Here is a 121896-nt window from a genome sequence, read left to right as displayed (position 1 = left end):
AGTTGAGTGCAGTGACCCAATGCCGTGTTTTCCGCTGCTTTCAGATCATTCCTCTCCAATAAAAGCAAATGAAGGAGAACTGAACAAATCAATTCAGCGAGGCTGAACCACAGCCTTAATTACAGGTAGTGTGAGGCAATGGCAGTTGGAGGCTGTGACGGCAGGTCCCTGGTATCCTGCTGCTGAGCTGGTGCTCCTGCCTCTGCCCCAGGGAGGAAGCTTTTTGTTTAGTTCCTAAACTGAATCATTTTGGAGATCTGTCTGAGCAGACGGACGTGCCCGGAGCGAGCTGGGGGAGCCGCGGGGTTACTCGTGGTGAGGAGCGGGCTCCAGCGGGTGAGCAGCGCTTGGCTCACTGTGGGATGCCCCATGGAGCTGCAGCCTCCGACATGGGCTGGTGAAGCTGCAAGGAAGCTGAGGAGCAATATCATGGATGTCAACAAGACCTGAGTGTCAGCCCTGGATCTGCACCTGCCTGAGCTCCCCAGGTATTTGGATATAGAGGGAAATCTTCACCCAACTGGTGTTAATGGAAATGCTCCGACTTGTCAGGGGAGGGGGCTTTCCTACACTGCTTTGACCCAGTGATGGGAAAAGGAGGGCCTGGCTGTGCACTTTGGAGCTGCCCGTCACCAGCCAGTGGTATCAGCAATGCAAATACCTGCTGGGATCCCTGGTCTGGTGCTTGCTGTTCACCACAGCAAGAGATTTGCCAAAGTGGGCCTGGCAAAAATGAAGATGTTGAGATTAGGTTGTTAGCAAATGCAGTATGTCTTTTTGTTTTGGGATGTAAATATTTTTATTTAATGGTAAATAATATTGTATAGGTGACCTAGTGATGGATATACCCCCCCTCCCCCCGAATAGCTTAATAGAAAAAAACACAGATGTGTTAAGAGTGTTTTGGTTTTATTTTTGCTTTCCCTATTACAAGCCTCTTTGTGTTTCTAAGACCTTGTCTGCCATGGGCTTTTAGCCTCTGCTTGGATTGTAGCAGTGTGCCTGATGCAAACCACTGGTGTAGATACGCTGCCGCTAAATACATGACAGCTGGAGCAGCAAATACCCGTTGAAAATGCAGGGTATGGACAGTGAGGAGGGAAATGAGCATGTGAGGGACAGCCTGTGAAGTGTGAAGAGTCCAGCGACAGTTTTTGTTGGGGTGTTTATTTTTGCTCATGGGATGAGCTGGAGAGAATGCAAATAGCTGCCACCAGAAAGCCAGGTGGTACCAGGGGTGGCACAAGAAATGGTGCGGAGCCACTACCCTCCTGTGGGCACGGATGTCCGTAATTAGCACACAGTTGTGTTTGCAGCGAGGCTGTGGTGCCTCTATGGCTGGTCTCCAGAAATGCAAACAGATGCACAGGGCACGTCACCCTCCCAGGTATTTGCTCACATACCTATGGTCAAGCTGTGAATTCCTCAATCCGGCACGAGCCAACACCCACCCAAGCCAAGAGGAGGCTGGCTCGGGCAGGAGAGATGTCATTTTGCTTTTTAAGTTATCAAGTGTTGCACCTAATTGAACCTGCTGCAGGGACAAGAGCCGATCTTAAGCTGATAATTCCTCGTTTAGATGTGACTTAAAATAACTGGCTTTGGGGAGCAGCTCCACTGATGCCAGTGAGTAGCATCCTCTTGCCAACACCAGCTGCAGGTCCCAGAATTATCCCTGAGGGTGATACCAAAGGGCTGCTATCACGTCTTTTCTGTCACCCATTGAAGGAGTGAATGAAACCCAACAGCAAGAGCTGCTCTGAGCCACCAGGAGCTGAAGAACCGGACTCGGTTTCTAACTCCCTGTCTCAGCACCAGTGGTCAACCACCAGTCAGCCGAGCTAAGGGGCAGGGAATGCGGCCACTGAGACATTGTCATTAAACCTGTCAGGAAGAGAGGTATTACCATAATTGGTGCTGATGAGATGGGATACAGGCACATGAGCTTCCCCCTTTTTTTAAGATATATCCGGTTTTCTGTCAATAACCACTTGTTTGTCAGTTCAGAACATCCAAAACTAGTTCTTACTGTTATATTTTGAAACTTTGAAATTTTAGTTCATGATGAAAAAATAAAAGCCTGTAGGGGGAGGTGTCACTAAAAGCAAGTGATGAATCCTGGCACTGTTGTGCTTCGGATGGTGCAAACACATCTCCATGCACTGAAGAGCCAGTAATCTGTGTGTATCCTTGTTACTCACCATCATGTGTCTAACCATGTTTTTAGTTACTTGGCAGCAGAAGTATGCATGTTGTTTTTCAAGTATGGGAAGGTCTTTTCCTTGTGGCTGGAGTCTCCTGTGCTGATTTGCCAGCCTCTAAACTTTGATCTTAGTTTGTTGCAACTGCTGTAAGATCAAGGGCCATGTTGCATGTACCACAACAAGTGATGAAGATGAAGAAAAAAGGCAAAGGTGATGAAGAGCAGGGGTTACAGCAGCTGAGTCAGAGCTTGCGAGTTGTGTCCTGGGAACAGCCTGCACCAGATATAGTTGTTCATGAGGGCTACAGTTCTTGCAGGAAGGGAGTAATGAGAATTTTCAGAGACACCAAAATTTAGATCAAAAGGAGAATTACCTGTGTGTTGGCCTCTTCTTCCTTGGCACCAGTTTTGTTGTGGTCTTTTAAAAGAGCTGTTGTTGAAATATAACACCTTCTTGAAATGCCAGTGGCAGCTCTCCAGCCTGCACTTCCAGATGTGCACAGCTGGGCTGCTCCACAGCTGGCACTTCAAACATGATGTCTTTGGGACTTGTGGTAGCCAATTCCCATGGTGTCATAGCATATATGTGTTTCCTGAATCAAGGACTGGGTTCTGTAGGCAATAAGTGTCTCTCAAAAGCCACATCGTGAGCCTTATTTTTTTAAAAAATATCTTTACTTGCACCACAGAAAATCTAAAAGCAAAGTTAGTAGTAAATCTAAGATTGCATCCTTTGCATTTGGGATTCAGAGCCGGTCAAGATTTCAGGCTTTATTTTTATTTATACAAGCACTGATGTCTTGTTTGCTGGGTTTTTTTTAGATGAAGATTATTTTTTCTTTTGTACTTCTGCTGGTAACGGTAATGTAGGAAAACCAGTGATCCCCCCAAGGCTGACGGTGAGGGCTCAACGTGCTCTGGAGCAGGGCTCTCCAGCAAGCTGGTAGATCATTCAGTGCCTTAGAATTAAGAGCATGTCTATTTAGTATTCCTCCGGGCAAAAGATACTACTAAGTGTAATATCAAACTATTAAATAAGGGTGATGGGGTGCAATCTGATCCAAATGGCATGATTCTTTTTATATTTGCAGAACAGCACTAATTAACTTCTAAAACCAAGCTGCAAGCTGGATTTTTTTCTTGCTTAAATAACTGTTCGTTTCATGGCATAATGACTATGATGTTGATTGATTGTTACCTGCAGTGCTGTGTACTGAGGAGGAGATGAACGGGGTAATAAAAAAGTATAAAGGGCTTCATGAAGTAGCGTTGCCAACTGTTAAAGATAAAAATTAAGAAGGATCAGTTAAGCATCTTTTTTTCCAGGAGTTTTGTTCTTTGAGATAGTCAGAGGAAACTTAATACTGCTATAAAATCTGTTATCTCTTGCACAAGAAAAATAAGGACATAATAAGGAGGGTTTACAGATTTTTAAAATAACTTTCTTAATAAATATTAGTTCTCAATGGTTTGTATCATGCTTTGCCTTGGCCAGAACAAAGCAAACAACAATTAATGACAGTTCTTCTGGCTGATCATGTCCTCAAGCCATCTAGACTTCACACATTGATTAGATATTCCACAATTTGAGTAACAGCATTCATTATTCACTGTTACATTTACATCACTGTTAATTACAGTATCACCAGAGTAGTCTGGATGTCCATTACAGACTTAAAGTCTTGGAAAAAAGAGTGCTCTAATTTATTCTAAGGATACTGTACACTGAACTAGCCCTGCAGTTCGCAGACACTTATAACACATCAGCACACTACGAAACTAATTGCTCTTATTACTTTAACATAAGAGATGAAATAGAACTTTAAGTGTATAACGACTTAATATTTATCAGGTCCAAGATTTTGCACCTATGCATATTTTCAATAAATTAACAAGGCTTTATTTAGGCCTCCAGAAAACATCCTTCAGTTGTACTTGTTTACATAAGAAGCAATCATTGCTGATACCTTGCTACAAGCAAAAATAATACTGTTGTCTGTATTAACATCCTATTCTGGAAGAAAAGGGAGCTGACTCAGTCCGTGCAGCCGAGCTGTCAGTCGTGTCTCCCAGGAGCAAACAGGTTGTGTGAGAACATGACCTTGGTGAGCTGTGCTAATGACCATGATTTAAAATTCCAGGCTTTTGTCTCAACTAGAGAAATGGGTGAGACAAAATGCCTTTAAAAACAAACTAAATAACACTAAGCAAAGTGCAAATACAATTTAAACATTTTACAGTGAGTAACTAGGTGATCACTCACTAAACTACGTCCAGTTTTTCCCATAAGTGTGAAAGCTTAATGTATTAAAACCACACATTGTTTTGTTTATCGGAGGTCTCTGTGGACCTGCGTGCTGTGGTGGTGGCTGACAGCTACACCGGAACGTGATGGTTCTTGTCCGCACCCCATACCCAGCGTATTGGTTCAGTAACTTAACTGGCCAGCAAAGCCCAGCCCCAGATGTATTTTGTGAGTGATTTGTAGTTTGAGAGGATAAATTAATGTTTGTTGTCTTCTTGCAAAGACAATAGATATTTGGACTGCAGTTAGAACTTCTCAGAATCAGTTGTCTCCAGTAAGGTCCAGCATGTGGTATTCCAGAGGAAATACTGCTCATGTTTAAGCTGGACCACCCTCCCAGGACTTAAGACCTCTTTGAATTATAGTGTTCTGCTGCAGTTGTAACATAGTTTTGGTCTCCTAAGGGCAAGATTTAGTGGAATAATTCCTTAAAAATATTAAATGTACATACAAAGTATTTTCTGTTTCTAATCTTTCTACACATTTGCATATATTCTACTTTCATTTCTTAGAAATGCTCATGTCTTAGAAACATCAGAGGAGTGAAGAGGTATAGAATGCAGTGTTTGAAGAACACACATATGATCCATTAGCTGATGAAGCAAGCATTTTGGAGCGATGCAGCTCGTGGTACGCAGATGTTCTCTTTGTGTGGCTGCTAAACAAGCGTGGTTGTAGTCTTCGTCCCCCATGAACTGCCTTCCTTAATCTTAATCCTCCTAATCCTTAGACCTTTCCCGTGCCAGGTGAAGGATGAATGCTCCATGTGCTCCCAGATATCACTGGCCTATTTTCCCTAAACCCAGACCACCCTGTTGCTGAACTCACTGTTGTATCTTTTTAATCATCAAACAGATCACGCTGTCTTCAGTTACTTATGCCTTCGTAGACTTACTTCAGAATAATGCCAAGATGTAGGAGGATTATAAAATCATACTTTCATTATTGCACCTTCAGCTATGAATTCTTGAATGAGACCTTTCTCTCAAATTGTCCTGCCTTTATTTTCTGCATATTTTTATTTTCTGTATATTTTCTGATTTTACTTGTTACTGTGAGTTCTCAGTTTTATAAGCTTTCTAAGGCTCTCTATATGCTTTCTAATATGCTTTTGTAGTATAGAATGGAATGTTAGTGTATGTAAGTATATTAGTATTTGATTTTGAATTAATTTTTGGTTTTGAACCCGTGATCCCTTTCTCTACTATTGAAGTGGTATAGCCTTAAAATGTATTGACTTTTGCAATTACTATTATTGAATTTTGCAATTAACTTTATTTAGCATATAATTACTGTATTAAGCACATAAAACCTAGATGCTAGAGACAATGAAATAGAACTTATTTCATTGTGTGCTGTTTCTGATATCAGATTTTTGATATCTGAGCAATTGCTGTGCAGCAAAGGAGTACGTCCATCAGTCAAAACTTCAACTTCCTCTTATCATTCCTGAGGAGTAACTTGAAGAGCGAAGGTTCCCTGAAGCAGTAGGTTTTATGGATTGTCTGATGCAATCAGTAAGGAACGCTGTGAATGTATAATCGAGCAGATCTGACACTCTGCTCAGCATTGCCCAGAAAAACCCAAGGACATACAAGTCCCTGAATAATCCCTGTTTTTACACACGTACAAATGTAATAAATTAGACTTTATGAAAATAGTTAAATTTGTTGAAGTTTCACAGTTTTATTGAAGCGTTGCTGTACTTCACTACAAAGGAAATCCAAGTGTGTTCTAATTTTTGCAGGCTAAGTTTCACAGGTATTAAAATGGTTGATTTGTTATGACAAAATGAAAACAGATGCAGGTGTTAGCATTCAAACAACCTCGGATTCAAAATCAATTTCATGTATGGATGTGTAATGCAGTTTGAATAATCAGACTCCGAGTGTATTGATCGAAAGCGCCTTGGTGTCTGTGAGTCACAAAACACTTGGTATTTACACACCAGGCCTGGGACTTATTGCAATAACTTTCTTTTTCAAAATGTATTCCATACTTTTGCTTCTTACACATCACAAGATAGCACAAATTCCTATTTGTATACAGAATTCACCTTTGTATTTCTAGGAATAACTTCTCTATAGTTAGATGTTCATCATCTGATGGACCTGCAGTGTACGCATTCATCGCTTCAATTATTTCTCAGCTTTCTTCATAGTTTAGGCAGGACTCTAAATCCTTCACTCCTACCTTTATTCTGTATTAATTTCCAGCATAACCATGCACAGTATAAATTAATTCAGTACTGTTACAATTAGACACACCTATGTGTCTGCAATTTGGTCTGCTCTGAAGAATCTTTGTTACTTATCTCCAAGAAAGAAAATTAATTCATTCACCCTCTTTCTGCTTCTCAGCTTGGAACTTTTCCTGCTGCTCAGGATTCTCAGATGTAAATGTTGGAAGTAACGTTACACAAATATGATGGGTAGTAGAGACTTATTTCATGACATTGTTAAACAGCCTTAGACCTTCTCAAGACAAAAAAACCCATTGCAAATGTCAGGAATAAGTTGTCCCATTAATGTGGTTTGCACACGAGACAGGTAGGTGAGGGGCCTTGTTTCCCAAACTGCCAAATACTGAGTAGTTTTCCCCAATTTTCTCAACCCCAAACATCCAACTTACAAAAAAGCCCAGATTTAAGCTTCTGTTTTGGAAACCCTTGGCTATGTTTGTCTCCTGGTTGGAGTCTTAAACTGTAAAATGGTTTTGTTTTATGAAAACATCACACAGTAGTTGGCTAAACAAAATCCATTAAACAAAAGCAAACTGTCAGAAGCCTTTGCAGCCTTCACCTGCCGTAGCAGGAAAGTGCTCTTGGACGGTTTAGCCACCCACCGTCTCATTACAGGGTTTATAACTCCTGGCTCTGTCTGTCACACTAATTCTTTACCATACTTATTTATTCAGAATTGCAGAAGAAAGTCAGTCAGTCCTGGGAAGTGGCTTTTTTCCTTCTTTCTTCTCACGTATCTGGTGGACATAGGGTAACCCCGGCAAATCTGGTGAGCCTTACCATGGTGGTCTAAAAAGCAAAGCGTCTCTGTGGCAGGTGCTGGTTTAATGCAGACACAATCTGAAATCCGTGCTGTGCACGGGTAGCCCAGGCTGGCAGGGTGTGGGGCTGCAGCCTGCCCAAAGCATCCCTGGAGCCCGGGGCAAACCCGGCATTGCAGCGAGGTGCCAGGGACCCCAGCCCGGGTGGCGGCTGGTGGACAAGCAGTGCAGAGGGCTCAGACATGGACTTGGACCTGGGTTTGGATGTTTTCATGGTCTATTTGATGATTAAATTGTATTGTGAGACACCGGTCGCTCAGAACATCACTGTCATTGGAGCCCATAGGGATCACCTTTTTCCTGCAGGCTCGAGTTCATTGTTTGATGCTTCTGATTCCTCTTGGCTGCTGTTGACGCTGTCAGCTCCACTGTAATGTTTCGTTGGCCTAGAAGATGACAGGCGGCTTGTGAGCAAGAAAGTTCAAGAGCAGAAATAAATTCTATTTTTATTCCTGCCTCTGATTTTCCATGTGCAACGCAGTTTCTCAGCGTGGTGGTTACAGGGTGCAGCAGTGTTGCAGAGCGTGCCTTGCAGCTTGTTTCACAGATCCTAGCCCACTGACATGTTTTCCCCTACTTGGAAAATTCAGGTTGGGGGGGTTATCATACTATTAATACCTGAATGGCACTCTGATTTATTGCAGTAGGTTGGCAATATATGTGTGGTATGAGAAGATACAAGAGAGGAATTTAAAGAAGTACTCAAGCATTAACAAAGCTGAACTGTGTCAAGTGGTGATAAATTTGACACTATACCCTTGATCATCTGATTATTAATGTCATCAATCTCTCTCTGTGAAAAGTGGCTCTGGGCATGCCCATATTACCAAATGTTCTACTAAATAATTAATCATTTGGGGCATGTTGCTAGAATTTGCTGCTTTCCAATTTAATCCTAGCAACTTACTCATTTATTCCTTTATTTGGAAACAAAAAGCTTCACAGATAAAAATGAGTCAAATGTACTGATACATACGTGGAGACTATTTAGCATTGCAACTGCATGCTGCTTGTTCTAGAAATATTTTTCCATCTTTTAAAACAATGGCCCAAAATTAACAGTTCTGGGAATGATCACCTGGGGAAGAGAAGCTGTTCCTGCTGCCAGCACCCGCATCCCAGCTGGCTCTCCCTGCCCCTCCAGTATTAGCTCAGCCCTCTCCATGTTTTAAGAGGGCATTCGAAGTGCCACACTACCAGGATATCTTTAGAAAAAAAACATTACAATGTCAGTTTGATTGTTTAATTAAAAATGTCAATGGGTATGAATCCCTGTGTTGAACTGGATATTGTTTGTATCTAAAGCAAAGCAAGTTTTAAGCAAACTCTTTTAAAATATTGTCTTCTTTTTAGTTAAAATTATTTAATTTAGTGTAATACTGTATTAATTTGTAGTGTTCTGTTATTTAATGAGTCATGGAGAAAGTTAGCTAATTATAGAGTTATTTATTTTTCAGGTGTTCGAAGGCTACAATGAGTTATATTCTATCCAGACCACAAGCTTTGTTCTACCCAAGCCCTTCTTTAGTTGTCTGTGTTATTTCACGCAAGAAGTCGATGTGGCTTTAGTTTAGCCATATGCACCTTCTTGAATCACTTAATTTTGTTTGTGTCCTCCAGGGAATTTTAGCTAAAAGCTCACATCTGTTGTATCTGTGACACTCTTGTTTTTTTCCCCTCCAGCTTCTTCCCCAGCATCAGTAGTCAGCAGCCTGCTCATCAAAGATTAATGCCAACCTTCCACACACATTTACCCATTCATACACTCTCCTCTTTCAGTGTGCCTCATAGTTTTGTTTTTATTAATTCCCACTGGATATTAGTTAGAACTGGCCAAATATAACATTGGCGTTCTGTTCTCTTTCCTGATGAGTCAGTTGATTGTACTTCCAAATCAGTATTTTCATAAGATCACTTGCCATCTTTCCTGCTATTTACTACTTGCTATTCATTCTCTGTTGCTGATCAAAACATATGGCAGTGTTTTTTTAATCCCTTGCCTGGGTGCCTGAAACTTTTTAAAAAGGAAAGTGAGAATAGTTAATCGAGCTTTTCCTTCTGGAAATTAAAAAAAATAAACACGCATTTGTGAATACATGAATGTGATTAGTAGGAGCCGTTGATGTTTTCACAGATACCCCTTCCCTGCCTGAATGCTCTAGGGTGATACAAGAACTTCTTTCCTGCCTTTGCTTGAGCTGTCATACCTTTTTGTTTAAAATATAGATCAGCTACTATTTTAACTTTTCATTTCCTATCATTGTGCATAGCTTGCATAGGGAAGGTCATTGTCTCCCACAGTCACTAATGTATGTGTCTTGTGCTGTTTAAATTTCCAAATATAAACACAGGTTATCAAACATTTGCTCGGTGACTACTGTCTACTATAGTAGACTGTTGTCTACTATAAATCCCCAGATTCTTTTTTTTCCCTACAGGATACTCAGCATAGACTCATACAGGAAAAGCGTTACAGTGTAAATGACACATTACACCAGTTTCTTCCAAAGCCCTGCTTTGTAGAAAAATAAATTTAAGCAAAAAGGTGTGGTAAAATCCCCAATATAATAAAAAGCTTTGACTCTGTTATATGTAAGCATCAGAAATCTATGACGAAGCCGAATACATGTAGGAACTTGTTTAAATCAATATGCTGTCATTTGTGTATATACGTATGTATTTTTAAACCTTAGGTGTCTCTAAATTTGAAGTTGCTTGATCAGTTTGGGCTGTAGGTGATGTTTCATCTCTGAGGTGTTTAGAAGACGTACCAACAAGGTTCTTAGTGACATGGTTTAGTGCCAGAGTTAGGTTCTGATTGGTCTCAATGATCTTGAGGGTCTCTTCCAAGCAAAGTGGTTCTATGATTCTATGATGCTGAGCTGAATCAGGAGCCACAGGGGCTGCCTGGGACCAGGCTCTCAGCCTGCAGTGCTGTCACCAGCACCAGCAGCACCAAGTGGCACAGGGGGAAGTTTAAAGAAATGTCATTGTAGACTAATGGATTGGACACAGTCTAGTCTCTTTTATCAGAACTCCTTAGAAATTGGCTTAAACACTAATGAATCAGAGCTTCAAAACCTGTTAGGATTTATTATTTAGTTTCAAGTGCTTTTGTTAGTTGAATGGCTTACTCCTGTCTAAATTATCTTCAGACATGGAATGCACTGGACAGCTTTTTGGAATGTAGCAAATGCTTTTTGAGGAATGTCGGACACATGGTCCTGCACACAGAAGATCCTGTTGGGGCTGCACAGTCGGTATCTGCAGGGCAATGAGAGCAATTCAGCCGCTTTAGTGTCTGCAACCAGCTTGCCAGCACCTCAGTTACAGGCACGGAGTCCTAGTTTGGGTAATGTCACTGGTATCCCACTCCAGACAAAGCCAGACAGAGCTGGGGGACATCAACACCAAATGCCTTACAAAAAACATCTTGCTGGGGGGGTATGTCATTACAAACTCCTCATTTACCCTGAAGACTATTAGGGATACAGCCAATAGCTGTGTCTGTTTGCAATAAATATAGCTAGTTACACAGTTAGCTTTTGGATTTCAAATAACTCAAAAGTTCAGGCAAACTTAAAACATGCATATTGATGCAGCCCGTAATAAGGGCTGACATACCAAGTTTACAACAAATCCACATTTAGAGTTAAATTTTCTTTAGAACCTCCTGCTCATAAAACTTGTTAGTATTCAGATCTGGCAGATTGATAAGGGTCAAATTTAATTTCCAGTTGTGGATTCCACGTGTTTCTCAAAGTGAGGCTTTTGCCAAGGTATTTTACTGCTCAGTTGCTGATGAAGACCTGGGAGCAAACAAGAACAGGGAGTCCAACATGAGATATGATGTGAGCAGACAAGCTCTGTGCTGTTCAGTGCTTTATCTCCCATCTTCCTTTGTGTAAAATAGCCTCTGTACTTTTATCCAGAACCTTCCTCGCCTTGAATGAAATGCGAAAGATTGCACAACACAACCCTAGGACTCCTGTCTTTGTGCCAATATTCTCATTGTATTTATTGAATTTGCACTATCTGTACAGATGTAAGTGAATCCTTTGGCAGAAAGCCTTCTAAATTCTCTCCTGTTGCAGAAATGCCTACGTTTTCCACCTTTGAAAAACGAGTTTCTTCTCCTTCCAAGTCTGCTTATACTTTTTCTAGTGAGTGTGAAACTGTTTTAAATACAACCTCTCCATACCTCTATCTGTATTTCAGTTAGCGTCACTTATGCTTGGGTAGCTTGTGACCTTTATAGCTCAGACAACTCCTGTGGATAATGTTTTCCCACTTTTCAGAACCGTCAGTGGCTGTCTCTTCTGTTCCAGTTCTAAACACTTGGAAGCGTTTTTTTTCCAGTAATGAGGTGACCAACTTGGTCTTTGGATTAACAGTACCTACTCTGTCAGTTTCCTCTAAGTAAGAGTCAGTGCACTCCCTGCCACTGAAGGACTCTGCAGGTGGCCATAGACACAACCAGTGCTGCTGCTTCTGAGATGTGGTGAGGGGTGAGGGGAAGGGCTGGTTGTGGGATATCTGCCATGTGGAGTGGTGAGCTGTATACTTTACAAATGGTACAAACTCACTGCCTGACAATCTGTAGGTGAGGTTGTGCTCAGACTGCTGCCCTCAGCGTTGCAGTCCTCCCTTTCCTTGAGAGAGGAGCACTTGACCTGCAGAACAGAGGAAACCAAAGCTTGCCCTTTGGCAATGGTGGCTCCCACCACTGCAGAGACAACCACACAACCCTCTGCAATTGTATCTTCTAGGCTTTGAAACTTTCTTCCCATATGTTGTTTTTATTTTACTTATCTTTGGCAGGTGCTCATTTATTTTGTCGTTCAATATTATATTATGTTGGTTAAACTAAAACGTTTAATTCTGAAGGAACATTTGCAGGATCTGGATGAGTCATGGAATCACGGGATCATAGAACAGTTTGGGTTGGAAGGGGCTCTCAAAGCTCATCCAGTTCAACCCCTGCCATGCACAGGGACATCTTCACCCAGATCAGGTTGCTCAGAGCCCCAACCAGCCTGGCCTGGGATGTCTCCAGGGGCAGGACATCTACCACCCTCATTGTAAAAAGTTCTCACGTCTAGCCTGAATGTCCCCACTTTTAGTTTAAAATCGTTACCATCAATATTGATTAAAAAGGGCCTCAGTAACTGTTGAACAGGAGCCTCCCCTCGAGCAGCACCAACCAAACCTTGCTCCAAGCAATGTGGCTTTGGTAACAGTCAATGAGAAACAAGCTGTCTTTGCTCAGTTCTGTCAGCAGATCTCCATGTCACCAACCTCTACAGCAACCGCCACTAGTGACACCTTCACGTAAACCTCGACCTCAGTAAAATCCCAACAGCAACCTCAAACTCTGAAGTTCTTGCAGTGTTTTGAAAGGAGGAACCAAGCAGCTTGGCAGGAGGAGGGAGCTGTCCTGGCACGCAGGGGCTGGCTCTCTGGCTGGTGTCCTCACCATGGCCCATGTCCCCAGAGCCCCCGCTGCTCCCCACCACCCGTGACACATTTATGCAGCTACTCCCGTCACTGTGGGAGCTCCCGTCCAAGTAATGAAAGTAACGAAGAGCTACAGGTAATTAACAGACATTTTAATAGAGAAGAAAGACACACAGGTGCAGGTGAGAGAATCCCCCACACGTCGAAGCGGCTGCGCAGACGCACTGCGGCTGCAGCGCCGACGGTGCGGCGGCTGACGCGCGCGGCACGGGGGGCGGGGACGAGCCGGCCCCCTGGCCCCGCCCACCGCCGCGGTGACCGGCAGTAACCCCGGTCCGGCTCAGCCCCCCCGCCGCTCCTCGGAGCCCGGCCCCGCGCGCCACCCCGCTCGGGCCAACCAGGAGGCGCCGTGCCGCATACGCAATGAGGGCGCGCGGCGGCGGGCTGCCGAGCGGCCGCTGAGCCCAGCCCGTGGCGCGGCGCGGCCGGGGGCGCGCACTCGGGACACGCAGCGGGAGCGGCCGCGCCGGGCGGGTAGAGCCGGCCCGCGAGGTGCGGGCGCCGGCCGCGGGCGTCCTCTGGGCCGGGGCCCGGTGAGTACGCGTCTGCGGGGCGCGGGGGTGGCTGCGTGGCTCTGCGCCACCGGCGGCGTGTCCGGCCCCGTTGTGATGCGGGGTCGCTGGGATTCCCGGGGCCGCAGCCCGGGGCGGGACGGCCTCCAACCGCCTTCGCGGGGCCGGGCGCGGTCGCGGCGCCGGTGCGGACCGCGGTGGTGCTGAAGCGGCCCGGCGGGCTGGGGAGCGCGGGTTCAGCCAGAGCCGACCTCGGCCCGGCTTGCGGTGCGGGGAGCCCCTTGCGCCTCGCCGGGTCCCGCTGCAGCGGCCGGGCGGTCTCCGCCGCCGGTCGGTGGTGACCGCCCGCGCTGCGCGCCGGGGCACACGGGAGCGGCTTGCCGGCTCATTGGTGAAGTAGTAGGCGCCGCTTTCTTCTGCTTTTCTTTGTGTTTCGGCTGTTACGTACGAGGATGTGGAGAAGGCACGGCCTGAGTCACCGGCCGGGCTGGGGGTGCCCTCCGGCAGGTACCGCCGGGACACAGAAACACACACACAGACACGCACGCCGTGTCCCGACCCCTTTAGTGGGATATCTCACATCTTGGGCGTTGGTACCGAGAGTGCGTTTGCGCGTTGTCTTGGTCTCGGCGTGCAGTTTATGGTCTGTAAACGCGTGTAATGTGAAACCGGCACGGTCGGGGGCGGGGAGGCACGATACAGGATTTCCAATCATATTCTAGTATTTTCATTCTGATTTCGAGGGGCTTGGTGTTGGGTTTAGTGCTGAGGTGCGTTCCCCTCATGGACTTGCTCGGGAAGGAAAGCCGAGGAGCATTTGAAGCGTATGGGAGAGGAGCAAGGGTTGAAAGATTGTTTCGGCTAGTTCCATGAACAGCACGAGGCTCAGTTTGTGGAACCCATTCAGAATCTTTGGGAAATAAGCAAACAGTAACCTTCAGAAAAAAATAAAATGACCACTTGAGTAAAAATACTTGGAAGGTGGTGTATCAGCACTACTAGATTTTCTTAAACTTGCTGAAGAAATAACCCCCACAAAACATGTAATAATTATTCAGTAATTCACTGTGGCGTATGACGTTTTTTCCTAGCGGTAAAATGTAGAAGTCAGAAATGGTGGGTATGTTAGCAGGTCTTGGTTATGTCCTAAGAGAAAATCATTTGGGTGTACTCCTAAGATTTTATACCCGTAACCATCTGCACCACTGAGAGTGCAAGTTCACCTCATAGTATTCACTTGTCTTGTGTGCTTTCAAAAGTTAAGACATGTTAAGCCTGGTAATTCCTCCTTGTCCTGTGGACCTATGCTTCTGAAATGGTTGAAGCTAAATGTTGTGACTGAAAGAATTAATTTTCTTTGTAGTTAATCAACATGTTTGTTATTGTTAGTCCCTAAAAACAGGCCAGATTTCATGCTTTGTATGTTCAGTTTTGATGGCTGGCTGACAGACTTGCGTCAATCTGGTGGATCTGCTGATCCATGTGGTCAAAACACAACATGGATCCAGTCCCTGTTGGCTGGTCAGGAAAGCAAGCTTCTGACTAATGGAAACAGAATCCATTGGGAAGAAGCAAACCCACCAAAATTATTCTAAAATAGCCTGTTTGATCCTCAATAAGCTGGTACTTGGTTCTGAAAGTTGTGCCATCTCCAAGTGTCCTGCTCCACTCAAAATAATAAGGAAGATAATAAACCTCAGCCTCAATATTTTGTATATTTCACAGCTGTGTGTATTTCACAGCTGGTATCTATGAGCACTGTGGTGTGTTCAATCTAGTTCCTCTTTTCAGAGGTTTTACAGGTAGTTCCCATCTTCTCCGCTCCATCTCTCTTGCTTGGAGGACCCTCATGATGTAAAGCCACTGAGTAATGCATGTTGGGCTGAGCACGCTGGTATGTGTAACTCATCAGTTTATGACACTTCTATAAAACCATAATGCTTATGAGGAAAAAGTTCTTGAATCAAGAGATCTGGTTCATCCTGAAGCATAAGAAAATCAGAATGCTATTTACCGGATTACAAATAGTCTTTGAAGAACTAGAGGAAATGTCTTTGTGCTTGCCTTAAAGCGTGGTGTGCTCTTCCTGCACTGGTGAGCATTTAAGCCATTGATTCCTCTAGCCCACATTTAGTGCTGGTGTAGGGCTTTTATTCCTGCTTTCTGTAGACCAGTGAATGGTTTGAGCCACAGTCATACTGAGGACTGAGTTTTTAATCTGTGAATCGTCAAGATGTGTGACAAAGCAGCACACGTGGCTCAGGACAAAATGTGAGGGAACTATGGATAAAGCCTTCTTATTCAGAGAGATCCAGCTGTGGAGTGAATTTCCAGAAGGTAGCAGGAAGAACTGAATCCTGAAATGTTTAGAAACCTACATTTTCTTCCAGTGAAAGAGTAACTAAACTAAAACCTGTCCTGACAAACAAGCTGCTAGTTACTGTCTTGGTGACAAAACCAAAGGGATAATGCAGTCTGACACTGCAGTGTTACTAGACCTTTAACACTAAGTTCACGTGGCCTGAATTCCCCTTAAGCCCCTTTTCTCAGTCAGTGGAGAAACCTGGCTGGTTTTGGAGAGCAATTCAGAGAATTTACGTCAGATGCTGAATGAGGAGCTGCCTGAAAGCCAGCTAATAAGAAATAGGAGGCAGAAGGATTTATGTGGAATTTAGGCCATCTGAATATGGCCCTAAGATGCGACTTAGTACTACTAAGTAAGGTGTATTAACACTAAGAAGACTTGGCTTCAATTTCTATCCATTTCATCTGCTGCTGATTACTAAGCAAGTTTACCATGTAAACAGGTATTTAAGGGCAGGGGCTTCCTGGCTCTTTTCCCTGGCAGGAGTGACCCCTCAGCAGCGCAGCCTGGGGCTGGCCTGGCCAGGAGCAGCTCTGCTGAGCAGGCTCTGGGGTGGTGGGGGGCAGCAGGCTGAGTGTGGGGCAGACCCGTGCCACGTATTAACAGGAGCACAGCGAGGAGGTGAAGTCAGGCGATTATTCACCACCACTCAGCACTTGTTAGACCCCAACTAGAACATGGCATCCAGTTGTACTGCCCCCCAGGACAGGGAAGTGTTGATAAACCAGCGTGAGTTCAGTGGAGAGCTCCTGAGGTTGTCTTGAAGGTGTGAGCTTTTGCCTTGTGACAGGGGGCAGAGGAACTGTGCCTGTTGTTGAACCTGGGCATGGGAAGGCTTGGGAGGCCCTTCCAGCACCTATGGGGAGGTTTTCAAGAGTGTGAAGCCAGGTTCTTCACAGTGCTGCCTGGTGGGAGGAGAAGAGCCAGTGGGTGTGAATTGAAGTCAGAGGGATCTGTTTCTGTAAGCATTTTTCAGCATGAGGTCAGCAAGCAGTGGGACTTGTTGCTCAGAGGTGCTGTGTAGTCTCTTTCCATGGAGGTTTTCAAAATCCGACTGGCCCCTGGTTCAACCTGCAGTTCAAAGCAAGGTCACCTATGAGGTTCTTTCCCACCTGAATTGTCCTGTGATTCTATTGTGCCCATGGAGCAGTCGCAGTGGGAGTTGCTGGGCCAGCTTATTTAGGCGTGCATCTGGTCTGGCAGTGCAGGTTTACTCAGCACACTTGGAGAAACATAGCAAGCACTGAAGCCAGACTTAAACAGCTATCAAATAGCAGGACTTTATTTAATTATGCAATTAGAGTTGGAAGAACTGCTCTTCATCCTGAGATCCTGATCTACATCAGGCTTTGCCATGTAGTAAGGCCTGAAGGGCTCTTGAAGGTTTTAGTACTCAGAGTTACAGGTTGGGATCTAAGGATTTGGAAGATGTTGAAGGAAATCACTTGAGCAAGGCTGTATCCTAATCACACCTCCTGAATGGCTATTGCTAAATCCAGGAATATAGGGGAAAGTGCAGCCCTCTGAAAGAAGCTCAGATCTTATTTTGTATTAACTTCTAAATTAATTCGAGAAAAGTTGTTCAAAATTCAGAATTGATTTAGAATCAGCCTGTTTCAAAACTTGCAACAGTCTTTACTGATCCTTGGGAAGGAATTACACACGTCCCCTCATTCCTTATGCACAGCTCATGGGGAGTTGAGGTGCTGATGTGGTGTCTGGGATCCCTTAGGAGCAGGTGACAGCAATTTGTTAACATGTGCATTGGGAAGTCATATTTCCCTCAGTGTTTCTGAGTCTTGTTAATTATGAAGGTGTGCTGGTTAATTACAATGTCAGAAATAGGACAAGCTGGTTCTGAGTTCTGTGAGTTTCCTGAAAAGCAGGGAAGATATGATCATTGAAAGTTATTGATTTATGGGTTTTCACTGTTGAGAGTGGAAAACAGCAATAACAAACTGCAATCCTATTTCTCTTCCCTATTTCACTTAAAAATTGGAAATCTAGTGTTTTGGGGTTTTTGGGTACCATGTAAATATCATCTTTACCCTGAAGAGTTGTATCTACTGGATGAAAGTATTATGAGATCTGGAAGGGGAAAATAAATAATGAAGATTAGAAGTGACTTGCTGAAGATGAAGCAGCAGAGTAGCAGCAGTACTGCACTGCCAGATCCAGTTCCCCATCTCTTTCCTGTGTTATCTTACTGTCTGTGTAGAACATTCTCTCCTCCTGTGGTAAACTCATAAGGATACTGTGAACTGAAAACTATATAGGAACATTTTTTCTACATCTTTAGAGGAGAGACACTTCTGCCTTTCCCTTCCTGCTGTCCAGGACAGAGTATGGCACATGCCTCTTTTTGTTCAGGTTGACATACATATGAGAAACCATCTGCAGGAAGGTTTTACGTGGGTTATTTGCTTCTTGACCAGAAGACTACAGAGCAATTAGTGCATTATTATACAGCAGTGTGCATGATGATGTAAGGTTTATTGGATCAGACATACAGTATGATTTCTACCAATATTTTAAGAGAATATCAGAATATAGTCTGTGGAACAGTGGAGCATGGTCTGCAGTTGTGTCACTGAACCATTATTAAAATAAGAAGTTTATGGGTTCATTCTGTGAGAACCTATGAAAAATGTGGAAAGTGAAGCATCTATGGTTAGTTTTTATAGTTAGATGTGTGTTTAATTTGTGTTTGGTAAGGGGGATGTCTGTAGTCTGTGTTTTAAATATGTGGGTATGGAGAAAGGCAGAAGGGAACAGGAGAAGAGAAGCACGAGATGATAGCTTTGCAGTGGGATTTAAGCAGTTATATAGAGAGATGCGTGTGCTTTTTCTTTTGTCTGCAGATTTGGTATGGATTTATATGTTTGGTGAGTGCTGAAGAGGAGAGAGGTGAGGGAGGCAGCGGTCCCAGCAGTGCTCGGCCAGGGAGCAACAAGTGGGTTCAGTCTGTTGTGCACACACTGCTGGGGAAGGTCTGTCAGTCATGGGTAGCTGCAGCGTAATTGTTCTGATCAGGTATCGCTGCACTGTATTGTTCTGGCGATGCTGGGACTGGAGAAATTATTTTTGTAATGGACAGCTTTGAGCTGCCTAGAAAATATTTTCCAGTTCTGCAGTGTGCATAACTATGTAGATTTTTATTCCTCCCTCCCCTTCCCTTTGGGGGAAAAATGCTGATGGAGATTTTTATCTAGTTCTCTTACAATCTGTACAAATAGTTTAAACTGATAACATCCAGTACTTTCAAGAACAAGATACAAATCCAGTTTCTAATGAAGCGTAGGAGGGCTGTGAGCTGGTGTGTGAGCATCCCGGCCACAAAGCCAAGGCTGTTAGTGTGTGCTGGAAAGTGCTGCGAGGGTTTTCGGTTGGGAGCACTACCTAAAATAGACATTCATAAAGAAACTTCTGACCGCTTTGGTTTTCAAAAAAATCTGTCATTTACTAATAAAATGAGTTTTATTAAAGAAATATTCTGTCCACATCCTGTGTTATGCATTCGCATATACAACTGTGACCAGGTCTAGGGTGTGAAAGGAGAGAGCTACTAGCCTGATTTGTGTGTGTGTGCATCTGTAGGTGTGTATACATCTAAGATAAGAGTCTAGGAGTACAGTGGTTGAAATGGTATATATTTTAATTACATTATTAGCTTAAATTTTCATGGTTCAGGGAATTTTTTTTTAATGCACATAGTTACTTTTGGTTTTTGAAATGTTGGTGGCTCATAAAACAGATAAAATACTTACATTTTTCTTCTGGAAATATTTAATAGTTTATTCAGGACAATCTCTAGTTTATTCTAGACAGGCAAAATAATTTTGCCTGGGAATATTCACAAAATTCTTGCAAGTGCTGTGGGTACTATGGCACCTTTCTTTTTTTATAAAGGTCGGTGTTCTTGTTTTACAAACTTGCGGTACCCAGCCAGGTACTTCAATAATTTGGCCGTGTTTACATAATCAGAGTCTAAGGGTGTGTTTGTTTTCCCTGAATAGAATCTAAATGAGGATTCCCTTCTGCCAGAAACTTCATCTACCTACATAGTATTTGTATACTGATTCTGAACCACTGACTTGAATTATCTCATGTGAGGATTGTTACCTTAGCAGCTTTGTTCGCTCCAGTCCATATCTGTGAGCAGTGGATATTGTCCTCTGATTTTGAGCACCTGTGTTTGTAAGTTTTATTTTCAAGGGTGACACAGAAGGACTCAGAGCTGAGGACCACACTGCTTTAATGCTTCTTCATGTAGAATAAAATGGCCACTAGTTTAATGAGTCCTTGTTTTGCATTTGTTTCATGTTATGCAGTTGTTGGGCATGTTCATAACTGATCCTGCCTTGCTTTGCATACAAAAAAAAAAGAGAAAGAATAATAAACAGAGAGAAAAGGATATTCATTCCAGTTTGATAGAGGAGAGAGTTTGTCTTCATGTTCTGTTACTTCTAAGGTTAGAAAATAAGATGGTAAATGGGCAGGGCAGACATCCTTATCCTATATTTAAATAAATTCCAGTGCTGGATTTTGAACAGAGCAGTAATTTCCCCAAGCAGTGTAACATGAAACCTAGATAATGTAGCTCTTTAGGAAAAAGCTGAACTTGAAATATTTTGTTTTTCCTTTGCTGTTTCTTTGTTTTGTAATATTGTATTTCCCACTGTCCCTAGTATTTCAGAGCAGCCAAGAGAAATAAAAACCTTATACAGTGGTTTGCAGCGGAAAAGCCTGCTAGTGTTTCTGTAATATAAGCTTCTGTGTGACTCCCAGTGGGTCACCCCCCACTTTTTGAGTGCAGAAGAGTGCTGTCTGCTCATAAATACACGGGGAATGAGGCTGGCGCAGCAATAGCTGAAACCTGCTTGTGTGGTGTCTGTCCCCGGGCATTGTCAAGTGCTCTGTTCAGGAGCCGTTTTGGCCCGCGCTGGTGTTGCAGAGAACAGGGCTGTGCCTCTGTGGCAAAGGCAAAAAAGAAGTTTCTACGTAAGTGGCTTCAGATGCCATTCCTTCTGGCAACTTGGCATTTATAGTGTCATGCTTATATCCATAGGAAACATTTGCTTAAGTCTATTTCTGCTGATTGTGTGTGCAACATTACTAGTGTCTTAAATCACAGTTTGGTTTAATTTGAGCCTTTTTGAAATCTGAAGTTCAGTAAGCCAAGTCATTTTTTTTAGTGTACTGAGAGAAGGGCAATGCATTCTGGTACAATTAGGGTATATGTAGAAATACATGTAAGCGTAAAGTATTTCTGTTAAACAGTGTAGGAGTCAAGGGTAATCACCTATACATCTGTGTGTTTAGGAGATGTGATTTCACAGATACTGATGTAAGCAGTCTAAGAAACAGAAGAGTGTTTTTGAGAATAGATCTATAACTTGTGGCAGAGGTAAAATTACTCTAAGTGTACTTGAAAATTGCATATTCATAGAACATTTCTCCCTTTCTATTTGTGCTTAGGAAAAGCTCTACAAGTTATTTTCTGCTTTTGTGTAGTTGCTGGAGTGAGGTGCTGCTTTTGATATGTCTCGTTTGGTCCATGCGGAGAGGTTCACTTCATGAGGTGTGAAATGCCTGGTGAGTCTTGTGCAGATGTTGGCTTGAGGCAACACTTCTGGGTCTGTGTTCTTCATAAATTGCATTCCTGTTGCTTTTTTGCTGTGTGACTGGGGGGCAGCTCTTCATTATTTTGGGAGTGCATGTTATGAGACGTTGTCTGAAGCATGCACGTGGCCCTGGGAGCAGTGGTCTCTCTCTGGAAAGGTGGTGGTCCCCTCTGAGGGACTTGTGAGGAGACGGTTTGACCCTGCTCTGGAGATGTGCTCACCCCAGAGGAAAGTGAGGCAGGGGAAAAGCAGGTGTTCCCGTGGGAACTTTTTAATTACATTTTTTTTGGTGGTAAATCCCTGTAGATGACTGGACACTGTGACGTTGTTTAAAAAAAAGAAAAACAAACCAACAGAAGCACACCAAAGCCCAAGCAATTGGAATCTGAAAACATATTTAACCTTCTGATATCGGGGAAAAAATTCTTCATGGAAAGAGTTGTCAGGCATTGGAACAGGCTGCCCAGGGCAGTGGTGGAGTCACCATCCCTGGAGGTGTTTGAAAGATGTTTAGATGAGGTTCTTAGGGACATGGTTTAGTGCCAGAGCTAGGTTATGGTTGGTCCTGAGGGTCTCTTCCAACCAAAATGATTCTGTGATTCTATGATTCAAAAGAGAAAGTGTATTGAAAATGTCAACAGCTCAGCCTTTCAAATTTAAGTGGTGAAACATCCCACTTTATCACTTTGAGAGCTTTGATCATGCTGTGGCTGTCCTCATTCCTTTGAAATGTATTGTAAAATTCCTCTTGAAAGTATTGTTCCTCTGGATGATTTTTTTTTTTTTTTCTTATGAGGAACTTCTCTAAAGACTTGGAATAAATTCTTTACTTTTTCTTCTGAAGCCTGTATCATCATTTTGTTCTCTCAGGTTTGCTTTGTTGCTTGAGTGTATTCATCTGCTGTTTCTTCTTTAAAGAAGTTCTGGCTTAAGGTTATCCCTAACAAAAGCCCATCAATAAAGACATTCCAGAAAGAAGGCAAAATCAGTATAAATCATAGGGCTTACTAGATTTTGGAGCTGTCTGACTGGTATTTTAAAAAAAATTAATATAGGATAATGGCTAATAATTGTTACTGTCACACTATCTGAACTCTAATTCATCTAGAAGTAAATGAGAACATTTTTATGCATGTGTAAATTCTGCTAGAGAAGAAAACAGAAGCACCTTTACTACTAAAAATCTCTGGTATCATTGTGTCCAATTTTTGTTCTGATCTGACGAATACATTGCTAGAATACAGCACACAAGCAAATTGAATATATAGCAGCAGAACATCAATTTCTGTTTTGATTTGTGAGAAACAAACACAGCAGACCTATTCACTCCTTAGCATTTCAGATTTCCCAGAAATAGAGAACTGATCTGAGGCTGTATTTTGTAGTAGAAAATGGCATATCAAACCATTCTGGTCAGGCCCTTCCATTAGAATGGAAAGCAGAGTCTGCCTCCCAGTGGAAGGACTTAGGAGGATTGTCTTCAACAATTGCAAAATGATTGTAGGAATTTGGAGAGTGATAAACTGGCAGTGATAACTGGGCTGTTGCTCTGCTTCTACAGAAGCCAATGGTTGGGGGTAATAATAAAGCTTGTGGTTTATTTTTATGCAGACTTGTTCATACTGTGTATGCAGTACTATTGGCGTTTTTGTTTAAGTGCTCTTCCATGTTTAATTTGTATCTGTGGTTTCAAAATCTAGCAGAATACTTGGGAAACTTGGTGGTTTTGTCTCTCTTCAACAGTTAATTTGCAGATGCTAAAGTTACTCTGAGGTCTTCTCCAGCAGTAAGGTACTTTTATTGATTACATTTTTTGCCTCTCCAACACAAATATGAAAACATTTAATTTAGTCTGGCATTAAATACATCTCTTAAATGCTCTAATAACTGCTTATGAGAAGAAATGGAAGCAATATCTTGACAATATTTGATAAAAAGCCTGAAATGAGTAAGATACTTGTTTGCCATGAAATAGTATGATGTAGTGGGAAGAAAAGGAGACAAAAAATACAGCAGCACTGGATTGTGTTCCTGGCATAACCATTACTTTGTTGAATGACTTTTATTTATAGTTTTTATCCTGCTATTTTCTTCTCTGTGGTAGTAGTAACAGTGATTTTAGCTTCTTGGGAAGTGTGGTTTGCTGACAGCAATTGTTACCTTAGAGCTGTGTTTTATTGTTATAGGAGATGTATTCATCAATCCTTTACATAGTTAACCTGTCTTGTATAAGTTTAAAAAAAAACCACCCTTATTTAAGGAAAATAAGTTTTAAAATGTTTTTAACAGGAGAGTTTCTAAAATAAAGAATTGCAATGGGGCTTGCATTTTCAGCTGATTTTAGTATCTTGGAAGGCTACTTCTGTCATAGGTAACAGGAGCTTTGGGATTGTCTGTTTAAGTGTTGTCCTGAACCTATTTTGATTTAATTTTACTTTTCACCTTAACAAAGTTTTAAACTTCAGTTTGTAGCCCGTACAAACGGCCTGTGCATTGAAAGTCCTATAGTTTTTTGGGGAAAAATAAAGCTATCTACTTTGTGATTGTCACTCTGGCTTTCAGGTCCTCATAGTTATTACTGGTTTTGTTTTGTTAGAAAGCGAAGGATATAGTTACGAACCTGAGTCTCTCACTCCCCTGCAACATGCAGTGATATCTCATACAAACGGGACATGGAAATACATGTAATAGGCTGATAAGAGATGGAGGCTTTTAACACCTGCTTACCGTTACCGTTTTAGAAATGGCTGGATATACCAAGGACCATATAAGTGAAAGCGCAGGTCTTTGCCCTCTAGAGATGTCAACTAACATCTAATTTAGTTCTAACTAACATCTAATTTAGTTCTGTGCTAAAACATTTGTCTACCTCTTTTCTGCCACCACTAGGTGTGACATTTTTCCTCTTGGTGTAAGGGGGAAAGAAAATGTTAATGTTTTGCAAACTTTTCTAGGTAATAAAACTACTTTCATTGTCTCGAATCAAGTTTATGTAGTAGAAAGTCCCTCCTTAGAGTAAAGGACTTCTGTTCATGTAATTCCTACTGTTAGAGTACCTTGGTGTCTAACAAGTACCTAATAACATATTTATTCGAATAACGTCCCTTCTGTCTACCCACTAAGGAAAGAGAAGTGGCATTTTACAAATGTGGCATTGAGATGTGAAGGGCACCGATTAAATCTCTTTGTACTTACAGGCATGATTAATAGCATACATCCAAAGTTTAAACACATTTAGTCTGTAGCACCTGCAACCACCAAGGGGGATCTCCAAAAAAAGCAAGTGGAGAGAGATCATTAGTAGTGAGAGCAGAAGGTTAATGCTCCAGACCACAGCTCTTCTCTGATCCCCCAGTGTACTGGTGATGACCAAGTCACAAGATGTTTTGTGTGTTGGTTTATGCTGATCTTGGTTTTCCTACAGCCAAGAGGTTTGATTTACAGCGTGGCCAGCCGTGTGTTCCCTCTTTGGGATGGCATGAGCACCGCTCTATTCACGGTTACCCAGTTGAAGATAGCAGAAGAATAACTTCTTTTGTAGTACTAATTTCTGTTGATTTAGGCGCCTGTAATGACTCACCCTAGGCTCAAGTGTGCACCAAGGTTGATACAAAGGCAAATCCGCCCTTCTGCCCTGAGAAGCTGAGGGTTTAAACTGGCTCAGCAAGCTAACCTGACTCAGTCCTAGCCACACAGGCACTCCTGTGTTGTACAGTGGAGGGAAAGAGCTGGATCATGTTTTCGAGATGAATGGTCTGTTTTTATTAGCAGCCCAGCATTAAATCTGCTTGAGCCAAACTGAAACCACAACCCCAGGCCATGTACTTCATGAGCAGCCTTGGCTGCCCTGGCAGTCTGTTAAACACCTTAAACTGGTTTGTTCCAGGTTGAAATGTCTTTTCTGATGGTCTGTGTGTGCCCTCGTGTACTTTTTCAGAAACATGATCATGCACAGAAACGCCTGGGTTGCCATCAAGAGTGGAGTTCAGCGCAACTGGGAGCAGTTAGAGAGCGTGGGTGTTCACCTAGGGTTGTGCGAGAGGTGAGTCACAGCTGGAGACTCCAGGACAGTCTGGGCAAGGTAGCTCCAAATTACCCATTATGTGTTTGCAGACAGTAGTTGTTTTCCCCATGTCCCGAAAATCTGCACCCTTTTGAGAGAAAAGCTGTAATCAGTTTTGGTCTCCCACTGTACCTTTTTCTATGCGAGCTAATAGCAGTTCACAACATGTGTAGTATCGAGAGGGGCAGAGTCCAGGGAGAGATGGGTGTCTCTTGTTCAGGACTTGGAGTGAGAAATCAAGGACTGGAATTGATGTTCCCAGCGTGACTCAACAGAGGCTCTCGCTTTTGGAACAGGGTTTTGGGTCTGCCTGGTGAAGGGTTTTGTGGATGTTTGAGAGGTGCCTGGAAGGTCTCCCTTGCCCTAGAAGTGATGCTGAGCCCCAGGCACCCTGGAAAAGGGTGGCATGGAGGAGCAGGGAGGCTGGAAGGTGAGCAGAGGTTTGCGCTTGCATGGAAACCACAGGGCCTGCCAGAGAGGGGACCAGCAGGATGGCCTGGGGGGAGCTGGGCCCTGGGGAGTGACACAGGCTCTGTCAGCAGTCGTGGGGCAGCTGAGATGGGCCCTTGCTTCAAATTTGGGAAAATGTGATGAGCACCAACTCTTTTCTAGGGACCCAAGGCATCCATTTCCACCATTCTCTCTAGGGCTTGTTCGGATTTCTGTCCTCTCTGCTTCACGAGGTGTGTGAAAACACTGAGGAACATCTGTTTTCAAATGTAACTGTCTTAAATCTGTATTGCAATACACATCTTCCCCTTAGATAGTTATACATTTAGGATTCTTTTTTCAGCACTGCTCATTATCTCAGGCTCTACCTCTCTTCATAGTCAAGGGAGTTTCCTTGTGAAGCACAAGCTGTTGCCTCTCTGTACATTTGGTTTTATTTTGTGTTTTGATATAGTACATGAGTATTTATAAATGAATAACAGTAATTTGGTTTTTTAGGTCTCTTTTTTTGTAAAAGAAGAGCTGACTTGCTGAATGCAAGCAAAGAAATGTTTTCCCTTGCAGCTCTCATAGTGAATTCCAGATGTAGTAAAAAAACCTGCTTTCTTAGGGTTGTTAATGTTGCTTTTTAAGTCCGGATGTAAACTAATAGAGACTAATTTATGATACAATTAAAATTCTATATTATGGTCTTTGTTATATTGTCTTGAGTACTTGGATTGGTAGTTTTTATAATGAAGACATCAAGCAATACATGAAGATACTCAGTTATTTTGTCCAATAAAGCCTAACCCTGTTTTATCCTTCCTGTGAATCTTAACAATTCTGTTTCTTTTTGCAAGATTCACTGGTAAGAGCAATCTAATGTGTGTTCCTGCAACTATAAATTGTTGATGGATATATTTGGTTTGTTTTGGTTTGTTTGTTTGTTTTTTGTGCAAAGGTGTCCAGGAATCTCTGGGTTTGAGTTTGGTTTTGTTTAATTAGTACGTGTGAAATCATGGAAGTCAAGATATGGGACAGTGGGCACCCTGGGTACCTACCTCAAGCAGTGTATAGTCAATTCACTGAAAATGTTTTCTGGAACGTATTCAGCCTAAGGACTGAATAGCTGTATAAATAATAATAACTGCAGATGGGTAATAGGTATGAAATGTGTACGTTTGCAGCATGTTTTAAATGTGAATTGCTGGCACAGGTTTTTAAGAAGGATTTCTTTCTACAAAGAGCAATAAATAAAACCCCTAAGTGTCCAGGAATATTTGCTACTCAGGCTGAAATGTATTTTCTGCCTGCAAAGATAGGTACGTTTTTTCCACCTCAAATGGTAGAACCGGTGTTACACATAAGGATGCTGGGGGGCTCAGGGTTGGTGAGGCAGGCGAGGAGCATCAGCTCCTGAATTTAACTAGAACTCCTCCAGCTGCCTTCGTTATACTGGACTGGAGTACAGACCATGACTGTGGTGCATGTTACAGCTGGCTTTATTTTGCAGTGCAGTATTAAATAAGCAAAAGGTTTCATTTATTTATTATAAAAGACAAGTGAAAGAATGGAGGATGCATTTTATAATTGCCATATTTAATGGGAATTTTCCATTTCTGGATTTCACACAGTTGCCTGCGACAGCTCCTGTTGAGTAAACTGAGATGGGAACATCTTGTATTGGCTGTTATACCTGTACCTACCACGATGAGAAGTTGCATAAGGTTTCTTGTTAATTCATGCTTTCATTGTAGAGTAATTATTATAAGCAGGTCAATTAGTAAGCACATTCCTTTAAGGATTTTTTTTTTCTCATTTAACAAAAGTTCTCTTCTAAAACTAAATGGTATAACAGTATTATATAAGTAGGCTATCAGACCAAATCACTGATTATATATTAAGCAGGATCAGTTCTGGAAACTGCTGCTTTACTTCACCAGGCTCATGAATGAGTGTGCTGGTTGCTGCTCCTCTTCGCTATTGGAAGAAGTGTGTAACTTTTTTCTTGTGGTCTTACTTTTCCTTTTCGGTGACTATTACATGAAACAGAATTACATATAAACTGAACAGCTATTATATGTGTGCAGAAACATTCGCCTGCACAGCTTTGCTGTAAATTGTATTATTGCATAAATGAGCATCTCTTTCCTCCAGTTTTTAATCTGCCAGCATTTCTTGCATCACTATTGTGGATTTGAATGCTCATTCCTCGAAAACCCTGGCAGGATTATGTGAAACCAGATAGGATGTGTGTTCCATAACCACCCAAATGTTTACGGCTTGTCTGCAGACCGAACCACTAAGTTAAAATATTTTGACATGTCATATATATATATTTTTTTTTTGCCGGTGATAAAGCAGGAGTTACCTAAGAACAGAATTCCAGTATTGTGAAGACAGTGGCTTTCTTGCAGTGTCACGGTCTAACTAATACTCAGGAAAATGGCTTAGGATCCCGTTGTCCTTTGCTTTCCGTTCCCTGCCCCAAAATGTTGGGTTTACTTACTGTCCTGTTATGGTCAAAAGCTGTCATGTACTTCCAAAGTTAACGAGATGACCACAAGTTGTATTTCAATGACATTTTAACGTCCTAGTATAGTATTTCACTAAGTATTTCAGAGTTTTGTTTATTTTGATTTTGTTGTTTAGTACTCTTTAAAAGGCAGAATATTGAACAGTAACCAGTGCATCCCTTTCAAGCCTTTCACATTTGATATACCTTTGAAAATTGCCCTAAAACTTTCCATTTTCACTTTAATTCTGCAAATTGATTATTAATTATGTATTTTTATTTTTTTAAAAAACATACATTTAACCTTCAAAATAGCAATTGTTATAGAGAGAATTGAGGTGCAAACATTGTATCTTAAAACAATATTTTTCTTTTACAATGCCATTAAAACTGATATTTTGGGAGGTTAAATGACCTTCTATTAAAACAAAACAAAAACAAGCAAACAAAAAAACACAACAAAAAACCCCAAACAAACTCCAAAAAGGTACCGTCATGTTCAGCTGCATTGGTTTTGCTTGCAGTAGAAGATAATTGTCTCACCACTAGCACTCCAGTCTCAAGTTAGGGATAAGTTTTGCTTCTACATTGTCATCAAAATAATTTTTTAGATGCTTAGTGATCCATTTAGCTGAGTTTGTTCTGCTGGAAATGGCAATGATCAATCTGTTGGATGAAGCCAGAGGAGACGTGGATGTGAGACCTCGGCATGGTTATTGTAGAAGTGGTGGGAAAGGTTCCTCTCTCCTTCTGAGGCAGGAATAAAGCTGTTGGGATGCCTGCAAAGTCAAATGGCCTCAGTGCCTCTCTAAGCAAAGTTAGTTCTGAAACACAGGAAGAATATTTTTGGACAGGCTCAGCTCTTTGTCAGACAGGGCATTTCTTTGGAGAACAATTTTCCAAAAGGTGTCCAATCAGATGCCTGAATTTTTGCATGTAACGGTGTTTGGTTAAATTCTGTTTTTACTTCTTAGGCACAGAGAAATTCTCCAGCTTTATAAGGAGGAGAGGAGGAAAAAATAGTGCCCCCCAAATTGGACCAGCCAAAATTATAATACAGCATATAACTTTTTGAAAAATTGGCAAACTTTCATTGTGCGATCTCTGGATTCAGCTTTAAAACAGCATATTCTATGCAGCTACCAACAACAGCGCAATTCTCTAAATCCTTTTCCCCCTGTGCTGCGTGTTCCGTGTGTCCCTGCCGTGAAGAGCTCCCGCGCTCTGTTTGCAGATGTCTCTGGGCGCTTTGCAGAACAGACTTTGATGTCGCTTGGTTCCTTCAGTTGCTGGTAACGCTGCGGTGTTAATGATGAGGTTACAGCAGCATGTTAGGGAAGAAGGTGATGGTGAAATCTCTTCGCTTGGAGTTAAAAAAACCTGAATGATTTAGAGAAAGATGGGATTAATCTCGTCCTACAGATGAAGGAAGGGTATTGGATTGATCTGTTCCGTAAAGGACCTACATCTCTAATGTAGCTATCATGAAGCAAGGTTTCTTTCCATTACTACTGAATGATATTACATGATTTAAACATTAAATTTTCAATTAACATTTCTTTTCATTAGGGTTTTTAAAAAGTCACTGGAAACTTTCCAAAGACATCACTGGAGAATGATATGGTACTGGCACTGTATCTTATGAATGAAAATGTACTTAGTTTAGAATTATCAAAGTTGTGCATCTTATGTACACATTGTTATTAGTTGCTTGATTTGGTATTGCTTTAATATGGTATGCTTTTAATATGGTATTGCTTTTAATTGGTATGGTATTGCTTTTAATACAGTTGTATCAATACCTTTGAAAAGTTAACTGAATGAAGTGTATTTTTAGTTCATTCTGCTTTTATGCACAAAGCACTGATATTTATAACTGGTAGCTCATTCTCTGATGTAGCCATTATGACAAGTGTCCCTGTTTTCTATAATTTAAAAAAAAAATCTTTTAGCTAGGTGGCATAATTTCTTGCCTTCACAGGAGAATACATTAGAAAGTTGTGTTCTTCAGAATGATAAATGATGCTTTAAAACAAGTCACAATGAATATCCCGGCATCACTAGGAACGCTGGAAAAAGTTACACATCTCTTCACAGTGCTGTTGCTAGGATTTGGGGGATATTTATAAGTCGTTTTGCAGTATTTACCAATTATTAGTTACCTTATTGACATGTTTGTTTATGTAGCAGGTGTGCCCATTGCATACTGGTACTGAGGCTGAGATCCCAGGGCTGATGGAAAGTCCCCAGGAATGAAAGAAGCAGCAGAGTTCTGTTGTGGAGGAAGGTCACAGTTTCCCTCTCTTACATCGGTGTCCCAGTCTGTACAACGTTTGGAAAGTGTTTTCAGCTGCTTAGTGCTCGGGGTTTGTGCGGGCAGAGCGGTGGCATTGCCGGTGTCTTAGGGCTTGTCTGGAGGCTGATCATTTACAGGCAGAGGTCATAGAGATTGCTGGTGAAGATGCACATGGACATGTTCTGATGTGGTCAGAGAGAATCTTTTCAGTTGTATAATCACATAATGTTTTCAGATAAATACATGGCGTTTACATGTCATTTGATTAACCCAGGTCCTGAATTCCTTATTTGTGTTGTGTAGTGTTCAGAGAAATAAAAGTATTAGTAAGTACTGCAATCTGTTAAATGGGAATGGAAGAGTTCTTCCTCATGGATCAGTGTATTGTTTCATTTGTGTTAGGGTTTAAGATCTCTGTATGAAAAGACCTACTGGCATATGGTTTGTTATAATATGTTTGAAAATAACCCCCCTACCAATATCTATAGAGTTTACCAGTAACCTTTTCTTTTCTTTTTTCAGATATTTTTGGATCCCTGTCTGATTGATCCATGTTTCCGAACTCTTCCTCATAACCTTCACAAGCAGCCAAAATGAAGTTGAAGCATGACATCAACCCTGTTCTTCTACAGTTTATAAACTTTATAATCTTGGTGTACACCGTTGTAACTTACATTCCCTGGTACATATTTTCAGGATCAAGGGAAGCTATAGCAAAAGCCAAGCAGGTTAAAGCTAAACCTGTGAATAACAAGCCTGGGGCTGCATACAGGTCTGTTAACAGTCAACATTGCTTAGCTTCTGTTTTATATCCTGGATGTGATACGCTCGACAAAGTTTTTAAGTATGCTAAAACTAAATTTAAGGACAAAAAACTCTTGGGAACACGTGAAATCCTAAAAGAGGAAGATGAAATCCAGCCATCAGGAAAAGTTTTTAAAAAGGTAAGTCTTTTTGCAGTCTGCCTCAAGATTTTTGGTTTTTTAAGTCCATTTACTTTCTTTTGCAATATTTCTAGTCCAGTAAAGCAAATCGGGAAAAAGTTTCTCTTCTCAGATAAATAGTTGTGAAAAGAGTTAACGAAGGATTGGGAGTTAGATAATTTACTTGCCCTTTAAAACAAATCTACGCCGCCTTCTTTGCATTCTTGAGTAGATATCCTTTTTATGGCTTTAGCCAAAGGAAAAAATGCAGATGTGCGTTAGGTATTTGTTTTCAATACTCAGCTGGTGATGTAACTGGCTTTAAAGTTTTCCTTTTAGGTGAATTAAAAAAAAAAAGTCTCCCTCTGTGTTATTCTGAACGATAATCAGATAAATATAGAAAAATTACTAGATGCCTAACCTCAGATGTGCCTTTCCTGTACATTTATTTCTAACTGAAGGATTTACTGTTTTGCCCTGTGAATTCAGAGCTTAAATGAAGTTTCTGTTTGGAAAAGGATTGCACAGACTTTAAGTCTTTTATTTTTTTCCCCCCCTTCAATCTCCTTTAAGGTGAACTACTTCTCGGTTAATCTGTAGTCATGGTACATGTGGGAGATGGCATTTCAATATAAAACTGTTGTTTCAAGGGACTGAATTTTGATGGTCTTTTAAGTACTGGCTTGTGTTGTCAGTTGGTGCTTTATATTTGTTCAAAAATGCAGTTTTGCCTGAAGAAGCAAGTCCAGATACCATTAACAGGGCACGTGCGATATGTGTTAAAGGTCTGCACTTCTGTATTAGAAGTTAACTCCAGCCTATAAAGACATTTTTTAGTTAAGGTTATTTTTCCTGCAGAAGAAAAAAGTATCTCTTCATGTAATAAAGGATTCCTAAATTTTTCTAGTTTTAATCCTGATAGAGGAATATAATGTTTCAAGTAGAATTTGATTAATATTACAATACACGGCAAAGTTTAGTTCTGTTAAAATCTTCACAGAAGCTTTAATTGTTAATGAAACTTTCTCCCAGCTCTGGAGTTAACTTTTCAGTGTGAAGGAAATGCTGGGGGAAATGGATACATATCATCTGTATTGATGCAGGTGTTGCTGCCCCATTGCCCTGTAAAGAAACAGAAAGTTTATGCTTTACGAAGTGGGCTGTACAAAGTTCATGCTGTACAAAGTGGGCTTCTGAGCACAAATCAGAATTTTGGCTGCCTGTGATCTGTGCTCTGTTTATTAAACATAATTAGTAACGTAAGGCTTAAGAACTTAAGAGTTTTAGCCTTTTCCATTATGTAAGCGAAGTGTTCTGAATATTGGAAAGCTGAAGAATGTTGGTGTTGACCTACTTAAATAACTTGTTTCTAAGTATTTAGACTTAAAAATTACGTAAGTTAGGTAATTTTGTCTAAGCTTGACACAACAGTTCATTCATCAACATCATTCATTGCCATACTTGTCCCGTCTTATTTTGTTCCAAGTTATGGCATTATCTCATAAGTCTACTTCTATTTTTTTTTTCCATTAAGGAATATAATGTTTCTTAACACCGCATAACATGTTTAAGCAAGTGAAGAAAATCGTAAGATTTCACAAGACACCTTGTTGATTCTAAATGTCAGGGTTCTTTTGCTTTGATTTTTGTTTTTCATACCACACGTCTTTTTATTGCCTGGTTCTCCTTAGGAAGGGCAACTTGTTGAGGTTTATTTGGTGCAACTTTTGGAAAAGGTACACGGGAATTTTATTTCTTTGATATAATGCTTGTAATTTCTATACGTGACAGGAGTTGCAAAACTTGTTAATGATTTTTTTCCCTTCCAGAAGTGGTGTGAACTGCTGATGCATTTTTCTTGCATTTTTCTGCAAGTCAGGGCAGATCTGAATGTAGATCGTGGCTCTGTGTACTGGGTTGCATTACGTATTAGAAGATGTCTCTCTGTGCAAATTGCAATGGGCTAGCTTAGCCTAATTAACTATTCATTAGTGGGGTAAATATGTATCTCAAAAAAGTAAAATACTAAGCTTCTGATTCTTAGGAGAACTATGCTCATGCTTCTAGCTAAAATTATTTAAAGCTAGGTATTTAACATCTTTAAGATCAGATAATATAGTAATCTGAGAACAATGATATCCCAGATAATAACAATTCAAAAATTACAGATTATATTGTTCAAAAGATTTATTTATTCCTGTGTAATTGCCAAAATAGCAGAAATTAATGAGTGTTAATAAAATGCAAATACTACTTCTGCTTATTTAGTTGCATTTTATAATATTTATTTCATATGTAGTTAGCTTTTCTGTTTCCTTCTGCAGTGCATTTAATACATGAATTGGAAAGCACATGTAATATTAATTTCATAAGATATGTATTTAAGTCAGGATAAAATAGTGTTGAAAATACTTCAGAGATTAAGATGTAATTAATTGGAAAAATGAATTTAAGCAGAACTTAGGTTTTATGATGTCCAGAAGATGAACTTTATTCTGCTGGTTGATTATTTTACGTCGTCTTAGTTATAGGTTCTGCTGTCATGTGCTTCCTTTTATGTATGTTGGTATGTGGATTTTGCTTTGTTTGTGTGTTCTTTGGGGGGCGGGGGGTTGTTATTTGTTTTGAGGGTTGTTTGTATTGTTCTGTTTTAAAAAGGGCTTGTAACCAAGAACAGAATTAATAGAAACATAATAAGAAAGACATAGTGGGGAAAAGTAAACATGATTTTGGCAGGAGAAGGTGACGCACCTAAAGCCTGAGGCTTGTGTGCAGCTGTGAGCACATGGGCAAGCGCTTGGGAATTCACAGCCATGCTGCCCAGAGCTGAGACTGAAACTTACCCTGGCATTGCAGGGAGGTTCTTGCCATGCCAAGTCATTGGGCAGGAAAAGAACAGCTTATGATGTTGAAAAACATAGGGTGCTATGTAAATAGTATTTTAGGGTGGGATTTCTGAGAAGTGTTCAGCTGCAATCTGTTTTCATATGAAAAAGGTCAAAAATGGGCATTTCAAATAGCCTCCTTTGTGTTATTTTTAATATACTTTCTACTAGGAAATGTGTTTGATTTGTGATCAGTAGTTTCCAAATTGTATTGTAATAGTCAAGGTTCTTCAAGACCTATAAGCTAGTTTTAGGAAGACCCTGAAAGGTAACTGAAGTCAGGTACTTCAATGACTCTACATGTGCCTGTAGCTTTTTGCTGAAAATTTTATGACCCCTTCACAGGAAAGAAATGTTCACTGTGCAGCAAGTAATTAGTCTCTGTACTCTGCTGGATTTCCAAATGTTAGTACAGTACTGATATTGAATAATATTTTCCAATGCGTTAAATAGATAACTCAAATGTTTTCAATAACTTGCAGTTTAGGTATGTTTAAAGGCTGGTGCACTAGAGGGCAGTATTTTTCTATTTAATGTAGTAGTATATTTTGAAGTAAGCATTTAGAGGCGCTGTCTCTTCTGATTTAGTGTTTGGTTTTATGTCTCTTTAATCAGTTCTCAGTCTTGACTTCTTGGGCCCTTCTCTTGAACACTTACTTTCTTTACACGTGTAAGTAGTTATCTAGCAGAAATAAGTTCTGAAAGTTGTAAAATTAAACGTGTGTGAATGTTTAAAAGAATATGGCACTTAACATCAGTTTTAACAGCTGTTTACAGTAGAAACTATCCATTGGAAAATATTAATGAAAGCTACTGAGGGAAGGGCCAAGAAGAGAGATTGGATTTGAAGATAAACAGAAGGAAGGATGAGAGAAACTATAACCTGCTCTGTGTCTTGCAAAAGGCAAATATAGGGAAATGCAGAAGAAAGGGACATTCCAACAGAGGCAGAGCATTAGTGTGTCATAGGGACAGAGAAGAAACGCTGGGCATGGGGAGGAAGGGAACATGGCAATTCAAATATATAGAATGCAGTAGGAAAAGTAAAAGTCACTGTCTGCACTGAAAAAGGTCATCTCATCTGTGTTCACGTTGTTGTTCTTCAGAAATACAATTATATTTCTCCATATAAAAAATAACTAACAGTGGTGTACTTCCTTTCTGTGGGTTTTCTCAACTCCTAAGAAAGGAAAGCGCCAATAAGACCTTCTTTCACTACATCATATCAAACTTGTTTAAGCAATGAGGATAAATTATTTAGGATAATTTTAAAAAAAGGGAAAAAATCAGAATCATAAGTGTTATTCAGAAAGATCCATTTTTGTCTTTTTAATGTTTTATTATTTCAATTTTCATGAGTTACGTAATGAATGGCGGAAAATACTGAAACCCGTTCATTTACGGTTGGCGAACTTATCAGAAATGGTAACAGACATCTGCTTGTATTTGTTGGCCTAATTATTTGCGAGTGGCATCGCTGAGGCCCCGCTGTAGGTAGAGTGTAATGGTACAAAGGGTCCCTGATTCATTTCTGCAGATTGTTTTCAGCCAATGAGTTTGTCAAGAATTTCCAAGTCTGCCAAAACTACTGTGTTTTTGGGGGAAAATGTCCCAAATTGGAATTAATATTTCAAATGACTGAAATTTGGTTGGACTGGAAGAGATGCAATGTTTTCTTTGGAAGCAGTAAAAGTTTTCCACACCAGAAATATCTTGGTGTTTTTAAAAAGAATGGAAGTGCCAGGTTCTTTTCCTTGGGGCCGTACCCCTGGGTAGCACTGAGCCCTCTGCCCGCACTGATTCCGTCACCCAGTACAGCAGAGAAATTCAGTGTCGTCTTCCTTGTCCTGTAAGGTTTTTGGCTCTGAAACAGCCCATTTGCCAATGGAGCTGAGTTTCCGTAAACACAACAGTAAAACTTGAGCAGGTATTTGTGTGAGAAACGTTTATTTTCTGGTCAAGTTGTTAAGTATTCCTAATGTTGGCAAGTACTGTGTTTCGGTTATGTTAAACGATGTTTTTCTCATGAAAATATATGTGAAATTTCCAAGCAGCTGCACATACACCTGTCCTGAGTTAAGGTAGGTTTGTCCTGCTAAACAAATAGGTTAATGAGAAATACGCAGCAAGGCTGTTTTAGGTACAGCTCAGTTACCCAGCGTTGAACTTCAGCTGTCTGAAAAAGTGTTCTTGATAGAAAAGTAACATCTAATAGATTTATTAGAGTTTGAGAGAGATTTTAAAATTCATTTTATTAAGCAAGCGGATGTGGAAATACAGACCTATTAGAAAAGTAGTAACATGCCAAAAAGTTGTTAGATTTTACAGTCCACAAATCTGAAATTTATTTAAGTTTGATAAATGAAATCTGGAAAACAGAATGGAGGGAGGAGGGAGAAGTTTTCTTTTCTAGCTTTTTCTTTAATAATTTGCTTTCATTTGTTCCTAATGCTATGTACCCAAAAGGAAATGTCAAAAATACTTTACTAATAAAAACTAGTTTTCAAAATTCTCAAGGTTCTTGTATAACTAGACAGGTAATGTATAATAAGTTGAGTCTGTTTTTTCAGTGCAAAACATCATCTTTGTATGATATCTGTATATGAAAATTTCTAGGATGTCATCAAAGAAATAACCTATCACTCAGTGAGAAAATAGCACTGTAAGGTGCAAGTACACTCATAGAAGTTTTTGACAGATAGTGAACTCTAAATTCAAGTCTAATTTTACTGTGCAACAGCTTTCCAACATAGAAGAAAAGTGAGATTGCTTAACTTTTTCCACATGACTTTTTCAGTACTGAGATTTGCCAGTAATTTCCAGTCCAGTCTTCTGTCCCACTTTGTTTAGCAGTAAAAAAGGCAAAGAGATGACTCCTCTTCCCCTTGACATTTGTTTCAGAAGAAACAAAGGGAGGGTGATTTCACAATTTCAGACTGAGGACACGTTGATATACTGCTTTATACTGCTTTCTGAATTCCAGTTGCCCTCTTCTTTTTTTTTTAAAGAATGAACATCAGCGTATCATGTTTGCGTAAGGATTGTAGCCCAAATAATCCAGTAAAGCAAATACAGAGTATGCATTGCACTAGCTAGTGCTTGTCACGTTTTATGTAAAAATAAAACAAACCTTTGGAAAAAATCTAAAGACGTATGAGACAGATAACCAGGGCCTTTTGGGGGGCTTCTGAAGCTATGAAATATGCTGGGAGTCGTATGCTTTCCTAATGTGACAGCAGAGGTGATAATGTGCGGAAATATTGCAGTATTCGTGTTAGACCTTCCACAGTCCCTGTAGTTTTTGGCAAGAATACTATTCATTATCTTGAATAAACTGCTTTTAGAATTTAAGCAACTTCTACTTCAAACATCTGTGGTTTCTTCACATGGTTAAAAATGTAGTTGGACATGTGTTAAGGATTTTCATTTTCTAAATTGAATTTATTATTCTTATTAGGTCATCCTTGGCAAGTACACCTGGCTTTCATATGAAGATGTATACATTAAAGCTGTTAATTTTGGAAATGGCTTAGCAGTGTTGGGTCAGCAACCAAAGACCAACATCGCTATCTTCTGTGAGACTAGAGCGGAGTGGATGATTGCAGCACAGGCCTGCTTTATGTGCAACTACCAGCGTAAGTCTGCCTCTTTCCTAAAGTATTTATGTCTTTTGTTCTTGCAACACAATATGCAAACAAACCTTTTTCTTCAGTATACACATTAAGAGAACTTCATATAAAAAATTTACAGAGCGTTTAAAACTACAAATAAAAGTATTGCATAAGGTAGAGACTGCACTTTCTTGTGTTTTACCCTACTGAATGGAGAAGTGTGTGTGTGTTTGCAGCTGGAGTGTGGTTTCAGTAAGTACATCTTGCTCAATGAATTTGTGAGAGGTTTATTTTCTTTCAATCTCAAATCAGTACAGATTCCTAAGTTTTTAAAAACAAACAAACAAAAATCACACATGAATTCAGTGACTCAGTTTCAGAAGTTGACGTCAAACTTTCATCTGTCCCTGTAAGTTTTGTTTTAACTGGGTGTCTTGTCATCTCTTCAGTTTTGATTTTAGTTAGAGTTTATCATATCATTATCTCTAAAAAGTAAAAAGGAATGAGTAAGTACTTGAACTTATTTTTGACAGCTCTTTCAAATTAAAAAGCTGCTGTACCAAACTGTAAGTCATTCCTTAACTCAAACCTTAATCTGAGCCTGATACTTTTTTTTTTTAATCTTTTCTTCTCTCTGCCTCTTTGTTATAGTCCATTCCATGCCATTTAATACATGCTAATTTAACCTGCCTGCTGATTTGAGACTGTTCTTAAGGACAAACTTTTAGTCTTAGGCCTGTTTTTCTGGCTGAGAAACCTATCAAGTGCTGATCTCAACTTGGTATAGGGGTTGTTTTGAAATGTCTGTTCCATCAGCACTCTTCAATATGTCATTCACCTAACTGTGTGCCCAGCCTGGCTGGATTCTGTGACATTCCTGGGGGGATATTTCTCATTTTCCCACAGGGCACTCTGGAACCTGCAGTTGCTCACAGGCTTTGTCCTCTTCTCTCCCATGCCACATTTACCCTCCTTCAGTAAGAGATAGGCTGTAAAAGTCAGATGTGCAGAAATTCCTGATTTACTACCTACCTACTTTCAAGATGTATATCGATTAGACTATATTCAGATTTTGGAAGCAAGCCTAACAAGAAAATTGTATCTTAAATGGTCCCTCTCTGCTCTAAGCACGAGTCTGTTTCAGTTTGAGAAGCCATACATTCATGAGTATATAGCTGTTTTCATTTATATAAGTCTTTACTGTGGGTCTGTGTGGTTATGTTGTATATACCCATACACTGTATTATTCCCTTGGTTTTAAGGGTGGAGTTGGTTACAAGAGGTACTGCCCAAGCCCATACTGTTCCAAAATCTGCCTGCTTGCCTTGTGTGATGACTGTCTCTGGGGACAAGGAGAGCATGGGTGTTGTGTACTGAGACTTTAGCAAGGCCTTTGACATGTTCTGTTGTAGTATCTGTAAATCGAAATTATTTAGATCGAAACTGTGTAAGTAGCTGGTAAGATGGATGGAAGATTCATTGGTGCATTGGCTGAAAGGACTGATCGGCAGGATCAGCTGCCAGCCCTCGGGTGTCGATACAGAGTCCGGTGCTGTTCAATGTCTTTATCGTGGGACAGTGCACACACAGCAGGTCACAGCCTGGACACTGGAGGGCAGGGCTGATGCTGAGGGGCCTGTCAGCTGGAGAAGGCAGTTACAAATTCTCGTGCATGCTGGGATAACCTCGTGCACCAGTGTAGGCTGGGGGACAACTGGATAGAGAGCAGCCTTGCAGAGGAGAATCTGGGTGTCCTGGTAGGTAACGGTCAAGCACAAGCACGCAGTGCCTTCTTGCAGTGAAGGCTGACAGCATCCTGAGTGGTAGTAACATGCGTGTAGCAGGGAGGTCAGGGAAGTGGTCCTTCTCCATTTGGATGCTGGTGAGGTCACATCTAGGGTACTGTGCCCAGCTCTGGGCTTCCCAGTAGAAAAAAAGATCTTGGTGTACGTACTAGAGTGAGTCCAGTGGAGGGCTGCCAAGACGCTGAAGGGATTGGAGAACGTGACATGCGAGAAGAGGCTGATGGAGCAGGCTCTGTTCACCGTTAACATGAGTTGAGATCTTGTTGCTGTCTAAAACTGTCTAGTGGGAACATATGGAGAGGATGAAGCTAGACTCTGCTCGAAGGTGTGTTTTGGTAAGCCTGGAGGCAACAGGCACAAGTTGAAACACAGGAGAATTTTATGAAATATTAGGACAAATGTCTTCGTTGTGAGGGTGGTTAAGTACCAGAACAGGAACCTAGAATGGCTGTGAAGTCTCCATCATTGGAGATACTTAAAACTGGACTGGCTGTGGCCCTGAGCACTCTGCTCTAGTGAACTGTTTTGTGCAGGTGATTTTCCCAGGTGCCTTCCAGCCTAAATTCAGTGATATTTTTGGTCCTTTCCTCAGTGAGTGACTGCTGCTAACTTACCTGCCAGAGCAGAGTTCTGCACAGGCTGCTCTCAGATGAGATGCCTGTGTTGCTTTTAAACTAGATGTCTCATAATACACCATGTCAGTTCCCTTTTATCACTTTTGGCATCTGGATTCCTAGTGACTATCCTGGGAATAAAATGCAAAGGCTTGTATGAATTATTTCTTTCTTTGGAAATGAAGTACACTTACAATCCTTGGAAGATTTTGTACTTTGAGGAAAAGAAATATCTGAGATAGTGGATGGATATCACATGTAGAATGGTATGCATGTGTTTTGGGGTTTATTGGATTAATGTTTTAAATTCCCGTTTTGAGACGTGCTTCAGCGCACTGTCTGACGTGGTGTTTAGCATCAGAGCTGTATGTCATCTTATGTGAACTTGGCTGACTTGTGTGTTGGCAGATGATGATATTGTCATGCAGTATTCACGTAGTCTGTTTGCTGAAAGAATTATAACATCCAGATGATGTTGAAGAAGTAGTGTGGCAAGATATTACTAAATGACTTATATTAGCATTTTTCAGTTTACAAGTTTCACAACAGCCAGCTGCTGTGATAGTGTTGTGACATTCTGTCCGAATGTGAAATGTGTTAAATCTGATGGGATGTTCCCAGAACTGATGCCAAGAGAGCAGGTTCATCTGCTTCATACTTAGTGTTGGAGAGAATGCCTTTTGTACTACAAAATTAAAGTGGGGAAAATAATTTTTATGTTATGGATTACTCACACAGATAAGTGGTTTTATCATTAGAAATACTTGCCAGATTGTAAATTTTAAAATGTTTGAAGCTATCTAAGTCTTGTACTTGCAAGAGGTTGAGTGGGATTGCTAGTTCAAAAATGGAAAGTACTAACATGAAAACAGATTTTCTTCCAAAGTATCTCCTCTTCATCTGTGTGAAGAGCTCTTCACTAGTGTGGGCGGATAAAACACCTGAGTGTATAACCAAGTAATAAACAGGAAAACTTACGTTTCATTTTTTAATCATGCTTTTGTGAAGCTTGAGCAGAAGTGGCTAAGTCAGAGTTGACTTGGCCGAAGCCTTTGAAGGTTTACTTTGCCTTTTATTTGTTATGTGTGATGGAGGCTGAAATACTCAGTTTAACACTTCGGTTACATTGAAATAAATGGCAAACTTTCTCTTTGTTTCTTTAGGGTAGGGCTTTGTTCGTGTATATTAGCTGGCAAATTCAGATGTGTTGAAATTTTCTCTTTTTCGTATTGTCAGGCTTCTAGAGCGATATTCATAGCAGAAGTCCAGATATCAGAGACTCAATTGTACTATTGCGTGTGTAAAGATCAACACAAAAGATAATCCCTCTCAGTATGCCTTCGAGAGAAAGGAGAGAAATCACCTCATCTTTCAGATTTGCCTGAAAAAGTTTTAGGTACTTATGTGGAGAAGTGAGAATTTCACAGATCAGAGTCATTGCTCAGTTGTTTTCTCTTCATGACATCAGTACACCATCGTATAAATAGTATTATATATGTCCTCCTCTTTGGCTGTAGCATAAAGCTGCAAGATGTCCTTGATGCACTTATTTGTAGAAGAGCAATTAACTGCATAAGCGGTAATTTCAGAGACCATAGTGTGCTTTCGGGTGGTGCGTCGCCGGGGTTGCGCTGGCTGGCTCGGGGCAGCTGAGTTTCTGCAAGATGTTTGTGTAACAGGGGTCAGCGCAGTGAGTGGAGAGAGCTCGTGGGAACGGGAGAGGCCCTCGGCTGGACTCTGCTCCCACCAAATTAAAGAAAACACAGTGCATGTGTGTTTGCCCTGCAACAGTTCCGAACTATAATGGACTGTTTTAACAAGGAAGAAATAAGGAGAGGTCAACTATTTACTTTTCTGTGTAAGAAAACTGCTTTTGAGTTTTTCCTTGGTATGCTGCACTGAATAACTCCCTGGATTTCAAATCTTAGAATACAGCAGAGTTTGATTTTTTTTTTACAGACCTAATGTACAATGGGATGTCTTGTTTTAATTATGTCGTTTAAATATTCAGCTAAAATATAGGGTGTTTGAAAAAGATGGACCCAATTTCAATGATATAATGATTTGAAATTGGGTCCATCTTTTTCAAACACCGTGTACAGAAGAAATTCAGATACCTAACGTGAACAAAACTTCCACCAATGTTGTAATTATTGTGATCATGTTGATTTACCTTACAACTTTTTTGAGAAGCCCTTGTTTAGCATTCTGCTTGGAAAACAGGAAATCATTATTTTCTGGAGAGCAGTACCTCTCTACCTTTTTGAGCTGCCTTTTTCTTTCCCGGTCTCTTCCTGTCTTTTCTCATGCAGTTCCCATAGAAATGACAGGAAATTAAATATGTTTTTTAAATTGTTAATACAAAATAATGGTGGTTTAACACTCTGCTAATGAGCTGTCCTCAAATACAAGAAACAGTGTTTCTAATAGTCGATTTCCTAAATCTTTTCTTTCCTTCCTGTTCTGTATTCTCATGATGTCAGTTCAGTGTCTAATGATCGTGATGATTAAACCTCTATGTTGTTTTAAATAGAAGGGAGAATATGATAGTCACAGATTTATTGCCAAGTGGGACTTATCTGCTGATGACACGTATTACAATGATATAATAATTTCTTATTAGCAGTCAATTGCAAAAGCCTGGTAACATGGCATGTGAATTCTGAGAAGTCACATAAATGAAAGCTCTTTCTTTCCTGTGTACAAGAGGTCTGTTAATCAGTGTATTACACTGAGAACAGATTCCTACTTTTACAATGGTAAAAGCCATGAAGGTACTAGAGTAGATCTAGAAGGTAATTACATAGGGTAATGTGGTTCTGGTAGTTCTAGTTAGACCTTGAAAATGGTCTGAAAATTGGTTGAAAAATGGTAAACATGGGCAATGTTGTTCTTTATTCCTACTGGGAATGACTGAAAATCATGCTGTATTTAAATCCAAGCAATAAGTATTTTTTTAAAGCACAAAACTGTACCACTTTTCTAGTAGTTGATAAATATTTTTGCTGTTTTGCCTAACTTGGCATAGGTTAATCTCAGACCATTATTGTAAACTATACTTGAAAGTGTAAAATAGAGACTGACTCTTTTTTTTAACCTGTTTTGTGTTTCAGTTGTTACTCTGTACGCTACTCTGGGAGGCGCAGCAATAGTTCATGGGCTAAATGAAACAGAGGTGACCACCATCATTACTAGTAAAGAATTGATGCAAACAAAACTGAAGGTAAGAAAACTGTTCTTTGTCTATCTCTTTCTGGTGTATCTGTTCATTACGGTTAAAAGACCTGATTCCATAGTAGAGAAGAATGATTTACTGGCTTTCTATAGGGCAGACACTTCTTTTGGAATAAGATTTATGTAGCTGTCTTCATATACATAAAAAAAACATAGTTAGCCTTCAGTGGGATTGCGGCTCCTCATTGACTTTGGAGAACAGGATGAGCAATTTGCACTATAGAAGAGCTGCAGTGCTGCCTGGAACAACCTTTTCAAGAAACTGTTATGGCGTCTGGATGGATTTAGTGCCTATAAACTTAACAGTTGAAGCAAACAGGAAGAGCAGAAAAATGTATAGGCTGTATATGAACAGACAAATGTGATCATCCTCCTGATTTATTGTTGGATGTTTTCCCAGCAGAGAACGGCTCTTAAATCTAAAGATGGGTGCTCGAAGAGTTAGAGCTGTTTTGCAGTGCAGGAGAAAGCTTATTAAACATTGAGAACAGTCAGAAAACCTTTTTTGACTTACTGAGGTTGAATATACAAGTGGAACAGCTGATCCGCATGAGGTTTATCATGACGTGTTTTGGGGGAACTAGACCTTTCACATAAGGGAATTGTTCTAATTAGAAACTATGCACTGTTGCTGAATTTCAAATGAAAATTTCCCAAACCTTTTTGTACACAGTGCGCATTTATTTCAGCTTGCAGTAAGAGAATGAATGTATTCTAATGGAGATGATAATAATATCTTCTTCCACTCAAACACTGATAATTGTTTTAGAACTCAGTTTTGTTTGAAGTGCTTACTTTGTGCTTAACTAATAATTTCCTGTATTTTTGCTAGCTGTTGCTTATCTTCAATAGTGTAATAACCAAGGAGCAACATGAGACTTAGTGTTAGCTCAGTGTCACCTGGAGTTTTTTTCTCAGTGTTCTGAGACTGGAAAGTCAATTATCTCTACAAGTCTTTCCAGTCTTATTTGTGAAGTTTTCTTGAAATAAGACCCAGATCAGTAAATGGTTGGAAAAGCTTTAGGACTTCAAGTGGAAAGTTCAATTAGCCCTGCAAATCTAAATGTGGAAAGTTTCAAGCTTTGCAGCTGTTTGAGCTAGACAGGTTTATCCCCGATGTTTTAAATTCTCAGATATTTTAAGTAAAATCTTTTTAAAATGTGTACAGTAGGTAGATGGCGGGTTTTTTTTTTTTCCTTTCTTATTGGCACAATTCTGCGTTTCTGAACACATCTTCATTTCCACAGGCGATTGTTTCTCAGGTGCCGCTGCTGCGGCACATCATTACGGTGGATGGCAAACCAACAACGTGGTCGGAGTTTCCCAAGGGCGTCATTGTTCACACGATGGCTTCGGTGCAGGCGATGGGCGCCAAGGCAGACACTGGTAGGTTGTCTCTTCTTTTTCTTTGGATCACCTCACTTGTTGTCTTACATTGACCCTGTTGAGTAAACCTTGGGAAACTGCAGGTCTCAAAAAATTACACAGTGATTAACCTTTTATCATCTGCTTTTTCTTTAACTAAAACCTGTGGGGTTGTTTGGTCTGGTTGTGATTGAATTTTAGGATGTGGTTTTTGGTTTGTTTTTCAACAGAGTAAAATGCTTTTATGAAAAGCTCTCTTTTCCACAACAAGTGCCACATGTTGAAGAACAATCTTTAGGATAAGCATTTAGGCCAGGATAGAAACTTAGAAACCATTCTTATGATCAGACATATTAAAACCAGGTTATTTAGAGCGCACAGAGGAAATTACTGTGCATTGTATGGCAAAAGACATCAGTAATTCACTGCCTTTAATTTGTTTTAAATTGAAAAATTAGAATGTACATTGGCAATTTAAATCTGATAGGTCACTTCTTTGCATTTCTGGAAGTGTCAATTTACTGTGTAAATTTCTTGAATTCTATTTCCGATCTATGTAACAATTTTCAAATTAGAATTCAGATTTTCAGAAAGTGTTTTAACTATTAAAATAACGAATTTTTATTCTTTGCTTTGAAGAGCTGCTGAATCTGATATCTTAAGATTTCATTATGTTCAGTAGTTGCTTTCTTCTTATTTATGTTTTCAGAATCTTTTAACTACTGAAGGCACATGAATGTTGGATTGAATTTTGTTCTAGGAGAAGGTTGAGTGGTTAATCGTCCTGCTGTTGATGTTCAGGGGAATGGCAGGTTTGCTCCCAACATCGTGACCTCTCAGTTTTTTAAAAGGCAGTTTTCCCTTTCTGATGTACCAGTTCTATGTACTAGTAAAACCGTTTCAGATAACGCCAGGAGAAAAAATTATGGCTATAGTTCATTAGCTCCTTGAGATTTTTTAATCTGTGTGCTATGTAAAAAGATGTCTAATCTTTCAGTATTTTGAATATCACATACCATACACTATAATAAAGGAATGTTATATTTGAGTTAAACATTAATAAATCATTGAATACTCCAATGAACTATTTATGGTCAAGATGTTCAATGAATGTATTAAGTACATGAGCTGCTGCTTCTGTTTTCCTCTGTATTGTTCACCGTGCAGGGTGGACAGGATTCAGTGAGTGCGAAATTATTAAATATACTTTCACTCTTCTCATTCAGTGTATATATTCTGCCACATGTATGATGCATTATGCAGTTTTTCCTCCGAAAAAAGCACAATCGTTCTTATATTTTCCTGCTCTCAGTGTAAGTATTTAAGAGCCACTTGAATCCTATTAAATCTATTGAACTTCCTTTAAATATTTGTAGAAACTGGAGCCCATGTTGGCTGAGCAGTGCCTCACCGCAGGTGTTGCAGGTGAGGCAGAGTGTTGTTCCCCTGCTGGGGAACACGTGAGAAAGTCCCTTTGCAAAGGGGATGGACCCTGTGGCAGTGTGGAACCAGCAGGGCAGACCTGCCCAGGGATCGCAGAAACATACAGTCATTTTGCTTGGAAAAGACCTTTAAGAGCATCGAGTCCAGCTGTTAACCTAACACTGCCAAGTCTACCTCTAAACCATGTCCCCAAGAACATGTGGAGCTCAGTGGCATTTTGGAGAAGCCAAAGCTCTGCATGTTTTTCTCTCCTCTGCAGGAATATGGGAAACATAACAGCAACGTGTTGTCATGATAGTCTAGGACAACCACTTAAAGTATTGCTCAGCTAATACAAAGAGGTTCCTACTCTTCATGAAGGCACTTAAACTGAACCACCATCTTTTTAACTGAAAGCAAAATGTAGTAGCAATAGTCATGTAGTTATATTGGAATGACTGCTGAAATATGTTAGTATATCACATCTCCCGGTCTGGGAAGCTCTCCACACATTATACATTGTCTTTATTAAACACAAATTACAGGACACAAACAGCAGTCCAGGCCTGTGCCCTCGGATATTGCGGTGATCATGTACACAAGTGGATCCACAGGAGTTCCCAAAGGAGTTATGATCTCCCATTGCAACATAATTGCTGGGATAACTGGAATGGCTGAGAGGATTCCAAAAGTGGGGTACGTACTAACAGATATTCACCGGCAAAAGTCAGGTAGCTGCATATAATTTTCGATTAACTACTATGTAAAACATTAACAGTTTTAGATTGCTCTGTCTGTGACACGTTATACTATGCACTGATGTCTGAGCATCTTCCTGTGCTGCATTAAATGATAGGATCACTTCATGTGCTGTTTGTTCTCTTGTCTTCTCTGTATGGGCAAGACCAGGGCACACAACCCTGTGGGTCACCTTGCACTAGGAGGGTTGAAAGCTTCCCTAAGCAGTACTGCCTTTGGTTACTGTTAAATTCTGTGGTTTCTTTGTTTGGTGCAGTTTTTTTAATCTTGTCCATAGCGTTGCCTTCACAACCATAACACATAGTTAGTTGTCTTGGGATGAGTAAACATCACGCTTTGTTCATGCCTTAAACCTACAGTGTGCAGTATGCAGCTTTTGAAACAAAACCCATATTATTTGAAACACATTCTTAAGCTCAAAGGCATTTTTCCACTTTCTCTAGTTCTATAGTATGCTCTGTGTAAGTTTAGTTTAGTGACTCATCGGAGGACTCTAATGGTACAGCATAAACCTATATTTTTAAAAATTCTTTACAGGGAAAAAGATGTCTATATTGGCTATTTGCCTCTCGCCCATGTTCTGGAGCTGAGTGCTGAGCTGGTGTGTCTGTCTCATGGGTGCCGCATTGGTTACTCTTCACCTCAGACATTGGCTGACCAGGTATGTTGTAGATGTAAGCCCTTATGGTTAAAAAATATATGTATATAATTACTTACAGCAGGTCTTTGTAATATTTCTTTAAAAATATAACAATTTTTTTCTATAATTCATGAAACAGTGTATTGGTGGTTATGATTGGTACTCTGAACTAGTTTTAATTGTTAACATATAACTTAAAATGATGGTTTGAGAGATGTCCTATGTCATTTGTTTCTCATATTAAAAATCTTGAATATGTCTGCTAGTAAGCTTGTTCTTCTCTTTAGTCCTCTAAAATAAAGAAAGGAAGCAAAGGTGATGTTACTACACTTAAGCCAACCCTAATGGCAGCTGTTCCGGTGAGTAACTGAAGAATAAATAGTTTTAAAAGATATTTTTAAAATATTCATAATTCAGTTTTTTTAACAACAAAATTAATGCAGTCATAATGTAAATAAAAAAGGACCTTTGTTAAGGGAGCTTAGAATTTTTTTAATGTATTTATTTGTATGTTGCAGATAAACATTAATTGTATGAATGTCAGCATTTTTCGAAGTTTTAACAGCTGTGGGGATTAGATTGCCATTTCAGTTAGTCATCTCTTGTTCATCATAGTCAATGAATGGACTGAGATAGTTGGCAACAGGCAGCTTGGGGTTACCTGGTGCTCCTGCTCAGGTGTGTTTGCCTTCCTCCTGGTCTGTGGACACCTTGCTGTCTCTTAGCAGTGAAGAGGAGGCAGCCTGGAGCGGGCTGGCACCTGAAACACACTAGAATTTCTAAATCATGTTTCCTTTTTGTTGTACTGAATTTAGGATTTGTGTTTCTTTGAGTTAAAGTTAATCTTTTTATGTAACTAGGAAATTATGGATCGGATCTACAAAAACGTCATGAATAAAGTGAATGAAATGACTAGTTTCCAGCGGAATCTGTTTATCTTGGCCTACAACTACAAAATGGAACAGATTTCCAAAGGTTATACTACCCCGCTCTGTGATAGGTAATTTGATTTTTCAGGGTGCAAAAAAATGCTTTGCAAAGTCTTGCCGTATGAATAGTATCTGATCTTTCCTGTGCTTTTCTTTGTTTTAATGTTGACATTTTGAATGAGTCTGCAATTAAATGTAAATTGAAACAACAAATGTGTGATGGTTTTAAATATTTACTAATGTAATTTGGGGGTTATTTAACTTGAAACTGAGAGGAGTTTTTTATCGGTTGCATTATTTCATCAAGACTTTAATAACGTATTTATACTGTTTTTGGGTAAGATGGGAAGTCTATTCCTGTAGGTATTCCTGTTTTTACAGAAGTGAATCAGACTATATAAAGTTAGAAGAAACCCATAAGGATCGATTCCAACTTTAGTGAGATTAAAGGATAATATAGTTGCAAAATGTATACAGCTTATTTAAATTATTTTGGGGAGAAAATCACAGGACTTTAAATCTATGCTCTTAAAACATTTAACCCATCTTCAAATTAGAATTTGGAAACAAGCTTAGAAATCTGTGCCTGTGTTTTTGAAAACTTCATTGTGCTACGTCAAAATTTTCATTGCCATAGAAGTTCAGATGATAGAAACTTTCAGTTCAGATACAAAATTAGGTACTGTCTTGTTTTGTTTTTAAGCAACAGATACATACTCTTATCTTTGCGTTTTAGCCTTATTTTCCGGAAAGTACGAATGCTGCTAGGTGGGAAGCTTCGCATCCTGCTTTGTGGAGGAGCTCCGCTCTCGGCAGCGACCCAGCGGTTCATGAACATTTGTTTCTGCTGCCCCGTGGGTCAGGGGTACGGGCTGACGGAATCGGCCGGAGCCGGCACCATCATGGAAGGTGCGTGAGCGGGGTCATCTGTGCCAGTCTGTACATCTGCCCTGTGCCACCAAGCGTAACTGGGGCATCCTGGGGACTACTTGTAATCGTAAATGTGTAAAACAGTAGGAGTGCTCATTTTGACTCACTGTGCTAAAGCTGGTGACCTACATATAAAATGAACGTTCTCATTTGTGATAGAGAAACCTGTGATAGTGGGAATGGGATCTTGGCATTTATGCCAGTTGAACTGAATAAATTATTTCTAATTTTGATGAGTATACAGGAATACTAGGAATATTAAAAATGGAATGTAAGAGCCTGCACCTGATTTTAGTTCCATGTAATGGGACTTAATAGTTTTGGTTACCTTTAAGTCCTAAAATTTCACTCGCACCCAGTGGTGACAGAAACAGAGCTGCTATTTTCTGTCAGTGGTGTGATTTACCTGGGAATTGTATGAGGACTATCTAATGTTCATGGCTAGGTTATGCTGACTTGTAGAATGTGTATTATGTTCATTGGTGATCCACAAACTTCTGTGATGTGTGGGGTTTTTTTGTGGAAATTCGGTTTTATGAATTAAAGTTCAGAAACAAATAGTTAATTTTCACTAAATAAGGTGCATGACAACTTCTTTTTTTTTATTTCTGAAAAATGCTTTTTTTTAACTCTAGCTTGTGACTACAGTACAGGGAGAGTGGGAGCACCTTTAGTCTGTTGTGAAATCAAGTTACTGAACTGGGAAGAAGGTGAGTTTGCAAGAAAGGTCCTATATGTTTGTCTGAGAGGTGCTGGATTCAGAAGACTTCAGCTGAAGTGCATGCATGATACCTTCTGTTGCCATTAGGAAATAATTTTAAAAGTAGTCATCATAATATATGTAATTAGGTGAATTCCTTTCACTATAGGCTTTTGTGTGTTGTAGAGTAGAAACACATGATACTTAAAGGTGTTTTGGGCTAATGTGAAACCTCATAGTTTTTTTAAATTTCCTAAAATATGAGAGGAAATTTATCTGTTTTTAAAATTATTTATTTATTTATTAATTCAAGCCCATATGAAACTGAAGCGTGTTAGTCCTGGCAGAAAGATTGCCTGGAGGTGGCATTTGCTCTCTGTATGTATGTGAATTTCTCTGTAAATACACGTTAAATAGCTGTTCATATAGGGAAAAGAATTGGAACCACCTCTTCTCTTGCTGAACTATTCATGCAAGTGGTAACTTTGGCTAAGGACTCACTAAAGTGTTTTGTTCTATATTTAAATATTGAATCTAGGAATTCTTGTGTTAGAGTATTTTAATTCTTGTTAACTTAATCAAAACCATACTTTTAGGTGGATACTACAACACTGATAAACCATATCCTAGAGGTGAGATTCTCATTGGAGGGCCAAATGTGACTGTGGGCTACTACAAAAATGAAGCACGGACCAAAAAAGATTTCACTGTTGATGAGAATGGTCAGAGGTGGCTCCATACTGGAGACATTGGAGAGTTTCATCAAGATGGATGTCTAAAAATTATTGGTGAGTTAATAAATTAAGGGATAAGTATATGTTTTTCAGGGTTTCTAGATATTATAGTTAACAAAAAGAACCCCACCATATCTTGGCATGCAATCCAAACCCCTGCCATACGTCCAAGGTACATTCTGATGTGTTAGTGTAAACTTGATGGCGTATTTTAAAAGCTGACTTTTCAAACAATTGGCTTCCTTTTAAAACAGTCTTAACATTAACTCTACTCTGTTAGTGAGACTGAGTAGTAATTAAAGAGTTAAAGATTGGCTACTTGAGTTAGACAAGCTGCCTTGGATTTTATGATTTTGGAAGTGTGGAATTTGGTTCAGTGAAAGGGCTCTTTTGGTAATATGTGCTCAGGAATTAAATAAGCCTTTTTTTAATCTGGCCGTTCTTTTATAAGAAGAATGTTCCTTTATCATAAAAGAGCTGGGGGAAAAGTATACTAAGGTAAAGGTGTTATACATAAGCCTGTGATAGGCTCGTAATTCTTTGACCCTGTAGGCACAAAAATTGGTGACCTATAAGCTACCAGGTGTCTTTCTTGAAGTCAGTGGGTGGTTCAGGGTGCTCTTTAATCCTGAAAACTAAGCTTATTTGGTTTATCATATGAGAAGAATCCTGGGTCCCCTCACAGCTGCCTTGTGCTGGTCGGACAGGTCAGGCAGCCCCAGAACCGCCTGCCTGGCTGCACCGAGTCGCATGAAGGTGTGTGGCACAGGAGACGTGCTGCCGGCTGCCATCGCAGCTGCCTTTGGGCTGCGTACAATGACATCAGGTGCTTTGGGCTTAGTTTTTGTTTCTTATTGTTGTGTTTCAAATAGCAGTTGGACAGTTGCTCTTTGAATATGGATTTAGCCTGGGACTAAATAACAAAATGTCACCAAATGGTGCAACTCCTGCCTTAAGCATCTGCACCAGACAGCACAATATGTGTGCTTCTAGCTAAAGACTGACTTTGCATAATCCTGGTTGTCTTCTGTTCATGTGACAGTGCCATCATGTAGGAAATGCTGTTCTAAAGGCAGGAAATGCTGTTCTAAAGGCAGAAAATGTGTGGAATTGAAATGTCCCTCACTTTTATGTGAGGGACAAATCGATAAAATGTGAAGTCTGGAAACCTGATATCAAAATGTTCCTGGTACAGTCATCAAACGTGAATCAGCTTACCTTTTGGCATTTGTACATACAGTTTGGAAAAGAATAGAATCACTGTCTAAAGTTTTGTGTTCTGTAATTAACATGTAATTCCTTTTTTCCTCAATAGATCGTAAAAAAGATCTGGTAAAACTCCAGGCAGGAGAATATGTTTCTCTTGGCAAAGTAGAAGCAGCTCTAAAGACTCTTCCACTGGTAGATAATATTTGTGTGTATGCAAGCAGGTAAGAGGCAGCCGTTTCTTTGTTATCGCTCTATTCTTTGTCTGTCTTACTGGAGCCATAAGCAAGAGTTTTGCAACTCAATATCTGGAATTTTTTAAACGAGTTGAAAAAGGATTTTTCTTACAATACAAAGGAATAACTTTCTTTAGGAAAACTAAAACATCTGAAATGTATGTTTTTATTTTTCCGTTCCCATTTTTTTCATAATTTGTTGGAAAATGCCAAGAATGAGGCTCTTTCAATCCCTTTTTGCTGATCTAAAAAGCAGCTAAGCCCTCAGTGCATTCATAACAGACGTCACTCAAGCACTTTACAGATTATTACCTGTAGAAGCCCTAGGACACCTTGTCCTTGCTGTATTTAGCTGTGATCTGTTCTTCAGAGGAAGTACTGTTGTACTTCAGAGGAAAGTGGGGGGAAAAAACCCCACCAACAGCCCAGAAGCTGGCTCTGCACACTGAAAATACTTTTCTTTAGCCCCTGCAGTACACCAGCAGAAGCCTTGAAGCTTGAGAGAAAATATTCTGTAACTACAGTGCAAACACACAATTAGAGAGGACATTTGATTATCATTTATTTTTTACTTTCTACACATACTGGTGAATTAGACATATAAAGGCTCAAACACTTCTTAAGTTTCTGTTTGTAGAATTTCCTACCTGTGTGTAATGTATACATGTATAAATATAGTTCAGGTGGTCTTTCTTTCCCATTGTCATTTTGATGTTTGGAAAGTCATTCTGAACGATCAGAAATATGCTGATTTCCAGTATGGCTAAAACAGCCCCACTTGATAGCTTTATTTGAAAGAGGCCAGGACAAGCAGACCAGAGAATTGCTCAGTGGTAATAAATACAAAATTAACTTTTGGTTTGTTCACCTGGTTCTCTGTGGTATTTTTTTGGTGTAAACTAATGGTAGTCATCCTGTAACTTCAATTTTGACAGTTTTGAATCAATATGCTAATGTGCCTTGGGCATGCCACTGCTGAGAACACTTCCATTATATTAAGTTTATTTGTGGCTCTTGACCCGTTGAGTGCATCTCGTCTTTGCTTTGACTGCCTGAGGTGATGTGCCTGTTCAGAGTGCCATCTGTAGAGAAGGAGGTTCCTACAGATGGTCATTTCTGCTATTCCAAGACTAAAGTTCACTATTGGAATTGTACTATTAAATTTTGTGTTAATTTTGCCAAGTCAATATAACATTGCATGTGTCAGGCACTTGACTCTGATAGTCTGTGACTTGTCTGTTACTTAAAAGCTGGAAAACCTATGAGTGATTTTTAAACGTAGTATGCAAACAGAATCCAAGTACATTCCAGATTGGTTTTTCTGCTGCTGTATTTTTTCTTAATACTTTCGTGTGTGTAATTTGGCATAAGTAGCTGTGTAACACGGATTCTCTGAACGATTGTCCGTACGCACATTTCATTGTGGGTACAGACTCACTTCAGCAGTGTGAGCTCGGAGACTTTTTGTTAGCAGTGCCTACAGCCTCTCTTATATCCTGTCTCTCCTTATACTTTGGGTGATCTTGTATGCAAGAGGAGTCCTTCATGTGTAGCTGTTGTCTTTCTCACATACAAAAGGACAAGGAGGGCAGACTTTTACAAAAAATCTGTCATTTAACATTATATCTTGGGGTGCAAAGCTTCTCTGAACATGGTGGTAGGGAATCAATGATATTGCATGATATTGCAGCCTCAAAAGCTACTTTAATTGACTCCTTCAGACAAAATACTCTGTGAGATAAGGAATAAAATGTTTGCTGAAAGGAATCATGATTAGAGCTCCTTCAGAGGAGACTTCTACTGCCTTATCAGCACTTTACCCATCCAGGATGTATTCACTGGGTCTCAAACATCATGTCAGGGAAATTAGTAGTTCAGTTACCTGAAAAATGAGCAAACATGGCAAAAAAAACAAGGGAGTTCTCAGCAGGAAGCTCAAGGGGAGCTGATAAGGACCAGACTTCACAGAATAAAGATGGTGCTGTCGACATGTGGTGCCACTGTATATGTCTTGCCATATGTCTGAGGGCCGTACTCAGGCAGAATCTCAAGCACAGCAAGGGAATGGGGATGCCTAGTGTAGGAGAGACATTTAGTGTGGAGGAGGTGACTAAGGAGGTCCTAAGGACAAAATTCTGAAAGTGTCTTAATTCATGCTGTTGTTATGACCTCCAAGACTGAAGAAGCTAGTAGCAAATTCCAAAGATCTGCAGAAGGAACAGTAGTGGAAGGTGAAGTAGCTGCTCCAGAGAGAAGAGGTAGTCATTAGGATACTTCTCAAGACAAACAGTGCTTTAGCATTTGAACTGCAACAAGTGAAGATGTAACTTAGTGATATAGAATGAAAAGCTACACATTCCAGGAGCTGTGAGCTCCAAGGTGCTCTTTCTAGGAAGAAGCACAGTAGGACGAACCTGTTTGTCCAGAGGAAATATGCTTCTACTCAAGAGGCGAAATTTTAGATGAACCAGAAGTTTGAGGCTTACCCAGCCAACTGGTTACTTCTGTGTGCTGTTTATCCCTGGAGATACTATTGCTGGACATGACCTTAAGCATATCAAAAGACTACAGGAGCCAGGGATCAAAGTGCCGGAGTTGTTTCTGTTGTGAATGCCTTCATGCATAATACACATCACAGAGTAGATCCTAGACAAAGTTCCAAGCGTTCAGTACAGAGTATAGCATGAGGGTGTGGGCTGGAAGAAATCTGAGAGAGGCACAGACAGAAGGTGAGATGCAAGCAGTAAGTGATACTGAGGCTAATCTGAAGTCTTTCTGTAAGTACGTACTTACTAAGAGAGAAACGAGAGCAGTTTTGAGTTGGCTGAAAGGCAGAGCTTGTCGGCAGATGGTGCCAGGGAAGCCTGTTTGTAATGGACTTTTGCAAAGTCTTCACAGCTGCTGTCAGATGCCTATTATATTTATACCAGTAGCAAAGGAGAAAAATGCAATGTGCAGGAACTGAAAGGATATGTAGAGTTAGTATTTTAAAATTATATTGGAACCATTAAAGGATAAGCTGAAATAATCTCCATATGGGGTTAAGGGTCTGGATTTTTCATTAATGATCTGTCTGGTGAAGGAGAGAGTTGAAAAGATTTAATAAATCTGTAAGTGGTTAAAGTGGAACAGGACTAAAGGTACAGTAAAGGACAGGATTAGAATTCAGAGCAAGCTTGACTAGATGGAGGTGTGCTTGAAAACAGCAGTCAGTTTAAAGAGAGGAAATGTAAATTATACTTACACCTAAGTAAACCGCAGAAATACAGGATGAGGACCACAAGCTGGAAGCAGTTCTTCAGTGTTATCCAAAGACTTTGCGATCACAGCTTCCTGTGTTCTAGGCATATCAGGAGCAGATAAAGATTGCCAACAGTAGAGTGAATGTATGGACTTGAAAGAGAAAGAGAAGTCACTTCCCTTACAGAAGCAGGCGTTCTTTGAGATGTGTTGTGCATATGCTCATTCCACAACCTGCTCTCCAACCCCTCTTCACTGCAGTCCTCTACTCCTCTACAGTAACTGGATTCTGCAGTTGAGAGGAAACTGAGGTAGGGAAGCCGCACACCAGTCTTCATACCGGGATGCAAAACATGAGGAGAGGCAGGGCGCAGTGACATCGTGTGGGTGCTGCTTCCCAAAGCTTTGAGCATGAGACACAGTGGAATATGCATATGGACAGCACACCTTGAAGCAATCCAGTTGCTGTAAGGTAAGTAGCTTCTCTTTCCACTTATTTTTAATCAAGCAGGGGTAATTTGCGTACTATTTCAGAAGGATTATCAGGTGAACAAAAGCCAGCCATTAAGAGCAATATCTCTGTATGAAGTGCGAACCCTCAACTTTAAATGTTATTTTTGAAGACTTGTTAACTTTACAAAATTCATACTAAAGTACCTTATGCTTCTCAGTTTCCATTCTTATGTGATTGGATTTGTTGTGCCAAATCAAAAGGAGCTCATAGAACTAGCTCGAAAGAAAGGATTTAAAGGAACCTGGGAAGAGATCTGCAACAGTCCTGAAATGGAAAAAGAGGTACTGAAGGTGCTGGCCGAGGCTGCCATGGCAGGTGAGTACCGGGGTAGATAGTGTGGATCTTTTGCAGACTCTCGTGTCTGAAACAGATGAGTGTAGGCCCTCAAAAGATTTCCTTGAGTGTGTTTGTTTCATAGAACATATATGAAGTGAAATTTTCATACACAAAAAAGCGACAGTGGAACATATGTTGGGTCAATGTTCATGTAACTTTGTTTGTTTTTTTTAAACCGTGGCCAGTAGCTGAGGAAAGAATATAAAAACATGGCAAACTTCAGCCCAGTTCAATTCCCAAATATGTGTGTGTGCGTGTGTCTGATGCTCTTTGACATGTCCTGTAGTATCCTTGTGGCCCTAGCTGTTGGTCCAAAAGAATGTGGGTCGTATATAGATCCATCTTGTATGTTGGGACAGTCTCGCATGCTACTACGTACTGTGCATAGTTGAAATAAGCCCATGGTGACAGAGGCTTCCCTACCTTCCAGTGACTTCATCTGAGGGTTTTCCTAAACTGCAGGCAGTGTCTTTGTAGTTTGTAATTTTCAGTATTTTTTTTTTTCCATTAACTCTTCTAGTCGCATTTCAAAGTTACGTAAATATTTGGTATCAGTATCCACGCTATCTGGTTGTGGAGTTGCAGAGCTCAGCGGTGTCTATCTGAAGAAATGCCTCATGTTTGTTTTAACGCTGCCATCTGCTTGTTCAGTTTGCTTCTGCCCAGCTCTTCTATGGAAGAGGCGGTGAGCAGTCACAATGGCAGTTGTGATTTTGTTCAGTGTCTGTTATACTCCACCCTCAGCTGTATCTTCTCCGTGCTAATTGGTCATAGTCTATTTAGTGATTCTGGTGCAGAATTTAACAGTTACACAGGGATAGTTTGTTCTTTCATAATAATTTCTGCCTTGCATTTGCTTTTGACCATTACTAAGCACTGAGCTTTTTTCAGAAAGCTGTTGGCTATGACCACAAAATGCTTTTCAAATGGTCATTGTGGATATTAAATTTGTTTTTCATATGCATTCTCATTTACAGTTGTCTGCAATGGGCACTTTCTGCTGTTTGCACTTGCTCAGTATCATGATGTCCTTCCGCACCTCTTTGCGATTTGTCCTCATCTTCCCTACCCCAAATAACTTTATGCTTCCAAGAATCTTTGTCTTTTCTCTGTATTACTTGTGGATATATTAAGCTCTGTGATTGGTATATTTGCAGACATCTGTTACAGGAGCATGCTCGTACTCCGAGTGCAGTCTCAATCCTGCAGCAGATGGTTTTTCCATGCCCCACGTTTCCAGGCCGTTTCTCTTCGCTGCCTGGAGCACATGGGCAGAGTCACTCTAAGGAGCTGCTCTGATGGAGAGCATGGACAAAGTCACTTGCCTTTCCTTTTTTGTGCAGCGCTAACTATTCTGAAGAGAATTAAACGCGTTGTTAAAATTGATGAAATAGAATATTTGATTTAATCCTGAGGCATTTTTGTACATTTTGATGTTATTTTGTATTTGGTTTTGCTTTTCACTTTGGCATCATAGGCTTTACTTTTAAAGTGCTATTATAACTTCTAATGCTAAATGGCAAAAAAACCTCCAAACCCAGTGATTTAGTGCCAAGGGGAGTGAAAGGTGCAGAAAAGTCTGAAAATGGCATGTTGCACAGGATAATTATAATTCTTAAAATTTTTTAATTTAATCCAAAAATATATATATTTTTTAATATTGCCCATCTGTTGGCTACTTTTTCAAGTTACTTGTTTTTCTTATGTCTGAAACCATAGCAGAAGCTCTTGCAAGTGATACAGTGTTTTGTGCTAGAGGTATAAAATGCAGAGCACTGTTCTGTTTCAGTAAGGGGAACAGCCACCGTGTGAACTTCGTTTCCTCAAACAACTTAGGACAATCAGGAAAAAAAATAAAAAACCCGTGGTTTTCTTCCAGCTTAAGTAGTATGGATTTTAAGACAGTATTTCCAGAACATGAGTACCATAAGAATGATACAATGATGTGTATTTTGAGGTTGTCACTTCCATGCACTGTTACCCAAACAGCCAGGGTTTATTTCAGTATTTCTATGGAAACTGCAGTTACCAGTGGATCCTGTCACTCCACTTGTGACCGCATGGGTTTTCAAAGCCCCGTGCTCAATGGGGGATTTAAGGAGCAATTTTTCATTTACGTCATGTGCTTTTCTGTGTGACAATATGGTTCCTCCTTTTGTGCCTAACTGTAGAAAAAATGGTTACATATGCATTTTATATTAAAAAATGTTTCTTTTTGCAGCTAATCTGGAGAAGTTTGAAATACCAGTAAAAATTCGTTTGAGCCCGGATCCTTGGACCCCTGAGACTGGTCTAGTGACAGATGCGTTCAAACTAAAACGCAAAGAGCTTACAGCATACTATCAAACGGACATTGATCGAATGTATGGAAAAAATGGAAAATAATTTTTTTGGTTTTTTTTCTGCACCACTTTGCTACAATGAGTTTGGATCAAATAGGAAATACTTGAATTGCCTGTCTCAACACTTGGGATCAAGACACAAACCCACCGTTCCTCATTTGCAGCTTAAGCTGTTATTTCTGATAACATCACCATGATGACTGGCAAGTTTAGTAAAATGTTACGGCAGCAAACTTGTGTCTGTCTCCTGTTTTCCAGTTTTCTCTGCTACCTTGTCAGTCTGTGGATTTTTCCCGAGTCTTTTTGGGAAACCATGATTCTGAAGCCTCAAGTTTTTAAACATTTATAAATCCTGTATAATGTTTTATTTGTATCTTTAAAATTTGGATGTATATAGAGAGAACTCGGCTATATAAGAAATGGTTATACTGGGGGCCTTTTTTTACCTAACTATTTAAAGACAAGAAGGTATTGATGTTGTGACATTATGTACATTGAAAATGCTTGTAGCAAGATCATTGTTGAACAAAGGACCGAGTTATTTGCTGCTGTGCTATTTTTCAGTGTAAATCTGAGGGAGATGTTTGACATTCCAGCTTGTCTAACACACCTTCAATATGTGCCTAATGGTTGCTTTTATTTTTACCTGAAAATGAAAACATGGTCAATGGCACGGCTCTGCAGAAAGACAGGTACTCTTGCAGGTGTTAGTTAAAGCTTGTTTAATAGATGCTATTAACACAGCAGAAGTTAAACCTAAGAATAATCTCTTGAATACAGAAACTCCTTTTTTAAATGGCTTGTGATCGTTCCAACCAGTAGTTGAGTTGTGTAAAGCTAATAAGAACTCTCAGCATTAATTTCACTTAACACTTTGTAGGTTGGACCAGCATCCTTTTAGTAGAGGGACTGTAGCGACTTTTGTCTTTTCTCACTGGTTTTGGATGTTACGCTGGGTTTGCTCTTTCATTGCTTGTGGAAGTCTGGCAAGACCCCTGTTCTGCCCCAGCTGCAACCCAAATTTTACTGGGGGATTTTTAAAGTCATAATGACAGTTATGTTCTCAGCTCACACAGTGCCTAGCTGCCCTTTGTGCCATTAAAAATCTCCCTTTAATTCTGCATTTTTTGTTTTCAAAACAGATATTTGAATTATTTTTCAGCCAGAGCTATTTATGTTGCTTGGTTTGTTACACCCAGTTCTCACTTAGGGAGGGAGTCTCATTTCTGTTTTACTATAGATAAATGAATATTGTTTGAAGTGAGAGTGATTAGATTTGTTTCAGATGTCAATTTTATTTTCAATATATTTCTGTAAAGAATATTTTAACCAGAGTTACTTGAGAATGTGAAAGGCATATATCAGCCAACTTTGTGATGAAGCAAATATTAAAATGGCTTTAATTTGGACATTATTCTCTCATGCGTACCGTTTACTTGTAGTACTAAAAATCAAGGTCTCTGCTCACTTAGTGCCCTGCTTTGGCACTCAGCAGTCCTGGGTGGCAGCAGCTTTGTGTGGGGGAATTTGGGGAGTTCCTTCTGTCCACATTTGTGACATCGGAGTTCTAGAAGATGTTTGATATACAACTTCTCATTTAAAAAATTCTGAAATATTATTGAAATTAATGTTACATTTAAAATCTGTTGATTATAGAAAGCAGTTTCATAGAAGTCAGAAGTTACCGGGTGGGTTCCCTGTGCTTTAGTTTTGATGAAGCACAGAGAAGGTTTGTGCTGTATCGTATGTTACGTTGCCATCTCCCGCTATACATGGATGTCCCCTGCTGCTGCCTATGAGAAACTGTTACCATATGCTGAATTTTGGTGTCACTAGTCAAATGGAAATACGAACAACAGAAAGAAATCAGAACCACGTTTATGAGATTAATGCCTTCATATATCTAGATGATAAATTAATGTCACCTGGCAAATACAGATAAAGCTGATGTTGGAAAATGACTAAAGAACCCGAATGTGGAAATTGCCAAGTCTGTAGAGAAGTGTAACACCATATATTAGACATGACTAATTACATAAATATGTATCTGTGCTCCATCAACAGGTTCTTAAATAGTTTGTACTCAGCACAGGATGCATATTGATCAAATATTTTTTTGTGATTTTTAGTGAAAATGAATAAACTGCTGAAGTACGATGTATATCACTTGGTGCATTGTGCAGCAGATTTAAGAAAATCTGCTTTTGGTTAATTCAGAAGAAATCTGAAGTTAGAATTTTATTCTGCTGAAGGTTTATATCTACTTTGCGTAAATGGAACTTTGTAAATGGTTTAGAAATAGTAGTTTAAATTTTTCTTCGAATCCAGTCACAAGATTGGGTTGCAGTCTAACTGTGTATTTGATTTTACAGTTCAGTTTTTATATGTTTAAAATGGGTGTTGATATATATAGTTCCTCTGTCTTTAGACATCACATTCATTGTGGACATTTATTTCTTCAATGGAATGCAGAAGTAAAGCAGTTCATTAACTTTAGCCTCAGCGTTGAACATAGAAAGACTTCTAAAATATTTGTATGGGCTTCAAATATTTGCAATGAATATGTTTTTTTTTTTTTCTTTTGACTTACGACGAGAGACAGACTTTAATACCATTTCTGAGTGCTTCCGTGTCATGTTGAGGCTGCAAAAAAGGCAACTTTGGGGGAGTTTGGTGAAACCCTGTGTAGATGCATCACATACCAGCCAGGACTTTACCTGGTCATTCTCCCTGGGTTTTTTTTGTGTCTTCCCATGCCCAGTGTAACAAGAGGAACTGAAGTACCTGCTGGAGTGTGTTGCTCGTGTCCCAGAGGCTGTGCACAGCTGTGAATTAGGAAAAGCGCACGGCTGGAAGGAACAGTCTCTGTCACGTGGGGAATTTTGTAATGGCAAGAGCTGTGACCTTTAAACGGTCTTTGAACAAGGGGTGTATACTTCACCTGAGAGGCCCCAAAATCTGGGGGGATTTTAAACAAAGCTCTTGTAAATATAAGCTTCCCAGGAATCTGGATAATTGGAAATTGTTAACTATGTATTCTGTTCTAAAAATTTACATGTTTCATTATAAAAAATGACTGACCAAGAAATTCCAAGGATGCTCTGAATCTCCTTTAAATTCCTACAGTTATTTAAAAATATGTCAGGACTTTAGGCTAAATTCAATCTAGATGTCATAAGTGTTCTTTGCAAAGAGTAGTGTTTCAGGAGTAGGTTAGGAAATTAAAAAATGACATGTCAGACAAGACCTTGCGGGTTTACCAACGCTGCTGCTGCTGCAGTTCACACGCAGGCAGGACCATACCTCAGTGGGAAGCTCGATCTGTGCAGTAAAATACTTCGCTGAAGTGAAGGCAAGAAACAAGGTGCAACTGAAGCTGAGTACACAAAGCATGCTACTACATCCTACAGGTTTTTAGAGACAAGATGGAGAGAAGGGTATGGAATCGTATGTTAAAAACGTCCTGTAAAGCTTGTAAATTTGTGCAGAAATTGCTATAGGACGCAAGACTCTTTTGCAATAGCCTCGATCCTGCTAAAATTCACAAGCTTTTATTCCATACTAAAACTACATTTAGGTGATGCAATGCAGCATTTTGATTTTTTTATTAATGTGACATTAACTACTTTGGACTTGCTATAAAACTGTGTACATCTGTTCCTTTACTGGAAGAACAACCTTCAACTTGCATACACCTTGGACCAGGCTGAAATGTAAATTGAATGACCAGTTGTATATTATTGTAATTGGTTATTTAATGTAAACTCATTTTCAATGTGATCTTGGTTGTTGCTATGAACTGCCTGAACATTGTATATCCTAATTGAGTTATGTTGTATGAATTATTTATTTGTAATTGGATATCATGTTTCAAAAATAAAATTAATTTCACAAATCAGGCCCCATACATCTGGGTTTTTTTAAGCGGCATTTTGTTTTTACCAGTCTGAGCCTAGATAATTTATGGCTCTAAGTTGGTGAATTTAAATCACATTAGTTGAGTATGTGGCTGCTTAAGGGCAGTGGGTTAGGATGGCTCGGAATGTTTCATTACCATGGAACCTGCCTGGTGGCGGCTGTGTCCCCTCATTGTGCTCCCTGCCCCGCGTTGCTGGGAACCTTTTGCACCAGGCTCCATCGCCGCACCCCTCGCGTTGGGTATTTTGAAGTTTTCTATGTTAATAGCCATGTGCTTGTGCTTTGCAAGTAGTGAATATTCTGGTTGACTACTCAGCCACTTGTGCTACACAGATACTGCTGGTGTATTTTTCTGGATGTTAATATTGTTGGTAGTGAGTTTTTGTATCTACACTGTTAATCAGCTGTGTGTGCCAGGCTTGCTGATTCAGAGTAGAAATGATACCAGCTGGTCTGGTGGGAATTTAGCCAGCTTGTGCCTTTTGAAATTATAATTTCAAGTCATATCACATATTCAAAATAAATGCGCCGGTTTCAAGATGAACGCAGGAATGCTGGTTACCAGGTTAGCCTGTTACAGGAGAGTTTCTGTCCTGCTTTGTTTGTTTTATTTGCGTATGATCTGCCACTTACCCTTTTCTAAGAGCACCAGCTATGGAAATACCTTATGGAAAGCTGTATGCTTCTGACTTTGTTTTTTAATTGTCCAGGTCTACAAAGACTTAAATTTGTTCTTTAATTTTCTTTAATTTTGTGGGCTGAAGGGTCAGATCCCAAAGAGATGTTAGATGCTTGCAATTGGACTTCTTAAGAGATCTTAAGCACTTATATTTAAAGGTTTTGATGACAAGCTCACAAACTGTTGCTGGTAACTATCCAGCCTGGAGGCATCTCAGCAGGTGCCTCCTTTTTGATTTTGTCATTATTTCCAGGTAACTGAGAACATCTCAACAGATGCCTCCTCTTCTGCTGTTTTTTGGGTCTTTAGTTACAGCTTCCCCAGATGCCTGGGGTCGTAGTGCTGGCTAAATCTCAAGCCTTCTTGTTGCATAGCTGATCTTTTACTTTTGTCCTTTTAATCAGCCATGAGAAGGCTCCAGCTTCCTCCTGATTTTTTCTTATATTCAAAGTAATTGTTTGTTTTCTTTCCTTCAAAAAGGAAACTTTTAATTTCAAATTTATTTAAGCTAATATCATGCACTTTATTATTTCCCCCTCCTCTCTTAGACATCCACAGATGATAAAATGCCTTTAGGGGGTTCTTTAATACAACAGAGAAGTAAACTATTATAGTAGGTAACTTATTATAGCAACTAATTTCAGAAAGTATAAACATGTAAGCATTTTAGGAGCCTTAGTTTTCAGATATACTATGTTAAGGAAGTCATTAGAGAGGCAGGGGATCCAATAACAGATACAGTAGGATTACAAATAAAAATATTTAAGTATTGAGATGCTATTATTCTACACCAGAAAAATGTAGGGGAGACAGCAGGGAAAGGGAGTACCCAAATAGTTGGAGTGATTTGTAAAAAAAAAATCTATAAAATTTTATCTTAAGAATCATGTTTTTGAAAAATCTTTTATTTATCTATGCAGAACTTCTTTTTGGCAGTAGAGTTTAACTCACACAGGCACAGCTGTACCTGTGCTGAGGTGCATCCCAGGGTACCAGTTCAGCTTTTGCAGGTGAGAGCAGACGAAAGGTGAATGGTGTGGAAAACTACTGCTTTTCTGCCCTTGAAACCATACAAATAAAGTGGATATGTCTGCACTGGGCAAGCTGGGGGAGCAGAGGATAAACAGGCCTTTGTGCTGGGGGAGCCAGTGGTAGAAATACTTCTTGTTTGGGATGAAAGGGTTGAGTAGTTCTCACCTGCCTTCCGAGGTGCCAGTGAAAATGGGGAAATTTAGACTGAATGTTCCCAGAGGAGTGAGGTTGTGCAGGTGGGTGACTGCAGCTGCACTCCTGTGCCAGAGCTGCTCTCTGTGCACATCTGTCTGGGTGGGATCCAGCTGTGGGGGCTGGACGGACAGCAGGAGCAGGTCACTCACATTTCAGAGAGAATTTGTAAATGTTTTCTCTGCTGAAGTTACTACATATTGAAAAGAGTCACCTGTAACTTTCAGCAAGTAGCTATCTAAAATTTGTTTTCTCTATAAGTGAAATGCTTTGTATTAGTGGTGGGTGTGTTGTTTGGTTGTTTGTTTTTTTTTTTTTAATTTTGTAATTATTTCCAGGTAATTGAGAAAAAACTGTAACATAAGTGGTTTAAATGGAAAAAAATGGCTTTCCATTGATATGCAATCACTGTAACTGTGTTTGGCAACAGGGCTGGTGGGTCATGTCCTTTAATCCATCTGAAATGTCAAGGTCTTCCTCCAGATCCGTATGTTTTCATAGAGTTTCTGCTGCTTCAGGCTCCTAGAGAGGGTGAAAGAGAGTAGTGGTATTTTGAAATATGAAAATTTTAATAGCAAAAGAGAGTATTGTATCAAATTCACATAAAACTTACTGTATCCCAACCTAGTAAAAAGTCCTGGATGCTTAGCTAGTTAATGCAGACCTTGATTTGGAGGTTTACCTTCATGACACTGATGAGATGTGGTTCAGTTTTTTTCTAAATAAGATCTGTGTCTGGGATCTTGCTGCAAACACTATTTTTGATATCATTCCTAGTACCATGTGAATTGGTGGTTAGTTTTAAGTGTATAATTTATGAAATTTAAGAATGACTTGGAAAGCATAGTTGCCATTTTTTGATGCAGTTGGAAGGTAGGTTGTGAATCCTTAATAAGCTGCAAGGAAACATTGCTAGAACTCAAGAATTGTATGTATCATCAGTTTGCTTCTCTGGATCTCACCCATGTTTGCTGGGTATTAATTGCCAGGTGTTTTGGAAAAGAAACTGGTTTTGCTTAATTTTGTTGCAATCACGACTTGTTCTGTTCCAGCTAAAGTAGCGTAACAAAATTATCAGGAAAATTGGGAATGCCAACAAGCAGTCTGGCCTTTTCAGCATTGCGGCCTCTTTCCTCCCCTTCTTGCCGAAGTTGCATAAGTGCCACATAACAATGGTGGAAAATAATAAATGATAAACGTGTGGTTTAGTGCGACTGCTGGGATATTTGCACATGCAGAACCTGTGTTTGGGGTGTCCTTGCCTGGCGCACACCAGCCTGGAGCTTCTGGGGATGCTGGTGTCCCAGGGGCAGGTTGGGTCCTGCCCACACACCCAGGGGTGTCGTGAGCAAAATATGCTAGTGCTTCTTGCCCAGACCTGTTGTTGGAAGTCTTGATAAACTTGACAAATACTTCTTTAAAAACATCTCCCATGTCGTTACTCCTCGATGTGTGCAGTGGTGGATTCTGTGATGTTTTGCAGAGGTGGCAAGGTGATGCTGATGAGGTGTGCTTCCCCAGGGCTGCCTGCCTTTGGGTCCTGGACCCAAGGAGCCACTGTGGGCTCTGGGTAGCCTGGCTTCAGTTTGCTCAAATTTAGTTGTCCTTCCAGTGGCAACTGCAGAACAGTTTCTGTGCCCTCATATTCTCGCCAGTACTTGGGATCTGCTTGTTCCAGGAATGAATTTATTTTCCGCTTTTGTAGCTTTAGCTGTTTGGATGGGTTTTTAGGGCCCAGGCCAATCTGGGATAACTGAAAACTGCACTCCAACCATCTCAGGCATTCAGATTAAAATTATTTCCGTGTGTCTGTCTCTGTTTATTTACTTTTTAAAGAAAGCTCCAGTAGTACTTAAAAGAGCTTTATAGTGCTAGAAATTTCTAGGCCACTGTGATTTGCAGATTCCTCTGCTGACTCAGTGGAGCAAAGCCTTAGAAATCCTATTTGAGACCACAGGCTGACACGGTTTCATAGTGAAGTTAGGAAGCCAGGATGGACTGCAGCAAAAGACTTTGTGTTAACAAAGTAGACAGGACTTTTTTCAATGCTTTTTTCTAAGTATAGCAAAATGTCAGTTCTTTCCCCCCTCTTCAACTGCTGTCCTGTTTTATTCTGGAGCTGATAACCTCAAGCTCTCTCTGAGAGTTTTTTGACCAGGCATCACTTCTGGAGGTGACTGTAAATATGGGATCCATGGGCTGGAGCAGCCCAGCTCCTCTGCAAGGGCAAAGGCTGCTTGTCTTAGTCATGGGGTCCACAACCCCCCCCGTGATGCTGGAGAGAGCAGCAAAGAAGTGTCATGGAGCCCCTCGTCAGTGCAGCTCCTCTGGGCATGAATAATCCTGTAGCACTGGAAAGAATCAATAACTCAGTACATCTGAGGCTGGGCTAATTAACTTGAATTTTTTTCTTTCCTTTTTTTTTTTTTTTTTAAATTTCCTAGGCTAATAAACTGAAGTGTTAGTAGTTTCAAAGCAAAAATCTCTACTGGTCTATGTGATATCTTAAACGGGAGCTGTATGACTCTCTTAAGGCACAATCTGAGTGTGTTCATACCCTGAAACTGCAGTGTAAGAAAATGTGGCTGAAAATAGCCATGAAGGAGGGCAATAGATATTTACACTGTTTAATTATAATGTAAGTAATATTTTAAATGTTGCTGGGAGGGAGGCATGTAATTTTCACACTGCTTTTGGCACAGCTTTGTTGTGATTTCAGCCTCGCTGTGAGAGCAGAGGTGTACGTGTGATGGGCAGCAGGATGCACTGGTGTCCCTGTGACAGGGCTGGTGGCCTCGGGGAGCTGCTGAGGTGCTAGGGCAGTGGTGACAGGCTTCTCCTCGCTCCCACGCACAGCACCACACTCACTGTTTGTCTCCTGCTTTGTTTGCTCTGGTTTGTTTTACTCTAAGGACGGTGTTTGTCCTGCTCTCACCTTGCAGTGCGGCTGGGTCTGGGGCTGTCCTGGGGAGCGAGGTGGACATGGGACAGAGCAGGGTCTGTGCACTGTCCCCAGCCATGCCACAGCTGTGCTGCAGGTCCTGGCAGGAGCTCTGCCATGTCCCACTCACCTCCAGAGCCCCACTGCAGAGTGCAGCCATGACTGCCTTCAGTGCTGAGCTGTTCAAACAATATTTGCTTTTCCTCTGGGTAAGATCTAATCTAAAGTTATTTTGGGGTAGGATATTTGCAAATTATGTATTTATTTATTAATATGTCGACACGCACACTGTTTAGGGCCCTAAACAACTTTCTCTGTGTTTTCAAGGTTGAGGTGGGCTTATGCATATGTAAAGAAGAATAAGTTGTCTTTGTATTCAAATTTAGCTTAAAATGCCTGTAAGCAAAATACTCCAATAGTTGCAAGTTGCCCGTGAGACAGAGCCCTGAGGACCTGGCCATCATGTCTGGAGCACCACGGGAAGACCTGGGTGAGGAGCACAGCCAGCACTGCTGCTGCTGGGAGGCCCAGGCTTTGAGAAGCGCTCGTTTGCCTGGGGCAGAGGAAAACACTCGTTAGCCACACCGAGTGTGGAGGGAACGGGCTAGTGGGGTTTTATAAACTGGGATGTGGGAGTTATTTTTAACCAGCGAGGCCTGAGAGTGCAGGAGAATCCATGTGGGAGGACGAATCATAACTGCGATGGGGAAGGGTTGGCAAGGCTCAGGGCTCGTGAGCTGATGGTCCCCAGGCATGAAAAACACTCCCAAGTGCCTAACCCCTTCAAACCAGCCATCTTCCCGCAATCCCACCAACAGTGCTCTTGGGAGCGGAGGAATGCATCTAAATACTAAATGTACATCAACATCCAAAATAAATAAAATATCTTGACAAGTTCTGGATGATTCCAGGTCTCACAGGGAGATGGCTGAGGAAGAAAGGCTGCTAGCTATGCAGGCAGCAACTTAATTGCTTCTAGAGAAACCTGCTTTGGGAATTGCCATCAAAGCAAGCAGAATGTATCAAGGGAGAAAGGAGATTTGCACCCACAGAACAAGATTCTCTCTCCACCACTGGTGGAAGCAGGCGGTGGGGCTGCCCCAGTACCATCAGCCTGTCGTGTGGAAGGGGAGACTTGGGCATGACCAACAGGGATCTACTCATCCAGACCTGGTGGGTCCCACTCACATTGGTCTGGTTAGGGGAGCAGCAGAGTAAGTGACTCTCCTGTGGAGGAGAGATGCTCTGTGCCACTGCAGCCCAAGCTGTAAAACCTCATTCTCGATGGTTTAGGTGAGGAGACAAGTAAAGCAAACTCCACCTGGCTGTGCGGATGGGTGCAGGCAGCTCCCTTCTGCAGCTGTATTTGTGAGTTATCTCACCTGTACGAAGCTGCACCCAGCCAGTGCCAATGGCCCAACCTGCCCTAACGGGATCATGGTCTCCAGCACCTGCCCTTGCAGAGCCACTGACTGATTTTCTCAGGGTAAGTAAGAAAACCCTATAAGGGCTACGTCTCAGCCCATTCACTAGTGTTTGAAGAGTTTTGTGCTGGAGCTGACTCAGTTTTTTTCTTTTCGGACACTAGAGAAAAAAAAGCCCACCTTACAGGACTGATAGATTGTGGTAAATGTTTGTAATTTGTTAATGACTTAGTTACAGTCCCACTAGTGTGCAACAGATGACTTGGTGAGCAGCAGTGACATTTGTTTTCCCATGAATTGGAGAAGCTTGTACGAAAGTGAAGATCTATCTATGGTTCTGACCTGATTCCCTTGCATTTTCGATCTAGGAAAAAGCAATACCTGTAAGTATTGTAAACAATCTTTTCCCCAGTCCTACTTTATTTATTTTGAAAATATTTTGAGTGTCTTCAGAATACCAAAACAGAGTTAAAAGTCCTTCTCTGTTGTCCTTTGTAGTTTTCCTGCTCTGGGGCAGAACTGACCCCCCTGAGGCCATCTCCCCCCGGGCCATGACCCTGTCCCTCTGCCGCTCCATCCTGGAGCAGGTCGCTTGCCCAGGGGTGGAATGAAGGGCACAAATCAGGAATCTCCACTTCTCAAGCTCTGGTATCTTCATACCAACCCCAGAATTAAATTTATTGGCTTGGGGTTCTCACAGCTCTTTCATTTCTCTTTGATATTATTTTCACGAATGTAAGTATTTTTCTAAAAGCTATTTTGAAAGCTAATATCAATTAAGGCTGAAGTGAGATCTGAAACAAATACCTGCCTGAGGGTGTGGATAGTCTTGTTGCTACAGTAGAAGCTGGGCAGTTGGATAGTTATCTTGCCATTAGTTTCCTGTCAGCCTTGGTGTTACCTCTCTCTACCACCGTCACTTTCCTTGTCCAGTGGTAAATACACAGATTGAGTGTTGCACCAAAGCAAAGCCATATAAACATGGTGATTTCTAAATGTTTTTAGCTTTTGCCCAGGTTCTGAGACCTATGGGACTGATTTCCCCACTGTGGATTTACTGTTGCAGAAGCAGCAGCATTTCAGAAGTGCTTTGATTGCATCCTTGAAGGAGAGTAGGGGCAAAGATAACAGCATCTCTATATCAGGCAGAGCAAAATAATGGCATGAGATCAGGCTGGCTGGAATTCTTCCCCGTCTCTGACCTTGTCCTTGCCAACCCCACCGGCCAACCTCTGCAGCAGGGCTGCTTCCTGCAGCCCCGGCGCTGGAACGCAGCTCCCCGAAGCTTTGCCCAGGGTGAACAATTTCTGTGCCCTTGTCTGAACCTCTGCTCAAACCATCCATGTTTTGGGCAACATGGGAAAGCAGCTGAGATATGTAGAGGCTGTGCTGCGGGCTCCCAGGGAAGCAGGAGGGACCCAGCTGTGGGTGTAAGCAGAGAGAAAACTCGCTTAGCACTTGAGAGAGGGTGGAAATGGGGGCACTTGTGGTCATGTCTGCTTTTTTCAAGTTTTATTGCCCTTGCTAACTGCAAGCAATTATTCAAAAATTACTACTCAGATCCCAAATGATTAGACTTAAGATAATGGATTTGGGGTTTTATTTTCCGGTTTCCTGGTTATCTGAGGCATGCAAAAGCCCTGGGTTAGACTGCTTTTGACTGCAAGAACAATCAGCTTTTTTCCCTTGCATTGTTTTTTTCTTGTAGCAGCCTTGAATCCTCCCGGAGCTCTTTGAAAACCAGCCAGCAGAAGATTTATTAGCTGATGCTAATGGAGAATCAGACGTGTGAATAGTGTCTTGGCAACAACTGAATAGCATAAGGTGAGTATTTTAGTAATGCGAGGTACCCAGTAAAATGTTGATAACGTGGGTCCTGCTTAAGGGTTCTTGTGGATCACACAGGCTGAGTCCTGGACACCTCCAGTCATGGACAAGTTTCCAGTATTAAAAATCCTGATACAGAGGAGTTTGTTGCTTGCCTGATTGCTCTTGCACTGTAATTGACTCCTAGGAAGCCTTTAACCTTCATCTTTACAAAGCAATAGTGCGTAGTTAATATGGATGTACGGGATCCTCACTTGTTTTTTTACTTCTGTTTAGTGCATTTTGTTTCCACTTTATTGTTTCAACAATAGAAATTCAATGTATTTTTTCTGTAATCTGTTTTGTTAACAAGATCTTGCACTTTTATGATTTGTTTTTAAAGATAGATTAAAATCTCTCCTAAGATTAAGTCAACAGAAACACTGCTAAGGTTCTGCATTACCTACCTGTGAGTGGCTACATTATATTCTTTGATTAATTAAAATGACATCTAGTATTCAGAGTGTGTTACCTGCTCAATATAGCCCCCCACTCACCTTGGTGTTATGGCAATCTCATCTCTGAGGCAGTGCTGGTTTCTGAGCATCGCTCGTAGTCATGGCAACACGGGGTGAGAGGGAAGCCCCAGCTGGCCCACGTTAGGGATGTGGCAGCTCAGTCCCACTGTAACTATGATTTTTAAGGTCGCTAATGCAGTCTGTAGCACTAGTCTAGTATGTGGGTTTTTCCATGTGATAATGAGCCCACTTGGTTGAAACTTGGCCAGTTCTGAAATGAAGGGTTGAGGAAGATAAGACAAATGAAAGGAAACTGCTAATAAACGAGGGGATAAAGCCTAGGCTCACATTACTCATAAGACTTCTAAAATCTTGAATTTGACAAATTGGCTGTTTTCCTGAGCTAAATTATGGAGGGGAGCTGGGCAATTTATTTGAAGTGTCTGAGCACTGGTTACCTGAATCAATGTCTGTATCTTTTATTCCTTTTTAAGACTGATCAGATCCTGAAGCCAGTCATGAGGGGGAAGGGGAAAAAAAATCAAATACCAAAAAACATAAAAGGACAACTTGGTGTTTTGGTGATGACCTAGACTTCCCCCCACTGAGCTTTCCAGTGATGAGATAGGACCTTTTACAACTTTCCTCTGCTTGAAGTGTCGAAGCCAGTTGTGTTCTGCTGGGTACCAAAGAGATGGTCCAGATGAGGTGTGTTGGAGAGGGAGGGGTGTGTAGGTTGTGCCAGAGACCATCAAATGTTAAACCATGAGACCTGTAGGTGCTACAGCAATGTCTGCAAAGGGCACAGATTTGCAGTAACACAGTTACAGTGTTTCAGGGAACTATGAAGAGGTGACCAAGCCTCATTCCTATTGATGTTGATGGGATATGAGGTTATGAGGCTGGCGACTTACAGAGCCTAGTTAGTGGGACTCTTATCTAGAAAAGGATTTAGGTATTAGGCCCAAAGGGCAGAATATAATTCACCTTATAGAAACACAGACAAACCCAGTGACCTCAGTGGGAAACTACTCCTGTGAGGCTTTGCTGTGCCCAACTGAAACGAGCGTTTTGTGGGCTGAGCCTGGGCTTGGTGACCGGCTGGAACAGAACAGACACTTTCTTTCCTTGGAGTCAAGTCTGGGACAGAGCACAGGGGCTCTGAGCTTCCTGGGGCAGCCGTCAGGATCCAGCAAGGTCCGTCTGCCCAGCCTTCTTTCCAGAGGCAGCTGCAGAAGCCGGCATGGTGTCTGGCCTCTGCATCGGCCACTAATCCCGCGCCTTCTCTAGCAACTGAGCCCTTGATTTAGCACCGTGTGCTGCTCAACAGTCAGCAACCTGACCCCTGCAGAATTTCTAGAAGTGGTGATTCAAAAGAAGTGATGTGGCATCTGCGGGGGTTTCCAATCTCTGCCCTATCCTGAAAAATTTTGCAGATGCTTTTTATCCTTCTCATAACTGGAAGAGATTAATCTTGTTTTATTTGCTTCCACATGACGCAGGAGACCAGAATGAAGTGGTTTTGCCCTTACTGCCTCAAACTTGCAGCCTGACGTAGCTCATCACCCAATTGTGCTGCCTACTCTTTAATTATCTTCTGCTGTAATTTTCAGAGTCAGCTTGATATTTAAAAAAAAGACTTTACAATAGACCAAAACATTGATGGGAATTTGTTTTGTTTTATCTTGTAAGTTCTTTGGTTTAGGAAAAAATAATGACATATTTTGGACATGTTGATTTGTTCAGCAGCAAATCATAAAGCTTAATCGTCAAGACTCCTTAATCCCACATAACTGTGTTTGGGTTTGTTTTTTTTTTTCCTTTTGCTTATGCTGCGAGCTAATCCTAATGCTGAGATTACTATAGCCGCAGCAATTATTTCTCCATGCAATTTTTCATTTTAATCTGTTATTTACAAACACAAATCATTTTGGGTGAACATCTTTCTAGGTCTGGGTTCTAACCCAAGTAAGATGTACCAGGCAACAAGGACTTGGGCATAGAACCTTTCAGAATAGATGCATGCGTCTCTGCTCAACAATGAACAACTATTTAAAAAAAAAAAAAGATAGTCTAGCTAAATCATGGCTGAAAGTTTATGAGAAGAAGCATAGGCCGTGCTGGCCGGAGGTATTCCTGGAATGCGCCTTGCACCAGCCCCAGCACCACGGGCTGTGGGGGGCAAGGGACTGAGCTGCACCCCAGGGAGCTGCGGCAAAGAGAATTTATCTTTTGGGAGAAGGAAGGAAATGTTTCTGGCAGCTTTTTCTTGGAGGGAGATATTGTAAAACCCCTCGGAGCTTTGCAGAGCTCTCCCAGCTGAGAGTGCATCACAAATGTATGGGGTGTGGTGCTATTTCAAGGCTCAGAAAAATGCAAGGTATCTTACTAAAAACACAGTCCTGCCCCAGCAAGAACACAGCAATGTGGTTTGATACATGGTAAGTATGTTTATAAACAGCAATGTTGGATTAAAAGTATAGAGGGACATGGATAAGTAATATGGACGTGTGGTGCTGAGTAACATGTGCATGTGGGTATTTTTTGTTGTCTTTTATTTAGATTTTCCCTAAAGTCTCTCATTTCCCTTCCCCAAACCCCTATAGCCAAGCAGGTGCGTTTTAGAGGGGTTTGAAGGAGATACTTTGGCAATGTGGTTTGTGAAGGATGTTGATGGTGAAAATGAGATAACATGGGAGAAATCAAAGAAGAAGGACAAGAGTCATGGATGAGGAAGGTGGTGGGAGCTTTACCTCAGGAGGAGGTAAACCCTGGAGTGTAGGTAAGGACCACAGGAGTTCCAGCTTTCAAAGCAACAGCTTCCAGTTTATGTTTTCAGTTCCCAGTTGAGGGAACTGACATGAGCGTAGCCTGTGTCCTCTTGCCTGTGTGATGCATGGACCTGTGCAGAGCCTATGGGGCAGAGGGAGCCAGCAAAACTACGTGGAGGTAGCAAACCTTGCCTGGCTTTTGGCTGAGCTGGACTGAAGGGCTGGCAGGGTGGAGGTCAAGACCACGTGGAGGAAGATTTGGAGATGGGTCATGTGGAAAAGAAGTTGTGTGGTGGAGAAAGGGAACTGACAGCTGGAAAACACGCCAAGTACATGGACTGTGTGTGTCCCATGCCATGGCAGGGGGTGCAGGCAGCGTGTGCAGGGGTTGAGTCAGCAAGTGATAGTTAAGAAAACCAACACCAGGTTTCCACCCCCCTCTTTCATTGGAAAAGGGGTAGCAACATGTTAAACAGGCTCCTTGCTGGCAGTGCAGCAGCAAAGGGGACACAGACCCCACCGTGCTGAACCCGTCGTCCGTCAGAGTGCTGCTCCTCTTACTCAGCGGAGGATTTCTGTGAGCAGCCACTGCAGACCATGAGCTGTATTTACAAATAATACAGTAGGTACATTACTTTCAGAAACTCCTTTAACACTTCTGTTTAAGAATTGCCAAGCACTCCATTGACATGTGAACATTCAAATGTTTGTGAAAGAGCTGGAAAATTTTGTGAATATGGCTACATCAGAATTCTTAAGCTATGTGACTCCAAGGAGTAGTAATTAATCCTATGTGTCTAGATATATATATATATTTTATTTCCAATCTGGAACAGCAATATTTTTCCCCAAACGCGCTGCATTTCCAGAGCTTGTGAGGGAAGTGCAGAATCTCCTGTATCTGCAGAATTCCCCACTTCTGTCGCTTCCTGGATTCCAGTGAAATACCAGCTTCATCTGAAGAGCAAAAAGACCACACAAGACCACATGTTGTTTACTTTGGGCTGATTATTCACATGTTATGAGCAGCCAAGAGAGGAGACTCTTTTCCCCTAGGTTCTAAAAGCATAATTCCGTTAAACCAATGGTTGTTCTTGCTTTAGTGAAATATATTCAAGAAGGGACGATGTCTCCCCCCAGAGATATAAATGCCTGCACTTGAAAAGTACATCCCCTCCAGTTTCTTTTATCATTTGCAAGTAAGCCACCCCACTTAAAGAAGGCTTTTACATGTTACCAAGTTTCTTTTCTTTGGTATCACTTCTTAAAAATTAATTTGGGAGATTAATTTTGATTCCTGTGTTCAACCCTACTGTCGCACTGTAGCAGTGTGTTCTCCCCTCTCTCAGTTCAGCACACAGCGTAGGGAGCCTGTTCCATAGGACAGGGCTGTGGGTCCATGGGGAGCACGGCCCTGGCTCCTGGGGGCTGCGCTTCTGTCTGTCCTCTTTGATGCCATGTGCACCCACAGGGTCCACATAACCTGCAGGGTGCTAACTTGCTGCGCTGATGAGGGAAATGTCAGGAGGGCTTCTCCTTGGGCTTTTCCAGGTCTTTTGGAGCTCTTTTGATGTTTTGTTTTGTTTTCATGCAGGGGATATGGGAGGTTGTGGGAGACTGTTATATCAATCAGGGTCTTGGTAATGGAAAACTACATAATTTGTGCTCTATCAGTTGTCCACACAAGGCTGAATTATGAGTGCTTGTGTTAACTGAAAGAAATGAAGATTTCTGTCAGTTGAGAAGGAAGAAATCCTGTTCTGTTAGAGCTGGCACGACCCTGCACTGTGTATAACCCACCCTCTGCGTCGTGCATTGAGGGACTCGTCCTTTGCTACTCACACCTGTGGCTCTGTGATCTAATACTGAAATACGGGGGCAGATCTCAGCTTATCTTCAGGAATCATTTTAACTTCTCATACACAGGTGCTAAAGGGGAAATCCTGACCTTACAGGAACCAACGGCAGACTGCAGAGGGGTTCATCTGGGAGTTTGGCCTTGGGTTTCAGAAATCACAGCTTTGTGCTTTCCCTCCTTTGCCATGCAGAATCCCTCCCTTTGGAGAAGGATGCTGGTGCTGTTGCTGCCTCTTCTGTATACTTTCTGCCCTCTTTGCTGTACACCTGAGGTTCATCCAGTTGATGCTATTTGCACCCCAGATTGCTTTTTCGTGCCTTGTGTTGTGCTTTCCAAAGCAGACTTTTGGAAAAAGAATACAAATAGCTGGTTTGAGTATTTTATGCTCTAATAGTGAGTACAGTCAACAGATGCCAAGATGCAATAAATCAAACTGAAGTGCTGTCTTAGTTGCTTCAGCTTGAAAGGGGACTGCTGTAGAAAAAGGCAGTGATGAAATCTAAACTGCATTTGCAATCTCATGAAGATTCAGGTCAACAGGGTTGAGAATAGAAATTAATGGAGTGTGATATTTGCTGCAACAGCTACAGTAAATGTGGAGGTTTCACAACAAAAACTTGAAGGGACTATTACAAACGCACATGAAGCTGAGTGCCTGATGTTGTATGAAAGCCCAAGGGCCTTGAACATCAGAGGGATAAAGGACTCAACATCTGGTATCCATGTGAAAGTGAAAAATCCTGTATGTGCTGAAGGTCACGGTGACCTGGGATGCTACGCTGATATGGCTGCAAAACAGCACGGGCTGCTTTTTACTTTGTGAACAAATTCTCCAGGACTGGAAAAAATAATAATGAAGAGAAATGTGGCTTGTTCCTTGCAAGAGCTTTCACTTCAGCTGGGCTGGATGTGTGGGGCTGAGAAAGCACTATCTGTCCCTTTCATCTCTGCTCTGTTTCTGGGAGTGGAGAGTGACTTTACCTTTGCATGTGTTTTCTCTCCTCAGGAGTATGGAAGACACTTATATTCTTTATTGTCTGCTGTTGTGAGTTCCTCAAGGGATAGAATTGCCTTTGTGGTAAATGTCATCGTAGTCTCCCTCTCTTTTTTCTGTCTCTTATTTTGAACACTGTAGTCAACCTTGTCCTCAACAGTGGTGTTAATAGAGATTAATGTGAAATACCCCTTCTATACTGGCAGGTACTTTAGGCAGAAAACTTGACACAGTCCACGCGGGAAGCCAGATTGGTGTCTTACTTTGCATTAAGTGGTTTTATTCTTCACACTCACCAAAATCCTGCTGGATTCAGTGGCAGTTTTAGGGGTCTTTACCATTTCTTGATGTAAGAAAATGAAAACTGCAATGCTGTGGTTTAGTAAGGCTAAGCAACAACTGTCTGCTTGACTTCAGAGTCTGTGGTTTCCCTCATGGTTAATTTTTTGTCTATTTATTTTTCTTCTCAAATTCTTCCGAGTGTGGTGGATGTGGTTTTGTCCCTTTTATTTCTTATGCTTCTCAATTACTGGCCTATGCTGAATTTCTCAGATCATGAAGAATCTTAAAAAGAACAAAAATGAAAACTGAGGAGAGATCTTTATGCTGTGTGCAGAGGAATTTTTCAAATACCCTCTAAATATTAATTCACATCTCTTCGCCTACAATTTGTTTGTGAGGAGCCTTCTCTAATTTAAATCAAAGTGCTAATTCTGAGCTGATTAGAGGTGGAATCAGATCAGAGAGAGAGGATGAATGGTCCTTCATAAGGCACCTTTCTATAGTTAGAAGAGTAACCACTGTCTGTTCACTCAAGAAACAGAAATTTTTGTTTGCATTTGTAGGTGAATTTCTTCTAAATACCGCTATCGAATTTGGAGGTTTTTTATTTAGTTTTTTTTTTTTTTTTTTTAAATGGCATCCAAAATTTTGTATGTTGCTGTTTTAAATCCGAAATGGAAATAAATACATCAAACACGGTTGACCGCATACAGTGCAACTGGATCTAGCATTTGACACTGAGAGCAAATAAATAGTTTAATTTGTTCTTAAAGACAGTACATCCAACTGATAATTCTGGTTGCAGGGGGAGGGAAGGAAAAAAAAAAAAGCATTTTCAAATCAAACATACCTATATTCTCTGTGCCACATCAAAGGAAAAAGGTAAGGTAATATTAAGTACAAGTTTCATTTTATTGTATAGAAACATATATTGATAAAATAACTTTGTAACATGTTTCAGCTACAGGCAAGTGAATTGAGGGTTTAATGACTTTGGACTCAGATTCTCATATGAGCCACTGAAAAATCTTTGGGTTTAAAATGTAATTTCTTGTTACTGCTATCATGAGAGTTACCTGTTTATAGTTTGTTTCCAGTCACTCATAACTTTCTGAAATTCAGTTTAGGTGTTGAAAAGAAATGCCTATCCCAAAATGCCAGGGCTCCCACAACACATGCCTTACAATAAATTTCAGATTTAGGGTAAACCGTTATTACAGATATCACTGATATTTTCTGTTGCTTTTAATCTCTTGGGATCAGAAACCTGTTTGCCTTACAGATCTTTGTTCTGTGCTTGGAGGGCAATTGCAGTTCTCTGGAGGTGACTTCTGGGAAATCTCTTACCACTGCTGGAGTTGAGAGCTGTGAGGTGCTTCTGAACCCCATATTTGCTGCTCTGGGTGCAGGGAACATCTGAGAAACTTGAAGTTTCATGACATGGAGATCTGCTACGAAGGTTAAATAAAGTTTGAATTAAAGCAAACTAAATGCTGAAGTTGAAAGAAGGCTGGTGCATGCATCTTCTAGACTTGTATTTGCATGTTGTCACTAGTGCAGATTGTTAGGCGGAGCTGAGCATTTTACTAAGTTTTTCACAGTTAATAACTAGACAGAGTGTTACTTCCGTTTGGTATTCAGATGGTAACACAGTTTATTGTGGATGACACTGAGAAAATTGCCACCTTTATCTAGAAATTGCTTGCATGAAGTATGTAAAAAATGTCATCTATTCCTGTAGTATGAAAAATAAGGAGAAAACACCACCGAACCTAGAGCTGTGTGAGAATCGCTCGGGTGCCAGCCCAGCCATGTGGTAATGCTGTGATGTTTATGAACAGTGGTTATTACCCTTTCAGGTACTGATCTGCAAATGCGTTACCAGGCAGTACCCTCACAGCACGTGTAATTTGTAGGTATTAGTAGGCTCATTTTCCAAGTGAGTGAACTGAGGCATAGGAGTGTTAAGAGTGTATAGTAAAGCTCATAAATTTCCTACTGTAAGTAACTTGTTAGTGAGGAGGCACATGGCTTATGTCAGGCTGTTATTCACTCTCTGCTCTGGGAATGGGTGCATGACTTGCTGCTTCTGAACCTGCTCTTGTATTCCACTGAATTCACTGCAGACTGACTCCCAGTTGCACAGGACCTGAAAGGAGCAGGTGCCACTCCTGATCTGACACTTGATTTAGGTGAGGCACTGCTCTTAACTTTAATGGGCTTTGAGTTCAAGGAGCTTTGGGTCAGGTCCTTGGTGAGGCTTGTGTTCTGCAGTGGGACCAAAAGCCAGCATGCACATCTCAGCATGGCAGGTCTTTAAATGCAAGACAAAATCAAGAGCATAAACGTCATTCTTCATCATGTCTACATTTATGGTGTCAAACACAGCTCTTGATCTCTAATTTTACTTTAATTGAAATCATATATGTGAGTGAAAAATATTGATCACCTTTGCTGTCCTTTCCGTTTCCTAGGTTCAGTGTCAGGAAGATCTAAGTCATAACTAAGTCAATATTTGCATAGCAAAACTCTCCCTGCTTTTCTCCATAGTGGTAAATTCCCAACCACTACTTCCATTAAGGGTTCACATGCAGGAAGAAAGAACCGCAGCCTGTCTGTCCTTCCCATTTATCTTTTTAGTTTTTTGTGTTGTGTTTTTGTTTGGTTGGTTGGTTTTTTGTTTTTGTTTGTTTTTGTTTGTTTGTTTGTTTCTTTTCACATGATTACTTCCAAAAATACACACGCCTGCATATTCTTTAAAGTCATACTGTTAGCATACGCTTATCAAACAGGCCCAGCTTTCCATCAGAGCTAGCCCTTTAACAGTTGTGGTTTGTATCTTTGGTCTTATTGACTTACTAAGTGGAAAAAGAAATATAAATGCAGCATCAGACCCTGGTTTGTGCCCATAATAAAGGGTTAGGCATGTATTTTCCATGGCAGCCTGCAGAGAGTCATCTGAATCTCTAAGGACATTTCATGTTGTCTTCGTAATGGATTCTCTTTGTTCAGTTTTCAGACTGTCCTCAAATTTTTATTTGGTGAAAGGGTTCACATTATACTGTCCCTTAAGCCATGTTGTGAAGAATTCCTGCCCCATGGGATGTCTCAAGCCTCAACTTTTGCGTCCTTTGGTGACGGATGTTGCTGCTACAAAAGGCTCTCTAGGAGACAGGGACCTTGAGAAAAAAGATCTGGAATCAGCAGCTATGTTGTGACCTTTGCATTGTTGGAGAGCCTGGCTGTCGCTCTGCTTTGTGAGCCTGAATGTTTTCCAAAGGCGGAATCTGGAAGGTGGGAGCAACAGCATGAGGATTATACTTAAATGTTATAGCCTGTGTTGGGAATCACAGAATGTTAGGGATTGGAAGGGACCTCAAAAGATCATCCAGTCCAATCCCCCTGCCAGAGCAGGAACACCTAGATGAGGTTACACAGGAAGGCATCCAGGCAGGTCTTGAATGCCTCCAGAGTAGGAGACTCCACAACCCCCCTGGGCAGAATGTTCCAGTGTCTGTCACCCTCACTGAGAAGTGTCTTCTCAAATTTAAGTGGAACCTCTTGTGTTCCAGTTTGTACCCATTCCCCTTATCCTACCATTGGTTGCCACCAAGAAGAGCCTGGCTCCGTCCTTGTGACACTCACCCTTTATATATCTGTAAACATTAATGAGGTCACCCTTCAGTCTCCTCTTCTCCAAGCTAAAGAGCCCCAGCTCCCTCAGCCTTTCCTCATAAGGGTGATGCTCCACTCCCTTCAGCATCTTCGTTGCCCTGCGCTGGACTCTCTCCAGCAGTTCCCTGTCCTTCTGGAACTGAGGGGCCCAGAACTGGATACTGGTGTGGTCTCACCAGGGCAGAGTAGAGGGGGAGGAGAACCTCTCTTGACCTACTGACCACCCCCCTTCTAATACACCCCAGGATGCCATTGGCCTTCCTGGCCACAAGGGCACAGTGCTGGCTCATGGTCATCCTGCTGTCCACCAGGACCCCCAGGTCCCTTTCCCCTACACTGCTCTCTAACAGGTTGTTTCCCAACTTATACTGGAACCTGGAGTGATGCAAAGGTGAGGAGGAACACATGAAAGGCAATTGCTGAAAGTGTAAGAGACCTGCAAGTGAAATTTCAGCAGAAATTTTGTGAAGTTTTGGAAAAAATGTGGTCTGAAAAGAAGAAAGAAACCTCAAACAAGAAATAGTTAGTAACCTTAATTCCAAAAAATAAATTACTTCAAATTAAGCAAGTATTTTTGCCATGATCAGTAGTTTTACATTAAGCAATGCATAATATCATTTGTGAAAAAACAGTAGTTATGAAACACAAACCCCAAAGCCTCTGATTTTCAATTTTCTAGATCTTGTTTTTAGACAAAAATACAGTTTCTACAGGGTACAGCTTAAGAAAGCTGACTTATGGCACCAGTATGCAAGTGGCATATGTTTTTCAGCTGGTTATTCCCCAGTGTCTTCCTATCCCTCCTCTTCATGTCTGCAGAAGGCTCAGGGATTCCTTCCAGGCCTTTTTAAAATTAAACTGTTTTTCAGAATTATGGGCTAACAGATGGAGAAGAGTTGTTGTCATCAGCTAGCCAAAGTAAATAGAGTTGCGATGAGTTTTCAGCAATAACTATGCATAATTGTGCAATTCAGTCATCTTTCAGTTGAACTTTGGGGGATTGCATAAAGCTATGGATGTACTTGACCAGTCTCCCCGTGCTCTTGTTGGGTGTTGCAGTTCATCTCTGTAACTTTGCACAGAGCTTCACTTCTGTGAAGAATCTGAGGTTTTGGAGCAAATCAGAGACCCCACTCGCATCTGTGGGCTCCTGCAGGAGAGCCAGCCTGCCTCTGCTCTGCTGGCTCACCAGTGAGAGCCGGGACATTGGTGCTTCTGGATGCCCAAAAGTGCTCTTGGTGCCAAAGTGGGTGATGATGTGTGTATAGCACTGACAATGGGAGGCAGCAGGACAGGCTTTAGGTGGTCTTGTTCCCAGGACCAAGCAGCTTCAGAGCTGGTTTCCTAAGGTGGCATGAGCACAGATAAAGGATTTGTCCTTGTATTGAACAAATTTTCGTTGACCCAGCAATGCTGGGCATTTCCTCAGCCTTCTGTGGAAGTCCTGCATAAAAGGTTGTTAATAAAACCTGACACATTGTCTTTCATTTTTTGAACTCTAGATTACTTGAGCTCAATTGGGCAGAAAATACTGCATGGAGCTGAGAAAGAAGTGAAATAAAAATTCCCCAAAGTTAGCTAGAAAATCCAGAGAGTTGCTCTGGGTTATGCATTAGCCTAGCAGTTAACATGCTCTTGCTGCCTGCTCAGTAATTTGACAGAAACAGGGATGAAGAATCCAGACTTGGCAAGCTGGTGCTGCAGACAGATTTTGTCAGATGAAATCCCAGTAGACACCAGTCCAACATTAACAGATCCTGAGGTATCGCATGGGAATGCGCATGGAGATAAAATGCACATCCTAAATGGTGGACCCTCTATTTTAAGGGGCAGAGATGAGAATCTGGCTAATGTATTTTTTTTCTTTGTCGAGTCATTCAGACAAATGATGGAAAATGCTGGTTCCAAACACAGATACAGTTCTCTCTTTTCTTGAATTCTTCACTTAAAGTTGCTTAACTCTTCTCTCTTGCTTTTTCCTGCATGTGAAGAGAAGTTAATCCTTTCTGCCTTTACCTCAGAGGGTTTGTGAGGGCAGAGTTTGGAAAAGAATTTGCCGTCTATGCAAAGAATCCACAAGTGACTGCAGGAGAAAAAAACCCCAGACCCACCGTTGGGAAACTCCAGCACCAGTCGACTACTTTCTGGAAGTGGAGTGTCCTGTTACATAAACATCCTTGAAGCTCTGCAGAAGGGGTGACATTCACATCACATATGTGGGGCCTGACTAATTGGGCTTCGTGTGTGAAGAATGGGGATGGAGAGGAGAAGGAAGTGAAATCCCCAAGGTGCAAGCTGGGCCTCCTGCTTCCCATGGCCTGTGCTGTTGCTTACGTGTTGAAACAGGGTGTTGGAGCCTCCTGTACCACTGAAATGAGGACTGGGAACTCTGCAGGCCCCATGGCCCAGCCTGCATCCCAGCCCTGCCCTGGCTGGTGGCCGGGAGGTGTCCTGCTCAGCCCAACAGCCACCGCGACAGCCACAAGCTGTCACCCAGAGAGAAGCCCAGGGTTGTTAACAGCCCTTCCTACTAAAATCTGCATTAATTCAGGGGTCCCTGTCTGTGTATAAACAGCACACAGACCATGTAACTCTTGGCTGCTTCTGCAAACAGTGTCAGAAGGAGCTTCAGGAGCTCCAGGTATCTCCTGGAGGAGCCTGCACCTTTCCGCTTGTTATGTGGGGAATTGAAACCCCATAGTTGCTGTTTTGATGGCCGAAGTTAGGTGGCACCAGCACCCCTCCATCCAAAAGTCAGTTGAGACCCAGGGCATAGTTTTCTACAGCCCCACACCTTGTGGGAAAATGGAGCTGCAGGATGAGTTGAAAGTCACTTTGTTTTGCACACACTTTATGAAGCTTTGTCACTAGTCGCAGGCGAAGAAAATAACCCGTTCCCTCCCCAGCTCTTCAGGGAAAACCATGTTTAGCAGGCAACTAAACAACTTTATAGCATCTACTATAAAATTCACATGTATATTTTTCTATATTTTCTGACAGAGAAGTATGGTTTGCAGGTTTTCCATTCTGCACAGCAGCTCTCAAGGTAGCAGGTCAGCTTTAGCAGTTGGGATGGCAGTGAAAGGAGCAGCTTCACAAGCTGAAAGAGCCAGTGCTGAACTGGTTAGGAAAGAGTAAAATCTGAATTCCCAACTCTTTTTCTTTTCACAGCTGTTAAGAGTTCAGTGGGTTGAACTGCAATCCTTCAAGTTCATCTGTTGACTCCAACACACAACTATTATAAACTGTGCCTCTAAAACACGTGATGAAACATTTCTTGAGAGCTATTTATTCCAACTGCAGCAGAGGAAAGTTTTCAGAACACCCGGCATTTGGTGGAGGAAAGGTCTCTTGAGCTTTGCAAAAGGAGGAATTATTTGCATACCAACGTAAGTTGCATTTTGATTTTTTTTTTCCTGCACCATTGAATAAAATAAGATTTCTAACTTTTACCCCCCATATGGAAACATAGTTAAGTAGCACAAAACTGTGTTGAAGTGCCTAGCAGAGTATTTCTGTATTTTTTTTTTATATATATATATATATATTTATTATATGGATTGGGGGTTTTATAATTCAGCATAGAACTCAACATGATTTAATATTACACATTTTCTTTCCTCTAACATTCTCTGTATCTGAAAAACAGTTCGTCCAGTTAGAGTATTAATGCAGAAGTGTGATAGATTGCAAGCTTCAGTCAAGTGTGTCCTGCAAGCTTACGGATTAGAAGTAGCAAGGAATAGTTTTGGGGGTAGCTTTTTTCAGATGTTTCTTTTACATTTTTGATCTGAAGTTTGGTCTTACATGTACATACACATTCTCCTCCAGGCTTTGGCTGCAGTAAAACACTTTCCGTTCTGAAAATGGACCATACAAACATGACACAAGCCGTGCTTGATGCTGAATCCCACAACGCAGAGAAGAACAACAGCAACGAGTACTTTTACATTCTGATTGTCATGTCTTTCTACGGGATCTTCCTGATAGGAATAATGCTGGGCTACATGAAATCCAAAAGAAAAGAGAAGAAGTCTAATTTGCTTCTGCTCTACAAAGATGAGGAGAGAGAATGGGGAGAAGATGTAAAGCCTCTACCAACCATATCTGGGCTGAAGTCTGTGCAGTTCCCCATGATGCTGAACATGCTGCAGGAGAGCATGGTGCCGTCCCTGTCCTGCACCATCTGCTCCATGGAAGGCAGCAGCGTGAGCTCCGAATCCTCGTCCCCAGATGTGCACTTCACCATCCAGGAGGAAGTGCTGGATGCGGAGCTGGGGGAAGTGTCGGAAACACTCTTCCAGGAGAGCAGCGAGGGGTCTGTGGAGAACATCCACAGGAACTCCTAGCACTTGCAGGGCTCCCTTGATCAGCTGCCAAAATGTCAGTGGAGCTCCCACTGGGAACTTGTGGTTCTACTTTCCTGCTCTCCAATGAACTCCAACAGGTATCTGTGCCCCCGGGCTGGAGGTGTTCCTGAGAGCTGGCAGGACAAGCAAGCAGTGGTACCCAACACCAAAGTGTCACTTGCACACGACTGGGATGCTTAATTTTAGTTTTCCATTATTATTTCTTACCATAAAAACAAAGAACAAGGAGATTACGTATGTATTTTCTGACAAGGTAACCAATACTGGCATGTTTCTGCATATTTCAGAATTCTGCAAATGGCTGTGAAATGGTTAGGGAAGTTACCCTAACGCAAGTGCCTGGTTGACAAAGATGATGCATAATGCTTGTTCACGCAGAACTGTAATAGACTAGAAGTACTTTTACTGTGTTTTTCTTATAAAAAGCCACAGTGGTTTTGCTCAGTGAGGCCTCAAAAGCTGAAAATCTGACAATGCTGTAGCTGAAGGGAGATTGCAGCATGGCTGGAGACTGACTTTAGGCACAGAGAGAATAAAAGGATAAAAACCCACAAAACCAAAAAACAACTGACAGACTGAATTTCTAGGAGGTTTGTAAAGCCCAGGTTCAGATCCATGCCACTATATCTATCTTTGCTTTAGTTGTACCTGTACTGGTTGGGTCAGGTTCACTAACTTCTGCTGCAATCCAGCCTTTAACTGAGTCACTAGTAGAAAAAGTCTCTTTTTTCTCTTTTTTTTTAACTTCTGTATTTTTTTAGAAGACATATATATTTGATCACTAAAGGCAAAGATCTGTAAGTTAAAAAAAGACATTGAAAGATCTTTGTCACAAGGCGCAAGATGTGGAAAGGCTTGAACAAATGCTGCTCTGTCATGCCCCCTTGAAAAACAGGTGGAATTCAGAATAGAATTTAACCTAGCAAGGGTGAAATCCTGCCCCACTGAACTCATCAGCTGAGTCCTTCTGACTTCAGGGGACATGCACAAGATTTAGTGCTTCTCTGTTGGACTTAAATTCTCCATTTGAGGTCAGTGAAACTGTACCCATTTGCATCATTAAAGAACTGGGCCTTTCTGCTCTATTTAAGCCAGTGTAGATAAGCGTTGCATTACATCTTTTTGTTTTGTTTTTAATCAGCTCGCATGTGACACATGCATTTTATAAAGTCATTAGTAACTAGTTTTTAAAACCAACACAAACCTTCCCCCCTGATTTAATGGTACTGTGATTTTTTTCGAATGCTTATGAAATTAGTTACTAAATTATTGCACTGTTAAAAGAAGTAGTGTTAATATTGTAGCAATGTATGATTATTTCAATCATACCTTATATTTTATAATAACTTATTACAATGTTTGGATTAGTTCTGAACCATAAGGGCTAAAGAGCCTGAATCTAAAGCATTGCACAGCAAAATGTTTGCAAAATATCTCCACATATTTCCTGTGCTAAAATAGCCCTGTGATTTATCCCCTGGCATTAGAGCTTGAGAGACAGCTTGAAAACTATGGACACTGAACAGCAGAAATGAGCTGAGACAAGAGTCTGCTGTACTTCTGCTGTTTAGAAGGGAGAGCTCTGATTTTGGCTTGGAGGGTTAATGCGATGTGATGCGTCCCACAGAGGTATCACTGTCTCTGCAGCAGAACAAACTCTCCACTGTGCTCAGAAAGGGCCTGATTCCGTTCAGACTGAAGGCACTGGGAGATTTTCCATCCACTTCAGTGAACTTTGGATCAGACTATATAAAGCTTTTTGGTAGATTTACTCCAAAGGGGCTGTTTTAAGTTTGAAAGAAGCCAATTTAAGTTTGGCACTTTGCCTGGAATCACTTGAATCCTGAAACTTTCCAAATGAGACTGACATGCACGAGTTGTCACATTTTCCATTGCTTTGTCCTTCATCCTTTTACTTTTGGTATAAATGTATTTGTATCTGTAAAAAAGCGATGTATATAATTCCTAACATTGAGTTGTATATAATTGTCTCATGTATTTAAAGTTTATTGTTTCTACTGGCACTAATTTTTATTTAAATAAAGAAACACGTTTCCTGGAAAAATTTCCATGTTTGTTCACTACGTCAAGCACATTTCCAGTAACGGGACTGCGCAGAATTTCTACAGGATCATTTTCTTCACCTCTTTTTGAAACATTTCCTTGTGCTTGACAGTACTGCAGGGTTGTGGGCAGACCGCGGGGCTGAGCCAGGGGCTCCACATCTGCCCTCAGTCCATCCTGGCTCTTTGGGGCATTTCCTCACATTCATCTCCTGCCCACGGGAAGACAGGGCCCCAGGGACACCCCAAGTCCTCCTGCAAAGAGCTGGGGATGCTGGTGAGCCATCAGAGAAACTGGTGAGCCATCAGAAAGGCTGGCAAAACTGAAAAACTGCTACAAAAACTTTTTTTGTCATTTATTCAGGCTCTCAAAGTCTGCATTTTGAGTTTTGGTTTAAAATTTGCATTGTATCAAATTGGCTGGGATAGGGTTGAGGTTATGGGCCAGTGACTGACACATGTCTCTGTTCCCACTGGGTTTCCAGTCTTTGGCCATGGTACATAGCTGGTGTGGTCAGAAGATTTGACCCTGTGTCTTATTGCTGCTCTGTCATTTCCAGCATTAGGGATGGGAAGTGGGGCGGGGGGCAGGTTTCAGGATTCTGGCTCCCTGTGCAGGGCAGAAGTGTTTAGAGGCAACTTCACACTTCCATGTCTTCTTCAAGCTGTGACAGTATGTACAGGGCCACAGGCACTGGCTGAGACCTACTTGCGTGTTTTATTTTGAGGCTGTTTCAAAAATCAGGTTGCTATAAAGTTATGTCTGCTTGCTTTCCCGTAAAACCTGTTCCCTTGTGCTCTGCTCGCTTCACTCACTCCCTGTTAAATAGTTCTGGGGCCTGTTCACAAGTTTCTGTGGACCTAAAGCTGCCCATCAGCAAGACTGCATTTCCCGCTGGCTGTGTAATCTCCCGGGACACCCACAGTGTCCTGGAATAGCGGGTCAGTAACATTGCATCTTCCACATTTACCCACGCTGCTGTCTCAGTGTTTCAGTGTTTCCACTGCCACAATAATGAATCAAGAGACTTCTGACAGCACTGGTGATAAGAAGGAAAAACAGAACAAAATGTAAATTACAGCTCTGCTTTGCAGATCAAAAAACTAGCGTGTTCCAGCAGCTTCTTGTGTTGAACTGAGCTGCTATAAAGGGAAACACTGTGTGCTTTGGGGTCTCTTTACACTGAAGGGAGCTAGTAAAATGAAAATGTGGCCACCTTCTTGAAGACTGTCACAAGCTATCCTTGGCTCATGAGTTCGAGAAAGTATGCTGTTATGCATTTGTCTTTGTCTGACAGCATTTGCCTTTGTCCAAATTAGTATTTTGATGGCACCAGGGGGATAAAAAGAAGCAAGAATATATTTCATCTGGAGAAGTTAATTGGATGTGCGACTGAATGCAATGATGCTTTGAAGACAAGCTGGTGACCCAAGACTACCAGGTAGCTACTGTTCCAAAACAAAAGAAGCATTGTTAACCTTGAAAAGCTACAGATGGAAGGAAGAAAAATGCACCCATCAATCTGGTTTCAAAATTCTTTTGACTGCTGAGGAAAAAAAGGTTTGTTGTTGTTTTTTTTTTTTCTTTCCCAAAAGTGGTAGACATTTTCAGTGTGCTTCAGTAACTGAGTTAAATATGATTCAGAGCTAATAGATCTTGGCTTGAGGGCAATGATAATTGGTTGTAATTTGACTGAATGGAGCTGATTTTATTTTTACAAACGCATTCTTTCTTTAAAAAACATGGCAATTAGGCTCCCAATTCTTGGCATGTTACACCTCATACATTTGCTGGAATAGTTAATGCATATCCCCTTTAATAGAACATGAGAAGATGGCCTCATGTGGCTTGTGCACGTGGTCTGGCTCCAGGACCTGCTGTCAATATAAGTGCCCACTCTGAAGATTGTCACCTTGGGATCTGTGATGGTAGCTGGCAGATTTACAGTCCTAAATCCTACCAGCGGATCACATAAAGACACACCTGTGAGGTTGCTTGTTCAACAGACCGAACCTGCTGAAGAACTGAAGTGGAAATGCAGAACTCGTCTCCTCTCCAGGCACAGGATCTCCCAGGATCTCCCAGGACTGTGTGTGTGCTCTGGACCAGGGAAAGAATTAACGAGGTAAGGAAGGTTAATGAATACGAGAGAATCCACTTTCCCAGGAGAGCAGGTCCCAAATTGTGGTAAGTAGGGCCAGGAGCCTCCTGTGTGACAACACAGTGCAGACAACACAGGTTGACCCTCTCACATTGGGACCCCTGGATCTGCTTCTTCCTCAGACATGCGCCCACACCTACCCAAATAATCAAGTCAGTTCTCACAGGGCTGGAGAGGAAGGAAACAGATAAACCATAACAAGTCATTTCTATTTTTAAGTCCTCAGTGCATGAAGTTGGAGGATAGGTGTACTGCTCGAGGGTGAGGAGCACACAGGTCCCCAGCACAGACTATCAGGCACCTTCATGACAGTCATGTCAACCAATAGAAGATTAAATCACCTGCCTTTAATTTTAATCTAAAAATGTCAAGACCTTTCAAAGACAGGAGTCCCCACCACATTTTAGATGAGCACTCTCGGAGATGCTCAGAGTGGAGTGCAGGCCAGTATACTTGCTGGCACCAGAGAAAATTGTGCCAAAGCTGGACCATGCTCTTCTGTGGCTGTTGACCTTCCATGCTTGTGCTATAATATTTTTGGACCTTGCTGTTCTAGTGGGAAGACTATTTCTCCCTGAGTTCACAGCTGCATTTTAGATTTAAAGTACAAGGTTTGGATCTACAAGGCATAAAAATTAATAAAACTGTTTAGGTTATTGGTTTTTAAACACTGGTTATATTTGCCTTTGTGTATTTGATTGATTTGGTTTTGTATTCTTTCCATTTTCATATGCCTCTGCAGTTCCTACTGCACACAGCCAAAAATTGCCATGAGATGAGCTGCTGCCTTAGTGTATTGACATTTCTGTATCCAGCTCAACTAGGGAAGAAAATGGAAAATAATACAAAATCAGTGAACACCATAGTTTTTCAAAGCTTAATTTTGTCTTAGTTTGGGTTTGGGTAGGGTTCCGGTTTACATTAGGCCAGGTTAGATTGAAGCTTTTGCCATTTGAATAAGTGACTAAAAGAAGGCTAATGAAGGCTATTGAATGTTTCATTACAGTCTATGTTCCCATCTCTCTGACTGGGAACCTGTTTAACTGTCCTGTGCTTCACTTGATTATCAGATGACACTACATATATTCCCATATGTGAGAATATGGTGTGTTCTTGATAGGTGTGAAATATTTGTGGTTCTCAGATGAAAGATCCAGTATAAATACAAAGCATTTTCCCACTTAGGAACAACAAACTATTTGTCCCCTCTAATACTATTGCATGCTAGAGTAGCCACTGGTGACAAATGACAATTATTAGCAAGTGTGACTCTTGCCCCCTAGCCTCCCCAGGTCAGCAGAAGCTGTGTGACAGGTCCTTGTCACTTGGCTGCTACAAGAGAGGTGTCGGTGAGCAGGGCAGTAGCTGGGATGTGGGAGACTAAATGCAATTCCTTCTTCTGCTCCAGGTTCATGGTATCCTCTGGAAAATTACTTGCTTTGGCTAATAAACTGTAAAGAAAAGCACATCTTTACTGCTTAGAGCTGTTATGAGAATAACCACATTTTGAATTTCAGAGTGCTGAGCTCTGATTAAAAGTGAGAAAAGGTAAAATTTGTTACTATTTATATTTGGAGAAGAAAAAACAAAATTAAAGAAGTTCCTCTGGTGTGAACTCTTTCTATTTAGTTGGGACCAGCATGTCATGTCCCCGTCCCCTGCTCCCTGGGACAGCTGTGTCTCCTCCCAGCAGTGAAAAAGTTAGCTGACTGGTGCAGGCAAGGGGATGTGAGACGCACTATGTTCACAAGAGATTTCGAGTTCTGTCCTAGAGAATACACAAAAGACAAGACTGCCCTTCTCTGCAGGAGGAAACGTAAACCGTGTGCCTCTAGGGATGTAAATCCCCCTTCTCTCTCTTCAGAATGCAATAAACTGGTCAAGCAAGTTTTCCTGTGAGAGCAAAGAGAATGTTGCTGATGCTATTTTTCAATAATAGGTATGTAGTAGTGGGCAGATTACCTCTGAATGTTACACAGACAAGCCCCAGTGCTGCCTCTTTCATGGAGCACCATCTCATAATTTTTCTTACCAATACCCGATGCTACAAAATGATGTGTCGCTATTGCCAATCCTGTCAGCAGCAGCAGGGTAACGAGTGTCAGTAATTGCTTTTCAGCGTGCCAGCGCTGTGCTTCCTCCCACACTGGAAGCAGGGAACAGTCTTGACACTTGCAGAAACATGGAGCAGTGCTGGGACTGCTGAAAGCACAGGCATGGGGACTTTTATCCAGATGTGACTTTCCATGCACAGCGCTGCATGAGAGCACCATGGAAAGTCTGGAGCTGTGTACCCATACTGGGCATATGTGTTAATTGTGGTCAGTTGCACAGGATTTTATGCCAAAGGATGCTTATCATGACCTTTACATTGCTGTGGGCTTTGGTTAGAAGGGTGAGTGTTACTTAAAAAATGACAGTGAGGCAGATGGGTTATGTGATGGTAGCAGCTACCCATATCTACCAAGGAATTGCTCTTTGTGCCTTCACCAAACAAAACAGCAGCAACAGCTCTTTCACTTTCTGATGTTTTGGATCTAGCTGTTCATTGTTAAAATTAACTTCACTCACATCTAATTAGCTGGTCTTTGGCCAGGATGTGTATCTCAGATTCTCACTGTATTTTTTTCTCCTCTATTAATCGAGAATGCAATAGCAGATGAAAAGGCTGCTGCCGCTTGCCTCTGCAGGGAGTCATCATCAGGGAGGTGCAAATGCTGCTGGCAGAGCTAGCGGTCAGCAGTGGTCACCCTACTGCTGTGGCAAGCAAAAGAGTTGACTCAGAGCTGGCTGCTCCAGGTTTTTACGGCTTCAGGTGAGCTATAGGTACTGTACTTAGTGTCTGGATATTTACATGCATAGTTCTGTATTACTGTTGTAATAAAACTCACGAAGGACATTCTAAATATCACAGAATTCTTTTTGTCAGTGAAAATGATTTTTTCCACAGCTTATCTTTCCTGACCTTTAGTTTGTCTGGTGAAGAACTATCATTAGGAATTATGAGAACATTGTATTCATATGGAAAGGAGGAGAGAACATAACATACGTATGGAATAGTCAGAGCTTTGGGATTAAAAGTGTCCTGTGTAGGAATATTTGTGAGATATATCCGTGCCAGGGGAGGATCACAGAGCCAGGACTTCAGAGTAAAAGTACTAGACTGCTCGAGTCCTTGTATTTATGATGTCTAGACAGACAGCGAATTTTCCCTCATTTTTCTGTTGAGAGTTGGGACAATTTGAACTGGGAGAGCCCAATAAATGGACTTCTATCGGTGTGAATGTTCCTGATGTGCCTATTTCGCCCCCTCCCCTTACTACCATTTTTTCTGCAGGACTGTAGCCTAAGGAATTTATTTTTTCAGGCTTCTCCTGATCTTTTTCTTTTCTGCATAAAAGATACAGCTTAGGGCACATGAGTCACATTTAATGTGATTTTTTCTATTCCTTGGCACTTCCTAATGCTGACTGCTCACATCTCTTTTGAGTGGTGCAGTACGTGTTTTCCTAACAGCTATACACAATGCACACAATGACGTATGGTTAACATCAAGTTTACAGGGGTCTGGAAGTGCAAGGGATTGTTTTAATTTTTCCTGTTATAAAGTGGGGCACAGAATTTGTGACTTCTACTGCGGGTCACCAGTTCAAATGCAAACCCAGGACAGAACTAGCCAAGCTTTGTGTGGCGATTTGATGGCTTTTGTGACACTGGCTCCATGGGACTGGTACCCTGAGCACACTGAAGGAAAGTGACTTGAAGACAAAGAGGAGACTTTTATGCTTGAGTCTGCAAAGGCAGCAGCAAGCCTGTCAGTTGAGTGATGTGAGTTAGCTAGTGAAATCACTGGCTGGTGAGGCATCGGTGGACTCCTCTCCCCACTGACCTCCAGGCCAGGAGTGGTGGGAGCAGTGGGGAGCATTGACTGTATCTGCTCACCAAAGCACAGTCCCAGCTGGCACCACTCACAAAAGACTCCTGGACCATCAGGGTGGAAGGCACAGGGGGTGACCAGCCCCCTTCTTATGCTGACCCTGATTTTGGAGAGGCGGACCTTCTTCTCACAAATGTTACAGGCCAAGAAGCATCAGGGTTTAGTGAGGGGAGGGACAGGCTCCAGGTGGGACTTGGGGAGATAATCCTGCATGCCTCTCAACCCCTCCAAGCCAGGAAGTTGTCTTTCAAATCCAAAGTCACTCCCTTTCCCTTTTGTTTTTTTTTTTTGTTCCCTCTGGGCTCTGGAAACATGAACTTCATTGCTACACAGCAACTTCCCTGAACTCTATCTGGGAGATTAATGGTTTATTGAAGAACGGTCAGGATTTAGATTGTCATCAAGAGACCCATAAAAGCAAGCATGTAAAAAGTGTTATGGAAACAGAACGTGGCCCCTTGGAGTTTTCAGGGGTGGAAGCTATACACATGTCCTGCATCCAGCTCTTGCACCGTTTTACTGGGGACACATGTGGAATGGCAGTGGGAGTCACTATTTGTCATGGAAATTAATTAGTCCCTTGTGAGGTAATTTTCTTTAAATGCACCTTTGCACACAAGCTGAGTTTTTTTTCCAGGCTAGTTGGTGCCCTGTGCATGTGTGTGTGTGTATCTTGTACGTCACTGGGAACACATTAACAGCTGTCAGGAACATTTCTTCTGGAATCCTCACAGATATCCCTTGTGATCCAATCTGAAGCATTGCCTGGAAAATTATTAACTCCTCTCTTTGGTCTACAAGGGATAGAATTACACAAATCTGCTCTGTCGCTTCGGGCCACAGCCAGCTCATTTCTATAGACATCCACATACTCCTCTCCAGGGACCTGCATTTTTAGGGAGTCCTGCACGTAAACTATTGTTGCATCTGAAGGCCAAGCTGTTCCATTTAAGCATGAGTCCATAAAAGTGGCTGTGCTACAAAGCCCTAGGGAAACACTGGGTTGCAAACAGCCAGCTGAGCTGTGACACAGTGAAAACAGCACCCTGCTCTAATGTCATCTACCCTTCTTGTCTTTTTTCTTTGCCCCTGCTTTCCTGATCTTTTTCACAAGATTCATTATTGGTAATATTTTTTGTGCATGGAAATAATGACTTAATATATAGCCCAAGTGTTGTGAGGTTAGCTGGGCAGCTAATATGCACAGATGCTGTCATTGTTCCCCTAATTATCAAAAATTGGCTGAAGTTCACTATTTCCCCACGCAATCGCAGGACCCACACGTTAAAGCACAGACAGAGGTGAAAAATGAATGATAGAGTTGTAATGCCACAGCTTGCTTGTTTAGGAATTGGTCTCTTTGCTTAAAGGTTTAAAATAGAAGCTCTGAAGATTTGTTAGGACAGCTTATCCTCACACACGTAACTGTTTACTCCATTAGTTTCAATCCAGCATCTTCCCCAACAATGCTCCAGTTTCCATGGGATCCCCTGGGCTCCCCCGCCCTCCCCAGCACCATGGGTCTCTTTCTGTTTATGACAGTAGAAGCAGAAGTAAAGTAGTACAATAAAACCTATTTCTTTACCTTTGTGCACTTCCTGACTACCTGATAGAGGCACAGGTTTTCCCCATGAGGCTGAGGAAAGGTCCCACTGGGTCAGGCCCACCCACCACCAGGCTCATGAGAAGAATAACAAACCCTAGGATTTTATCCATAATTGCACATCTTGGGTGCTATCACTCACAGCTTTATGCTTTTTCATACCATTGAGGCACATTATTGCTCCCAAGCAGCCATGGCATAGTACACTTTATTGCTTAATTACATATCCCTGGTCTCAGTAATGTCTCTGGTTGCTAGGCTTGTCAAGCCCTATTAACCAATAGCATTTGCCTTCGAGTTCTGAAAAGCCTGATGAAAGATGCACCAAGTTTATCCAATGGATATTTTATCATTGTTGCATCTTTAACACTAATAGCTCTGACATCTACTCATCCTTTACAAACCTTTTTGAAGGATAAAAATGAGCACAGAGAAGTTTGGTGAATGTCTCTCTGTTACGGGGGTTTTGTTGCCTGATGGCGGTGCCCATTGAGGCAGAGGAGGGTCAGTGGTGTCAGCAGTGATCACAGCTGTGGTCTCAAGCACGGGGTAATCGAAAGCAATTCCTTCCCACAGACTGAGGTCTGCTTCAACTTCGCCTTGTCAATATTTGTGAAACCTCTAATTAGGCGGCCTTTCATTTTGCTTTGTGTCTGAGGATGATACTGTGTCATCATCTTTTCTCAGAAGTTTTCATATTTACAGAGACTTACAAAAAGGGCAATGCTACCAGGCATTTTGTGACCTTTAATTTGAGAGAATGTCATTCTTGAGGATGACTGTGGTCATTTTGTCTGCTGTATTCCTTGCAGTGATGATTTTGTGATGATGGCCACTTTAGAAAACCAGACTACAGCTTTCTAAGTGTGGACTAAGGAAGCCCAAAGTGAGTTCTTTCCTATCCAAGATGTATTAAAAAATCCCGTTACCTTCTTAAGGTTCCTGTTGTTCAATGCCTATTATGAGGTACCCCAAACAAGCCAACTGGCCTGCAAAATCAGAAGAAAAAGTTCTAGTGAATAGTAAGTTTGTTGAGAAAATGATATTTAGTTTGCTCAAAAACTGTTTATGAATTCAGGTCAAATTCTCTAACTAGTTACTCCTGAGATTTTTTTTTTTTTTTTCCTGGGAGTGGATTTTCTTCACAGTAATTTTTCCCTTCTACTTCAGTTGGGGTTTGATGCATTTGCCTGGAAACTGGGAATCCCTCAGCCAGTTCCAGTCTTCACTTGGGTGGAGCTGGATAATCCAGTCCCACTGAATTACCAGCACTTTTAAGTATTTTAGGAAAAAAAGGCGGTACACAGGAAGTTTCTCCCATTGGACCAGTGTCCCCACAGTATAAAATATGTATTTCCTGGGCCAGAGAGAAAGAAATGACGAACACTCCCTAGCCCAGTGGTTAGCAATACACAGAGGCAATGATATATTAAATTTCAGTTTCTGCTCCAGTGACTATAACTTGTATAGCATTGTATGATAACATGACAACACTGTAATATTTGACTATTCTGTAGCCTGGCAGCCATAGTGCTCTCATATGAGCCGTGAGTTCTCTCAGGGACTGGTTAGAAATCAGCCTGTATCCATTGCTTTTTGGATTTAATCAGATAATTAAACACCCTATCCTTTCTCTTCTTTTGCTGTTTATAAGAAGCAAATGTTTTGTTGAAACAACTGTTTCAAGTCAAATTTGCATGTAATCTTTTTGACTAGAAGTTGTTACTCTCATGAATCTGTCAAGGTGGGGCCTCGTTTGGCAGCTGCTAAAGGAAGGGATGAAGAAAGCAGTTCAACTCACACAGCTTGCAGTCTAGGAGAGGAGGCGTGGTAAACAGATGAGATGAAGTAATCTGGTGTGCAGTTTGGGTGACATGGATCATGTAGGCAGTGGACTATAGGCAGGTATTAGTCATTTGGCAACTGTGCTAATATTAAAAAACAACCTGAAGATAATAATTGGATCTTACTGCCTCAGTGTGCTTGTTAGAGGTGTTGCTAGCTACTACAAACTTTTCTAGTGCATGCATAAGGGAAATATCCAGCTGATGAGACAAAAAGAACCATTTGACCTCTTTTCTTCTCAGTCTGCGCCATGTATAGAAGAAAAGGTGGGGCTAGGCTGACATTTATTTTTCTGAGAAGAAACCAGCCTGTCTTTAAATTGTTCTTTGGGGTTTTCCAACCGATTGTATAAGTGACATGTTATTTTACTGCACCTTTAACTGGAAACAGAACTAGGAGTTTCAATGAGAATGTTGTGTCTTTTTCTCAGTAGCTGTTGGTACTGGGGAAGGTGCAGTGGACAGAGTGTCAGGGGAAAAATCCTACTAAACACCCACTGTTAAGCACAGGCTTTTGTATCAGTTTGGGAAAGACGGATTGCTCTCAATGGCCTCTGCAGTTTTGCTCACTTCCTTATACATCTTCTTCTACTGGGAAAAATAAAATTCCTTTCAAAGTCAGGAAGGATGAAAATACTGGGCATACCCTATAAGAAGGCTTGAATTTCAAGTGCGTCTCTACAGGTTTTTCTAGTAATCTGATGGGGCCAGCTGACAGAGCTGCAGTAACACCTCAAAGTGTTAGTACTTTTCTCCCTTGTCCAGTCTGATCCATGCAGCGAATAGCTGAAAAATTGCCCTGTGCCAGGTGTGGTAGAGACTGAATGGAAATGTCACAAGTGGATTTTAAAAGCATTTCTGCATCCCTGCACAGCACGCCTGCACACTGTCGTGCTAGAAGAAGAGGCAGAATGGCCCAGAATGTGGTGGCAAAGCAAACAGGACACTGTGTGGTGAGTGTTATACTCTGCATCCCTGTATGAAGCAAAGATGCTAAATCTCACCATGGAACAGAAGGGAAGATAATAGTTTGAGCTGCCAAATCTGGAAAGAAGATCGAGCACCTTTGAGGAGATTGGACCCCATGGCTGTGAATCGGCGGTGGGGCGTAACACAGAAGCAGAAGTATAAGAGAAGTAGTTGGGCAATGTGCTCTCATTTTACAAAGTGCTGCTTCATGTTGAGGTCTCCTATACAAGTGTTGACCCCTTCTAGCTTGAGGAAGCTGAGGTGGTCAGGATAAAAAGGAGTCTTGGTTTGGACATCTGGATTGAGACTTTGAAGCATCTCAGTCTTTCATCAAAGCCAAGTCTGATCACTAGAGACACTGGAAAGTTGAATCAGAGCCAACAGAAGTAGACTGGATAGCCAACAAGAAACAGAGGTCGTCTGTATGTAGCAGGAGCAGAACCATTTAATCCCCACTGCGGACAGTAACAGGTCTGTATCTAATGTAAACAGCTCATTGAGATACTAAGATGGTCCAGAGCTCATCAGTTTGGATATTTTGCATATGAATATCTTAGAGGAAACTATTACACAGTTTTAGCGTTAGTGGGAGCAGCAGGTGCCTGATCATTCCCCACATGCACATGGGTGTCTGCCTGAATTTTGCATAGTAGTTGATATTTATGATTTGTTACCTCAGATTTGTTACAGGTTAACTCTAATTCCTGTGTATGTCAGGATGTGCTGATGTTTAAAGGGAAACATAATATCCTGGCTAGGCATCTGTAAATGAATGGGCAGCTTGCTTTAGTTGATGGTTGACAGAGAGAATGCAGGAGCAGCATAATCAGCAGTTCCAGGATTTCTCTGTAAACAAGAGAAAAGCAGCAGCTTGCACAGGAGATATTCTCATGAATTCAGTGAGTAAACGCACAGGATTTATCTGCCAGACCACTGACAGTACCTGATCCTATGGCACTGCAGAAGCATCAAGGTTCACTAATCACATTTACCTGCTAGTACTGTGTAGTGAATATTCCTGTCTGATCAAAAGTACAACCCCCCTTGGACAAGGAGGTTACAGGTGCATCACAAAGATTGCACAGGTTTTGGTTTTGTTTTAAATTCCAGAGCAGCCTAGAATAACAGCTTTATCTTCCCCAGCAGCATCCTTGGGGGCCATCCCCATCCCCCAGACCCCCGGGATGCCAGCTGGGACCACTAGTCGCTGCGTAGCTCTGGGCCAGGCTGTGGGTGCTGGGGGGGCCAAAGCTGCAAGGGAGTTCCTGGGCCATGGACACAGGTGTGGGTGAGGACCCAGGTGGCTGGTCATGGCAATTAAAGCTTATTAGTGCCCTCAGGGCTTTTAAGATCTCCTCCCAGAGCTTTCCTGTTTGCTCTCAGAAGATGGAAGAGGGGGAAGGTGCACTGTTTCTGTGGCTGGAAGGTATGGTTTTGGTTCTTTTTTGTATCCTATATTAGCAAGTTTTTTCTATTTTCTGTGCACTGGAATATGCTGTTGCAGTAAGAAAGTAGTCAGGCTCTTCTGGGGGAGGAATTTATAACGTGGTGAGATAAATTGTCAGATTTTAGTGGGCAATAACCCCATTTCTGTGCGCTATGAGCTTTATGTCCCATTCAGCTTTAGGGACGTTTGTTCGTAGGTGCCTGTGACACATCAGGAAAACGTGCCTGCCATCTCTTGAGTGCCCAGAAAGGTGGAAGGGGTCACCCTTGGGCTGGTTTAGGATATGTCAGTCCTAGGAGATCATGGCTCTTGAATTCTGCCGCTGGTTTGTCTGGGGTGGCTGGGAAGTTTCTAGTGCTTTGCATGGCAATATGTTCTCTGTGCTGTGAGCCCATGGTTTGCAAGCTGTGATGACTCACCGCATTCAAACGCTGTGTTCAGTTGTTCGTCTCGCATATTTGCTGGGTGACCTACGGACCAGTGTGTGGGCGTGCGATGTGGCGTGTATCCCCAGCTGTGCCCGGTTCACAGGGGATGTGTGCATATGGGACGCATTTGCTTGAGAGCCTGGTGTTTTAACAGGAAGAGCTCATGCTTTTGAGCTTTGTGGGTCACTGCTTCAGTCCTTGATTTCACCAAAATATCCCATGGTGCTGCACTCAAAGCTCTGGGGTTTGCTTCAATTAAGCAGGGAAAGAGGGAGCAGGACGCAGACATGTAGATACCACAACACCAGTGTGATAGCCCCTGTCACCACAACTGCACTAGGTTAAGTCCAGTTTCCAGAAATACAGGATAAACCTTAGTTGCGGAGTTTTGTTGTGTGGTATGTTTGTGTGTGGTGTTGTGGTGGGTTTTGGTGGGGTTTTTTTGTGGGTTGTTTGTTTGGTTTTGCATGTGTTTTTCTTGTGTGTGTTTTTGTTTTGTTGTTGTTGTTGGTTTTTTTTGTTACTTGTTTTTGTGTTTGTTTTTTTTTTTTTATGTTGAGTTTTTTGTTTGTTGTTTTTAATATATGTTTTATTACCTGGAAAGATATAAAGACGTGCAAACTCAGTGGTAGGAGTTGTCTCTCAGTGACTCCCTGCTATTATCACTAAATCTGGACAGAGGTTTTGTGGGTAAATAGTTCATTAGTCTTTAAAAGGGCACTAAATGTTCTAAGCAGAAAAGCCAGTGAAAGGTGTTAGTGTGTTTCAGATTCTTCAGTAAATTTGGCTTGTGTGTGTGTACTTATCTATATGTATGTATCGTCATATGGTACAAGAATAAAACCTCTGATAGCAGGGAAGGTTGCATCAAAAAGCTGAAGGCTAATCTGAGAACCAAGGTGGCAAGTTAAATATGCTTATTTGTTCTGATATGTCATATGGAATATTGGTGTTTATGAGAATGGTAGTTTTGTGGCAGAGTGCAAATTTTTTGAGTATTGTACATTGCCTTTGGGAGGTGTTGGGAGTAAAAGTCTTCTGGAGCATAATGAGCAGAGACACTAAGACATAGCAAACTGAAGGTGGAAAGAACACATAGCTTTATTTTCAAGTACCTGTTCCTTGGAAGGTACAGGGCATATTAATGTTCCTCACTGTTGCTTTGCTACCCAGGCTTTTGTGTTTCTTGCTGTCGCAGGGCAGCAGCTGCTACCTGGAACTGGAAGGAGAAATTGCAAAGAATGGTGATCCTCAGTGGATTGGCCTTTGGGCACCATTTTTATAAAAGACATGTGAAAAGTTCCTTGGAAAAACTGCCAAAGCATGATTATTACCTGGGGATCTGCCTATGAAAAGCAGTGCGTGGGCAGAGACCCAGTCTCATGATCTACTGAGTTACTGGCAAAAGAAGCTCAAGGAAATGTGGAAATTCATTAAAAATTTCCCAAAGCTATTTTTTGTTAAAAGTTATGAAAATGACAAATTCTGCTCAAAGTTCACATTGTCTTGTGCTTTATTTGTTGCTGGTGTTGTCATAGCACTGGAGCAGTATGTGGAGGTGAGAGGCTTAGCTGCCCTGGCTGCTGCAGGCAGTGCCACACATCCCCCATCACTGCAGGCAGGAGAGCTGCTGCTTCACGCAGGTTTAATCTGGCACCAAGGTGTGCTAGAGATGATTTAGTAAAATTGGCGGCTGGTGTTTAATCTCCCTGTTCCCTGTGTAATGGCAGCACAGCCCTGGCTGGCTTTTTGTCCCTGTCTGAAGTAGGAGCTGCCACCAAGAGTCTGCAGTCTGGGAAATCATTGCTTCTCAAGGGGGCCAGGTGCTACTCAGGTCCTGGTGCTCCTGCTGACTTGTATTCTGCATTTTCTTCACGTTTTCAGGCACTGCATAGTTTTTGGGAAATGTAATTGCACCTGAAATTCCAGTTTACTAGGGGTAGGTTCCCTGTTTTTATTCTTGTAATCAGATTTGTATCAAGGTTTGAATTTATGAAACTGATCTCTGTGGTTACTGGCTGAGAAAGATGCTGAGCAACAAATATCAAGATGCTGAGGGACTATTATGGGCAAGTATTCTGTGCTTCTATTCTGCTCCTTACACCTCCGTTATACAGTATCATTGGAGATAAAGTGTGTTAGATGGCTTTTTTGGTCTATCAAGTAATAACCATTTTTATCCTATGCTTTACAGATGTACTTTATCTAGGGGAAATAAAACTACTTAGACAGAAAAAGTTTATTAAAGTATTTACAGTAATGGACCAAGATACTATGTTACCGATGTTATAAGCTGCTAAAATTTCTTGGATAATCACATTATGTATGGTATCACACTTAAACTTTAAAAGGATTGTTCTTTGCTAGTGCAGTTTGCATCCTTCTATTCTGCAAAAGTGGAAATAAATATTTATTCTTCACGTTGTACTGCTAAGCCAAGTGGAACTTGGTAGCTGAAATTCTTAAGCTGATATGCATGGAAACACCAAATTATGAGCTTTTTTAGGTGCTATCAAAAAGACTGAAGGTTCAGCACATGTGAGACAGTAAAATCGTATCTCCATGAGAAGAAAGTAGCTCATGCAATCACTGCTGTGCATGAGCCAGAGACTTGCAAGCTGTTACTGGCTTTGCAAATGAGCGCTGATGTGAGCAAGCCATGACTTTCAAACAGTTTGACCTTTTGCAGGTATACAGAGATGCAGATACAACAAAAAACAGGTCCCGGGGAGAAAAAAGTTAGTTGCATTTGTAGTAAAAGCAAGTAGTCTGTGACACTGCTGGAGATTAGCCCACTGGTAGGCATGTGGATAAAGGTTTTCTAGATAAAGAGCTTCAGAGATGAGAAGAGTATTGTCTGAATTAAGAAATTATTTTTAGCCTATCTATATTATGAACTGTTACATTCCTTTTTAGTCACTTGCTTCCAAAATGGGATGTGGTTCCTTGTGATGTGCTGCATTCTAAAATAGTTATCAGTTCCTAGAGATACAAGTCATAAGGAGTAGCTGAAGCTTATTGCCCTCAGCATGACTGAAATAACTGTTTAAAACTGAAGGATTAGTTAGGTTTGTGTGTCACACGTACATGTAAAGAAAGGACTTAGATATCTATCTTTGCTATAAAATGGGTTTATATCACTACAGTCAAAACCTTCAGGTCTACTTACGGACAGAATTCAGAGCTCTGCCTCCACAAAGGCTCAAAAAGTGCTGGCCAGTTCATTTTAGAACAGAGGTGTCAAACTCATTTTCATGGGGGGCACATTAGCCTTGCAGTTGCCTTCAAAGGGCTGAATGTATTTTTAGGACTGCACAAATGTAGGAGCAGTTACATTTATACGGTCCTAAAATGTTTTAGAAGATCTTGCCTTGCTCAGACTACCATAGCAATGAGTACTGGTAAAATCTGCCCTCTGTCACAACTTCAGTGTTGTCTGGGTCTGTCTGCCAAGTGCTTGGTGTGTCCTGGCACTAATGCACACCACGGCATGCCGAGAGAAGTTCTGTGTGGTCCTTTGGGAAGGTTCTCAGGTGAGCAAAGAGGCTGAATTCAGGTGGCCATGTCCTCTCCTAGCTCTGGATAACTCCAACAGTTGATTGTTCTGTGGCTATATATGGTGCCAAACAACCAGGATGCACTGACTGTGCAAGCACAAGGTGGAACTGGGGAAGGGCTACTTGAAGTAGTATTCACTAATCTTAACTTAAGGCTTATGCTACAAGTCCCTGGTCTACTGGTTTAGTAGTTCTGAAACTGCCCCAAAGCAAGCATTTGTGAAATTGTTTGTGTGCAGCAGTTCTGAAGAATTCAATTTGCTGGGCCTGATACAAGCCAGGATGCTGTTGGCCTTCTTGGTCACCTGGGCACATGCTGGCTCATGTTCAGCCTCTGTTGACCAACACCTCCAGATCCTTCCCACCAGGCAATTTCCAGCCACTCTTCCCCAAGCCTGTAGTGCTGCCTGGGGTTGTAGTGACCCAAGTGCAGAACCCCACACTTGGCCTTGTTAAACTTCATACAATTGTATGAACTAGGGGAGGAGATGGTGCTCTTTAAGCAGCAGAGATTTAGAAGAAGCTACATCAGGCTGAGGATGGTAAATATCTTTAGCATATGTACATGCTTGATGGGATATTAAGTGATATTAATGTTTAAAACATTCTTTTTCTTCTCATGAATGGTCTATACACCTTTCCCTTGGAGCTCTTGGTGCTCACTGTCTGAACTGATGATGTGGGTAAGATCAAATTCAACCTGACAAGATCAGTCAGAGGATGTGAAATCCTCCCTCTTTCCAGCCTCCCCTGTGGGCAAACAGATGTCATTTCACCTTAGTGAAAAGTTATTTTGTCAAGCACTGAGACTTCTAGATTTAGTGAAATGATGCAGTTTTCTGTATTTGGAGATATTATAGTTTGGGGGGTTGTTTATGTGGGTTTATTTTTGTTTGCTTTTTCTTTCATGGATCTACTTTTGATCCTTAAGGTGATGTATTAAGTAAGGATCATTCGGTGCTGATGACTCATTCTTTTCTGCCCTTCCTGGCAGTCAGCTTCCTCTGAAGATGAGGCATTGCTGTCCATGGGATCAGGTGGAGTAGCAGTGCTTGAATGTGGTTTTTCTTCATGCAGGAACAATAAAACATTTGGAGAACAAATGTGTAGGTTAAGGGATAAACCCCACAGCTCTTTTTGCTTCTAAATACTTAAATATTATCTGTTAGCTAGGTTGTCTGCATTAGGTTTTTTCCTTAGTCTTATACCAAGGCATTGCTAAGGACTATGCCTGTCTAAGAGGGGCATTATAGCTGCCAGAGTAAACTGACCAAAACAATAGTTATATGGCAGCAACAACACTAAACTGTAGGATCTGTTGGGAAAACAGAGGCTCTAACTAATTAAAACTCTGCAATAAACATAGTCATTGCTCTGGTTGTGTTGGTTCTTTCTGCTGAAATCCTGTGACTAAGCAAAAGAAACAATGCTGAGTCATATTTGTAAGTAGAAGGAATTTAAATGAAAAATATAGTGAGGTGGAAAGAAGGGAGTCTTGGGAAAAGAAAGATGCACGTGGGAACAGAGGGTGTTTTTTTTTTTTTTCCCCCCTTGTCTAAAACACTCCTCATTATATCACCTTGAGAAAGCTTGCTTTTGTATTATAAGACACTTATATTTCAACATGAATTTAGACCTGCAAATGTGTGGTCTTGCTATGTTGTTTTAGGTAACACACCATTTATGCATAACAATGTTTTTAAAACAAACAAACAAACCAGGACCTGAGGAGAAACCAGTTTGTTGTTTTCTTGGCTTTGGTAAGGCATTGCATGGAATCTTGATGTTCTGTACTTAGCTAAATGCAACTAATATGGTCCTAGGTATTCCTGATAGCTAAATGTAATGTTTGGCCTTCAAATTTTTATAACACGTGGGACTAGCAAAAAGTCTGTTCAGCTTGAAAACTTCCTCTGAGTTGTTATAAATGGTGTCAGCATTAATATTTGTGTGGGTGAAGGGAAATATCTTTGACTTTTTCCAAATTTGACATTTACACTTCTAAGGTTAATGCTGTCTTTTAATTGCATAACACATCATGATGGCTCCAGGCTCTCTCTTGAGTATCCTTTTCTGTGGGACAATGTCTGCTCTTGGTGTGTACCAGGGTGACATGGCCTGACCAGAACTAAGGTTTTGTAATACTTTCAAATTGAGATGTCAGTAGAAGTTTTTTGAACAGATCTATAAAAATGAGTAAAAACAAATTTTCAGGGCCAAATGGTATAACCCAGGTGTTTTGCTTAATATATGACTTAAATTAGCCTAGGTACCAAAGGAATAGCTGATAGTAAACAGATGCCTGTTCTTAAGGTGATCTGGGAAGCTTAAGATGGGTAGGGATGACTTTCTACAGGGGAATAATATTAGGAAATTATAAACAATAGAATTATAGACATATGGATGCACTGAAGAGAAGAGGCTCACACAGCCTTTACACAAAGAAGCCATGCCTCATATCTATCATATTTTTGTTATGTCCCAATAATTAAATGGATAAGCCTCAGCCTAACTTATGTTAGAGTACTAGAATTTCTTGTGTAAAAAAAAAAAACCAACCAACCAAAAAACCACACACACCAAAACACACTCAAAATTCTTCCCTGAGATTGAGTTGGTGGTATAGCATTACTTTTTTACAGAGGAGTAATTGACTGTAATTAAAAACAACACCACCCCTGCCCCCCAGGAAAGAAAAAAGCATCATTATGCCACTGACTTCATAACTTGTCTTGCTTAGTCTGTGTGGTTTTGACCCTCTCATAGTGTTCAGAAGTTTATGTGGAGATGTAGGACACAGTGAGATGCAATTCTGAAACTTGGAAGGTATAATATGAGTTAGAGGGTGGGAAAGGCAAATCATGGCAGTTTATAAAATCAGAGGAGGTATGGAAAAGGTGACTACTGAAGGCATATTCAGTATTTCTCATGACATGAGGACTATAAGTACATAATGAAAGCATCAGCTGACAAGTTTAAAATAAACAAAACCCCCCTTTTTCCATAGAAACATAATTAAGGGATGGCATGCCTTGCCACAGGATGTTTTGAAGGCCAAATGATTCAAACCATGATTACACAAATCAATTGAAGAAAAAAAATCCATGAAGGGCTCCTGAACAGTAGATACAGTTGCTGGTTGAGGAAGGTCAGAGCTGGGAGGATACACTAGGGAAATGTTGCTGTATACTTGCGTTACTTTCTCCAGGCATCCCAGCTGCTCTGGGGGAAAATGAGCAGATTAGATGGATCTTTGACCTGACCCTGTACGTGCCGTGTTTCTGGGGAATCTCCCTGGTATATCCCAAGGAGGCCTCTGTCCTCCGGATTTCTGCCCTGTGAAAGTCTGCCTCCTGTGTACATATGTGAAGACAAGAGAGTAAACGTAATTTTCTTATTTCTTGCAAGAGATTTTCAGTGTCCTTTGCCAAGTCTCCTCATGTATCAGGGCAAAAGAAGGCAGCTCATCTCACTTCTCAGTTTCTTAATACAATGTGATAAAATAGACCAAGCCTGGCAGAATTTCCCATAGTCCAGTAGCTGCACAGCTGACCTGTTTGCTCCTCAGTTTGCTTCTGCACCATGTTCGATTACTTTGGTAACATAACCTTTTAACTGAGGTTATGCTGCCAATGGATTTTTTAATTTATTTATCCTTGAATTATAGAGTCTCTGAGATACACGTTCTAGGAGTGAGGCTCGGCACAACAAATGTGCCAGAAGCTTATTATTTGTCTTAATAATAAAACTATAAACTGAAGGGTATGCAAGGTATTTCAGTTGTTTATGATGCTACTGTTGTACCTAGCATAATTTAAAAGGAAAAGGATTATTTTTGTGGGAAGATGAGTGTGTGTGGTTTTGGGGTTTGTTTTGTTTTTTGTTGTGTGTGTGGTGGGGTTTTTATTTTTTTTTCCTTTGTTGTTGTTGTTGGTGCTGCTTATTGTAAAAACCCAAACAAACCCAAACAACAAAAACCGGGGGAACTTAATTCCCACGTGCTTCAGAAAGAGCGAGTTTTCTCAGACTTTCTGGAAAAACTTCTACCTCAATATCCAAAAATGGAAAATTTCGGCAAATGGGTTGTTCAAGCAAAGTTAAGCAGAGGTGAACACAGGGATTTCATAGTCTTCACATAGTAAAGTTGTTTACACACACATATATATATGTGAGATAGCAGCATATAGCACAATGGAGACTTTTAAGAGTCCATTACTTCTAATGTTTTCCATGCACACCAGTGATAATTAGTTATGCAGATTCGTTGAGGCAGGTGACTAATTAGACTTCTTTTTGTCTCTGACTTTCAGGAAAATTAGCTTTTATTCCTATGTGCTATCCCTAAAAAGCCCTAATAATATTCAGATATCCCAGCTTTAAACTAAAAGAATTCAAGCTGTGTAGTTGGATACCATATGGAAAATGTTTAACTTGGTAGCGTAGAATTCATCTGTGCCCTGGTTAGAAACTTGTTGAACAGCTGTGGAAATCAGACGCAGATGAGTAATTGGATCTGCTATCTTTGGGAACAGAATCCTGTACATGGTTTTAATTTGCCATTTGTTTGAACGCTCAGCATGATGTTGATGGGAATGCAGCAAAGACGAGGGGCAGGAGTTTTAATGAGCACAGTAGCTGTGCTGCCTTCCCCGGCTGGTGGCAGCCTCCCAGGTGGTCTTACATACTTTGGTTGGAGTTAGGCTAGGGAAATCTCTGTACTGCCACTGTCCTTTCTGATGGTCCCCTGGGCAAATACCCCAAATTTCCAAAGAACATTAGCTCAGAGGAAGAGAATATCTCTTTGTCTGCATGGACTAGCTCAGTGCATAACTGTCCCTTCAGATGGAGCTCTGGGGTGGTGCTGCTGGGAAGCAGTGGTGTTCTCACCACAAAGGGCAAATCCTGGGCTGGTGTCTACATGGAGCAGGGAGCTGGGCTGGAGCTACATGGGGCAGGCTGAGCTGCAGGTGGTGCACCTGCCTTTTGGGTGGGTGACTGGCTGTGGAAACTCTGGGTGGGTGCAAACTAAGGAAGCCTGACTGTACCACCCAGCACAGCAGGCAACTGACTTGGCAGGGTAAGGCTCCTCTTGCTGTTTTCTAACTGAAATTATAAATATTGCCATTTGGGGGCTTTAGGGGAAATTAATCAAGCAGAGCAGCATTTTCTTTTGGAAGCAAAACAAACTTTAAAAGTTTGTACTTTATATAGGGTTTTTTTTTGGTTTTGTTTGGTTGGGGTTTTTTTTGTGTGTTTTTTTTTTTTTTTATATATACAGAATCTCTAAGAAGTATTTCCTCACTGATTATTTGACAGGGTTTTGTAAAGAATGATGCTTATTTAAGCAGATATCTAAATTGTAGTTTGTTTTCCCTGGTGAGGTGTATTTTTTGCATGGACCGTCTGCTGTACCCTGAGACACAGTCTGTATAAGAACTGTGCTTTGGGGGAAAATGGACAGCTTTGACTTCCTTGTGTCTGTTGTCCTAGCTTTATGCTTGAAGGTGCAGGGAAAAGATACTGGTCTTTGTCAGGCACTCCCAATTTATATTTGTGTGTCTTAAATTCAAGAGCTGTGGGCACTCGCTTCTTGCTGCTTCTGCTTCACAGCTGTTCCTCCTGTGTTTGGTTAGATGAAAGGAGGAGCAAGTACCTCTTCAAAAGATGCAAAGGTGACTGATCTGTAATCATGCTTTGTCAGCAGGTGAGCATGGAGGTGTGAGAGAGCTGGCTGTGATCATGTTGGGCAAAAAGAGCTGGCAAAATGACATTTTTAGTCCTCCAGATCCAGGGGATGCACAAAAGGTGAACAAAAGTTTCTCAGCAAAAACCTGTTGTTGTTGTGTGTTACTCCCTCCCTAACCATCTTGTGTATGGTCACACCAGACCTGTGATGAGATGCCTGAGCACAAAGTTTCATATTTTCAAATATGTTCTTTTATGCCTCAATCATCATGGCTTTGAGTGCTCTGAGGAACACTCTGACAATAAGACTGTATTTGTCATCTCTCTCGCTTTCGTTTTTGGGAGGGAGTGAAGCTGGAGGTATTCTGTGTTACTGTACTTCTGTTATGTTAGTATTCACAGATTAAATCAAAATGCAGTCTGGCAAAAAGATTGCCTTGAGAAGCTCTGGTGTATTTTGACTCTGGTGGTGGTGTGTATAAGTGATGCTTTACAGAAGTTCGTTTGAGGGACTGTCACTTGGAGTTGCTGCACTTGTGCTGTGGCTTGCATGCAGCTGAGCTGGGGTTTGACTGGGAGACATGGGAGAAAAAAGGGCTTGGCTCCAAGCACTTGAGGCTTGCTCACATATCTGACTGCTGCTGGTTCCAGTATGACAGAGCTCACAGGGCAGGAATGAAGCCATAATTGTCTCTGAGGACCATAATAAACCTGATTTTTCTCAGCTAGGTCTGGTGATGGTCAAACAGTTGTCTTTTTGGCTGTGAAGAGATGCATTCGTACTTGTCTAAGGGGGACTTGGTGGGGTTGTGATGTGATGTGGCTTAGCGATGGTTGCTTGTGGACAGCTGGAAAGCCTTCTGCCAAGTTATCTGATGAAAGCTCAAGCTATCTGTGTATCTGCTGTACTGCTGCAGTGTTCCAAAATGAAGGCTGTGTTCTCTTTCCCCTATTTAAGATTTTTTTTTCTGTTCTTCATCCAAAGATGATAATGAATTAGAAATGCTGAGCTCGTTCAGGGAACAGAGCTTATGTGGACAGTGCTTTTGTGATTTCCAAGATTTTTTGGCTGGTATCTTGCACTGCTTTGTTTATTTACACCAAAATGCTCCAGGACTTGGTTCATTTAGACATGGTGGTAACTGCTACCACAGAAATAGTGTAACTGCTTTTGGATCTGTGCTGTACTGAGTTGCAGGTTGTGTATAAAAGATGGTAGCCTTTGATTAAACACACTGGTTTAGATATTGCTGAGGACCTCTCAGAACATGTTTGCTTATAAATACAAAAAACGGTTCCCTGTCAAAAAAACAAAAACAAACAAACAAAAAACAAAAACAAACAAACAAACAAAAAAAAAAAAAACAAAAAAAAAAACCAAGCAAACAAAAAAACCCCACCCCCAAAATAATCTGAGAGTCCCAGTGAAGTCAAGAGTGCAACCAGCACAAAAAGATGTTGAAGTGTTTTCACAAGGCTACAGAGAATGGCTGTCTGCTGTCTGCCCTAGTCATAAGGAACATCTTTGGTTCATGCAAAGAGGGATTTAGAACCCATGCAAACTTAATATCTGCTGAGAGAATTCAACTCCAACCTCTTATTTTTTTTAATGTAATATTGATTTCATATATTATATCAAAGAGCAACAAGTACCTACTTAGATGCAGTGCAAGTGGAGTCTATTAATCCCATAGTAGGTGAGGCATATTTATTTGCTCAAAAGTTGAGTTGGAGAGAGGCCTTGTACTGAAACTGCATTTCAGCTTGGTCAGTCACCCTTAATGTAAGAATCTGAAAAATGACAAAAATGAATTAATAAAAGGAAAAAAGGAGGCATTCCTTTCTTAACACCCCTCACCTTCTCCTGGAAGATGCATTTGGCCAAACCAGAGCTGTTGACCTGGCCATTCCTGTGTGCATGATCCAGAAAACAAAAGCAAGGCGTAGGGAATACCATGAAGAACCAGAACCAGTCTGCCTTGCCTGCCATCCTCTGGTGACTGGAGGCAATTAATGTCTCTGGAAACAGTGTTTATAAACACACCAAACCAACAACAACAACAAAAAATCCCCCAAAATAACAACAAACAAAACCCCACCCTCCAGACATATATCAGGTGATCCTTTGCCTGAAATTCTCTCCAATTCCTTTTCCAATTCTTCTGTCTCCTTTTTGAGATAGGGGACAGTAAAAAGAAAGGACAATATTTAATTAAATATGATGTGCAACACGTGAACAGTGAGTTTTGAGTAGAACACTGTTTATACCTCGATTTAAAAAACATTCCTAATACTTGATTGGGTATTTCAGCTACTTTCTGACTATCTGCTGGTCTAGATGTTACTTGCAGCAAAATTTGGATAATGGCTATAAATACTAAACAGTAAAACCAGAGATCACTACTGCATGGGAACAGTTAAGGCTGCTTTTCCCCATGTGCATTATTTTCTTCTTATTGTCAGTAAATTGTCTTCCATTTAGTGACCTAACTAGCTAAGATGGGGGAGATTGTGACCCTTCATAGTTATACTTAGGTTTTAACTACCTAGAATGAACATTGTTTGTATGTGGGTGGGGTTTTTTGTTTGGTTGGTTTGTTGTTGTGTGTTTTGGGTGGGTTTTGAGTAGCACAAGTCCCAGTGTAGATTCTTGGAGGACCCCTCTTATAAATTCTTTTTATCTGAAAACTAAATCTTTATGTTGTTTAATAACTTATTAATTCCTGAAAGACACTGCTTTGTTCTGTGGCAAAGTCAGAGAGCCCACAGAAAGGTAATGGCTGTCAAAGCCACCCAAAAATCTAAGTTAGTATATTTGGGGGAAAATCCTAGTATACCATATACTGTGGGTTACCTTTATTAAGACACCAATGAATTCTTCAAAGCATTCTGAAAGATTTTTTTGGCATCACTTGTGTTAGGAAAGCTCATTGACTCTTCTTCATTAAATCATATTTATCTGAGTATAATATCTATTGATTTTTTGCTACATATTTTACTGGCTTACATAAGCAGCAGTTAAGTGTCTTGATCTTTTATTTGCAGGAACACCCTTGAGCCATTTTACAAGATCTGTGAAATGTTTGCTCCCTGCACTCCTCTGCGAGTGACAGAAATTTATGTGACAAGATACGCACCCTGGTAGCCTGGAAAAATTTCATATTAGAGTTCCCTTAGAACTCCTGGGTAAATATTCTCTGGTCTTAGCAATTTATGGCTGTTCATATGGCTGGGAAAAAGCCACCTCTTTAACACTTTGATTTGAGGCAGTTCCTTGGGCAGACTGGCTTAGTGGGTGAACCTGCCTGACCTCTGCACTGCACACAAATGGAAAGAATTTGTTAGCTTTTCTGAAAGGGGCTTATCTTCTTAAGTGTTTATATCCTTATGATCTGTTGGTTTCAGAAACTTTCTGGCAGTTTCTGGTTTCCAGTATGTTTGAAAAAGTTTTTATTAGTAGTTTTTCTTTCATTTTTTTTGTTTAAAATATATTGTGATTTCCTCCACTAGGAGAACTTGTCACCATCCTTAGAAAGTATGTCACTTTAATATTACAGTCTCCCAAAATGCTTCTGAAATATAATGTCCTGCTTTAAATACAATAACTATTCTGTGTCAAGTCTGAAGTTTTGAAGCACTTCAATAACTGCAATGGAAAAGACCCAAAAATCTCAGACTAGAAAATGTGTGAGCTATTGAGAAAGCTCAGATCAACGCCTTAAAGCTAACCCCATCTCCACGGGGACAGTTCTGCTAGTGTTATGAGTTAAATAAAGCAGAAATGGAACTTCTTTAGTGGAGAAAATGAAAGGCATTTTAGAAAGCCACAATTAGCTGCTCGTCATATGATCTCTGGCAAATGGTTTCTGCTGGAGAAGCTGTTGAAAACAAAGGCCAATTTGCTCACTGACTTTCTAGCATAGAATAACTAATTTACATCCTTCAACAGAGCTGAAAGCAGCTGATGTTATTAGGAACAAGGAGAAATAAACAATTGTTTTTGTGAAATGAACTAAACAGTGTCTTTTGGCAGGAATAACTAGACTGAACTTTGATACTTCTTGGGCAGAATTACAGTGATAGTATTGAAAATTGCATAATGAACTGAAGTATTGTGCAAAATATGAAACATGTCTAACTCTTATGGTAGACATTGTGTAGCTGAACAGTTCATTATTAGCTAGCTCTATTTTCTGTGATCTTGGAACATGCATAATTTTGTATTATGTACACTGTCTGAAGCAGAGTTCAGGAATAACATCTGTAGATACTGTTTTTCATTACTTCCTGACTGGGGCTTGCATATACGTCTGTAAAATGGTTTGACAATAAACTATAGTGATTATATACCCAATGGTCATCATATATCCAACAGTTAAATGCAGAAGTGTACAATGACAGTGAAAAATAGCTTAAGAAAACTGCAGGTGAAGAAATCCCAGTCTATCAGAAATAGGAATATAAGAACCTTCCTTTCATTCCAAAGGCCTACCCAGCACAGCATCTTGTTTCTGGTAGTGACTGAAAATGGGTGACTGTCTAGGGATGAATGTGGGAGGAAAATGAAAGTGTAACACTTCCCTGCAAGCATCCTCCTAGGCTCCTGCCATTTCCAGCTCAGAGACTTCCTGAGCCAGACAGAGCTTCTAGGTGCTTAGTAACATTCAATAAATCTCGTGAACGTGTCCAGTCTTCCCTTAAACACTTAAACTTTTAGCATCGGCTATATCTCACAGTGGAGTTCCTCAGCTGAGCTATTCTTCATGTGAAGAACAGCTTCCTTTTGTTTGGTATATGGACGAAATCCCTGATATTTATTTTCCAAACCTGTGACCCCTCAGCAGTATGGTCAGATCCATGACTGGGATGATTAAGTCCTAAAATTCAAGCGCTGAGAGATGATATGGAGGCCGAGTGCTCACACTCAAGGTGAAGCTGGAATAAGAAACAAGATAAGCAACTTCCAGGCTTTTAGAAAGTGTCACATAACCATGGTTACACCAAGACTGACACTGCCTTTCAGAAGAGTTCTAAGTAGTCAGTGCATTTGCAGTAATTGCCCTGGGACTGTGTTGGGCATTCCCTGGCAATCAGCCTGCCCACCAGATTCAAGCTTGGTCTGTCAGGTCAGCCACAACCTAATCAGCGTCTTCCAGTAGTATGTTAAGTAATATGATTACCATGTGCCACATGACAGTGTGTTTGAGAAAAATAGTCAAAATGACAAGGAGTGAACACTGTGGTGACCCTGCATTCCTGGGGAAATTTTCTCTGTGGTGTCTGACTATCCCTGACAGACTTTGGGCTCCAGAGAAGATGAACTCCAGCCTTTGCTGTAGAGAGTTCCACCATGCCTGAGGAATGAATATGTTGACTACATATTTAGCTCTTCTTACAAGAGCTAAATAGCTAAATAACCTTGTAGACATTCTGGGCATAAGCTGTGGAGGGTCTGAAGGAAAGTATTGAGAACATAAGAATTCTGATGCATGATTCTCAGTTAAGCATCACACTAATGTGTAGATGCATGCACATGCAGAGATGGTAGTTTACCGTTGGGATATCATGGATTTTGAGCTGTCTTTGCTCACGAATTGCTAGTGTAACTTTCAGTGTTTCACAACTTGTGAAACACAGATGTGTTCATACTACATTCTATTGCCATGAAAGAATTGGTTTAGGTGTTTAGAAATCAGTGCAATTCTTATTGGAGGTGGGAGGACCCAATTTATTCAAAACTGACAGCAACCATTTAAGAGGAGGAAAAAAAAAAAAAGACACTTCAAAAATAAAAGTAGTAGTAGTAATGATGAGTACCATGTACAGTATTTGTATTATCAAGTAGTATGTTATTTGTCCCTTTATTTATCACTAAAAGCACTTGTGTGCTACAATGTATTTAAAACCAGCTTCCTAAAATTCCTCAGTCAAGCTGAGGTTGCCTTGGAGGTGTGAACTAGTAGATTTGGAGCTGCTAGGTTGTTCTCTGTCCTTCTGTAGAATTCAACTCTTATACACAATATACCCTATTGAGATACCTGTTTCCAAACCATTAAAAGTGTGTTTCTAAGCCTAATTTCATTCCTTGAATAAAGTGGCTTTTTGTGATATGAAAGGTGGTTGATATGATGAAGCATTTATATGAGACAGCTGTAAACAGTCTCCTGTTTCAGGCTAATGCTTCAGTTTACTGCTTATTTTTATGTGGAGGCCCTTGGTTTAAAGACTGGTTGGATGGTTTTGTGGCTTTGTTTGTTTGTTTGTTTTCTGAAATACTTACTAGTATAGGGGGAACTATTTTTGAGGTAGTTGAAGTAAGAAATTTCAATTAGCAACTTTCTTTATGCTGCAGGACACTTAACGAGAGCATACAGTGCAGGAGCAATGTTTTCGTGTCCCTGCGTTAAACTCTGAGCAAACACTTTCCTATATGATGCAATAAGACATCTTTTCCTTACGCTGTGCAAGAATGCAGCATTCTTCCTCTTTCAACCTACTGTATTTCTCACCATTCATGCTTGTATCAAGTTGCTCAATCTATCTTGTCTGTAAATAAAAATGAGTAAATATACCATGTGAGAATTTGTATGTAGTCCTTTGATGTGAACAAAAGGCTGCTTTCCCATGCCTAGTCATCTGTCTCCTATGTAAATAGTTCTGATTGCCAAAATGTTACTGTTGAATTTTATAAGCCATTGGTGAGCAGAGGGCGAATGCATACTTAGTGCAGAATGTTTTCCCATCTTATTAGTTCCATGCAACTTTTAAAGGAAATATTAAAAAGTATTCTTGAAAGAAATTAAAGTAACATAGCAATAATCAAAATGCAATTAAAATATATTAAACACTTTTTAAGGTGATATGTTGCATATTAAACTGAGAAAGGAAAATCTTCCTCTAGCAAAGACTTCACTTTCTTCAGCTCAATGTATAATCAGTTGATTTGGTTGGATCCTAATGCAGCTCTTGGAGAATGTTGGGCTGGATTAATGGAATGATTTGGTGTGTTTCAAGCTCTGTCCAGGATTCTTCCTTGAGCAAAATTTCCTTGGATGATGCCTGCGTTCCTGCACACGTTCCAAACTGAATGTCTCCCTACCAGTCACCACAGCTTTTCTGTAACATTCTCTGTTGACAGGCAGGCACACGTTACTCTGCTGAGGAGCCTGCACGCAGGAGAAAGAAAATGGGACTAGAATATATCATAAATGTAACTCCAGGGGCTAAAAGCTCCATCTGATGATGAGCTGTTAGCATGCTTTTTGTTCAGAATGCTCCCTGTACAAAATAGGGGCCTGAACCAAATTCTTCTGCTTGACTGTGCTTCTTGGATTTGTTTTTGGAGTTAATGTTCCACATGTTTCTCTCATTGATAGTTTTCCAGTCTAAAAGTCTTTTAACTTTCAGAATATTTTGGGATGTGGACCCAGACTTGAGGTTTTGGTATGCAGGTCACTTTGTGTGTGGTCAGGTTTGGTTGTTTTGTTTGCTTTAAAATCATACAGCTACCTAGCTCTCCCTCCATCCTGAAGGGTGACCACTTTTCTTTCATGATCTTCTAAGTTCGGAGATGAAACAGTTTAACAGCTTTCAGGAAGCCCCAAGTGTGGTAAAACTTGGCCTCTAATCTATTCCAATTATCGTAAGAAAATTCTGGATATTGAAACTGGCAGCAATGTTAAGAGATCCGCTTTGCTCAGCTGCAAAGTAGCTTTGGATCATGTGTAGGCATCTGGCCCTGCAGGACTGTCCTGCCCATTTCCACAGACCTTCAGTGGAGCAGCACATCTGCTTACAGCTTTGATGGTTGATGATATCTGCTTCTCCTTCACAAGTGAATACTGCAAACTGTTGATCAAATTGCCACAAATGTGCACCCTCATCTCAGCACCAGCAAGCAAAACTAATCTGATCACTCAGATATATATATATACATATATTAATGAAGGAGTGATATTGGTACCAAAGAGACTTCTGAGACTTTTTTCCTCTATCTACATAAGCTGATCTCAGTAGGCACTGTGAACATTGTAGTGTTTTCTGTACTATTCATACACATTTCTTCAATATTTGAAAATACTGACACTCTTTGTGCCTTGTTTTTCTTCTTGTTAAGAAATTGGACTGTTTCTTGATCTCCTCCTCTGATATTCTATCCCATAATGAATTGTGTCCAAAGGACTTACTTATTCTGCACAGATAAGGTCTGACTGCAGTACCAGGAAATTTTAGCTTTGTTCTGCTTTCTATCCAGTTTCATATCTAAATTGAGTAAGGCATACAGAAATCAGATTAGTGACTTCCTTCAAGTCACGCAGTGAGCAACTCATTTTGGGTAGGATCTCAAGAGGATACTTGTGGTTCCCAGCCCTCTTCTGTAACCTTCAGACCACATTGTCTCCCCAATGCACAGTGCAATGAATGCAGTCTGAACATTAAATTACAACTTTGGCAACATGGTAAGAGCTCCCTGGGCTCCCACATTTGTTGTAACTTGAACTTTCCAGAAGAGTTTCTCATTGTGGTTTCTATAGCCTTCCCTATCAACCATGCTCATCACAGTGGCGCCCAGTGTATCTAGGGAAGATTTCACAGGCCACTGCAACTTGGTTGCCAGTTCTCATGTTAGCTACCCAAAAAAGTCAAATCCCTGATTTTTGTTACTAAATGAGGATGGTAAGTCATTGTAGTGATTTAGCACATTTTTTCTGGCTTTGCCAGTCATCACAGTCACTCAACATAGGCAAGTTTATGGTGGGCTGTAGCCCTCAGAACAAATTTTTATGAGAGACCCTCTATTGGGGAGCTCTGTAATCCTGCTGTGGGGAAGGAGATGATGAGAGGGATATTTAAGACCAAAGGAGACTGTCTCTTGCAGGAGGCTTTGCAAAGAAATGTAAAATGCCTTTGGTTATTCTCATGGCCATGCAATCCTTCCTGTTAGTTGTAATAGCATTAGGTGGGAACATACCTCTTTAGATCACCTGGAGTCAATAACTCACTATATCCATACAGACCTCTGAGGGAAGACTCCCATTGATGCATCATGTTCCCTTTTGTGAACTGGCAAGGGTTGGGAAAACCAACCACTTGTATGAAACCAGCCACTTGTATGTTCTCTGTACTGTCTAGTTTTTAAAACTTGCTTTCAGAAGCAGAAGAGAAATACTGCAGTTTGGAATTTTTTTTGTTGTTTTTTTAAATTTCTGTAGCTTGCAAACCACTAAAAAGGGTCTCCTGGCTTTTATGTCATAAGAACTATGTTCAAAATGCAATGCCTATGTGTAAGCTGAGAAGGTTCAAATATACACACATGAAAACTTGAGCTGCCCCACTACAAAATGGAATTATGTACCAGCTGTGCGTTGCCTATGTGAAAGTCTTTTAAGGCCACTTGTCACTTCTGAAACAAAATTAGTGTAAAGTTAGTGAACAGAATAGCAAAAAAAGGACAGGTTCTGTTCTGCATCGTACTGGAGAAAACCTGCTGCAGCCTCACTGATTTCTTACAGAAATCTGTGGAATGGAATAGAGATGCCCACCATGCAAGACTGTGGCAAAAAGGTCCCTTTTCCTTAGTAGAGTCATGAAGTTGCTGCAAATTTTCCCTAGAAGAATAATAGGTCTGTCTTCATGGTACTTTACTTGGTGGTTTATTCATCTTAAATAGTACATTTTCTGTGGATTTCATTTTCTAACTTTTTGATGACTGAATAGAACAGAATTGTCTTTCTCTCTTTTGTTGTACCTAAAAACAATGTCAATCTGCCTAGTAATGGTCACCTAAAATCTAAGTCAGCTCTTTTATGTATAACTAGGAGGAAAGTTGTGTTTAAATTAAATGGGAATAACTTATTCCATCAGATGAAGATAATTTCCTCAACATAGCACCATTTTGTATTCCTAGTCTGACATCTCTCCAGTTTCCCTTTTCTTGTTCTGCTTTCCCTTCATAACATCTGTTTAATAGAAATTGTAAAGATGCATCGGAATTAAACAAACCAGCAACAGCAAAAACAAACAAAAAAAAACCAACAAACCAAACAAAAACCAGCACAACACCCTCAAAACTGCAGATAGCAACAATCCCAAATACTCCTAATGGGTCATCTGGGAGGCATAATTAACCCTTTATGTGAAGACAAGAAGTTCCCAGGCTGAGTGTTAAGTATTATTCCTGTGTGTCTCATGTCACACCACAAACACTTTCGTTTGTGCAGTCTGTATGATTAAGAAATTGCTTTATTCACTGTCATCTTCATCTCCCCACACTCCATTTGCTCAGGTTTGACAATGAGACAGAGGGGAGTTCACCAGCTCATCTGACTCCTGTGTTCTCCTGTTTGCCAATTGCTGACCTGCTTGGTTTGTGTATATGGTACCCAGTATTTTGGGAGTCCCAGGCAAATATTATTAAACTCATAAAATCAGACAAGGTTTAGAGAATCCTGCTTGATGTGGATGGGCCCATCCATAGCTTAAACACCACAAATTTATCTTCCTCAAATTTGGTCTCTATTCAACTGCAGTACACAGTGCTATAATGTGACTGTATAGAGTGCTGTAAGTCATAATAAAAACAAATAAACAAACCAATCACTAAATAAGCAAACAAACAAAAACACCCACCACCAAAAACCCCCCACATAAGAGAAAATAAAAGTCTCTATATAGTGTTGGAGTTCATTGAAACTACTCTGTTTATCAAAGCCAACATGTTTTACCAAGAGCAAGGCATTCTGGTATAAACATCGTAGCTTCTTGAACCTCTTTTTTTCTGTTCCACTTGAGACTATCAATGTTTATACAAAAGAAACAAGCCATATCATTTAGTCACAGTAAGAACAATATGAGCTTGTCTGTTAGCCAGCTTCTTGAACGGGAAAGAGTTGCCTCTATTTTCCTCCTTCTTCTTAATTTACTTTAATAATTTGACTTTTTTTTTTTTTTTTAATTCTAGAAGGTAGGAACAGAATCTATATTTATTGCTTCCTAAAATATTTGATAGTGAAATAATGGGTTGAACATTTCTAGCTGTTTCCCACAGCCAGCCTGAGGGATAGATAATTTTGCACCAATGGAGAAGTTCTTTTTTTCTAGGCTGAGCAGCCTAAACTGGGAGCAGCCTAAGCTGGGAGCAGATTGTTTTTGGAGGGAGAAGAAAAAACTTTGCAGTAACCCTGGCAATTCTGTGTATGTACAAATGAGCATGATCTTCAGAGAATACATGCATCTGTTCACTGTTTTAGCTCAGGCCCATCTCCAGATCGATCTCCCAAGTGGGACATTATCATACTGGAACCGCTGTTTCCTGGAGGGTGCACGTTTCACACACTGTCCTGCCACAGCCGGGAACACGAGAGGCTTGCGTCACCCCAGAGATCGCGCCCTTATAGAAGTGATATCCTAAGGAAAGGCCATGGCAACCGCACATCCCTCTTGGGGAAGTTGTCTGTGAAAGCCTGGCCATGACCTAGAAAAGATGCTGATAAGGAGGAGCTGTTTACACCAAGTCTTCATTGAATTAGGATTCTGAATATTGGTGAAGTTTTACAAGAGAGCTAAGTCTAAAATAACACAACAAAGGTAGGGGTCTTACATATCCCGTGGACAGCAGCAGCTGGTACAAGTAATTATTAAATAAAAACCCTCCAACTCTTACCACAGAATGTTAGGGGTTGGAGGCAAAAGCTTGATCTCTGGGTTTGTGAGTTCTTACAAAATCAATAAAGCCAGAGCTTTGCCTGAGAGATCAATACAAGTTATTGCTACTTAGCAATTGGAGTAAAACATTGTAGTAGAGCACAACTCTAACAAAACTGGTCTGAGAGGAAGAAAAATGTATTCACAGCTTATCAAACCCTTCTACTTAATTTATAAGCTTTGCCCTGAATTTTGAAACATGGAAAAAGTTCAGGCTATTCTAGCAAGCCTGAGTCAAGACTTCAGTTCGGAATTTAATTGTGCCTTGGACCCTATTCACAGGAGAATTAATTATTTCCTAAGTTGGGAAACACTGGTGCATCAAGCTTTTAGTAATGCTGTAGTGACCTGTTACAGTATAGAGGTTTTTCAAATAATGAGTTTTTATTGATTTGGGGACAGGGGAATTAAAGATTTATCACAGTACCTGTGTTGTTTTCCCTGCTCCTCAAGATACCATGCATCATTCCATGTTAGTTAGGGGTTTTCCTTTCTTGTGTGTTTTTAATTGGAATTGAATTGTGAAAAGAGAATCAAGCTTATCTGAACAAGGACTTTATTATCCACTTCTGTCCATTTAAACGCAAATTGAAAATTACCTTAGGGTAATTTCTCCAGCTATCCTTTTTGTTTGACCAGGGACATCACTAGCTCCTGTGGTCCTTCTCTATGAAGTTCTAGTTATCAATTTTGTTGTCCTTGCGTTTGGTAACAATAA

At 41.0% G+C, this 121896-nt stretch overlaps 2 protein-coding genes across 4 annotated transcripts; both read left to right on the top strand.

Annotated features, from left to right (window-relative positions):
• Positions 1-253: 253 nt before the first annotated feature.
• Positions 254-63215, top strand: ACSL3 (acyl-CoA synthetase long chain family member 3). Of its 3 annotated transcripts, XR_010474716.1 has the most exons (16): positions 13481-13621; positions 31418-31839; positions 38161-38338; positions 43847-43956; positions 45215-45353; positions 47300-47450; positions 48051-48174; positions 48441-48512; positions 49014-49153; positions 49819-49991; positions 50648-50722; positions 51309-51500; positions 52762-52876; positions 56408-56600; positions 56800-56957; positions 59200-63215. XR_010474716.1 is itself a non-coding variant. In XM_065074101.1 (15 exons), the coding sequence occupies exons 2-15, from the start codon at positions 31489-31491 to the stop codon at positions 59361-59363; spliced, it is 2142 nt and encodes a 713-aa protein (XP_064930173.1). In that variant the 5' UTR covers positions 254-488; positions 31418-31488; the 3' UTR covers positions 59364-63215. The 3 variants fall into 3 exon arrangements, 2 of the variants coding, with proteins under 2 accessions (XP_064930173.1, XP_064930172.1); XM_065074101.1 differs by lacking the exons at positions 13481-13621; positions 56408-56600 and adding an exon at positions 254-488; XM_065074100.1 differs by lacking the exon at positions 56408-56600.
• An 8004-nt stretch (positions 63216-71219) lies between these two features.
• KCNE4 (potassium voltage-gated channel subfamily E regulatory subunit 4) lies at positions 71220-87845 on the top strand. Its single transcript, XM_005513096.3, has 3 exons — positions 71220-71330; positions 84582-84799; positions 85242-87845. Exon 3 carries the CDS (start codon positions 85277-85279, stop codon positions 85757-85759), a length of 483 nt encoding a protein of 160 aa, XP_005513153.2. The 5' UTR covers positions 71220-71330; positions 84582-84799; positions 85242-85276; the 3' UTR covers positions 85760-87845.
• Positions 87846-121896: the final 34051 nt, after the last annotated feature.

This window comes from Columba livia, chromosome 9, assembly GCF_036013475.1.
Source record: "Columba livia isolate bColLiv1 breed racing homer chromosome 9, bColLiv1.pat.W.v2, whole genome shotgun sequence".
Lineage (NCBI taxonomy): Eukaryota > Metazoa > Chordata > Aves > Columbiformes > Columbidae > Columba > Columba livia.
The sequence above is the reverse complement of the archived record's forward strand: the minus strand, read 5'-3'. Positions and strand labels throughout refer to the sequence as shown.

Bases quoted from the DNA above. Each gene is read 5' to 3' on its own strand.
- ACSL3 (XM_065074101.1), top strand. From the start codon at position 31,489: ATGAAGTTGAAGCATGACATCAACCCTGTTCTTCTACAGTTTATAAAC. The intron at 38,339-43,846 runs GTAAGTCTGCCT...TTTGTGTTTCAG, and splicing joins CTTTATGTGCAACTACCAGC to TTGTTACTCTGTACGCTACT. The intron at 45,354-47,299 runs GTAGGTTGTCTC...CACAAATTACAG, and splicing joins GGGCGCCAAGGCAGACACTG to GACACAAACAGCAGTCCAGG.
- KCNE4 (XM_005513096.3), top strand. From the start codon at position 85,277: ATGGACCATACAAACATGACACAAGCCGTGCTTGATGCTGAATCCCAC.